This window comes from Bacillus rossius, chromosome 3 (assembly GCF_032445375.1).
Source record: "Bacillus rossius redtenbacheri isolate Brsri chromosome 3, Brsri_v3, whole genome shotgun sequence".
Classification (NCBI taxonomy): Eukaryota; Metazoa; Arthropoda; class Insecta; order Phasmatodea; family Bacillidae; genus Bacillus; species Bacillus rossius.
Window position 1 is genome coordinate 65,028,015 of NC_086332.1, and position 144,179 is coordinate 65,172,193.

General features: G+C 38.2%; 3 protein-coding genes across 4 annotated transcripts; 1 reads left to right on the forward strand and 2 right to left on the reverse strand.

The window, feature by feature from the left end:
- Positions 1 to 1,224: 1,224 nt before the first annotated feature.
- LOC134531306 (alkaline phosphatase-like) lies at positions 1,225 to 99,933 on the reverse strand. The gene is made up of 9 exons (XM_063367000.1): positions 99,810 to 99,933; positions 96,901 to 97,124; positions 28,085 to 28,253; positions 22,467 to 22,645; positions 21,055 to 21,253; positions 15,430 to 15,561; positions 12,617 to 12,811; positions 9,650 to 9,819; positions 1,225 to 1,500 (listed from the first exon to the last, which is right to left on the reverse strand). Exons 1-9 carry the CDS (start codon positions 99,931 to 99,933, stop codon positions 1,225 to 1,227), a joined length of 1,668 nt encoding a protein of 555 aa, XP_063223070.1.
- On the forward strand, positions 49,773 to 91,711 carry LOC134530820 (caspase-1-like). Of its 2 annotated transcripts, XM_063366064.1 has the most exons (6): positions 49,773 to 49,847; positions 78,107 to 78,188; positions 84,566 to 84,828; positions 86,836 to 87,011; positions 88,318 to 88,453; positions 89,793 to 91,711. In XM_063366064.1, exons 2-6 carry the CDS (start codon positions 78,121 to 78,123, stop codon positions 90,041 to 90,043), a joined length of 894 nt encoding a protein of 297 aa, XP_063222134.1. In that variant the 5' UTR covers positions 49,773 to 49,847; positions 78,107 to 78,120; the 3' UTR covers positions 90,044 to 91,711. The 2 variants fall into 2 exon arrangements, with proteins under 2 accessions (XP_063222134.1, XP_063222135.1); XM_063366065.1 differs by lacking the exon at positions 78,107 to 78,188 and having other exon boundaries at positions 49,818 to 49,847.
- Positions 99,934 to 108,233: 8,300 nt separating the features above from the next.
- On the reverse strand, positions 108,234 to 113,221 carry LOC134531307 (uncharacterized). The gene is made up of 2 exons (XM_063367001.1): positions 113,207 to 113,221; positions 108,234 to 109,277 (listed from the first exon to the last, which is right to left on the reverse strand). The coding sequence occupies exons 1-2, from the start codon at positions 113,219 to 113,221 to the stop codon at positions 108,234 to 108,236; spliced, it is 1,059 nt and encodes a 352-aa protein (XP_063223071.1).
- Between the last annotated feature and the right edge of the window lie 30,958 nt (positions 113,222 to 144,179).

Sequence of the window (144,179 nt, forward strand, 5' to 3'; positions counted from 1 at the left end):
GTTCACAAAAAAAAGTCTGTATTTTTACAAAAGATTCCTTTCGAAACCAGCTGCCAAGAAATAGTTTCTAATACACCAAGAAAGATATAGTAGCTTTGTACAACACATGACTGGTTATTTTTGCATATACAAAATACGTTTTCTCTGTACAAAAATTTGCGCATAATTTCTTTTAAACCATGCAAGAGGTATACGGTTAATAAATTATTTTATTTTATTTTGTTTTATTATGCGTGTTCAGGCGTGCAGTTAATACTAGAAAGCTACTCAGGGAATGGTTTACAAGTAACTTAAATTGTTGGCGGTATTGCGACAACACAAAGTATAAATGCCCGGATAAGAATCCGAAACCAGCATACCTGCGAACGCTATTTTGTAATGATACAGTTTAATCGCATGTAAACGCACAAATTTATAAAAATCTGTAAATTTACATGCATATTTGTGTTCCATTTATAAAAAAAACTAGCTAATGCCCGACATGCGTACCATTGCCAAGTTCATTTTTATTAAATTTAATTAAGGTGGGTTCACATATACCAACCGTCTCTTGATCTCTCGCCAATTCTCTATCTCTTTATCAATCACTCTATGTAAATATTTATATATCTATATATTTATAAATAAATATGTTCATATCTATATCTCTCTACCTCTCTCTCTATCTTTCTCTTTATGTATATATCTAAATCACCATCTCCATCTATTTTCTCTATATACTTATATATGTCTCTATATATCTCTGTATATATATTTATGTATGTCTACCTCATTCTCTATGACTCTCTTGAACTCTCTTATCTCTTTATTAATCTAACTCCCTCTATATCTTTATCTCTCGCTATCTCTATCTAGCTTCAAAGCCCTCTCTATCTTCCTATCACTCTATCTCTATCTGTAACACCATCTCCCTAACGCTTTTATACATATTCAATTCAAATTAACTCTGTTACGCGTGCGCACTCATACACGGAAAACACACGAACTGCCGCTAAATTATATGAGAGACACACACGCATTCGTTTAAATGATTCGCGCGTAAACCTATTGTAAAATGGTTTAACCAAATCAGAAATCTTTCGCCTGGCATTCGCACATAAAAACTCTTCAAAAGTTTCATCGCAACCGTATTCATGGGTTTAGGAACGCACGAAGGACAAACAAACAAACAAGCATACGGTAATTCATGTATGAAGGTGTACAGTGTTGTGTTCGCCGCGCGGCTCACGAGCCCAGCCCGGCGAGCACTGCGAGGCAGAAGCAGCAGCCGGCCGCCGACAGCAGAGTCGCCGGCGCCGCGGAGGTCGCGGGTCCCCCGGGGTCGCCGCGCCGCTGGCGGGAGGAGGAGGAGGCGGGGTCGCCGGGGTCGCCGCAGTCGCCGGGCGGGCGTCTCGCGGCGCAGCGCTGCCGGTGCTCGCCCAGGCAGGCGGCGTAGGCCACGGCGTGAGGCACGTAGCTCTGGTCGAACACCCCGGCGAACAGCGTCGCGGCCAGCGGGCCCTGGCGACACCGAGCGACACGTCGTTCTGTCAACGATTCGTGCAAACGGGCGTGGGGATGACAACGATACATCGATGTATCGATATTTCTAATTTAAAATATCTATAATTTGGTATCGATTATTTATTCCCATATTTTTTATATCGATATGTTGTTCCAGTAATATCGAATTGAAATGAAAAAAATATATTTTTATAGTAAAAATTGTTTTACTAAAATTAAATAGAAATAAATTTGGCAAAAAAATTATAAAAATATGGACTGAAAGTTACGGAAAGAAAAAATCATTATTTTAAAGGCGGGGAAGAAGGAAATATTGGTGTTCGGAATAAGGAATTTCTTTGGTTGGTGAGTTGAAGCATTGCAATACAGTGACAGGTCGACTGTTGGGTAAGGGCAGTTGTAGGAAAGTATATACGTAGACGTATGTCTAGTAAAATGATTTTATATTAGTTTTTAGTCTTTGCAGTGTCGTAATTTAAATTGTTTTAAGTTATTCCTTTATATTGTCTTAGATATATCAAAAACTCAATAATACTACACTTAAATAAACTAACATGAATACCACAATGGGTGAATTTTCACCCATGGGTTTTAAAACGTAAATACATTAAAACTATGCAAGACAATTGCATGAAAACGTTTATATATTTATTATTACATGAAAATTAATATGAAATACCGAATTATAAACAATTATAAACATTTTTGTCTTATTTTACAGAATAATTTTATGAATTCTGAAAAATGCCATTTTAAAATCAATAATAATTTTTGCTCGCAAAATATCATAAAAAGTGTTAATAATAACGTTATTTTCCTTCATCCCGTACTATCCACATGACTCATAAATGATTTTGCGGTGTTCTGCACAAACAAAACTTGAACACACTGAACATTTCACAGAAAATTTCTTGTCACTTTTCTTGCTTAGCTTGCATCTGCCTTGTTTAGCAGCTGTGTCTCTGCTTTGACAAGAGAACTGTTGAACTTCAGAAATTCTATTGAATTCTCTCAAAATTTCTCTAATCTTCATCTTTAGGGTTATTTGAAGGATTCGTTGCATCATTCTTTGTTGCATGAAAGTTATGACTAGCTCCAATCCGAGATGATGTGGGTACTGAATCCGACTTTCGAGTTTATTTGCCTTTGCTCCACAACAGGATGCCGAGATTATGTAGGCATTTATGCCAGATGCATTCAGGAGGCCATAAAAAGTGCTAATTGCCATCTACATGTTCGTATACTGGATGTACAATTTTTGCACATCTGATCAAATGAATCTACACCGCCTTTCGTTTCAGTATAATAATATATTATTACTTCTGGCTTGTTATTGTTGGATAATGTTGTTGCATAATGCATTGTTGAAGCGGGAATAACTACTTTCCCTCGTTTGTGACAGTGCGATACAAGTACTTTTTGTTATGTGAATCATAAGAAAGAGAGCTGTTTTGGCATGATGTCCTTTGGTTTCAAGAAGCTTTGTGGTATTTCCGGCTTGTTCCTTTGAACAGTTACAACCATTGTAAGGCCATATTCTTGCATTGCTGCGAATAAAGGAAAAGAGGTAAAACAGCTGTCTACTGATATATTCGAGTTGGTTACGTGTATTGTTCTGGACAATTCTATGACTATAAAGTTAGCCAAAGGTCCACCTCTAGTCTTCATCTTTTGCAAAATAAGTAATTCCACTAACTAGATATATGGAATTCGCGTCACACATATATACCAATTTTATACCATACTTTTCTGGTTTGTTTGGTATATACATTCGAAAATTGCACCTACCACGGAACCCTTAAAGCTGTTCATCTATGGTGCATTCAGCTCATGGTATGTAGTATTCTGTACAATATGAGAAGAAACTGTACTAAACGAACCTGATATTTGTGAGCAGATATTATTAATTTTTGTTTCCTGGTTTTTTTGTCATCGAACCTTATACAGTTGGTGATGAATCTAAATCTTTCAAGATGCATAACTGAAACATACACAGGACTCAACAGGCCACTCCATAAAAATTTTGAAGGCATATGATTATCTTTCCTTACTCTACTTACCTATAGGTATACAAAAAACTTAAAAATGCTTCTAACACTCCAACTGTTAAATCATTAGTCCAACTGGGTGGAGGGTTATAGCTTTTCTTCTGATCCGCTATTTCTAAATTTTAGCAATTCACAATACTTTTAAGCATGTTATTATAAAAAAAGAGATGCCATTTTTGGCTTCACCTTTTGGGCTTATCTTCGTCTGCACAATGTTAAGTGCATGAGTTTTTTTTAGTCTCTTTGGATGTTCTGTCGACCAAACAAGGTTATTTTTGCTTTTCAATGTCTTTACCTTTGGCTCAATAATATGATTATTTATTACATCATACCACTTACCAGTAGACTTTTTTATTTTGTTCTATCCGTGGACGTTTTCTTGAAATTTCGCCCCTTGCCATGCCACAGATGTAGCTTCAACCTCAAGAATTTGTCTTTCACAGTTATAATCACAGACCACACACTCTGGTTCGCAATCAATGACATAAGCTTCAACCACATCTTCCTCATCGTAAGCTTCCGTCTCAGATCATTCAGAATCACTGGGTAAATAATAATCTCAGTATTCATCACAATCCCTCCAAGGATACTAGTACTTATTTCTTTGCCTTCATAAATATATTTTGACAAAATAATCTATATTATAACTTAAAAATAATTCTATGAACTTGACAGAAAAAAAATTCGTGGTCACTACACTGCGTGAAAATTCACCCACAGGTTGCAAAAAAACATAGACATTGTAGACATTGAAACCGGTTTACACCACTATCAGAGCTAAACTGATGAGAGAAGAGCACTCCAGAAATAATAGCGGTCTGAGCAAGGTTGCCAACTGACAATAGAGAAATAAATTTTTGGGTGGGTGAAAATTCATTCAGAGTAGTATTTAAGGGTTAATTAATAAATTTATAATCATTAAAGCACGGGTAAAATATTGTATATTATATGATCGGGACATCGAAAATATCGATATTTTCAGGCCAATATTATATTGTTATCAATTGAATTTAATAGACATATAGAAAGATCTATATATCGATGTGTTGAAAAGTTTTTTCCATTCCTAAATGGGGGAAAATTAATTGATTTATTTTGAACACACGCCATTATTAGTTTGCACTGCACCTATCTCATACACTCACACACTGTAATCGTTCTTTTTTGTAAATGGAACTGAAAAATTAATGTAAAATTACCTACACATATTTGTAAATTTTTACGTGTACATGAAAGCAACTGTACCACTACAAAACAAAATTTTCGCAGAAATACTGGGTTCGGATTTTTGCCCGGGAATCCCAGTACCTACATTAATTAAAGTTATTTGTAAACCGTTCCCTGGATAGCTTCCCAGTATTAATTGCACCACAATAAAACAAAATATGTCCAAATGTGGAATATTAGATTATCTTTTCCGTGGTTTAAAACATGTATGCGATATTAAACTGTTATTTTCAATGAAAATTTAAAATAATTCACGTATTTTCGTAAGATTACAAGAAATATTCAGTATTATTTCCAAAATAGTATTTCATGTAATCAAATGTATGCGAATGTACGAAATTTTACAACTGGTTTCCAAAGGAATCTTTTGTAAATGTATAAAAATATTTTTTTCTGTCTATAGAAAAATCCCGAAGAAAAATCCCGAAGAACAGACAAAGAAAGACTAACTACAGCAACACGCACAAACAAGCCAATGTCAGACAACAAATGATAAATGTAAATACAGCACAGATTACTTATCTTCTACAGAGATCTCCCGCACATGATTCCTTCCACGGGATTCTCTGTGCTGTCTTAACATTTAACATGGCTGATTTTGGCTTGTTTACTGTGTGTTTGTGTATTCATATTTCTTTGTCTGTTCTTCTGTATTTTTTCTTCACGACATACAATGCAAATTAGCATTAGTGAATATCCAAAATATTTTTTTTTAAATCAACAACCACAGGCTGAGTATGAACAGGAAGTCTAAGGCCGGTGTCACTCTATGCGTTTCTGCCGATGCGGCTAAAACTTCCTCAGCGCTTTTGGCTCTTTATTCTTTCGACCGGTTTTCCTAGAGTGCACAATTCAGGTCTCTCAAGAATGCACTAGTTTAATTGGTCAAAATCTAACATGAAGACAATCGATCTAGAAGAAATCTCCGAGTAGAGACGGGTAACCACTTAGGTTCAACCGGCATAAAATTTATTGAGATGTAGTCAGTCGCAAAAAAAACTCTCTCTCTCTTTCTCTCTCTCTCTCTCTCTCTCTATATATATATATATATATATACATATATGAAGTTCAGCAATAAAACACAAGTAAATAAATATTACAAAGAAGCAGTAACATGAGTTATAATGGCATCTGTGAATAGTAAATTTCTCGTTCAGATAAGGTATAGTGCTCTAGAACATGGCTGTAGCTTTATAATAAAACAAATAACACCAGAAGGAAAAGAAAGTGGGTATCGAGAACTCAATCCACACACGCCACAAAAATGGCTTAATTGGCCAGCAACATAACAGAACATACATAAGTCATTAAAGAGAAAACTTGTCAGGCGACACATAGACCAAATTTAAGACGTCGTGACCAGTCAGGATCAAGCAGTCTCTCAGAGTCCCACACAATTAGAAAACGACTCAGTTCGCGTAAATAAAAAGATAGTGCCACGAAAATTGACTGCTGGTAAATTATTTTAACTGTGCTGTTACTATGGGAGTGGAAAAATTCCGAATTCAGTGACCTCTTAGATAGAATCTACAGTCTTCAATTTACTTGGGTAAATACCACTAGCTCATTGGCTCCTGACTAGTGAGACGTGCTAACTGTTCTGCCCGCGATTCGATACTTTATACGTAGCGGTTTTTCATTGGCTTGCGGCACTACGAATAAACTGTGGCCCAGTCACAGAGGCAGAGCAAAGGTAATTTTTTTAGAATATTAGAACTAGATACCTCCGATAGGTCACATTATAATTTGGAGAAAAGTTGAAAATATAGACTTGAAGTGCGTCATGTCGCTTCGAAAGACTTAATTCAAGTGACCCAATCACATGCAACCATGACGGAAGTTAAAATTTGGCAGCAACCAATGGGCAGTAGACAACGACTTATTTGTGGAGAGTGCGTGTGGAGTTAGCCAATGGTACGCAAAATCAACACGAGTTCCGCAGCGCGTTTTGCAAATGAACCCCCCTAGAATTTTTCCAGTCTCTTAGCTATGGCAAAACAGGAGTAATGACGGTGTAGTCGGTCGTTTATTGGTTGTGCCGGCCTGAGGAAACTGCGTCGTGCCTGATCGACCACTCTCCTCTCTGGAAGATCTGGACACTGGCTGCATCTGCCATCTGGCAGGTTCACCTCTGGGACAACGATTGGCAAATCTGGCAAATGTTGAGCTACAACGGAGCAGGTACAGGATGTGTTAATTAATTGACTTGGGTCCAACGTCTTGTGGGCGTCGGTGTCATCAGAAACGGTGAGAGGCAATTTGATAATAATGGAGCATCGACGGAATGGATACTGGGTGAAATGGGAGATCCCCGGGCGAAAAAAAAGGGTGTGGCTGTGTCATGGACACGGCCGTGTGTTGTACGTGAATGCGTAATATTTTCTATGCAAAATATAAAATACGCTATTTTATGTATTTTATAATCATGTTTGAAAACTAAGAAGTTGCATATAGGCCGACATTATAAATTTTTGATTTAATATATATTTTTATTTTAAAACCATATATATTCACTTTAACTATTTTACACTGTTTTATACATGCAATCGATATATTTTGACGAGAGCGGACGATTGAAACCTTAAAGAACGTCGTAGCTTCTCTGAGTCAAAAGTTATACTAAATGGAAATCTCGAAACGCAGCAAAATTACCTCAAAAGGGCGGCGCTTCCCCCTCCACCGCGCGCGATGCGTCACAGTCCTCACTTAGCGTAACGAATTCTTTGATTCTTTAGCTATCCAGTGGTGTAATTAAATTTTGGATGGAAATGATAGATATGTAGTTGCAACACCAAACTCTATCCTCGATTTTGTTATCATCAGTTTTTTGAATTGCCTCCCACTATGGAAGCAATTTTAAAGACGTATTCGCGTCCAAAATTTTTAACGAGTCTTTCAGTACTCACCAGTGATGTGCAAACATCTAACTTCGGTAACGAGCAAACTCATGTGTTCTCATGTTGCAAACAAACTTATAATACAAAACTCAGGCACAAAAGTTAACGTAAAATTCTTTAGAATATAGCGGGAGTGATAAATATTTGAAAAATATTTTTCTGCTACATCTCTTGAAGCTAATCACATGTAGATCCCGCACTGGCTGTAATAATTCGCTGCTGAAGCAACAACATCGACTATCGATTTACTCGATTTGTAGAGCAATACGTTAAACTATATATGAAACGACTCCGATAAAGGCAAAAAAAGACTTGAAAAAAATACTAATCACCACCTTTGACCTGGTTTTCGACAAGAAATTTACTGCTTATCTTGTTGAAATCCATTAAACAGTTTACAATGTTAAGTTTCCCTTTGTCTCTATGAACTTTGGTTAGCGCCATCCGTCACATATGGCAGCACCATGGTTACACATTTCCGTTCCACGCGACTTCCGTTCCATTCACGAAATTACTCCTACCAAATTCTGTATATCGAGTACTAAGATGTTTTCACATCAGAAAAAACCCACCGGCTAATGAATACATCCGTCATGTTCTCACTTCAGCACTGACTATGAAGCTCAGCCTGTTTTTAAGATATACCTTGAGGTGGTAGGGTCTCTAAAGGCCCCGTCACACCTTCAAACTTCTTCCAACACCTTCCGATATGTTATGTCAAATAAAGTTGGAGGGTTATGACGTCACCGGAACGTCACTAGCACTGCCATGTTTGTTGACATATTGGATAACTTGATTTTCTCATCAAATATTTTACATATAGTATGGGTTCTAAAATATGATGAATGCAATCAGCCAAAACTAGCGAAAACGAAAATTACATCCGTTTCCGTTAAAACGAAACTTTAACTTGGCGAAGAACACTGGTTGATTAAATATGTTATAAATATTAAAAAAAACTAAAATAACGTTAATATGAATGTCCTATGCGAAATAAATTTAAAAATCTGAATATATATTTATTATAAAACGAATAGAACTGTCCGCTTGATAGAAGTGTTTAAAAATTTTAAAAAGCAGAAAAAGCATACGTACCGAGTAAAAAAAAAAAAAAACGAATCCCGCACTGTGATGCATTATTTAATTCTGAAATGAAGTTAAAATCAAAAGTTTGAGAAACATTATTTAAAACATCTTTTAGGTTATCTGTCCAATAATTTATTTGATGGAGAAAATTAGTGGCAATTTTCCGTCCAACACTATCCCTCCAACTCTGTGGTCAATAAATGATTAGAGGAAAATATTTGACAGTGACAGGGTCTCTGATCATTTGTGCAGGACACGTGGCGACGAATGGAACGAGGTGAATAACTGCCTCGCATCACCCGTGTCCAAAAATCCTGGAGTTAAATAATTGGGATTTATTTTGTTGCAACTAAAAAAAAAACAGGGAACGGTTCAATTATTGGAGGTACTGGTACAACATAAATACCTTGTTTAAGAACCCGGACCCAGTATAACTGCGAACACATACAAATTGTGCGAATTTACAAATACCTGTGATTTGACGTGACATATTTCTGTGCCATTAATAGAGACCGGAAAAATTCGCGAATTCATTTCGCGATAGGCTAAAAATACAAATCGTTATACCTCAGTGCTGCCTCTGCTATCGGCTCACAACTCACCTGGATGACTCTGGGCCAATGAGGAACACCCAAGCAAAGCTTTATCTAATCGCAGGCTGCTACGCTGCAACGTCTCGCAAGACAGCAGCCAATGAGTGGGTGGCATTTTTTCGAGAGTACGCATAACTATGGAGTTCATCCTACAGTCCATTGAACCCGCGAATTTTTCCGGTCCCTAACCATCAACAGAGAAAAACAAGTGACGGTGTGAAGAAAGCAAGAGGCTCGGAGAGAGGAGAGCGAGAGAGAGAGAGAGAGAGAGAGAGAGAGAGAGAGCGGTGGTCACCTGCGCGAAGACGGGGACGTCCTCGCCTCCGTGCGTGGCCCAGCTGCGGGGGGCGGCGGCCGCCGGCGCCGGGTCCCTGCGCCCCGCCGCCGGGTGCGGCGCGGGCCCGTTGCCGAACTGCAGCGTGGCGTAGGGCAGTCCGTCCACGTCCGAGCGCGCGCCGTCGGTACCTGGGGAGTGCGCGAGTACCTTACCACGGGCCCGTCCAGCCTGGGTGCGTGTGTGCTCGCTGGTGCTTCTGGCGCGGTGGCGCGCAGTCTTCTCGTCGTCACAGGACAACTTTGAACTCTGAGCGCGTGAATTTCGCGGATTCATTTCGTGTTATGCTAAAATTCAAATAATCATGCCTTAGAGCTGCTTCTGTCATTGGTTCTCTGTTGATCTTGAGGACTAAGGGCCAATTAGAGACCCTCACTCCTAGAAATGTCGAATCACAGGCCACCCAGTCGAGACGACTCACAAGTCAGCAGCCAATGAACAGTTGGCATTTACCCGAGTGTGTAGAGGATATTGGAGTCTATCCTGGAGGTCATTGAATCCGCGAAATTCACGGGTCTCTATTCATTACATGTCATAGAAATTAAGGTTAAGGTGTAATGCAAGTTCCTCAAGTGCTTTCGAGAATCTGTAGCTATTGGTTGTTTTACACCTAAATGTTTTTTTTTTCTTTCTGAAAACACGCCTTTTAGCCATTTAAACTCTTCTAAAAAAATACATTTTAAAAACTTAATCCGATCTCAAAAGTACTTTTTGGCTCTTGGCGAATTCTTAAATGATTTTCGCATATCTTGAGTGGTTTTGAAATCCCTTTGTTTTTTCCCTGAAGCTCTGCGCACCGTATGTGTGCCCTTATTTATTTAATAATTTTCTTAAAGCGGTCACTAACGATTCTGACACTACCAACCATACAGCATAAAAAATAAAGAAATTTTAGTTTTGTTCCGAATGATATAAGGATCTAGGGACTCTTTCAAGTTTGCTTGGGTTCAGGCTCTAGGTTCTTAAAATACATTTATGCTTTTTAATAGAATAAAGCATAATTTTTATTTCCATGTCTTGATATTCATTACAAAAAAAAGAATTTTATTAAGATTTTGTTAGAGTCTAAATGTTGTGTTTCTGGATGGTCTTAAAGAATGTTAGTTTAACCTAGTTGTTTCACAATTCATAACATCTTAATTTCCTAAAATAGTTATATAAATTTTTATAGATGCCCATCTAATGCAAGACACACAAACAAATGGCTTTATTTAAAGTGGTAGATATAAATACCCAAAACAGTAATGAACAATTAGTGCCTTCAGAGAATGAACTGTTACATTAAAAAACACACGGGCGCACAAAAATTTACAATAATGTTGGTGTTATAACAAATATATTTACCGACGTCTCCCAATTCGTTTACACTTGAGGCTCTACACATTTTTCAATACTTCTTTCGACGTGATTCTCAAAAAAAAAAAATTGAAACTGACGGTGTAACGTTTGTTAATTTATACATTTATTTAAGAAAATAATATTTGTAAAATGGTTTCCTGAACACCAAAATGTTGTACGAGTCAAAATAATCACATTATAAAGATTAAATTAAAATGTGTTCACAAATCACGTAATTAAAAAGTATTTATGATTTAGCTCTGAATGTGAATGATATTCTGAGGTTGGTAGAGACGAACCGTTAGTGTGCAATAAGTGCATCGAAGGCCCTATCTACAACACCTGGCCCTGCGCGACAACATCTCCTTGTCGATCCGGCCGATGGAGCTCCCTCAAGTTCGCGCACCAGCTGAATCGTTCCACTGCGCGGCAAATATTGGGGTGCGGTTAAAAAATTAAAAATATTAGCGAGTATTTCAGTAATCGCTGGTGATGCGTAAACACCTATAACTTTGGTAACGAGCGAATTAATTGGTTCTCGTGTTGTTCACGTTGCAAATAAACTTATAATGCGAAACCCGGAACGTAATTTAAAGCATAGTTTTTTTAAAAAAAATAATGCTGTGTGTGATAAATATATGTTCTTATCAATAAAAAATTCGCTTTTCAAGTACATGCCAAAAATTTATAGATGCGAATCACACACTTATTTCTGAGCCTGACGCTAGAATTCACTGCCTGAATCTTAAACGTTGCTTGCCAACTTCACCCGCAGAGGGCAGCACGAGACCAACTGAATTTTTTTAACTATTAGAAACGGCTCCGACAAAAAATAAAAAGACTTCAAAAATCCTTAAGCCCGGCTTGGGACCTGTTTTTCGACAAGGTATATTATTAAAATACTGCCCATCTTGTTAAAATTCATCAAACAGTAATTAATATAAAGTTTTGACACAAGTTAGAAGTTATACTTCTATGGCGTTACTAAAATATAGACGTAAAACACTATAAAAACATATTATAATACTAAGTATATGTTTGTACATAAGTTTGTGCTTAAACGACTAAAATCAATCTGTAAATAATTACTATCAACAAACCTTAACCTTTTTGAGCTGATTAAACATTAATATGAAATAAAATAATATTATTAATAGTTTAAAAAAATTAGTGACGAGAACCAGACCACGTCCCTTGAGGGTAACAATCGAGCGCTCTACCGCTATGCTACCGAGCCCGTTCACGTATTGGAAGGAAAATATGTATAATAAACATTGCAATACTAGTTTACTTAGGTATTTTTATACATGAGGTTACTTTTATTATGACTATTTTTATTTACCAAATTTTTTCCAGGGTAGTGATTCTTGCCATGAAAAGAATTACCATCGCTAGTTAGTGTTACCTTAACTTTAGACCGTGTTGCCTATCATTTGAGTTCCTCTAAACAAAGATCGAAATACCTTGAGAGTTGTCATCATTATAGTCAGAGTTGACCATATCAAAGATAGTTTTTTTCTTCTTTGTAGACAGAGTTGTAATTCCCCCCTGCGATAGAGATACCCTCACAGCAGAGAGCGCTGCCCTCACCGTAGACGGAGTTTCCGCGGGGCACGGCCATGCCGCCGAAGGCCAGGACGCTGGAGTGGTCGGAGGTGAACACCAGCAGCGTGTCGGAGACGTTCACCCTGCGGAGGACCTCCAGCACGGCTCGCTCCAGCTCCAGCGTCTCCTCCAGCACGCGGTACACGTTGTTCAGGTGGCTCGCGTGGTCTATGCGGCCGCCTGCGCACGTAAACCACGCCATCTGGCGAGTCACTGCCGTCTGCGCCGTCTCGCGAGGCACTGCCGTCTGCACCGTTATTTCTAATTTCCAAACAAATATGACATAAATTACGGGAATAAGGTTAGGTACTCAAGATGTATGAAATGAATAAATGATATGTTAAATTTTACCGAGACTGATTTAATTCAATATTTCTGTGTAGGTACTTCATATTGGCATTATTTCTGAACGGACTCAAAATATACTGGTTTTCCGCTCTCACTGATCTAAATAGAAAAAAAAAAAAACCATACAGTTGTTTATCAGAAAAGCATTATTTTCTCCGCTCAACATCAACATATTTGTGTTTTTCCCTGAGATTTGTTGACGGTGATCTAAAATTGAATTTTAACTGGAAATTGTAGTTGCTTAAAAGAAAAGATAAGTGGGTTTGGATCATGGTAATCCGAGGAATGTGCACAATGTTTCTCATGTGGGCTCAAAAATCTAAAAACATTTAAATAAAATGGCTCAGAATAAACGTTTCGGAAAAAGATTCTCTATTTTTGGGATGAAATATAAATGCTTGTGTCCTCTCACCTTAGAATTCCCAAAGGATCTTCAAACGTTATGTAGAAAACGGTAGCAGTTGTACGACTTCGCTGCGCTTGAAACCTGAATATTTTATTTTAAGTCCGTGGTAAAAGTGCACTTTTAAAGTCACGGTTACGCGCGACACTGATCTACTTCATTGAAACACGTTTAACTCTGCGACTGGTTACATGTACATATTCCAAACACGTTCCGTTCGAGGTTGTTTCTTACTCAAACTAAACAGGTTTTGCAAGTTCTTCAGATCGTTACATCTTCGATATTTGCTTGTATTTGGCTGGTTTGACGTCAACAGACCTTCGCTAAAAATAGAAAAAATATATATATATGTCCAAACGGGAGTCGCGCAACAGGAGAATAATCACCAGGAAAATCAAATACGAGAACTGATTATTTTTGTGTAAGTGAATGGCAACACATGATAGTGTGGCATAATAACTTTAAGCATGCAATTAAAGTGCCATCCTCATAAACAATGAAATATAAACATTAACATTTCGATCGATTTTAGCTGTATACGATTCCCGTGAAACCTTAATAGCAAATTCTTCTCAAAAAATAAAATATCTTTAAATTTAAACATATAAACATATTCGCTTGGACTAGTTTGGCTCTGCCGAGCAAAATTGCTCTGAATTAAGTCGATTTTCTCCTCTTAGCCATCAAATGAGCTTGGGATGTACTTTCCTTAATATAAATATTTATAATTCACTGTCGATAAGTTCGAAATAGCGATACTTCAGGCATAAACATAAACTGTTGTTTAAATATCCGCCTCTGCTAATATAGGTTGCTGGAATCCAAAAAAGAATGTATTCGATAGTCTGTTTTTATTAAAAGTAAGCCTGCATTGTCGTTAAATAAGCAACGATTTTGCTAATGATAAAGTTAGCTACCATTTTTATAAATATTGTGTTACAAGACCAAATTTTCTAACCTTAAAGGAATGTAATTGTTTAAATAAAACCCAATTTATAAAAAAAACACGTGCGTGAGTCTTTCAGTACTCGTCAGAGATGTGTAACATCGATACAGAGCAATATCATGTGTTTTCATGTTGTAAATACACTTATAATACAAAACTCGAACACGAATTTTAACGTAGAATTCTATTATAATAATTCCGAGTGTGATAAATATATTAAATCGTGTTTTCAACTACATTTATTGACGCGGATCACACGTAGTTTCCGCACCCGCACCTATAATGCGTTGCCGGAGCAGCTTCGTCGACTATTGAATCATTTTATTAGCTGACACAGAAACCTGAAACTATATCAAGAAACGACTCTGGTAAAAGTGAAAAAGACTTGAAAAAATACTGAATCCTGGATTTGGACCTGATTTTCGTCAAGGATTTTTTTTAATACTGCCCATCTTGCTAAAATTCATTAATAGGTTAAAACTGTAAAGTTCCTCTTTGGCTTTGCAAACTCTGGTTCGCGCCGTCTGCCCACAGTCGGCAGCACCGTGGCAACACATTTTCCGTTCCACGCGACTTCGGTTACATTCGCGGAAATAACTCTCACCAAACTCTGTACATACGTGCGCCGAGAGCTGTGATGTTACACATCGATACCATGAATGTCTATATGATTCTGGAGTCTTGTCGCTGACATGGCCCCCACAAGGGTGGGGCTGGGTGGACCCCTGGGTCCAGGCCCCCGGCCCATACCCGTTTAATTTTTATCTCAGTGTGTGAAATAAATATACACACTCGCAGTGGTTATTTCAAAGTAAAATAAATTTTATAAATAAAGTTTAGTTTGGACTTGTAAAATAGTAACCATATTTTTACCCAATAGTTTCTGGTTAAATGACTTTCTAAAAAGAATGTAGGTAAGAAATAACCATGCAATAATAATGTATCGCGTGACTGTAAGATTGTGGGTGGGGGGGGGGGGGAAGCCACAAGGGTGGGGAGGGGGATGGGGGAGAGCCGCCAGTCTCCAGGGCCCGTAATCGAACGTAGAGGCCATGGTCGCCGACGATGTACACAAGGAGAGCGGGCCTGCGGTGCGCCAACCTTCCAGGAAGAGGAAGAAGCCGCGGTCACTCCGCTGCAGCAGCCTCAGAGCCACGGCCGTCATCTCCGTCAGGGAGGGCTCGCGCGCCGGCCGGTCCACCTCGTAGCTCAGGTGGGAGTCGGCGAACACCCCTGTAGCGCAGACCCGCAGCCGCCAGTCACACACACACGGCCCCTTTCGATCCGGGGTCGACTGCACGTACCTCGAGCACACACGGAGTTCACCGAGTCTCGAGCGTGCGGGTCGAGGCGTACATTCTCACCCAAAATTCTTACTCTACGCCTATCAAATATATCAATTTTATTTTAATGTTATATAATATAATAATTACACATTAATGTTTTAAATAGCTCTTGACTACTTAATAAAATATTTAAAAAATAGTTTGCCTCAAATATTAAAAAAAAATCATATCTTAAATTTATTCATAAAGCGTGTCTGAAAGTGTTAAACCCCAGTAGTCAAATTAAGATTGTCATGATATGGTTTCACGCCAGAAGAAAAATTCACTTATAAATATTTTTTTTTCCAAAATGAAAGTGGATGATTACCAACAAAAATTTCTATAAGTATAGAGCTCCACAAGATCTTTGCTACCCAGGAAATATTCGTCAACATTTTCTGAAATAATGAATGTTTTATACATTTTCGAATATTCGTACGAACCTGCAGTAATAACAAATGTTGGAAAATTGCTGTAATTGATTAATAATTATAATGTTAGAAAATAAAGCTTGGTAAATAAATAAAAGTTCCGATAAATATTTACATATATATACATATATACATTCATACAAATGTTCAAATTCGTTGTATATGCTATAAATTAGTAACTTAGAAATCTTTTTGCGAATTTAATAGTTGATTTAACAACATAATATAGTTTCTGATTGTACTACTATGGGCACTGTCTACTCTTAATTTATCTTCTATTAGTTACATAAAATAACGTAAAAATCTCGCATTAACTTGATGCATGTTTACTTGGCTTGTGACAATGCTATGCATGCGTGCGGCAGAAGAACACTAAAAGATAATTCTAAGCAGATCTCCCGTAAACGTCTATTTAAGCGTGAAACAACTCTATGTTCTTGTACGTGAGCAATATTTTGCACAATCAAGGAATTCGATCATTTTGCGCCCACTAAAACGCAATTTACGAATCACAAGTAACTTTAGAATGCGCAAGATAGCTTCGTGACCCTGTCTAGCAAAAGTCTAGCTCACAATGTTTTACTAAGTGTTCCAGACAAAGCAAGTTACAAATGATTATATTCTGGTCTGTGCATATATCCAACACGCAAAAATTAATTTATTGCAATTTTTATAAAAAAAAATATTTTTCTTGATTTAATTACTTCTCATACTATATGAAATCGGAACACATTTTAAATAGACCGATAAGTTTCAGTTTTCAAATAAAAGTTTAACCTGTGATTTGTATGAACCCAAAGAATTGAAAACATATTCTGTAAAAATTAGTCAAAACTAAATAAATAAACATCTATACTATTGAACTTATAATATAGCATACATATGAGATGCAACATTTTTTTTATTACGAAAATGATAAACGAAACTAAATAAATTTGGACGTCGAAATCATTCGTGATGTTTTCTCTGTGCACTATAACAACTAAATAAAAACTGGATTCTTTTCATTGCGATGTTGTAGCAATTTAGAGAAGCTTAGCTGTGAAACGCCTGGGAACAGGCCTTGTGCTGGGAGCATGTGGCAAGCGGGTTGCGTTACCACAAGGGGTCGCTCATCAGCCGTGTGAAAGCATTCCCTTGCATATAAACCGCCGGCTTTAGTTTACATTGAGATACCTACTTGCACCCGCTTTAAAAATGTAATGTTAAAATCATAAAAATCTACAGCAAATTTATCACAACAGTTATTACCCTGGATGAAGTAATGTCGACCTGTCATAGAATAAAACAAATTCTAATTTTGCGAGTAAACATTGCAGATGTTGCTTCTGCCTGTTTGGTTTTTTAAGTTACTCCAAAAACCTGCAGCCGTATTTCTGTCTTAGGGCATAAACTCATATCGTTTCCAAGGGCAAACACCGATTAAAAACTATGCCACAAGCACATAGAACCTACATGTTTAACGGTGAGAATATGTAGATGCCTTTTTTATTTATCTCAGGAGAAAAAATCAAAAGGGTTTCGAAGTTTGCTGGTTTAAACTAATACGCATTATAATATATTTGATACCTATAATAAACTTTCATAATAAAAATGCGAATGTCATACAAATCTTAAAAATTATATTCTGTAGAGTGGAAAACAGAAAGGTTTAATTTTTATTCAGGCTACCCCTAAAGCTAAATTGATTGTACATTCAAAATTGGACATTTACAATTTTTCAGTGTTAGCGCTATCCTAAAAATTGCACAAGTGAAGCTTGGTTGGTTAACTAGTTAAATATAAACAGTCCTTGTATTAAAACTTTGAAAGAAAACGTTACATTAGAAGCCCACTAATATTATAATAGTGAAAGTTTGAATGGATGTATGTTTGTTAATCACGCCAGAACGGCTGAACGGATATAGATGAAATTTGTCCTACTGCGAGCTCATAACCTGGATTAACACATAGACCACATATTAATATGAAATTCCATCCCTAAGGGAGTGAAAACGTGATAATTACATTTTATAACAGAAAAAATCATAGGTCATAGGCATACAAATAGTGAGTGAATGTCATTTCTCTATGTCTGCCTCACAATCATACACATAGTAAGGTTTGGCAAATTTATATTTTTTCTCCTTGGTGAGACCAGCCCGCTTAGTGGAGCTCGCAGCGGCTAGCAAAATAAAGGCGCTAATTACAGTTTTGTTCTTAACTTCGTCTATAGATAGAGTTGTCTTGAATTTTTAACACACCATCATTTGATGAGTTTGTCATGTCTTTAATTTTCGTTTGTTTGTGCCGTATCTGTTCCTATACCATTCATCCGATTGCGATGAAATTTTGGTGAGTTGTTATGCGCATGCCCATGAAGGTTACTGAGACGGTATAACTATTTTTCAATAGTTGGAGCACGAATTGTGTCAAAAAATGTGTTTATTTCATTTTATATAGCGGCACTTCGTCTGTTTTTGTTGTATAAGTACGCACGCATGACACAATTTATTTAAATATAAAAGAGAGACAGAGATAGAGTGATATATATTTATATATATATATATATATATATATATATATAGTGAGATAGAGACGAAGAGATAAGTTGATATAGAGCGAGGTATAAAGAATGAAATGGGTTATATAAAGAGATTTATATATATGTATAGAGCTATATAGAGTTTATATATAGCAGAGATAGAGATAGAGATAGTGGGAGGTATATATGTATATATATGAGATAAATAGAGATAGAGAGATACATAGATATATATATATATAGATTTAGATAGAGATAAATATATATTTAGAGAGATGGATAAATGATTTGTATATGTGTAACTACTGTACTTCAAACATATTACAAAACAAAACTGAATGAGGCATTGCAATGCATGCCGAGCATTAGCTAGATAATGGAATCTTTTCAATATTAGTAATCTCTTATTTTCAGCTTTTTTCTTTAGTGCTTTATAGAGTCTATATTACATACAGACCACCAATTTATATATATATAATATATATATACACAGGTAAATAACTATACACTGGCAGAACAACGTCTGCCGGGATCTGAAAGTAATATAAATGATTTTGCACACTTGACATTCAAATTAAGAAGATAATTACTAACTACATCTGATTTCGAAAAAGGTCCCCTTCACACTGTGTTCAGCCCGGGCAACGCTGGGTACTGCAGCTAGTTTAAAATACTTCAAAAACTCTTCAGCTGCTTTTTCCATGATAGAAATTTCTGTTGACAATTTTAAGCAGTTTAATGTTGGAGTAATATTTTTTTTTTTGCTGCACATCGTGTGCGCGTGGTAGGATACTATGCTAAACGTCGCACAGTTTTACACAAGCATTTCAACGTAATAGTCTAATGGCTGCCACAGTTCACCTTCCGTTCACATTGCTTATGGTTGGATCATATGAATTTCGTCATTATATTATTGGCTTCTTGTACTTCATGCGTATCAGGCTACACATGATTCAATGAAAATGCCTTTTAAATGTGCAGTAGCTAGGGAATGGAAACATTCCCGGGTTAAATGACCTTCGGGATGGTATCTACAGTCCTCTGCATACTCGATCAAATGTTCCCTGCTCATTGGCTGCTGACCCATGGGACGCCTCAAATGGGAAGCCTCATTGTCCAAAAGTACTTCAGATAAACTGTAATTAAATAGCAGAAGCATCGAAAGTATATGAGTAAAATTAAAGGTCTTTAACGCATTTAACCTGAAATGATGTGGTTCGACACATTCTGAAATCTGACACCAATCCAGCCACTTGAATTAATTTTTCTTTTCAGGATATATTCCAGCTGTCGACCTGGAACTTCCGTTAACACCACAGTCAAGCCTCACCAATATAAAACTGAAGGGACCATAAGTTTGTCACTTTGCAATTATGAAGTTTTTACTTTCTAAACTTTTGCATAACTCAATCACATTTTAAATAATTTTGAAATCAAATTCAAATAAAGTTAAAACTTGCACACAATTTTATGCTGAAACAAAATTGACTTTTTTTATGGGATTGTAAAATACAAATACCCGTTGCTCCAAAAGAAATATTTTCTTTTGTAACACACTTAAAAATTATTTAAGACAGAAGAATAAAGCAAAGTTATAGACTACTACCAACGTAAATACACATTAAATTTGGAAGAAGAATATTTCCAAGCTTTCTTTCCCAACATTAAACGAACAAAGTAGGCATCAGCATTTATTATTTTAGTTGAAACTTTACATTGATTTTTCTACAATATTTTGGGATATTTGTACTAACCATCCTTTACTGTATGTATTTGTCTCCCCTTGAAAAATTTTTTGTTACGTAATAAACATACATTTGTATTAAAAACATTCTCACCACCATACGTAACTCCTATGTAATCTATAGGAGCTGTGAATACACTTTATATCAACGAGAGTTATGTATTAACAGTATTTATATTAAGGGGCGCACCTAGTCAGGGGGTGCATCTGTGTTAGTGAGGTGGGATGATAAGTACGATGCTCGCTGGTGTTTCTAGCTCGGTATCGCCTCTAAGTGCAAGCCTCTAAACTGGCGCGGAGACTTCTCGTCGTGCACAAGATACTTATGAAATTTGAGCTGTGATAGTAACACTACAGTATTACATGGCGGAGAAATGAAGATAAAGGCGTAATGCAAGTAACTTAAATGCAGTTAATAATCTGTACTGGTTGTTTTACACGTAAGGATTTCTCTAAAAACATGATTTATGGGCATTTTAAATCTTCTTAAAATACAGTTTAAAAACATCTGGAAACAATTCTACTTATCGGTCCTCAGAGAAATCTTAAATGTTTTTCGTAAACAGGGCAGTTTTCAAACCCCGTGGTTTTTTTCTGAAGCTCCGCAGCGCCGTGTGTGTGTGCGCCCCAGGTAGACGGGGGCCTTAACGAGGTTCCACCGTGTGTCCGGCATGTCTCTACTGCTAGTTCCCGCGCACTGACCCAGCAGGTAGTCGACGTGGTCCGTGCTGACGCGCGCCAGCTCCGCGGCCGTGGAGACGCTGTGCGCCGCGACGCCTCGGCGCCGCTTGTCGCGCAGCCAGTCGCCCGCCAGGTCGCGGCCGTCCAGGCGCCGGCCGCCGCCGCCGCCGCCGCCGCCGCCGCCGCCCCGCAAGTGGCGCCCGCCGCCCCCCAGGACCACCTGCGCACAGCACCGCCCTCCCCCGGTGTCCCGTTACAGGACATCATTTCATATTTACGTTCCACACGGTTAAACCTTTGAATATATATACTGTATAGAAGTCGCCAGCCCAGGTTAAAATTTCTAATACGGTTTTGAGGTAGTTTGTTTATTCACCGCCGCAATCGCCACCATCTCTAGGGCATCGACTTGTGGTGGTCCCTAGCGGACAAGTGTCGAACTCTTCAAACACCCCTTCCCCCTCCCGTTGAACGTCGTTGAGCTGCAGTGAATGATGGATGAGGGGTGCGGGGAATGACAGCGGGCGACAGCCCTTACGTCTAACGTGTAAATAACAACTAAGACGATACAGGGCGTTACGGCAGCGCACTGCAGCGGTGAAGTTCCCAAGCTGCTCATCATATGCTTCTGAAAAACGTAGAGTAAATCCTATCCACTCGCGACTTCTATACAGTATATATATTCAAAGGTTAAACTGGCTGACTTCTTGTGTGGCTCAACTTTCACAAATTGAAAAAAAAATACGACGCGTGTCCGGAAAGTAAGTACCACTTGATCATTAAAAAAATATCACGAAAAAAAAGGTTTTATTGGAAGTTTTATTCACTACATATATCTACATCACAATTTCACATAATCGCCATTCAGTTCCAAGCACTTATCACAAAGCTCTACCAGTTTATTTAACCCCTCTGCATAGACGTTCGCCACCTGGAAATTAAACCAGTTAGACAATCGTAGTTTTGAACATTTTGCTGTAATTTTTTACTCGCGTTTCATTAAATCAACCAAAATGAAGCCCTTTTCGTTCGAAAAAAACTATAGTCGTCATATTTAGACTCAAGTACGGAGATTGCTTAAACTTTTTCCGGAGATGTTTGCTAAGCGCCTATACTTAGGCTACATGCATTGCGTATTCGAAGTCCATGATGCGTCGATAGCTTTGATGCTATCAATGGGTACATCTTGGCGGGACCTCCCACGAGGCACGAAGACAAGATATGGATACACTTATGTTTTGTACTTTTACGTGGTTAGTCCTTGGAAACTCAGTTTGCCGACGATATCACTTGTAAAATTGCAAGGCAGAGCTTTGTAAAACTGCAAGTGGTACAAAGATCTGCCTTGAAGTTGTACAAGTGATATCGTCGGCAAGTGGGTTCGCAAGCAGCGAGACGCCACAGAGGCGGCAGCGGCACAAGACCACACTCACGTTGAGGTCGCGGCCGGGCGAGTCCTCGACCAGCTGGCGCGCGATGTCCTTGCAGGACCTCCGCCAGGACACCGGCACCTTGGCGTCGTCCTCCCAGTGGCGGCTGCGCGCGTGCGCGTACAGCGCCGCGGGCGTGGCGTGCGTCAGCCGCGTGTTGGTCACCAGCCCCGTCGCCAGCCCTGCGGGCAGTGGCCGTGGGCTGCTTACCTCGCGTCGTTACCACAACGCCGAAATACCGTAACGCCGAAATGCCAAATTTACCACAACGCCCACAGCTAGAAAACTGCTGTGTACCACAACGCCGAAATACCGTAACGCCGAAATGCCAAATTGACCACAACGCCCACAGCTAGAAAACTGCTGTGTACCACAACGCCGAAATACCGTAACGCCGAAATGCCAAATTGACCACAACGCCCACAGCTAGAAAACTGCTGTGTACCACAACGCCGAAATAACAACTGAATGAATTTGCGTGTGTTTCTTAAATGTACCTTAACGCCGAAATACCACAATAAAATCTAACCTTACCTAACCTAACCTAGCGTAATATAACCTAACCTAACTTAACTTAGCCTATCTTAACCTAGCCTAAACTAACCTAGCCTAACCTTACCTAGTCTAACCTAAACTAGTATAACCTAACCTAGTCTAACCTAACCTAACCTTTGTGGCAGTCCTGCAATGGCATTTTTCGGCGTTAGTGTATTTCGGCGTTGTGGTAATTCGGTGTTGTGGTACACACCAGTTTTCTAGCTGTCGGCGTTGTGGTCAATTTGGCATTTCGGCGTTGTGGTGCGTCCCCGCCGGAACCTTACCTCGCGTGCTCAGAACTCAACAGGTGAAGCGTGTGTGGGTCTAGTACAAGAGGAGCGTTGCAACGCGCGTTAGTGGAAAACTTGGGCGTGGAAAAAAACGTGCACACGCTAACGCGCGTGTCGATACACCTAGCGTCTAGTAGGACTCTTCAATTTACCGCGCGCTTTCGTAGAGTATAGACCTTATAACATGGAGAAGGTTGGTCTGATTGAGCACGTGTTGAAGGCGGGCACGTTATTCGCTTTGAAGCGTCAATATCGCGTTAAATCAATGAAATCCACGAAATCGCGCGTTAAACTGACACTAGACACTAGGTACTCCGACACTCGCGTTGAACGTGCGATGGGAGAGGTGAAATCTCGACACGCGCGATGGAAAACAACGTCGAGTGATAACGTGCGGGTACGCTTTATTCTACACCTAGGTATTCCAATAACGCGCGTTATCTCCAACAATTGCCATTACGTTCTATGCGAACTAGGCCTTAAGGTGGCTGTCTGGCTGGATTCACAAAGTCTGATACCGCGGGCGTGCTAAGGGCGACACTAGCAAACACATCACAAGTCTCTTAGCCTCTATGCACCAAGCAACGGATTGCCTCGATAACGCGCCTCTCTGGGACTGTATAATGTTACTCACAATACTATTTTTCGAAATTTTTTATATTAAAAATTGTTCTTAATAAAACCCGTTTTAATCTTTTTAACTGTCCGAAAAAGGGTCGAAGCTATGAAATTAAACTTTTGTAAACAAGTGAAATGGCTCTTAAATTATTTTCGTTATATATATATATATATATATATATATATATATATATATATATATATATAATGAATCTTCAGCGGTTTGTAAGTGGTGCATAAATACCAGGAGTTCTGCATGCCGTTAGAAGATTAGACCAGGTTGCCATCTTAATGTGAAATTCACAATGACCGTCGTCATTAATGCTGTGGATCTCCAACGAATATGGATGTGTACCCGGGTGAAGAGAAGGCCGAAATGCATTACATATACTGGATTGCGGAAGGCAATACAAGGGAACAAGCCCAATTTTGAGCAGTAATTGTGGTGTGGGATCTGTAGAATTGAATATTGTTGAAAAACACGTTTTTCTTAAATTAATTGGCGTTCTTTCGTTCCTTTCCTTTTCTGACTTGTTTCTCATCATTTCACAACACAGCCCGTAACGCCTTCCAGCGCTTCTCTGGTTGAGTTCCGAGATTATCTTTTAATGTGGTCTGTTTTTATCTAGTTGTTTTATATCCCCCCTACTCCCCCTAATGAATGTACCAACATTTTTTAAACATTTTGTCTACTTATCTAATCTTCTGCGCACGGAAGAAACATGTGCTCATGATTTGACATCATAGCCTTAAATGCCAGCTGATGTTAAAAGGCAAGGTCTAGATACTGATACAATCATTGCATGTTAGGAATTTTGGGGAAGTGCTCCACCAGGTCCTGATTGAGAGGAACCGGCCTAGTATAAGCCAAGCGTGAATTAGGAAAACCGAGAGAAACCAAGAACGGGAACACCAGAGCGGTTTGAACCCGGAATGCGAGTCCAGTGACGTTAAACTGGTTTGCAAAACCTTTTTTTATATCTTTATATTAACTAATTACAAAATTATTGTTTAAGGTACTCTAGGTATGGGTTCTGCACATGAATAAAAGAAAGGTTTCCATACTGAAGGTCTTATATTCAATTGTACTATTGTTAATAAATGAATCAATGTTACAACGAAGGTACAGTGCAGCTGTGCTCCTGTACTCCTCCCACCAGCCAACCGACTGGCTTGGATGACAAACGGGAATGCCTACTCACAGGCGCAAGTTTGGTATTCTTACTTAAAATATACATTTCATATTCGTACGAAGGTTCACAAAACTATTTTTTTGTGTATTTGTTTTGACGTGCCAATCTTCATCCTTCAGAATGAACTCACATTTTTTTTGTTTATCTCTATAACAACTTATACTCTAATTAATGAAAAATATAAATTTTATATCAACAGTAATACAACACTCTTAAAAGTAAACGTACGAAACACTTTAAGTTTTTTTAGGTTATCTCTAATGCCATTTAATTGAACATGTTACTTCCTTGGAGACTCAATTCTGTTAGCTTGGGTGTGTGTATGTAGAAGTATTATTATTTAAGTACGTAAAATGTTTTCAAAACAATTATGGGAACGTTGACATATTAAACATAAACCAAACACTATCATTTAATACCTCTGTTGAAATTACCAACCAGCAACAATACTAAGTAAAATAAGTGAAGAATGATTTTTTCCAAAATTTGTTTTGAGAGAAAAATTAAGAAAATTGCTACTCGTATGTTCATTTTGAAGATTCATTACTTTTTCTCAATGAAATATTTATACATTTTTGTATAAAGTAGGTAAGAAAATATTTTAGATAAAATTTATGGCACTTTATAAATTAAATTTTACGTGTCTTCGGTTAGAAAATAATTTTTTTTTCGTTTTGTGTTCTGACGAAGAGCGAAGATTTATGAGACTGTTCCAGCCAGATAACACCTAAATACAATGAGATAAATACAGAAGTAACAAAATATATTGTTATTTCTGGAAATGCTTACTATTTTAAATGTTATTATTTCATAAAAATTCATAAAAAGATACTTAAAAGAAACTTTTGATACACTCAAATTAATAAATTCCTAGTATGCTACATGGAACCAAGCCGTAACCACAATATAACCGGAATAAATTATGGAAGTGGGCCAGTATTATGAATTTTGGAAAACATGTTATCAATATGTATTTTTATCATACACGTTTATTTTGTGTTTAATTTGTGCTTAATTTGTGGGAAAGCATAACATTTAAACTGTTTCAATTTGCGTTCCACAATCATTTATAAAACATATTGTTGATAATATTTAAATGATTGTAGATGCATTGAAATTAAATAATCATAACAAAGATGTATAGTTATTTTTGGAGACAACATTTTATGGCGGTATGCTTTAGCACCTCGCAGTCCTTTCAACAAACTGTTGGATTCTAAGTATTGCGCAATTGAAGATATATAAATTAGACAAGCGATAGAAGAAATCGGGAAAACGATTAGCATTCACACGAAATGAGCAAATAAAAAAGTATAAATTACAACCTACAAAAACAGCATAATTAATACTTTATTTTACATATTTCAATATTATCTGAAAATATAACTAACCTGTTGGTACCTATTATAAATGGCTACTTTTTTTTAAGATGACGAGTTACAATCACGTAAAAGTCAGTTATTTATATAATGGAAACATAGACAGCCCATCAATAATTATTTTTAAACCAATAGAAAATACTTGTAATATCACAATGTTGTACAAGAAAAGTAAATAATAAATATGATTATAATTAGATTACGAAAATACTATTTTTGAATTCATCTATTTTTTGAAGGAATTGCTATTTAAACATTTCGAAGTTTGACAATCCGTAGGGTAAGAAAGGACACAATCAAAATTTTTGAAAAGAAAGAATTTTGTGTTAATGTGAGAATATGCTGTCTTGCAGTCGGTTGTGCGAATACCAAGTAGATTAGAGAAATACAGAAATGGCGTCTAACACATCCGGCAGTATGCGAAGTGTTCACTCATCGTCTCCGTCTGACATCCGTTTAATGAAAACCAAACTCCATGGACTTGTAATTCTGATAACAATTGACTGGCAAAATCAACACTTGATTGCCAAAATTTCTATTGATGGACTGACAGTAATTTTTTGACTGTCTGATTGGCCACAGGTCACGTGATTGAAGGACAGATGGAGACGACCGACGGGCTATTATGATTAGTTGGTTAAAAACAGAGTGTCCACAAAATAATGAGCCAGTTTCAATGGTATATTATAACAGTTTACATCAAATTGAAGGCAAATTAACCTAGTTTTTCTTACAAATGTCCAACATCCAACCTGAAGTTCAATTATTCCCACACTTTGGTTAATAAATTTGGAGTAATGGAAGAAATAGCCTCTACAATTATGTCTCAACTCTGGCAAATCATTAGGTAGCGGCGGAACGTAGACCCGATCTTTTATAAAGCCCCAAAGGAAAGAAAAAAACAATCGCTTGGAGTTATGTCAGGTGAACGTGGAGGCCAGCGAAATAAAAGAGCACTGTCCTATCGGCCATTACGACCAATCCGACGGTCGGGGACCTCGGCGTTCAACCACTCATGTACGAAGAGGTTCTAATGGGGAGGGACTCCATACAGTTGCCAAGACTCGCGCAACGCTTGCGGTGGGACATTCTTTGATGGCCACGCTGCACTAGAGGCATTGGCGTCGCAACCGGGGGGGACAGGGGGGGGGGTACACGTCCCCCCCCCCAATAATAAAAGCCTTCAATTTCGTCCCCTCCAATAATATATTTAGTTTCGTAGTTATATCAAAAATATGATTTCTGTGATACAACCCATATGTTGCGCATGGTGCATTTAGTCCAATCGTGGTAACGTGAGCACTGAGTTTTCACAAATTTGTTCTCTGAAAATATTTTTTTTATAAAAAATAAATTATATATTGCAACCCACTATAATTAGAATATTTAGGAAAGAAAAATGCCCAAAAACCACCTTTATGCACCTTCAAACCCGAAATTTTCCCGGGGGAGGACCTCCGGACCCCCCGCTTTTTTTTCCCCCAGGGGACGGATATTCCTCAACAAGTAAATCAATTCCAGTCCCCCCCCCCCACCCCCAAAAATATATATCCTTGCGACGCCCATGCTAGGGGGACGAGGAGGAGGGGGCGGAGGGAACGCACCTTCGTCCTGCGCCCAGGACAGCAAGGAGGACACCGGCCGGCCGGCGTCGTCGCACTGGTTGAAGCGCGCCCCGGACACGCCCAGCGTTCCGTGGTTCGCCTTCACGCCGCTGAGCAGCGCCGTGGCGCAGGCCGCCGAGTCGCCCACCTGCGCGTCGCTGTTGTACGTCTGCAACCCGGGGGCGCGGCACCGGCCATTTCAGCGGAGACTTCACATTCACGTCTAGCTGTTACTGACTTAGCCTAGAGCAGGGGTGCAACAACAGGGGGGGGGGAAGGGTATTTTGCCCCCCCCCCCCCCTGAAACCTTGAAGTGGGGGGCAAACGGGGCAAAGAAAGTGCTGTGTAATCAATTTTTAGATGATAAAACTGCTTAAATAGCACCATTTTCCACCTTGAAATACAAATTTTCTCGGGGAAGAACCCCCGGACGCCCCGCTTCAATAGGGGGATCGATGAGTCTTTATAAAATTGTATATTGCCCCCCTTTTGGATATTCAGTTGTTGCGCCCCTGGCTAGATCAAGACTAGATCAAGACTGAGCTATTGAGTATTTAAGTATTTAATATAAAAAAAGGGTGCGTTAGAAGTTATACTTACTTAACATAATAAAAAAAACTAACTTTAATTTTGCATGCAAATAATTAATAGAAATAAAATAATAAAAGGAATGGAATTATGTTATAAATAGGGTTGGCCGTGTATAAAATCAATCAATATAAAAATTTAATTAATTACTCACTATTAAATATTAATGTAAACACACGCATAAAGTTTAATTATTTAATTTAGATAAATTGTAATAAATATTGAAAATCAATACATCTGCTGAATAAATTTGATACCTATATATTTTATTAATTTTAATTATTAAAAAATTAAATAGTAAAATAATTTTAAGCAAATAAATTATACATATGGGTACATAACGTCTCTTATATAAATATACATGAAAAAATTAATAAACTCAATAAATTGCTATCACTAATATACACAATAAATAATTGTTTTAAATTTCATCGATAGTAGGCTATTCAATATCAATCACTGATGTATAGGTTTTAAAAAACATATATACTATTTTTATTTGTATATAGCTTTTTTAATCCTATCAATTTTTGTTGCATGGCGCGCGCGCATTGTAAAAATGCACTCTTAACATTTTTTTTCATAACGCGCCTAAAGACGCTTATCTTAAAAAAAATACTTGAGGTCTTTTTATACATTGTATCATTTATTTATCTGTAGGGGGCACGTGTTACTGTCCCCTCCTCCCTTCAAAAGCCTTACCGAGGTCAGATGTTACACATCACTGGCGAGTACTGACAGACTAACATATAATTGAACGCAGGTTAGCCAACTGCCGGGTAACAACATGGCGACTGGCCGGCTCGTGTGGTCGATGAGGGTTTTCGTGCCGGCTGGCGGCAGGCCCCGGTAGCCTACAACTCACATAGTTTCGGTTCCCTACCACGTTCGTGCAACTTCGGATTTCTCTCAAAAATTGAAATTTAAAAAAAAAAAATCGAAGGGTTAGGTTAGGTTAGGTCAGTCACAACATGCTTGTTTTCATTGGAAACTTCTGATTTAGCGGCTGAAGTGGCGTTAATACCAAAACGCAAAACTTCGGAAATCTTCGGAAATTCTTGCAGGGAACCGAAACTACGTGAGTTGTAGGCTTCCCGGCAGGCCCCGCGACCTCGCCCAGGTGCGACGACATTGGAGGGCGAAAAACACCGCCAACTCCTGAACAAGCGCATGGCTGAACACCCGCGGCTTGGGGAAGACTTGGTTTGCGCTCGTTCGCCGGAGGAACTGTGCGTCTCTCATACCCCCCTCCCCGGGGCACGTCACAGGTGAAGACCATCATCACTCTCGCCTGGTTCACGGCCTTGCGAACCGATGGATATAGATATAATAGTTATTGCCATGCCTCTATGCATGCATGGAATTTTATATTCGAGGGCATCTTACCAGAAGGGCGTATCAACGAAAATGCAAGTTTACAGGGGAATATGCACATACGCCCATCTAGCATGACCTTATTTCCTTTTCTTATTATATGCCATAATGTAATAGTTCACCACCACCTAATCTAATCACATTGACCATGCGCCTTTCTACCACAACATTATTCACATTATTAGATACCCTTACGCCAATTATCTCGATATTGCAAAAAGGGTTGATACGCCCTTCTGGTATGATGCCCTCGAATTTTATATTTGTATGTTTTCCTACACGCACGTTTAATATATTTTTATTCTCTGTTTTACTTAGGTTTCGTAACTGTATTTAGAACTCTATTGTTATATTTATTCACTTATGTAAAGTCGTATTATCTAAATCACGTATAAATATATGTTTAAGTGCACCAGCATGCTCGTTGTTTACGTATGAACACAAATATTAAAAAAAAGAACCTTTCAAATTAATTAATTCTCAGGGCCTTGCTTTCAGACTGACGTTCGGATTCAAGGGTATATTTCCATGATGTATCGGAATTATAAGTTAATTATGTCTTTATAGCTTTTGGCCTATTGTATAAACGTTATATTTAATGAAGAACTAGGGAAAGTATTTTTTTAACGTCGCATTAAATTAGCTGATAAACTTATTATCAGCTTCTTTAATGTAATCAAAATAAAAATACACAATTTCTGTCAAAAATCAGTTTCATGGTAATTTTTTTTAAATAGATAGCTGACTGTGTGTAAAAAAATTTAAGCAGCTATCAGAAAATATATCGCTTTTATTGAGCTTGTTCACAGAAAAGAAAGTTACAAATAAAGTCAAATAAATTTTTTGTATTTACTTTCAATATTGTATTTTTTACAACTTACTTCCAAACCGTGCTAAATTTATTGCTAAAATTTACACGTGGGTTGTTGCACTTAATTTGTTTTTTATAATATTATAGATGAATAGGTACAAAAATGTTACATTTTTAGCATTGCTTGTTAAGTAGTCCGATGGCGTCACAACAAATACAGTTAAAGTTATATTTATGATAACTGCTGTCAATATTTGATTGTTGTGATTTCTTAGAAAAAATTACTAGAAAATTAAATAAACTTTTAATTATCCTTTAGTTTCAAGTATGAATTATCTTGAACATTTAGTGTGCTAACATTAATAACTTTTTCCTTCATAAAATTGGCAAAAATGTGTTTCAACCTTATATTAGCTAATTACTATCAAATACGTAACGTTGATACATAAAGCGGAAACAAATTTGCTATTCAATGAAAGATTGACATTTTTGAATTGCAACTATACACGAAAAAAACTATTTTTGTCTTATAGCGCTTTATAATTAAGATACCATTTATAAATAAATAAAAATTGGATTTCCCTAAATCACTGACATAATCTGAAGCGTCGCATTTACGTCCCCTAGATCGTTGGTTTGATCCCAATTCCCGTCACAAATCCGTTCAGTAACTCCGAGTCAGTTCCCGAACATTTCGGAAGTCAGTTTTATCGATTCTTTGCCAACTGTTTGGCACGGAACATTCCAAGTAATTCAAAGCGAACGTAGTCGTTTACATTAAGAACTAAAACTAATACAGAAACTTTCCTCAATATTCATAAGCCAAAAATCACTCACTAACTGATCACGAAATCTTTAAATCCAGAAGCTTATAAAGCTGAAATTTGGTGCATTGGTTCATTTTCTGTCGTAGAGGCACTAGGCAGGAATTTTTATAAACACTGCTTTTTAGTAGTCTAAACCTGGCCTTAGACTTAACAAATTTTATTTATGATTTCCATACTCAAAAGGCCTAGAGAGCTAAAATCCCAGACTCTAGATTCTCAATAAGGAATAATTTATTAAAACTAAATTCATTTATAATGTGATTTGATTTGCGTTACAAAAATACAGTAATAACGGATTTCCAGTTTTTTTTTGTAAACTGATAAATTAAAACTATAATAAATTAAGATATGAGATCACGTTAACAATCACTACTAATATTAAAAATTCGAAAGTGTGTTTGTCTCTTTGTCCTTCTTTCACGCAGCAACGGAGCAACGAATAGGCTTTTTTTTTTGGCGTATAGATATTTTATGGGCTGAAGAGTAACATAGACTACATATAATTATTAAATTTTTAAAAGAGAGAAAAAGGGTGAATTAACTTTTATGATAACAAAATCATAGGAGGTAGGTCATAGACACACAAACAATGAGTTTGTGTCTCTTCCCTATGTCCGCCACACGGTCTTGTAGTAAGATCTGGCAACTTCCTATCCTTCTCCTTAGCGAAACCCATCCGCTAGTGGAGCTCGCGGCTGCTAGCGAACTAAAGGTGCTAATAACAGTTTAGTTTAGAATTTTGACAATAGATGGCATTGCCAGGAATTTGTAACGCGCTATCGTTTGGTGCGTCCGTCACATCTTGCAGAGGGGTTACCTGCCCTCCCACAAAATGAAGCTGAATATTGGCGTCCCGGTTTCCTGATGCGTAACCTTGATGCACTGAGATTGTACAATTAATGGGACTTTAGAATCAAAATTTCCCGTTTTTCAAGACTTGAAACTCGGTGGTGATGTTCCTTATATTATCACGTCTTTATCCCGGGAAACGGCGGGAACTTCAGCTAGTAAGAACATATTTCTAACGAAAATGTGTTTTCAGGCCTAGTTAAAAAATGTAAATATGAAACCCTAAACCCACTTACTCACAAAATCTTTTCCGTATCACAAAATAAAAAATATATACTTTTAACATAGTTACATATGTCAAACGTAGGTCATATAGGTGAGCCCTTATAAAGGATATTTCGTGCCTTGAGTAATACGAGCGTGCATGTAGAGTCCCGTAGTAAATCACGGGTACATCTGGTAGAACAGTCCTACGCACAGGTTAAAGAAGAAAATAATCCAAGTGTAAGAGGAGGAAAATTAGTATTTATCTCACTCTTATCTTAACCTTACTGGAATGTTATCATATGATTATAATTCATTGGTATGAAAACAAAACACGTGATAAAATAATATCTCCTGATGAAAACAGTTGAATATTCTTGAAAGCCACACAAATGATAAATAATTCTTATCTCTTTTAACGATGGGTCAGATAAATATATATGCTGCATTTGGTGTCCATATGTACTAGGATCAACTAGCCTAAGTACCAACTTTGATCAATTTCTGTGTTTAAATCTAGGGCGTGGCGCGGATGTGCGTAGTAGTTTTAATAATTGTAAGACTGCATTAAGTTCATGCTGTATGCCGATCCTTGATTAGCCTACTGGTTTGAAGGCGAGGCATCGCAACCTTTAAAACACCGAAATCGCATTACAGATGACACGGGTTTGAATTCCGGTCCAAACATGCTCATTTGGTTTCATTTTGTTAAGTTGTCTAAAGTGTGTTCTTTGGTTATCATTTATCGCTCAGGAAAGTAACGGAAATAATATATTGCGATAGTATTGTAACAGTTGTAATTTAAATGATGGAGGAATAAAAATCCTAAAACATTTTGAGGAAAGAAGGTTACATTTTCTCCCAAATTATTTTTTTTTGGCAACTGGATTCCAAAAGAATCTATAAAAGCTCGCGCTACGGCCGCAGCATCTGCCAGTGGTTAAGTCGTCGTTTCCAAACATCAACACAAGTTGTGTTGTATTTATTGTTCTGTGGCCGTTATGGGACACCGTAATTCAACTATCCTTGTTTCTCCCGTGACTCAGCACATGATGGAAATAATATACCAACAGAATTTGTAGGTTACACAAAGATTACCACGATCAATCAAGACAATGCTGGCATGGTTTCTTGCAACGCAACCCTTACTTCTTTCGTCTGAAATAATGACCTAGTTGTGGACGATACGTCAAGCCAAAGTAACACTAAAAAAATAATATACCGATGGCGCTAGAAAGCCCAATAAAATAAAAAGTTGTCTAATGCATGATGTTCAGGTTAAGTCTTCAGGTTAAGTCCTGCTGACAAAACATTGAATTTAAGCGGAAAACCGCCAGAAGGCGTCTGATTCGTTGTTTAGTGTAGTAGCCTGAGGTTTTAGCCCTCTTAACCCAAAATTTCTTCAGACGATTTAAAATTTTTTTAAAAGCTAATATCAATATTAAGTTAAAATGAAAATATTTAATAACTTAGCTTAAAGTACCTATGCAATTCAATAATTTTTTTAGATTTGTATTCTATTGTTTTCAACAATATTATCGGTTCTATTGTTTTGATCGGTGTTATCGATTACACCAATAAATATTATTAGTTTCATTGATATTTATAAGTTTTATTGCATCTATATGATTTTTGATATCGATGTACGGGTTTGATAATGGCTTAATTTTCTTTTTTCTTCTAGATCTAATCCCTGGTGTGGGCATATTAAATAGTTATGTATCTTAATATTATTATTTCTCTTACCCATGCTGCCAACTAATGCTTATTAATGATAATGCTGGATGTCTACAAGAACAATTGGAGCTACGAAGTGTCGTATTATATTCTTGTATTGTAAATAATTCTATAAATAATTATTAGCTAACTATACCTATAAGCACACGCTGGAATCAGTGGCGGATCCAGGATTTTGGTTTGGGAGGGGCTTGACCCAGCTGAGGCTAGGCTTCATCAAGGCAAACACTAAAACAATAGTGGACCCAGATGCTTTTGGAGGGGGCTTGAGCCCCTTAGCCCCCCCCCCCCCCTTCTGGATCCGCCACTGCGCTGGATTACAAAACACTATTATAAGCGTGTTAAAATATCATAAAATTTTATATATATAAGATATGCATCCTCCATTCTTCTGTTAAAGATTTATATGTCCGACTACATCTCTCCTTAGTTTCGACTTGGTGTGTAAGTATGTTACGGTGGTGACAGGAGGCTGCGGCGAGGGCGGCATGTTCGGCAGCATGGAGGATCTGCCCGAGCTGGAGCTCTCCCGGGGGTCGTCGGCGCCTACCCTCGTCCACCTGCTGGCGCCGCTGTCCGCCGCCGACGACCCGTACGGCGAGGTCTCCGCGCGCAGCGGCGCCGCGTCGCCCGAGCTCTGCCTGCCCTTCCCCGAGGACTCCCTGCGGCCGCTGGCGAGTGAGTCGCTACCCCGGGGGGTCCCGGGGCCGATTTCCCCTTCAGCTCTCGGCACACGGCATTCAGTAGGAGCGATTTCGTGAATGGAACGGAAGAGTATAACCACGGTGCTGCCATCTGTGGCTGATGCTGCGAACCGGTGTTCACAAAGCCAAATAATAACTTTGTAACGTTAGCTGTTTAATGAATTTGAACAACATAGGCAGTGTTTAAATAAAATTCCTTGTCGAAAATCAAGTTCAAAGCCGGAGTTGAGTTTTTTTTAAATTAATTTTTTTTTCCGCTTTTATCAGCGCCGTTTCATTATAATGTTTAAAATTTCGTTCAGCAAATGGAATGATTCGATAGTCGATGCTAACGGTAATGCTCCGGTAACGAATTCTAGCGGAAGGTGCGGAAGCTACGTGTGATTCGCGTCGATAAATGTAGGTGAAAACAAAATTTGTGTAAATGTTTATCACACTCGGCATTATTTTTAAATATTATACGTTGAATTTCGTGTCCGGGTTCCGTATTATAAATGTATTTGCTACATAAAAACACATGCATATGCTTTTTACCCAGTTTAGATGTTACGCATCTCTGGGTCAGACTCTGGCAAGATTCGCTCAACATATAATTTTTTTCCTTGTCCTGGTATTTGACACGTTTCGAACAAGAGGCGAACGGCGTGGGTTCTGTCCCAACACCCCGGTATGACTTACATACCGAGCACCGAGTTGGTGACGAATGTTCCGGAGCCCGCTTGTAATCTTGGGTGTCCGGTCACCGTCTCGCTGGCATACACACAGTGCAATGCTTTCTTCGGCTGGTGTTCACAACCTGCTTTTGGCAGTTCGATCATTCTTCCTAGTGTTTTCCAAGTGAGATATCCATCGTTGGCGCTATCCGACTATTTTATCACTACAGTTGAATATGTCACGTGTCTATGTTATTCTTTACACTTTACATTTAAAATGGTTAGAATTTTTTTTCATTAGTTTGCGGTTTTATACTTAACAATAATAAAAAAATGGAATTGTCCGTAACCCTTATAGTCAATTCGTGCACTGAATAGGACAAAAATACCTCAATGATATAGGGAGCATAGGCGTGCGCACGGTAGGTGCCACAGGTGCCTTGGCACCACCATTAGGGTTAACGTTATTTTGTTTTTTTACAAGCATAAATAATAGATACTTACAAAAAACCGTATTATTTCCAAAAACTATGTTTTTCAATCGTGTCGAGTTACAGATATGTGCTCATAACACTATCAGTATATCAATTATCAATCGAATCAACTATACACACGGAAACAAGCCAGGTGCAATTACTTGTGTTGTATACGCGGGCCGCGGCTACGAAACTTCTGAAATGTAAACACTTCATAGTTCTCCTCGAATTACATAGAATGCGCGCTCGGTGTCCACTGTTCACTCCACTCGGCAGACGCGCGGAATAATATTCGCCATCCGCCAGGGTTTATTTAAAAAAAAAGAGAGAGTTTAGATAGTTAAAAGGATAGGCTTACTCGATGACTTATATGCAGTCGCCGACAAAACTTTTTTGTTGTATTCCAAAAGTTGAAACTTTTGCTCACTCTTATTTGTGTATTTTTATTATTTTAATATTTTACATATTTTAGGTATGTTACAAAAACTCCCTTCATTTGTTGATTTTAAAACTTAACATTTGAGAATGTTTTATCTATTATTTATTTGGCGTCTTCAGAAAACATATATATAAGTATAGTTTTTCAAAGCCACCAGCATTAATTCCTGCAAACAATTTGTGCAATTTACTTTATGCTTCAACAAAGATTAAAACAGTAAATAGTTTAGTAGTTTTCCTGGTGATTATAACGTTCAAAGCCATAATTTGTCATAAAAAATGTTAAAATTTTTACATCTGTGTATTTAATGTTTTTGTTTGGAAACACCTTAAATAGCACCATTTTGCGCTTTCAAATCCAAATATTTCCGGGGGAGGACCCCCGGACCCCCCGCTTTAGGCTCGGGGTCCGTGAATGACAGGGCTGTTGTGTAATCTGGCACCACCAATACTGAAGTCCTGCGCACGCCTATGATAGGGAGTTTATGAAACACTGACTTTGTGAGTCATGGTGTACATTCTAGTCAATGTCATACACTATGACTATAAAAGAATACATATATTGCTATAATTTTAAATGCAATACTGCAGTAATTAAACTTTTAAATGCAATTATAGCTTATAAATATTACAACAAACGCTACCCAAAAATAAGTGTGGTTAAAAAAAAAATTTATATTGCATCTTATGAATTGACAAAGTGTGGCTGAAATGGTAAAAAATATGAGACCATGTTAATGAATGAATTCATTTGAAGTCTAGAAATGTAGTAAAAAAAAAACACATTTTGCTTATATGTTTATCACGCTGAACCTGATATTAAAGATTACTTCGTTAAATTTGATTTACCAAGTTTTGTACTACAAATTTATTTGCAAAATGAGAACTAATGAATTTGCTCGTCACCGAGGTGAGGTGTTACAGATCACTGGCGGGTAGTGAAAGACTCACTCATATTTTTTGTTTCAAATTCCTTGTATCGAAAAATAAAAGAAGTACTCTTAGAAAATATAAAAAGAAATTGTGTTTTACTGTCAGGGGAAAAAGTATGGGTGTTTATTTGTTTGAACGCGGGGTGGTTGGAACATGGTTGTTTGTTTGTACACGGGGTGGTTGGAACGTGGTTGTTTGTTTGTACGTGGGGTGGTTGCAACGTGGTTGTTTGTTTGTACGCGGGGTGGTTGCAACGTGGTTGTTTGTTTGTACGCGGGGAGGTTGCAACGTAATTGTTTGTTTGTACGCGGGGTGGTTGCAAGGTGGTTTATTGTATGTACGCGGGGTGATTGCAACGTGGTTGTTTGTTTGTACGCGGGGTGGTTGCAACATGGTTGTTTGATTGTACGCGGGGTGGTTGCAACGTGGTTGTTTGTTTGTACGCGGGGTGGTTGCAACATGGTTGTTTGATTGTACGCGGGGTGGTTGGAACGTGGTTGTTTGTTTGTACGCGGGGTGGTTGGAACGTGGTTGATTGTTTGTAAGTGGGGTGGTTGGAACGCGGTTGTTTGTTTGTACGCGGGGAGGTTGCAACGTAATTGTTTGTTTGTACGCGGGGAGGTTGCAACGTAATTGTTTGTTTGTACGCGGGGTGGTTGCAAGGTGGTTTATTGTATGTACGCGGGGTGGTTGCAACGTGGTTGTTTGTTTGTACGTGGGGTGGTTGCAACGTGGTTGTTTGTTTGTACGCGGGGTGGTTGCAACGTGGTTGTTTGTTTGTACGCGGGGTGGTTGGAACGTGGTTGTTTGTTTGTACGTGGGGTGGTTGCAACGTGGTTGTTTGATTGTACGCGGGGTGGTTGGAACGTGGTTGTTTGTTTGTACGCGGGGTGGTTGGAACGTGGTTGATTGTTTGTAAGTGGGGTGGTTGGAACGCGGTTGTTTGTTTGTACACGAGGTGGTTGGAACGTGGTTGTTTGTTTGTACGCGGGGTGGTTGCAACGTGGTTGTTTGTTTGTACGCGTTGTGGTTGGAACGTGGTTGATTGTTTGTACGCGGGGTGGTTGCAACGTGGTGGTTTGTTTGTAGGCGGGGTGGTTGCAACGTGGTTGTTTGTTTGTACGCGGGGAGGTTGCAACGTAATTGTTTGTTTGTACGCGGGGTGGTTGCAAGGTGGTTTATTGTATGTACGCGGGGTGGTTGCAACGTGGTTGTTTGTTTGTACGCGGGGTGGTTGCAACATGGTTGTTTGATTGTACGCGGGGTGGTTGGAACGTGGTTGTTTGTTTGTACACGGGGTGGTTGGAACGTGGTTGTTTGTTTGTACGCGGGGAGGTTGCAACGTAATTGTTTGTTTGTACGCGGGGTGGTTGCAAGGTGGTTTATTGTATGTACGCGGGGTGGTTGCAACGTGGTTGTTTGTTTGTACGCGGGGTGGTTGCAACATGGTTGTTTGATTGTACGCGGGGTGGTTGGAACGTGGTTGTTTGTTTGTACGCGGGGTGGTTGGAACGTGGTTGATTGTTTGTAAGTGGGGTGGTTGGAACGCGGTTGTTTGTTTGTACACGAGGTGGTTGGAACGTGGTTGTTTGTTTGTACGCGGGGTGGTTGCAACGTGGTTGTTTGTTTGTACGCGTTGTGGTTGGAACGTGGTTGATTGTTTGTACGCGGGGTGGTTGCAACGTGGTGGTTTGTTTGTAGGCGGGGTGGTTGCAACGTGGTTGTTTGTTTGTACGCGGGGTAGTTGCAACGTGGTTGTTTGTTTGTACGCAGGGTGGTTGGAACGTGGTTGTTCGTTTTTACGCAAGGTGGTTGGAACGTGGTTGTTTGTTTGTACGCGGGGTGGTTGATACGTGGTTGTTTGTTTGTACGCGGGGTGGTTGGAACGTGGTTGTTTGTTTGTAAGCGGGGTGGTTGGAACGTGATTGTTTGTTTGTACGCGGGGTGGTTGGAACGTGGTTGTTTGTTTGTACGCGGGGTGGTTGGAACGTGGTTGTTTGTTTGTACGCGGGGTGGTTGCAAGGTGGTTTATTGTATGTACGCGGGGTGGTTGCAACGTGGTTGTTTGTTTGTACGCGGGGTGGTTGCAACATGGTTGTTTGATTGTACGCGGGGTGGTTGGAACGTGGTTGTTTGTTTGTACGCGGGGTGGTTGGAACGTGGTTGATTGTTTGTAAGTGGGGTGGTTGCAACGTGGTTATTTGTTTGTACGCGGGGAGGTTGCAACGTAATTGTTTGTTTGTACGCTGGGTGGTTGCAAGGTGGTTTATTGTATGTACGCGGGGTGGTTGCAACGTGGTTGTTTGTTTGTACGCGGGGTGGTTGCAACATGGTTGTTTGATTGTACGCGGGGTGGTTGGAACGTGGTTGTTTGTTTGTACGCGGGGTGGTTGGAACGTGGTTGATTGTTTGTAAGTGGGGTGGTTGGAACGCGGTTGTTTGTTTGTACACGAGGTGGTTGGAACGTGGTTGTTTGTTTGTACGCGGGGTGGTTGCAACGTGGTTGTTTGTTTGTACGCGTTGTGGTTGGAACGTGGTTGATTGTTTGTACGCGGGGTGGTTGCAACGTGGTGGTTTGTTTGTAGGCGGGGTGGTTGCAACGTGGTTGTTTGTTTGTACGCGGGGTAGTTGCAACGTGGTTGTTTGTTTGTACGCAGGGTGGTTGGAACGTGGTTGTTCGTTTTTACGCAAGGTGGTTGGAACGTGGTTGTTTGTTTGTACGCGGGGTGGTTGATACGTGGTTGTTTGTTTGTACGCGGGGTGGTTGGAACGTGGTTGTTTGTTTGTAAGCGGGGTGGTTGGAACGTGATTGTTTGTTTGTACGCGGGGTGGTTGGAACGTGGTTGTTTGTTTGTACGCTGGATGGTTGGAACGTGGTTGTTCGTTTTTACGCGGGGTGGTTGGAACGTGGTTGTTTGTTTGTACGCGGGGTGGTTGCAACGTTGTTGTTTGTTTGTACGCGTTGTAGTTGGAACGTGGTTGTTAGTTTGTACGCGTGGTGGTTGCAACGTGGTTGTTTGTTTGTAGGTGGGGTGGTTGCAACGTAGTTGTATGTATGTACGCGGAGTGGTTGCAACGTGGTTGTTAGTTTGTACGCGGGGAGGTTGCAACGTGGTTGTTTGTTTGTACGCGGGGTGGTTGCAACGTGGTTTTTAGTTTGTACGCGTGGTGGTTGCAACGTGGTTGTTTGTTTGTAGGTGGGGTGGTTGCAACGTAGTTGTTTGTTTGTACGCGGAGTGGTTGCAACGTGGTTGGTTGTTTGTTTGTACGCGGGGTGGTTGGAACGCAGTTGTTTGTTTGTACACGAAGTGGTTGGAACGTGGTTGTTTGTTTGTACGCGGGGTGGTTGCAACGTGGTGGTTTGTTTGTACACAGGGTGGTTGGAACTTGGTTGTTCGTTTTTACGCAAGGTGGTTGGAACGTGGTTGTTTGTTTGTACGCGGGGTGGTTGATACGTGGTTGTTTGTTTGTACGCGGGGTGGTTGGAACGTGGTTGTTTGTTTGTACGCGGGGTGGTTGGAACGTGATTGTTTGTTTGTACGCGGGGTGGTTGGAACGTGGTTGTTTGTTTGTACGCAGGGTGGTTGGAACGTGGTTGTTTGTTTGTACGCGGGGTGGTTGCAACGTGATTGTTTGTTTGTACGCGGGGTGGTTGCAACGTGGTTGTTTGTACGCGGGGTGGTTGCAACGTGGTTGTTTGTTGGTACGCGGGGTGTTTGGAACGTGGTTGTTTGTTTGTGCGCGCGGCAGGCTCGTCGAAGGAGGACCCGGCGCGCCGCTTCGTGCCGCAGTTCTCCGCCGAGCACGACCGGGCCCTGGGGCAGACGAGGGCCGTGCGGCCTCCCTTCGACCTGCGGCGAGAGCTGCAGAGGGCCGGCCAACTGCAGGAGTCCCGGTGAGGCGCGCTCAACCGACACCGACTGTCTGCTCGCCTCTGCGTGCTGCTCCGGCACACTGCACTCATTCTTATTTATTGTAAACGGAACAGAGAAATCATGTAAAATTACAGATATTTGCAAAAAAAAATTTTACATTTACATGAAAACAACTGTATCACCACAAAATTTATGATCACAGTTATGCTGGATTCGGATTTTTACCCGTGAATTTATGCTTTGTGTTGTCCCGGTGCATCTAATATTTAAAGTTAATTATTGTAAACCGTCCCCCTGAATAGCTTTCCGGTGTTAACTGCACCCATAATAAGTATGATACAACGCAATGAAGTCACATTGTTGAATATTCGATTACCATTTACATGGTTTAAAAAAAATATATATATATATACACTTATGCGCCAATTTACTCAATAAACACTTTCAGTATCATTTCGAAAAAGAGTATTCCGTAATAACCATAGCCATGTGTTTTTCCTCATTACAATATCTTTCTTGTAGTATTACAAAGGTATTCTTGGCAACGGGTATTGTATGTATGACGTTTAGTTAGTACGCAGTTTAGTAAGTAGGATAGATAGAGATACAAACCTTCACACTCTCGCACTGTGTTCATGATTGGCCAGCAGTTGTTTGGACACGCCCGTCTACGACCGTGAGATAATGATGCCTAGCTAGGAGAGAAGTAAGCGAATCAGGTAGTGCCAAATAACAAAGATAAAAATGTTCTCGCTAAGAAATCAACCAATGGGAAAGTAAACATTGGTCGAGCACACCTATAACTTTGAATTCTATCCTGAGGCCAGAAGAATCCGCGAAATTTCCTGGTCTCTAAGGAAAGGTAAGTAGGATTACATTTTGTAATCAACCATAAAATTATAAATTGTATGGTCACTGCTGAAAGACACGTAGAGGCGTGTTACAGACGTGAAAATTGCTCGCCAGTTCTGTGCCTGGTGCGTAGAGGTCGAAAGACGTCTGATGCGCAAGCCATATTGTAAGAGTTTTAAATATTTTTATATATTTCAATATGAGATAGTAATAATTTTATTTTTAGATATTATTTTTAATAAAATTTAGGTAAAGCAAGGTAAACGTGAAAGAAAATCTGCTTGCTTCGTGGTTTTAAACGGTTTCATTTGTTGAACTTTCGCACATTGAGACAAAAAACACTTTTTATTCTAATAATTGGGCGTTTTACATATTTTAAATTATAAATATGAAATATTCCCAGAAATAAGTCTGTTCTTTACGGTTTTACTTTTTTCTAGCAGTAGGTTTAGTAACGTCTTGCGAGCCAGTATCGCCCTTAGTGCCCCCGCGCTTTGATGTCACATTTATTAACTACGCTAGCAACACAACAACGCAACAAGCATCCGAATTAGTATTTTTTGGCCCACCCAATATATATCAGCTTTCATAATATAAAACGAATATCGCTATTTTTTTTTTGTGAGAGTAATGCTTAAGCTATTATCAGTCAAAATAAAGTAAACATATTTTGCGGCCTCATATTCTGTGGTGTGGCATACGACAAATTTTGCATCTCCAGGTAATTCATATAGAACATGTTTTTTTTATTACCAATACATTATTGTTTCAATTAGTCGTCGAGTAGTTAAATTAACATTATAAACTCAACACTTTGAAACCACCCGTCCGAGGGTTTTCTGCTGGTAGTTACGGGCAAACCCAACAGATAGCGTTGCATGGTTTCAGTTTCCCCTGTAAGAGTCGCGCTCCTGTATCCGTGTTGCCACCTGGGTGGTCTGTGAAGGCCTTTTCACAATACCGCGATGCGACGCGATCTGGTGACGCGATGTAGCGAAGGCAGCGACGTAAATATATGTCGCCAGCTAGTGCACTTCACAATAGCGCGACGCGATCGCCATGCAGCTGGCGAAAAAAACTCTGCTGGGGATATTTTACAACATGGTTGTAAACAAAAGTTTTTGGCGGTAATATTCAGATTGTTGTTATTATGTTTGTACACTGACTGACTGGTAGAAGCATTTAATTCTGGATAGGAATCGCGAAGCCCATAATATATTTCTAGCCAAGCATTATTTTTCTCCGTCTGATTACAATATTTGTTACTAGAAACATCGTACAAACACGGCTTTTTCTGAACTTCATCAATCAGACGCTCTTCAAAACTCATTTCAATTGAACAAAATCCACGTGTTGTTTACTAACATTACTTAGATGCATCAACAAATAGTTTCTTACCTCTTGTTTTCAGTTCTTCTTCTTCTTCTTCTTTACCACAATCTTGTTTCCTGAACGGCTGTTATTTCTGACGTTCATCAGCGACATCGCCGAAGCGCCGAACCAGCCTCGTCACCAAGTGAAGCTGTCGCGCATCGCGGGCGATGTGGTTGTGATCGGCTGGGTTTGGTAAGACGTGTCACGTCGCGTCGCGTCGCGTCGCGGTATTGTGGGAAAGGGCTTGAAGGACTGCGGGCTTCTCGCTCTGCTGCGAGAGGTACGCGGACCCGGGTGTGTTCCAGCGCGCGCGCCGGGTTGCCGGGCCTGCTGGAGTCCGCGCGCCAGCTGCGGGAGGACTTCGCGGCGAGGCTGGCGGCCGCCGCGCCCTCCACAGCCCCGGACGACGACGGCGACGACGACTCTCCCGCCGCGCAGTCGCCCGCCGAGGACTGCATGTCGGGCCTGTGGCGCGTGCTGTCCGCCTACGACGACTTCCGCGCGACGCCCCCCGGGTACTGGTCACGTCGTCTGCACGGTATCCATCCCTTACCCATGGCCCGTAGATCCCCACTCCCGAGGTCGGCATTGCGGGGTGGGTGGGAAGGTACGTAATGTATAGAGACCCGTGAATTTGACGGATTCGTTTTTCGTGTTATGCTAAAATTCAAATAATTATACCTCAGTGCTGCTTCTGTCGTTGGTTCTCTGTTGATCTGGAGGACTGAGGGCCAATTAGAGACCCTCGCTCGTAGAAGTGTCGAATCACAGGCCACCCAGTCGAGACGACTCACAAGTCAACAGCCAATGAACAGTTGGCATTTATTTGCCCGAGTGTGTAGAGGATATTGGAGTCTATCCTGGAGGTCATTGAATCCGCGAAATTCACGGGTCTCTAAGTATTATTTGATATCTTATTTTTTTGATCCTCGAGACCTATTTTCGGTATTGGAGGTGGTAGCCGTGTGGAAGCTGTGTGGAAGCTGTGACGGAGGTCGGAACGCCGACGCGTGGTCGCAGGTACGACGCGCTGCTCTTGGACGGCCCTCACTGGCTGGACGGCGACCCGGTGCCGTGGCGCGCCCTGGAGCAGTCCCGCGCCAAGTGCCTCGCCTGGCTGGACGGCGACTGAGCAGCCCGCAGCGCGGCTGTCGAGTTCCCCGCGCCAGGACGCCAGGACGTTCATGAATCTCTAACTTGATGTAAGTTTTTGGACATGCGCCATTGCTAAGAACTTTTTCCGTTGAAGAAAAACTAAAAAAAAAACAAAAAAAACAAAGAAATAAAAATACCCAAAAAAGACAAAAAAAAAACAAAATTAAGCAACAAGGATATAAACACCAATGGCGTATGTCCAAAAACTTACATCAAGTCATGCACTGCCATTGCACAAATCTTTCAAAGATAACACGAATCTCTACTTGAGAACCATCAGGAGACAGCGTGCCGTCACGTAGTTGACAGCACCTTTTTTTTTTAAACCTCGCCATCGCAATATTTTCCCGCCTAAATCAGTACGAAAAATGGTGTGCTTGATAACCTCAGATGATGGTAAGTACCTAAGCATCGTTAAAAAAACAGTAACTTTCATTAAAAAAAAAAAAAGTCATTAGAAACGTTTCCACAATACTACACTTCAGCCAATGTTTTGGGCTGTAACCGAATACGGCGCAACAATTAACTGAAGACACACTTGACATGTAATCACATTCAAGACGTGGTTTCCCTCATGCTTATAAATAAAAATAGTCGCAATAAATCACAAACCTTACGACTAGAAATTCTAAAAACAGTTGAAAAAAAAATATTTCTTTCTCCGGGCTACGTTTTCTGATAGCTGCCACCCCTAGTGCGAGGAGCGAATATATATGTTTAATGTTTATCTAACTGAACTTTATGGGAGTTTGCACTACCAGTACCTATCTGCGCCAGGCCAATTTCAAGCTATGTCATTCTAGAAATTCTAAGAAAATGTTGGACGCCTTAAAAACATTTTAGCTGCATGGATTATGTGACAATATTTCTTCCTTTTTTTAAATATTGAACAAAATATACAATTTTGTGTACATTATTTCAGAATGTTCAGTTTGTAGAATACTCGGAAAGTTTCCAGAACTGTCAAAAACATAAAGGCGTGGCGATAAAGCTCAGTACGGTGCACTCTGAGTCAAGCGGAATTTAACTGGAAGACTGTGATTTTTACCGCTTGTTAAATCGATGGTTTTCTTTGTGTGCATCAAGACGTTTTATCATAGTTTTTTCATAGTTCATATTCATTTTCAAGAATGAATGTGAAAAGTAGCAGGAGAACAGAAAATAAGAAACATCTTTATGTTTCTGCATTAAGAAAGAAAAAATAAAGCTACTAATCTCAAAGCTTACTAGAGTAAAAAGTCAGTTTGTTTAGTAATATGTCATACAAAATACAAATGACGTTCATTAGCCTGCATAGTCGTCAATTACTTTGTTACCACTTCCCTCCAGCCCCCTCTCCTACATAATGTTGAATCGCATATTGAAAAAATTATTTAAAACATGTAGGCTGAAAAGTAATTTTACATACAAGGATTAGAGTTTCGTAAGGTTGTTAATTTCCATTAAGTCCACGCAGATGAAATTTGAATGATATGTAATGCATTTATTACTTATTAGTTCAAACGGGCTAAGCTCCCTCTTGAAAAATAATATAATTAACATAACAAATACAATACAACAAAAAATTAAATATTTTCAACTCTAAAGGAAAAAAAAAAATTACAAACCATTTTGGTTTTTTATTGGGATCCCATTTCGACATAAATTTCATTCCGACTCTCATATGCATTTGCTAGATAAAATAACCAAAATTTAACCCTAGTTTTGTATTAAAAAACAGTATTATAATATACACTAATTATTTTTAGTAGGGGTGGGTATTTTACGCGACAATAATCCGAGTCTAGTAACGAGTTAAAACACTGTAGCATCGTCTGTGTTTAACGATTTGTTGAGTTTCTTTCAGTTTCATGTCTACTGTCAGCACACAAATCACAGTTATTAGTTGTGTAAGTGGATGTGTTCTGAGTGACTCGGTCAAATAAGGCCATGGCTTCTCTTGCAGATGGACGCCAATCACAAGGAAGAAATAGCTACGTGCGGACATACCTCATGTAATTGTAGTTTAATGGGAGTTCATGTTTATTCGCAAAAAATGCATTTCCTAAATAATTAAAGAATGGTTAAATTCGTGTTGTTATTTGGCAACAGAATAGACTGTCAACTGTTGTGCATTTGTCTTGACACACCCTGATAGACTATTAACAAATAAAAAAACGTGTAAAATACGTTTGACCCAGTGACCCAGTCACGTGCGATGAAAAAAGTTACGCGTGTCAACAACCAATCAACAGAGGGCAACCGTATGTATTATGGAGTAAAATGTAGAGTCTACTCTGGTGCCAAAAATAACACAAATGTCAATATTATCAAGAATATGTTTATTTTCCATTATTGGCCCAATCCGGTCAATCCGTGATATGTTTTCCCATAGTTTCTGAAAACCACTCCAGGCTAATATTGGGATGGTTCATTACTAGAGATACGGAAATTTTACGCAATCATTAAGTCGAAAGTTAGAATACAAACATTCACACACTCGTTCTGTGTTCATAATTAAACCGCAGTTATTTGGACAAGCCCCTCTACGACCATGAGCCAACGATGCCTATCTAGGAGAGAAGTAAGTGAATCAGGTAATGCCAACAACAAGGATAAAAATGTTCTCTCCAAGAAATCTACCAATGGGAAAGCAAACCTGGACTAAGCACATCTATGACTTTGAATTATACCCTAAGGCGAGACGAATCTGTGAAATTACCGTATGTCTATCCATTACCAGAGACCGGAACAATTCGCGATTTCAATGACTTATGTGACAGACAACATGAGTCTCCACGCACTCTGTAAAATTACATCTGCTCATTGGCTACTGACTCGCGACACCTGTTAACCGGGATGCAAGTGATTCTATACTTCTTTTGTTGAAGGGTTATCAATGGTTCAGAGTCCTTAAGATAAACTGCAGCCCAATCACTGAAGCAGCAAACAGGCCAACGTGTTTGGATTCTAGCCTTTCGCGAAATGATTTCGAAAATGTTTCTGGTCTCCATTCATTACAATATATCCAGGCAGAATACTCTCCTTAGCATCCCTTTCCTGTGCCTTTATTTAACCGTCACTCATATCTTCGCAGCTGACGAGACGTTTGGCCTTAAAATGTGTTTTAAAAAGGGAACTACATGCATCAAGGGTGCGTGAACTCAACCATGCACGCTACGTTCTGAGACTGCCAACTGCAAAAGAGTCAATTACAAATCTGAAGCTTGCAAATATTTTGGTACTTTGTTTTTGGACGGTACGGCACATGGCGATGGGAATCAGTTAGAATCATTAAATAAAGCTCGACTCAGGTTTAGATTTCGGATGACTTAAATAAATTTAAGCATTATCATTCACAGGTAAATCCTACTGAAACTAGGAGTTTCTCAGACGAAACGAGTCCTTTATAATATTCTACTAAATAACAGCAAAAAAATAATTACTTTGACCCAATCCTGAAAAATTTACTGAAATATTAGAATAATGTTATGTCTTGATGCCTTTTTTTTATACCTTAATCAAGAACGAATGTTTGCGACAAAAAAAAACACAACTTTTATCACCGACAAAAAATTATCAGATAAATTTTTTTAACGATTTTTCCATCTCTATTTGATACCTTCCGTGCAATTTCCACGATTTTAGATTTTAATTTTTGAAAAATCGCACGTAGAAATACAGTCATAAAAGGGTAAAATTTTCAACCCCTCTAGACTAATGGCTTTTATTTTTTTTAATTCTCGTCTCCATTTTGTCAACTGTTTGTAATCAATAAATTCCTTTGTTAAAATATTTATATAGGAGCCAAATATCGGTTATCGGTTATCATAACTCATAAAGAATTTTATCATAAAAAGACAATTTTCTGATAGTGTGTTTAATCCAAAAAAATGTTCCTACAACACATGTAACTTTTATTAAACTATAGTTTAAAAAACTATGTGTACAGATTGTTCTGTTGCTGGCACTGAAGTCTGGTAACACCTTGTAAGTCTGTCACAAAACTGCCTCCCCCCTCCCCCTTTCACATATTTCTCTCAGTGTTGTGTTACTAACATTGACTAAGTGTCTGCTGGGGAAAAAAAAAAGAGCAGGATACAGGATTGACTATTTGTGAGGGGATGTGGTGATAGAACATGGAGTCTGAAATAACAGCTTCCCATTAAAACCTAGGGAACGGGACTAAATATTCATATACTTATAACTTGGTCTATATATTCGATCCAGACTAATTATTAATAGCTTTAGATCTGTCTTGAATGATTATAATTCAAAATAAAAATATCCAAAAAATTTAGACGTAAATTTATCGAGGGCATATTTATCCCGTCTGGGGGTGCCTCTAGATATTCGATCCAGACTAATTATTAATAGCTTTAGATCTGTCATGAATGATTAGAATTCAAAATAAAAATATCCAAAAAAAGTTAGAAGTAATTTTATCGAGGGCATATTTATCCCGTCTGGGGGTGCCTCTTTGAGTGCCCCTTTAAATTCTACCCATATCCGAGTTAATTTTCAGCAAACTGGCATTGGAATCAACATTTAAGTAAATGCAAAGCAAAATCGCCCAAGTGAAAACTTCTATTGTTTTATCTTAAATAAAAGAAGGCCTGCTTATTAGGAGCGACGCGCTTTCAGACAAAGGAATGATTGACTTTTACCGAATGTGAAATATCAGGCGGATCAAGTCCAACAAAGGTTAGGTTCGGGCGGGGAACAGAAATCTGTTGATTGCTTCATGCATATCTGTTGCAAGGGAGGGAGGGGGGAAGTGGGCAGCATACGTGGGTGTGTCGGTGTGTAGGTAAGCGTGAGCGAGCTGCACAGGCTTATCAGACTGATAACCAGGTATATCTGTCCCAGAAACCCACCATCAGTTGCGCCAGTCTCTCTGCACGGACCGCTTCTACGGCACGGCTTTAGCGCAGGTATGTACAGTAGGTCGCGCTTCCTTCCCGGGGGGTCAATCGCACGGAGCGAGTTTGCTAGCTGCTCACTTGCGAATCCACTCGCTGCGTTATGTGTTTTCATTGGTCTTTGATGTCTCGGTAAACATCTCAAGTACGACATGCACACATATGTATAATACGTATTGTTTGATTTCAGTTCGTAGTAATAACTTAACGGCGAATTTCTCACGGGTGAGGAAACTTTTGGCATTTTCCTCATGTGATTGATACTCGCTGCGTTTAAAATCCGTGTCTTTCAACGTGTCCTAGATTTAACAGTACTCAAAAGTAGAACAGTGGAAACCCATTTTCCAACCGTCACTTTAAAAAAAACAACATCGCATGATGTTTGTTTGCGTACGTGGACAACCGTACGAAGTTGTGTTTGCAGACGCTGACGACAGAACAACAGTGGAAGAAGGATGCAAAGGCCATCGGCAGTTGCTAGTGAGAACTCGCGCAGCGTGATTAACGCGAAACGCTGCTGTGTTAGACACGGGGGGTAGTAAGGCAAAGGAATGTTTATAAATTAACCTTTTTTCATAGGGGAGGAGGGTCTCGTGACTTCTCGTGGATACAGTACGGAAAAATTCGTGATTTAAATGACTTGTACGAACCTCCACGACGCACTCGGGCAAATGACATCTGCTCATTGGCTACTACTGACTCGTGACACTTGTCAACTGGGACGCTCGTGGTTCGAAACTTCTTTTGTTAAAGGTTTTTCTTTGTCCCGCAGTCCTTCAGATAAACCTTGTCTCAATCTCTGAAGCAGCAAAAGGCCCCAAGTATTTGGATTCTAGCCTATCGCGAAATGGATATATGAATTTTTCAGGTCTCTAGTCATAGATGAAACGGAGTTTCTATTTCTTAACTTCTTTCTTTCAAAGTGTTTAAATGCCGAAAAGGAAACTGTTAATAAATTTTTCACAAATGTATTGTTTATATTATTTTCTCCTCCCTGGATACGCCTATGCACGCTGTACCGTCGTCTAAAACGATGAGCCTAGTCAAGTTAGTATCTGTGTTAGTGAGGTGGGATAATAAGTGTGACTCTCGCTTGTGTTCATAGCGCGGTATCACGTCTAAGTGCAAGGCTTCTCGTCGTGCATAATACAACTATGAAATTTGAACGGTTACAGTAACATTGTATGCTGGATAAATAAATATTAAGGTGTACATCATGGCCCTTGTGTTTTCAAGAATATTTACCGGGTGTTTCACGCATAAAAATTAATCTGAATACACGCCTTTTTCCCCCAACTATTCATTCTCCTAGAAATACAGTCTGAAAATAAATTAAGGAAACATAACTACTCATTTTCCCTCACTCGTTCTTTATTATTTTGTAAGAGGCAGTTATAATTTAAAGAAAACAACTTTATTTATATATGTTTTAATACATTCAGTAAATTTAATTCAATTGAAATTCACTTATAAAATATTAGGACTTTATTAGTGGCAGATGTTCTCGAGTCGCCGCTTTTGTTAAACATGCAACCAGCCAAATAAAAGTTGCGAGGTAAATGAGTTGCGCACAGTTTTATTTTATCTCACACCATTGGCGAGAGATAATCCTATGTGATTACTAGCTACAACACTGCGCTCTGTGAGAATTTTGTGTAACTACTAGTTTGTAAATTTTATTTTTAGTAAAGTGAAAATTTTCAGAATAATGATGTCTGCTAAACCCGATTCAGATTCTTGATAGCACTCAAGGGACTTGCATTGCACCTTTATCTTCATTTCTCTTCCATATAATTTTATGGTTATCGCTCAAATCTCATGCACGACGAGAATGCTGCGATCCAGTTCAGAATATTGCCCTAGGCGTAGAGGCGATACCGTGCTAGAAACACCAGCGGGCGTCGCACTTACTAACTCGAATATACCCCTGACTAGATGGGTCCATAAAGAGGAAAATTATTGGGTAAAGTCTATTTTAAACAACAGTATATATGAAAACAAATGTAAATAAAATAATGCCATTTTAATCGTATTTCTTTGTGTTTTATATATTTTTTTTTGTTTTATACACGAGCATTTAAATTAGTAAAACACAAAAACACAAAATTTTGTTATCAAAACTAAATCATACTATTTAAAAAAGATGTTATTTTATTTACATATGTGTTTCATACATAGGCCTTTATAATAAAAATAATAACGGTAAAATCTGTGCAATTTTTGAGTGTAAGCAAATACTAATCACGAGTATAAAATTTCAAATACGTTAAATAGATCAACATTGAAAAAATAACTAACCAGCCAAAACTTTTAATTCCACATTAGCAAAATATGGTAGATTTAGTAACGCTAACGCCGAATGGACAGCGTAGTTAGGAGGCGTTAAAGGCGATTTGAAATTTAAAATATTTGATACCGCTTGCAATAAAGTTTCCGTGTTAAATGTTTCGGGTTGACATGGAACAAGACTAAGCTCTGGTTACTTATTGAAGTAAACACTTGTTTTATGGTGTGATGATTATCACCACAGTTGTAGTCACCCGCGTGAAATAATAAGTTATTTCCTCTCAGCGCTTACAGACTAGAGCCTGTTGGTAAATATGTGGTTGCGACAAGGTTGTGATTTATGCCTTGACATGTCAAAAATTTGGTTAAATAGATGCAAATGAGAATTATAGCAAAAAATGGAAAAATCCAAGATGTCGGGGCCTTATTCACCTTGACAGTTTGCTCGAAGTAAACGTCGTTCGAAGTCACGTGCCCTGCTTTGTGTGGCTCGCAGAGAGTGGGTCTTACAGCGTCGCTGATAACTGACCGCGATAGATAGCGTTGCCCACGACGAAACAAAGCATATGACATGGAACTGTATGAAGAAGTGTCACGTCGTTACATATTTACTATGCACGATGCTTTGAATAATATAAAAAAAAAACACATATTTTAATAAATATTTTAAAAGCTTTAGCACGAGTTCAGGATGAAAAAAAAAAATTAACTCACACAAACCGAACATATCTGAAGCTCACGTGCGCTGATGCAACTTCACAGTCGAAATAAAAATAACTACACCATTTCGGGAGCATTAATAAATTTTCACGATTTTAGAGTATTTGCTTACGTGTGAAAACCTACCGTTTCCGTAAGAAGAAATTAAGAAAGAAAGAACTTTCGCGATAATTATATATTTGAAACAGACCTAACCAACCCAAAAGGTTTAACTCTACAAAAACAAAAGTAGATTTACTAACGCAGATTATTTAAGTGTCGAATTCGGTGTAGCCTAAGTGAATAGTAGGTAATTATTTTTGTATCTAGGAACTATGCTCTTTCCTACGTGTTACGTTTCTGATGAAAGAACAGTTCAATTCTTCGAGACAGAAGCTTCGTTTCGTTCAACTACGCCGGCTTCACCGGCAAACAAACTTAAACTAATATTATTTTATTTTTATCGATATACCGTCGTACTGTGCCAAAAAGTATCGTAATTATCTTTCAGCCTTGTGTAGTTACACATGCAAAAAATATGAACCTACTTTTGAGAAGGTATAACTGAGGTTATTTAAGTAAATGTTCCGAGGAGTGTTATCAGATGTTTAAAATAAATATAAACGTGTAACCTGGGTTCGTGAATATAATAAATTGAAGACAAAAGTTATGTTTATGGTATTTTTAAAACAATAACAATAATCTCAAGTGATGAAAAATTAGAGGTTGAAGGACAAAACCAATTCATAACTCCCTTAGTAAGCAAAATTTCAAAATCGTTCAAAGTTGTTGGCAACATTGTAAATATTATCGAACCTTTTGTAGAAAAAATGTTTTATTCAATCAAACCTTCCGGTGAATGGTTAAATTTGGTTAAAAAAGATTTTGTTCCAACGTACAGAATTATGAACTTGGAACTCTATCTGTGTCTGTAGGCCAAACCGCGAGGGATTTTTGAAGTGAAAATTCTTTACAGCCGGCAGGGTAACTCAAGGTTATGACTCAAGCAAGCGTAACGAAAAGTGCGAAGTTCAGCAGTGGGGCTCTCGATGGCGGGTGTGGCGGAGAGGGGGGAACATTGAGCGCCACACTCCCTACTCTCGGGCAAACGTTAGTGAAGCGAAGCTACAGTGTTGCAATTTCTCGTTACGCCGCTGACACGCCGCGGCACACTCGTCCTGCTGACCACCACTTCTCGTGGACACAACCCGCTGGAAACACAGCGACAAGCACACTCAAACAGTCTGCTACATGATGGTCTTTATTATGTAATTGTGTAGTTTACTTAGTTTTATAATCGTTCAAGTTGTTTATTAAATATTTGGTTTTTACCGTTCGAATAGATAATTGAAGTGTGAAGTTTCGCTTCTAACGAGCGGCGGTTACATACTTATTTTTATCATACCAAGTATGGACCAACCCAGGTACAATTTTCGAATTAGCAACGAAAGACCCATGAAGAAAACACGTGAGACATCAGTGTCGGATTACTATTCTATTTGAGTGGCTTTGGTACTAAAAGAAAAAGCTTCCATCTTCCTTTCACGGGAAGTATTTTCGCAGAAAAATACCGCCGCTTCTCAGGAGATTCCTCCGCAATTGAAGTCGTCCTCCTATGGGTTCCGAACGATGTAATTTTGGTCGGGGCGAGTCAGTAATGTCGGGTCCACCGAGTACTTTCTCCGGACGCGTAATTCCCTCCGAGTGGATTCCGTTCTCTTCGCAGCACTGCTCGGCTGATTGCTGACGGTCGTAGAAAGTCCGTGTCCGAGAGTAACGGTGGGTTCACGAGCTTCCTCTGCCAATCAGGAGCTGGCGAGGCCATGGATGAACTTGCTGCAGACCAGTCCAAGTTCCTTAAATATAGATATGTTTAATGAGATCAGTTTCTGTTTACTAAGTAAGGAGGAAGAGCGTACCACTAGGTCTGTAAGAGGTCATTTATTCTGTTGGTCTGTATTTTTTTTACACTAAGGGCCTAGCCTGTCTGAGCACACATAAGGTGTGCAGAGCTTCAGAGGAAAAAAAAAACACGTGATTTAAAAACAAGTTATCTGAATGGTCTCTTTCACGAAGCACCTTTAAGAATATGCTGAGGGTGGATGAGTAGTTTTGTTTCCGTATTTAGTTTTAACAATGTATTTTTTATAAGGCGGTTAAAATACTAAAATGCCCCGCTTCGAGAATAATATTTAGTCATGAAAAACTTGGTACAGATTCATGAAAGCAATCAAGGGACTTGCATTACACCTTCATCTTCATTTCTCCGCCATGTAATATCATGGTTACTGCTCAAACCTCATGTCTGCCATCTCCATGACGAGAAGACATCTAGCCAGTTCAGAGAGGAGATACCGCGCTAGAAGCACCGGCGAGCGTCGCACTTATCATCCCGCCTCACTAACCCAGGTCCCTTAACGAGTCCTAGAAAACATGCAATATTTTGGGATAAGCCCTTCGTCGACAGCGAGGCAATTTCGAGACTGCATCACAAAGAAACAAAGACCACGGGCCATGGACCAGGAATGAGCCCTGGCCCACGGCAAGGGACATTCTCAGCATTTGTCAGAAGTGATGTCATGAAAGCACGGAAGGTTTGCCGGGACCGGGTTTGGAAACCCGGGACCTTCTGGCATAGGCGAAAATCATTAGGATTCTTTGGGAAAGGGAAGGGGGTGCGCGGGATAACGTTTATCATTCCCAGCTTACATTAGCGATTTTGCAAGCACAATGGAGCCTCCTCAGGGAGGGTGTCTTTACCCCCCCCCCCTCCTGGGATAGACGCTTATGCATTCTGGGATTCGAGTAGATTGTCTTTCAACCGCATCCGATTTCGCTCCATGTTAATCTTTGTCCGAAATTGCAGTAAATTTACGAAATTTACAACTAAGAATGACGCTAGAATAAACGAAGTGTTAGTCTTACAAGCTCGAAGATCTTCGTACAAACTACGCACACTGTAATATTGTTTTGTAAATGAAACATAAATATTCATGTAAAATTACAGATGTTTTTAAAATTTCCATTTACATGAAAACACCTCTATCACTACAAAATAGTGTTTGCAGTAATAATGGGTTCGAATTCTCGCCAGCTTTGTGTTGTCCCAGTACCTCCAATAGTTAAAACTTTACCTAAATCGTTTTCTAGTATTAACTGAGCACATTAAAACAAAATACACTCCAATTATAGGATATTTGAGTATCTTTTACGTGGTTTTGAAAAATTATGATTTAATGAAATATCAGTTAAAATATAAATTTATGAGTCTATTTTCTCGATAAATACTCAGTAATCTCGGATAAAGTATTTCATAAATGCAAAAATAGCCATAGCCAAGTGTTTTTAAAGGTTACAATATGTTTCTTGTAGTATTAAAAACTATTTATTGGCAACTGGTTTCCGAATGAATATTTTGTAAAAATACAGAAATTATATGTTCTGTGAATAGTTTTCTGTTTGTAAACAGGTTAAAATTGACACGTGGAAGGCAGAAGAGTGCTGGTTTTTGTTTTTGCTGTAGATTGAACAATTTTTTTTTTTTAAATTTTCAAAATAATTCTTGTGAATTTGTTTTAAAAGATAGTCATTTCAACTGTAGTAAAGTTAGGAAGATATCCGTAAATTATAGCTAGTACACATTTCGTTAATTTTTTAGGTGAAAATTTTCCCAGTGTGGTTTCAATACTTTCAAAAGGCCTGTTGTGAGTCAATTCATGTGCGTGGGGAGTCATACTAACTCTCGGTCTAGATAGCCGGGTTAAGGCGACCAAAAAAATTCAAAACACTTTCCTACCTCTATTTGTATTGGAAGGAGCGCGTGAATCCGCTCTTAGACTGGTTTTTATAAACTACGCAAGAAATGCAACGACGCAATAACGCAAACGCAGACAATTCAAGGAAATAACCACGCAAGTCGTAAGACGTCACCAACCAAAAATCCTAAAATTGTAAAACTGTTAAAAGTAATTTTCTTTCCCGGGATTGTTTTTTTTTTTCATTCGTGTTTAACACGAAAACACATGAAATTTACAATGATTTTATTTCAAAAGTATTATTTTCTTTCTCTGTACAAAAGCTTAACTAATAAAAACAACACAGCCTTCTATGCACACCGTGTCTGCGTCTTTAAAAGTCTTCGGAACAATTCACTTCCAATATGGCCGTCGAAAACGCTAGCCGAAACGCAAGAATGGTGGAAATTCGGATGAAAATTGCGCTGCGTTATTGCACCTGGGGCAAGTTTATAAACCGGTACATACTTTAAAATGTAGCCGCTGAACCTTTTTGCTTTTCGTCTTGGCTTTTCTTGCGTGGTTCGTAAACCCGGCCTTAAAAAGTGCCTCTCGCCTCGTTAGAGCTCCTGCGCATCGCTGACGGACGAGTCCGGCGCCAGGAGAAAGTAACAACGGTAGCCGGCCGGCCGCCGAGAGGAGAGCCAAGCATATCGAGAGAGAGAGAGAGAGAGAGAGAGAGAGATAGAGAGAGACAAAGACAGCGCCTGGTCCACACACCTCCCCAGTCGCGGGAAGGGCGGTAAGTGAAAGGCGACGGTGCGAGATGGTATCCGACAGGAACCCGTCTTCATGATGATGATGATGATGACGACGTCAGTTTCCTTCAGGCGGTACCTGTCCAGAGGTAGACGACCACCTGCTGTGGAGAACAAGAGCACTTTTCAGGCTCGGTCTCACACGCTATGTTTTTTTTTTTATTATTTTCGTTTTACTTACGTTGATTTTGAGTTAGGAATCTTCCCCTTGAAATGTATTCCGAAAGCTTTCTTGCATTTGTTATTTCCTCAATATATATAGACTTTTTTTTCCCCCGAGCTGTATAGCTACGAGAACTTGCGCGACTTTTTACCCCGATGAGATGATTTTCAGTAAATGTCTGTTAAAAAAAAACTATAAGATAAACAGTAATACATCGGTAGCCGAGGTTTCTCCGGCTGCGTTGACAGATGGCTGTATGGCAGGGCGAAAAGGATTTGGGGGAGGGGGGATGAGAGAAGGGATGGATGGATATATTTTTAACGAAGCTGAGAAATATCTGAAATATCTTTGAAAGTGGCAGTGGAATGATTTTCCGCCATGTAGAACATAGAGAGGAATAAGCAGATACATAGATCCTAAATTATTTAGAATTTTTTTTTCCTGGTGATTAAAAGTGAATAGCTATGGTTGTTAGATAATAAATGGTTTGAATACTTAAATTAGTTCTACTTAATGGTTCTGAGAACTTCAAAGCCAAATTTAGCATGAACTGATAGATTGAATTCATAAGTTTCAATTAATAGTTGGTTGTAAAGTTCTTATCACTCGTAAATTAATTTTGTTACTGTAACCTAGAAGAGAATATTTTCATTGATTTATGACTAAAAACAAAGAGGGTGAGTATATGGTCACATAAAAAACCTTTAATTCAAAACTGTATACTACATGATTAAATTTTTTCTGTATTACATATATTTATTTAAATCCCTGACTAAACATATATATTTTAATGTATTTATTTAAAAATCATAAAAAAGAATATATTTATAAAAGCATAGGTATTAATTTAGACACGACTACCTTAAGGTAGACATATCATTATATATATGTGTGTTTCTATCTCTCTCTATAGGTATGTATAAACATAGAGAGAGAGAGAGAGAGTTGGGAACCGACTCCTGAAGTCCGTGGCAGAGGAAATTGGGCGGAGGATGTGGATGGCCTCAGACCGTGAAAGAACACCAACTTTCTGTCCCATCGGACCGGAGCGCCAAAGCAAACAGCTCACAAAGGCAGAGAAAGCTCTCCCTCCGAGTGTTCGCGCATTTCAATGTCCGTGTTTGCTTCGAGGACGGCCAGCCTCCGTGTCTCCGCTCCCCCGACTCTTTGGCGCGCGCGAAAATCATCGCCACATCCCGTCTCAGACTGCGTGTCCAGAATTTGAAAGTATGCATTATCTCTTCCAGTACCAGTCGTGACACTCCCACAACGCGGGTTGGTTCTTTGATGCCCTACAGTTTGTTTTGAAAAACCCGAGAATTTTGTGAATCCATTTGGCGCCTTTTGAACCAAATACACCAATGGCCTACGACAGACAGCTATAGGCTACGCTATGCCATTAGCGACAAGTTAGCGACTAACATTAAATAACCTATAGGCAAGTGGCGTACACTACAAAAATATATTTTATAAATGAAATAGCAAAAAAAAAAAACACAGGTATTTTATGCTATGATAATATATATGAATATGTTTCGTATCTATTATAAAACTTAAAGCACTGGGGGTTTATAATTTTTCCATAAATTTGCGAAAGATGACATAAAAGATGTGGCTTGCGTTTTCATGCTGTTAGAATTGTAAATTTAGTACAAGTCAATTTTACTACTGAAAACATCTTCTGCCAGCCATTGTTTTGGTTTGACAGTAAAGCCAGGTTTTAGAGCGGAAATCTAGGAGCTGTCCATTGGTAGTTTCTGGCTTATTGCCTATTGGACTAACCTTTGAAGTTTTCTGCATTGCGCGTGACCTCATTCCACACGCGTATTTGAATTCCGTCCCGCGGCTGAATGAATGTGCGAAATTTTGTTTGAGTTTCTATGGACTGTGGATGAAACACTATTTAAATCTTATCAAGAAATGTCAACCTCCTTTCTGTGTTGCTCGTTCCCAAGGCGAGACACCGTGACTCCATGGAACTGAGAGAAATTGAGCAGAGAAGACAACATAACGCCAGTGTAATATTCAAGGTAGCAGGATCCTAGATTCAACACTAGGAACAGAATGATCTTCTCTGAGCACATTATAAATCGAAGTTTTTGACAGTTTCACGTTTTGCAGGAACCATTAAGTAGTACCTCCAACATGGAGTTAGGCACCATCAGGAGGTGGTATCAAATAATGTAAAAAATAAAATATGGAAAACTCGTAACAATACGTGAGACTAGTGATATCAGCGAACCTGCAGGCGTGAAGTGTACCTAAGTTTTAATACAAAGTGTTACAAGTGCGTGAGAATAATTACAGTAGTGTCATCTAGCGGTGTGGTGTGTAAAATAGCTGTAAAGCAATGCAGTAAATTGTCCCACGCTTCGTCAATGCTGATTGGCCAGAGTATCCCATATTGTCTTGTTACGATGTTTGGTGGTATGCTGTAAAGAATTTGAATTCACTTTCTACCTCACCATCCCCATGTTGCAACACCCAAAACAATGCGTAACCGGTGCTTAACCACGCCTGACGGTGTTTTGCAAGTTTGAACTAGAATTTTCATCGTAAAGCACAGTCACTTCCATAAAACACAGACCTTTTAAAATCTTTTCTCACATTGCAAGCACCACACATCGCAGACCATCATCATTCGTACAAAAAGTGGCTTCACGCAGTGACCATGAAGTGAAGCATTTGTGGAGAGCCCATGGATTCCACGGCCATTTTACTGTTTCTTGTGTAGTAACAATCTAGAAGCATTGTGGGTACAGATTCCAAAGTTCTTTCAGTGCTTCATCTCGGTGTACTACTGGCTTCGAGATAAGACCTCTACGTGAGTGGTTAAGGTAGAGTCTCACACACCATGTTATTATTTTTATTTTATCGTCATTGCTGTTAGTTAAGAGCTATTTCTGTAAATTTAACACTGTGCCTCTCTTACATTTGTGTGTGATATAATATACATAATTGTTTTAAAAAATCACTTTAGTGATAATTTCTAAAACTTGCACAAATTGTTATGCCTATTAGCCATCTTTTAAAATAAATTGCTAAGTTAGCAACGTATTTTTTTTTTAATTATGACTAGGTACTCAAATTTACCCGATTAAAAATTTCAGCCACATAAGTTTTCCAGATATTTTTTCCCCACAAAAGTATCCATGGTTTTTTAAAAATTGTAATTAAAAGTATGGTTTTTTATTATAGTATGATAAAAAGGTTTTAGCCACGATATCTAATAATTTAGTGCAGGATATGAATTTAAAACGTTCTGAAAAAAATGCATACAACCCGAAAACTGCAAAACATTATTTATTTATTTTTATTCATAACCTACTGGTCTATCAACTCTTCTAGGTATAACGTTTAGTTATTTAACAATATATATATATGTATACTTCTTGTTATTGGTCTGAATATTGAGTTGTATAAAGTAGTTCTTTGTCTGACTAAACCAAAGACAACTTAGCAATGTGTTATTCCTTCGTGCAGCTAATTAGATGGTCAATACTTTCAGGTGGGTTTCAAATAGAATTACTAGTTGGCATAACAGTGGGATGTATTATTGGAATCATTATAATTATTTTTCTCAAGTTTTATAAAAAATATGAATTAAAGTTATTTTAACACTATTGGTGCATTTTATTTTTAAACAGACCGATAAGGCTCATTTATCTGCACCCGAGAGTTAGAGATCTGGTCTCTGTTGGCCTTTATTCCTTTCTCTTGTTGTGGGTGCGAACATTCGATTGCCATCGCAGTACAATGCACTCTCAGCGGGGAGTAAGCGAGGTGGACAAACACGGCGCCGAAACCAGAAACCTTCCGGCAAGGCAGTTATCTCCCGGCACTGCGCGAGCGTGGCAAAGGTCTGAATGTCTCAGCTGTTGTGCCATCCTGAGATGACCGGCGTGTACAGGATTGCATGGACAGCGAGCATCGCTCGAGCAGCTTGTGTTTTTTTTATTGTTCTTCGGGCGGACTGCCGAGGAACGAACGCGCCAAAGTGTCAAAATTCCTAGCGCGGCTCCTACGCGTAATTAGGTTTTCTCTGGCGGCGTCCACTACACTGTATTTTTTTTTGTTGCAATTTTAACCGAAATATTCATGTACAATCACAGATATTTGTAAATTTGTACATTTACATGAAAACAACTCTATCACTACAAAATCGTGTTTGTAGTATCACTGGGTTATGATTTTGCCCCGGATATTTATGCTTTGTGTTGTACCAGAACCTCCAATAGTTAAAGTTATTTGTTAACCGTTCCTTGAATAGCTTTCCAGTATTAAATGTGCACATATATACGCATAATAAAACAAAATAAAGTCAAATTTTAGAATATTGTATTATCTTTTCCATGGTTTAAGAAAAAAATTGTGCCTGAAGGAAACATAAATTGAAATTTAATATTATGTGGCAACTTTCGTAAGAAATACTCAGTATTATCTCGAAAAACGTATTTCATATTTGCGAAAATAACATGCGTTGTACAAAGTTACAATATTTTTCTTGTAGTATTAGAAACTATTTCTTAACACCTGGTTTCTAAAGGAATCTTTGGTAAAAGTACAGAAATTATTGGTTTCTGTATGACACGTGAGCCAAGTGAGTTGGTAAACCCCTTAACACCCTGCATGGTTCGGGTTGACTGCAGAGAAAGGCGAAACCCTCACACTTCCAAAAAGACGACAGCTCGTTACTCTTTTACGACGGTGATTCATTCGCGGTAGATCCCAGTTAGTAGGGACACTACCGAATGAAATGTGTAGATTATATACAATTGAGTTACATCCATAGCAATTTATCGCACTTATTTCAGCATCGAAAGTATCTATACAGTGAGGCAGTGGTGAACGCAGGGATGGATTAGCTCCTCCTTCCCCCCCAACCCTGCTGCAGAAAGTTGAAAAATTTTGGAAAAAATGTAATTGAGGGCACTATGTTATTTTTGGTGCTTTTGTCTGTCCATATGTCAGTGGGTTAGTGTCACTAGTGATATTATATTTTTTTAACATTCCGTCTCCGAAAAAAATTCCATGTATCCGCAACTGCCCTGAGCTATTGATAGGTACTGTTCGTTTGCTACTAAGCGTGGATTTTTCATATGAAATAATAAACACTAAAACCAGCGATAAATCAATTTATTTATCTATTTCAGTTTTGGAAACCTAAAACAGCATAAGAATTTATGAAACAGGTTATCACTAACACTGCCAAATGATTGGAAAGTCTTAAACATAAATAAAAAAAAATATTTCCTTTAATTTCTCCACTATAATTTTTACACATACTTAATACATACATACACACACACATATATATATATATATAATTTAATCATTTTGTGGTGATATGTTTGTCTTGTGTAAAACCTACCCATACAAATAAATGTATGTTATATAAGTCCGTTTTAAATGTTTAAAAAAAATATGATAAAAATATTTTATTTGCATACCTAGGATTATTCGATACGATACCTGCCGAAAAAGACTCAGAAGTTTAAAGGTATCGATCAAAGAGTACCGAGGTCAAAAGTATCGGTGCCTAAACATAACTACTCGACACTAAAATGTACCGATTGTTTCCCCGTGTCCCTACAAGACAGAGAGCTACTGGTAAGCGTTAAGGGCGTTTGCCGCGGGGCCGTGTGGGAAGTATCGTCGGGGTGATGCCGTGTCCACGCCACGGAGCATTCCTCTGCTTCTCCTTCCAGCCGTCGCACCCCCTCGAGTTGTCCGACCCTCAACTCATGCCGAGGCTTCACGACCACTTGGCGCGGCAGAAGCCGATGCTTCAGGACTCGTTTTATTTTAAGGGTATCTCTGCGAAGCGATCAAACGTTCATGAGTGAGCACGTTGGAATAATCGTGAACGCCATCTTGTTGATAACCGTGTGGATTTTTCAGTTTAAATATAAAACATTACAAAGGTACAGAAAAATTAACAAATTACAGGAAAGTAAAAAAAAAAAAACACAGAATGGTGTTTTTTTTGTGTGTGCGTGTTATTGTTCAGTATGCAAAAGTGATTGTCGTACTATACGTATGATATTTTTTTAAGAACGTGCCAAATGTTAAAAAAAAAGTTCAGCCTTGGCCAAAGATAAAATTCTAACAAGAATAACAGACTTTCTTTTCCAATGAAACCTAAAAGCATTTCCTTTTGCTTACTTTGCCTGTGAGAGAGACGTTGCGTGACGTTATTTCCAAATACGTGTGTGAAAGTGTGTGAGCAAGGATGGACCGGAGGAACCGACGGTCCTCCATGGCCGCCGACTTTCGTACCGCAGGCGCGCCCCGGCTCCCGGCTCGGGCGACCGCCTCGCACGGTTGCAAAACGAGAGAGTGCGCTACGTGAGGCGCCATCAGGCGGGTAATACATGGCCAGGGGGGGGGGGAGGGGTCGGGGAGGAAACATTTCATTTTTCCTCCCCAGTTGAGTTGCGCAACACAGGTTAACAGACGTCTCACGTCTGCCAGCGGTGGGGATCCGCATGCTTGTAGCTGCGGTATTAAAGCCAGCCCCACGCGATACCCATCATTTCCTCAGCAGTTGTCATACCTATTTTCTGTTGGCGTGACTGCTCTCGTGAATTATTAGCCAAAATCGTACTAGAACGTGTTCTATTTTTCTATCATACCGACGAGCTGAAGCCATCAAGATGGCGGACCCGCGTTAAGCAACATTAACCCGCATATATTAACTTTTGTAAACATTAGAGGTCACGCGTGTACAAAACGAAACTTTGAAACTACCCTGGAATATAGGTATTTGGTTAACATAAAAAAAAAATGGGTGCGCGTATTTATGCACTCCCGTTAGAAGTTATACTTACTTAACGTAATTAAAAACTTACTTTAAGTTTGCATGCAAATAATTAATAGAAATAAATTAATAAGATGACCGGAGTGATATTATAAATACTGTTGGTAAAGAATAATAATTCAATCAAATTAAAAATTTCGTAAACGGGCATACCATGGTCAAATAAACTTGGGAAGTTGCGCCTAATGGCAGTTAAATGTTATGTTAAATGCGCTCTAGACAATTGTACCTATTGCAATTTTTTGTGCTTGTCGCCAGCTAAACCCAGCTGTCTGGACTTAGGAGGTGTGTTTATCAAGTGATCTACTGTTCCCCCGACATAACTATTTACAGTTCTCCTTATGTGCAAATATAAAGTACTTTGGTTTATACTATCATGGCAATATGATAATTTGTGAAGATTGCCTTCTTCATTTAAAATTCTTAAAAAATAAAAAATAAAAAATAAACATTTGTACGTGGTCACCACGCGAGTCAAGAAATTAAACTTCACACATCAGAGGGATATGAAATTTTTAGGGTACTCTTATATTTGAAACACTTGCAATCATGCGTTGGAAGTAGACTTCTTTCTGCTAGTGTATGTCCATGTCTTCAATGGAATCTAAGAATGTATCAATGGGTTTATGATAGTAAAAAATATGATTAATTAATAACCCTATTGGAAATGTCTTTAAATATTATCACAAAACTAATGTTAACACAGGATCGAACCTCAGAGTTGGGAGTTTAGAGTTGAGAATTACGAGTTGGAAAGTATGCGAAAGTAGGCAAGAGTATGCAAATTTATGCGAAAGTATGTAAAAGTTTTAAAAAGTATTTGAAAGTATATGAGCTTATAAGCTGTTGCTGACAGCAGTAACCGGCATCAATTAACCCCGCACTAGCAAGCTATACTCGTGTATCGCGTCATCAAGCAATCACTCACCTGGTATCTCTCTCTCTCTCTCTCTTTTCCTCCTCCACGGCAGCGTTAGAAAGTAACGCAAACGTTGAACGCGAGAACCTCTTAAAAAAGTAGTACTTCAATAATAATGAAAATAAGTAATAACAAGATTAGAAATATATAAGAAAACTTGCAATTTGATAACACTTAGTCTCCTCCCGTAGTTGCAATAGTATCGGTAGCTCAGCGTCACAGCGCGTGGTTGTAGGTATTTTCCTTAGTTAAGGCAAATATCACACATTTAGACACTTTCAAAAACCATCATATAGTGCCCATTGACAGTAGGTATCATTAAAGTTGTAGTCATTCGAAGAAATTCCGTTCTATACGTTAATGACTTCATGGAGACGTTTAATAACTTTAAAATCAGATCTGGATAGCTGAAAATCTTGCTGAATAGTTTCACAAACATATTTCCCAATTATATATATTTTTTCATCAGCATCTTTTCTTGATCAATTCTGATTACAGTTGGAATATAATTTATTAATTATTATTGTGATACTATTCAGCAATATTTAGTAAAAAAACTAATTGAATTAATCAAAATTATCACATAGTAAGTAATTACATTAAATGTGGTGTCCTCTTTTAAGACATTAGAGTTATATTGGATGCCAAGCTTTTTTTTTTTCACCAACATGTAGATAATACTATTAGCAACACATGCATATCTTTAGGTCATATGAAATTTATTACTTTCTCTGCATCAAATAATTTTAATTAGAATAGAATTGAAAGTATGCAGGAAAAAGTTCTTAAATTATTATTTAAAAATTATAGGCATTTAAATTATTTTGAATATGTTACATTCCTATATAAACTATTTTCATTTTCTATTTATTAGACATTCAATCAGTGATGCACTTTTTATTATATACATTTTATTACCATTTTTGTTGGTTCAGACGTAATATCTCGTTTTGGATTAAGAATCCCAACTTGTAATTACAGATTTAGTGACACTTTTAAAACCATTAGTAACTATAAAATGTGTAAAAAATTATAACTCTTTTTGAATAATCTAGAAACATTCATTGGTAAAAAACATTAGCAAAAAATTATTTTGAAATTTTGTAATCTACATATTTATTTTGTATACACAATTTTAGTCTCTGTTTAAGATTTTTGTGAAAACCAAAGTAACCAATTAGTTAACATGAACTTTATCAATCTTTATCTATCTGTGTGTTGTGTTTTTTTAGTGTTTTTTTCGCAATGTTATTTATATGTATCAGAGTATGTCTTGTGTTAATGTGTTTGTTGTTATTTTATGTGTCATAATTCGTTTATAGGTGCTGTAAGGCACAAAAAACAGAATTTTAATTTTCTGACAGTTTTAATGTAGCAGAATAATATGCTATGCATAGTATTATTTTTTATTTCCTAATATAAAAAAATACTTAAATTTTAGCAGAGTTTATTTTTGAAAGACTGCAAGCCTGTGCAAAGCCCACCAACATTAGATGTACGAGCCTATGTCTCCCCTAGAGCGCCTGTGCTGCTTGACCTGTGCCTTCTACACTACACAAAAATATTTTTCTCGAATTTCAGCATCTTAAAAACAAGTTTTGTATACTTTAAATAATTTAATATGGATATTAAAAGCCTCAATATCTGAACTTTTTGTGTTCCATCACCCTAATAATGAAAACATTACATAAGAAAACCCTTGAATATTTGCGTTGGATTTTCAATCTTTAAATAATGATCTACAATCATTTTAATTATTCCAGTGTGGAAAAATGTAAATTTTATGAAGCTAGTTACATTACGATTTTACGTGTAAGGCCGTTTTCCTAATTCCGTAGAATGTAAAAGAAATTTTAACATAATTCCTTTTTGTTTTTTTTAATTATGGCAGTTTTTCATTATGGTACTTTTCCGTCGCCTCCGCCAAAACTAGAGGAAAAGTGTCATAATAGAAAACTATTTTTTTTTTCAAATCGTATTAAGAATACAGTGGTGCTCCCTATAACACATTTTTGGATATATTTGTTTCTGCTAGTGCGCGATCTATGCGGTGATTTCTGATTGCAACTATGTCAGTCAAGAATGTTATCTGTAGGCTTTTAAGTTAACCTGAGAAACAGCTTGAGGATTGACAGTGCTACCTACCGAGGATTCTATACACTAGTTCGAGAGCAATGCTGTTCTACTCATATATGAAATACGGCAGAATTCCGTCTCGTTATGACAGTTTTCCGTTATGGTAATTTCCCGCCTTTTTAGAAGAGGCCATTATGGTAGTTTACCGGTATGGCAGTCTTCCACACCTCCGTAAATGTTGCTGCACTTAATCTGCAGACTCGTCCTGGTTGGCCAGAACTTCGTCCAGTTATGGCAACCCATAATTGACCAATAAAAGCTCATTTACGTATTGTGGCTATACAGCATTAGTCTGACTTTCGACCGACAAATTTCGGATGCAGATTCATAACAAAAAATAATTATAATAATTTGAAATAATTTGGAATTGTTCCCAACTGTTGGGACTATTGCAGATAGTACTAAAATAGCATCACTTATGTTTCACTAACCCTTCATTACTATATGGCATACAACCAAATATATGTACAAACATCATTCTCTAACTGAATTGATTTCTCAAAATTAAGACGACCGCGCATACTTCTCACGATCTTCGTGAACATAAAAAAAAAAATTACAGTAATTCACCTTATGACCATTTAGTTATAAAAACCGGCATTCGCTTACCTAGAGTCCGGGTTATGTTACGGGTGCGCTGTATACTTGGTAAAAAAAACCGAAGCCCGCCGACGTGTTATCAATAAAAAAACCTGTGAAAGTGAACAACAACAGTTCTCGTTCAACACTGTAGTCTTAGATCGGGTTTTCAGCTCACAGGGCCAGCTCAGCGAGTTACTGTTCCTCCAGTGTTGCACCTTGAGCATCAGGCTAGTGACGGATGAAGCGACTGTGTAGCTCTAGCGTTTCAAAGTGTCGTTTCGCCCAGCCGACTCTGCGGGCACAGAGCCAGTCAGTCGCGCCCTCGGCTCGACACCCGAGCTCGCGCCACTCGCTGCCCTGAAGCTTTCAATATATATACTGTATAGAAGTCGCGAGTGGATAGGATTTACTCTACGTTTTTCAGGAGCGTATGATGAGCAGCTTGGGAACTTCACCGCTGCAGTGCGCTGCCGTAACGCCCTGTATCGTCTTAGTTGTTATTTACACGTTAGAGCGCAGCACTGTCGCCCGCTGTCATTCCCCGCACCCCTCACCAATCATTCACTGCAGCTCAAGGTCGTTCAACAAGAGGGGGAAGGGGTGTTTGAAGAGTTCGACACTTGTCCGCTAGGGACCACCACACGTCGATGCCCTAGAGATGGTGGCGATTGCGGCGGTGATTTAACCAACTACCTCAAAACCGTATTAGAAATTTTAACCTGGGCTGGCGACTTCTATACAGTATATATATTCAAAGCCTGAAGCGGCTCCGCGTCACCTGGTGTCGGCAACAACACTCGTTCCCTCCCGCTAACTCGCTCCAAGACTCGTCGGCGGCCTTACAGTCGGACTCGCTCCTGGACTCCGCCAAGACGGGCCACGATACATATCTGCAGGTTGTTTATACACTGATGACCAAGCTTACGATAACGACATCATTTACCTTAAAATGACGCCAAAAAAATAATAAACTGCATGTGCACTCAGGTTCCGCCAGCTGATAAAGAAACTATGGCCCGATTACTCGCAATTTCCAGACGTAGAACCCCTCCGGCAAATTAACCCCTGAATTTTCTTTATTATTTTTTTTATCTGCCACGACGCCGTTACTCGTCCACTAGTAGAGAGAGATAGTCTTCCACAAAGGTAGGCGTTCCGAACGAGAAAAATTATAGGGAGTACCGGGGCGGGCAAATTGAAGGTTTCTTGGCAGATAAAAAAAAAGAGAGAGAATTTAGGCTTCTCTTTACCACGCATTGGCAGGTTGTGTTTAACAGCCTGTAATGAGTGTATGAACCATTTTAGCGGTAACGATGTAGCTTACTGCTCTTCGCGTAACCGTAAGTCCTTTCTCGCACAACAAGGAAGCCTGTTATTCAGACAACTGCTTTTTCCCCTTCCGAATTTTTTTATAATAAGTTACTTTCCACGGTTTAGTGGTATAGCCAGCCAACTTTCCACATGTGAAAATTATCCGGTGTTATAGACGGTATTTTGCTGTTTGGAAAAAAAAATTCTGATATGAATTTTAAAAAGTGTTTTTGTTTGATTTTTATAACACATAAATTTCTTAGTAATACACTTTAGGAAAAAAAAAGAATAAATAGGTCTTCGCTTTATTCTTTCGAAAAGAGTCAACTGTCAGTCGTTGTCGAAGATATTTGTATGTATTTTGATACAATTATGCGTGTTGGTTTATTTAAAATACTTGTGAAAACTGCGATAACCGTGTACAAAGTGATACGCTGTATTCTCGTTATGCGGACAGCCACATTGACGAACGTGTACACGCTAACAACAAGATTTGCTCATACAGTAGTGTGTACCTATATCAGACTTCCATCGCTGTATTGGGAATCCCAAATCGTATTTGGTGGATCCAGATTGTAAGCCTTCCTCTTAAGGCCTTTCTGAATAAGACTATAAATTGGAATTTACTTTTGAAATAAATAATTAAATGAAATAAATAATTTTGGTAATTCTCAAGGAGAGTCACTTTTTCGTACAACTATAATTAAATTCCCAAAAATTATTTTTTTTTACTTCCTGACACTTTTTCCAATCATTATCTAAGAAAGCGTTGAAATACTTCAAATAATTCGCCAGTAATTTACCAAATTGTAGGGTGGTTATGTTAGGTTAGTTACATTAATAATAGCGAATAATCGTGAAAAGTGTTGGTTAGGTTAGCTACATTTAGAATAGGCCTACCTTATAATAGCGTGAATGGTTGACCCGACTAGGTTATATACATTAAAAATACTTTAAAATTATGTGAATGTTAAGTTAGGAAAGGTTACCTTTATTAAATACAATTTCAAACTGTGTTAACTGTTTTTTAGTTAAATTAAAACAATATATAATATAATTTTTTTTAACTTAGCTAAATTTTATATGGGTACCTTCTGACCATTTTCAAAGCCATTTTTCAGAACTTTCAATGTAGCTAAACTAACCTTATCTACAACTACGCACCCTAAGTAGCACAATACCCTCTTAGAGAATGATTGTAAAAAATGCTAGGAAATTAATAAAAATCTTTTTTAATTATTTCACCGTGAAAAGTGGTTCTCCTTCAGAATTAATATTTTTTTGTTGCTAACTTGCAGTCTTGTAATAGAGCCATGATTTTGGTTGAAATGACACACATTATATTGTTTTATTCGCTCCACTTACACGGTCCGTTAAATCAAACTTCTTTTTTGTCGATGAAAGTGCTGGAAATGCACAGGTAAGACACTAAATTGCTTTACAGTGTAATCAAGTTCAAATATCAGTAAGTCAAAAAAATTATGTTTTTGAAGGCATACTTATTTAGGTGCGTTATAAAAAAAATAATGTGGATAAGTTTTTATGAAGTGAGCGCTCCATGAACGCAATTTTCAGATGATGATAAACAAGGCTACACACAAATAAAAATTATATTTGTGCTTTTAAATCTTATATTTTAAAGATTAGTAATAAATTTATTTATTTTGAATATATGTGATAAAATTGAGTTTATAAACTTTTTAAAGTCTATTTTTAAGTGTATTTGTATGAGTGTGATTATTTTTTCGTATGTATAATTTATTTTAATTTTAAATTATTACATTATTATTTAATAAATATATAATATTAATAAATCAGAATACAAATTTAAAATATTTATTATTTTAATTTTTTAAATCATTACGATTATTTTACTAAATTAAATTTGATGAATGCGTTTATATTAATATTTAATAATAAGAATTTCTTTAATTTTTTAAAAATGTTATTGAATTTATAATTTACCAACCGTATTTAAATCACTCCAGTCCTTTTATTATTTTACGTATATTAATTCATTCACGCAAATTTAAGAAAGGTTTTTAATAAGCCAAGTATGTCTAACTTATAACGCGCGTACATAAATACAAGCACCCATTTTTAAATTATTTTTCACAGTTTCTCTAAATCACTCCTGACAAATGCTTGCCAGTGTCTGTGTAATGTAACATTTTTTAAAATCCGAACTTTCTCAGAAGTAGTACCAGTTGTCTACGAATCCTGCTACCGTCGGTGTGTCAACAGTGTTTGAACAAACAAATTCATGAGCTTGCCAATGCTCATGAGCACACATCACGTGATGCTTGGCAAGCGAGAGTTGAGGGAAATGGGCACCGCTCGCACTAATCTGAAAACCGTCAAACTGGAAACAAGTTGAGAGATACAGATTATATAGTTACTTGCGAGAGGCCGTGGCAGACAGTGGCAGATACCCTGTTGTGTCTACTTTCAAGGACGTATCCAGCTCAAAACGTCAGGGAGGAGGGGTATTTTTTGGAGTTCAACCTTTTTCAATGGGGAGGATGATCTCATGACTACTCATACGACTAGGCCTATATGCTGATATGTCTCTATTTTATATTTAGTTACTTACAGAGATTTTAATACTAAGGACTGAAAAAAAATTCACGGTTTCGATGACCTTCAGGAAAGACTACACAGCCCTGTGTATACGCGGGCGGATAGCGCCAGTTCATTGGCTGCTGACTTGTGTATGTCTCAAATGGTTCGCCTGTGATTCGATACTTCTTTGGTTGAGAGTTACTCATTGGCCATCAGTCAGATGAACAGTGAGCCAATATAAAAAGCAGCTTAAAGGAATTTAGCCTATCGCGAAATGAATCCGCAAATTTTTCCCGTCTCTATTAAATACCAACAACCTACCTTTTTATTAGTTTTTATTATAATTTTAGAGTTTGGCTTTCAATATTTCTTTACATGGGAAATGAAAGGAATGTGTTTCTGCCCCTTCCCCTTGCCCAGGAGCGTACGCAGAGTTTCATTTCGTGTGAAGGTGGGTTGAAGGGGAGAGATATAGAACCACTTTGCCCGCTGTTTGCTTTCAAATTATTTCCATTTGTTGCGGCAATGCTATATATATTGTTACAATTTACTGCGGGTTCGTAAAGGATAGCCCAATTAAAGATTTTTATCAAACACAGTTTTATTTATTGCCACTACTCATGTCACTTAAAATCTTCTAAAATGGCAAATAATTAATTACACTTAAAGAAAGGTCTATTCCTGTCACTCGTTCCACACACCTCGCTGAGCCACACCTCTGGCGCAACTCTCGCCGCAGCACTCCTTGTGGTCCTCCATCGCAGGACTCTGTCGCCGCACTCTGCCGCCGCCGTCACACTTCACCTTCGCCGAGATCCCACTCGACGCCTCGCTCGAAACTTCGCCGCGCCCGCGACACTATCGCCCGGAACTGAACTCTTCGCCCTGGAACCTTCGTCCAGGGACTTCGCCACTCTATCACCCGGAAACTCCGCCGCGGGAAAGCTCCCGACTTCACTCTGAACTCTCTGCTCAGACTGACTCGAAGGTCGGCCCCACCTCCTTATATAGCCCTTGGGTTCCCGTCCAGAACAATCGGGCATGTCTCCGAGATATCGCGTGACCTTCGCCGTCGAAATGTCCAGAAACGCGTCGTGATCCTGTCGAAGGGCGCAGCGGCTGCTCTAAGAACGCCGATAAACGCAACAAGCATTGGGTTCCCACAAAATGCGCCGATAAACATGTCTGAGTCCTTTTATGCTGCAGTGCGGCCTCTTTTAAGTAACTCGATCTGAGGCAGGTGCGCGCTGCGAAGGTCAGGATGTCTTGAGATAGTATGACACGAGATACCAGGGAGAGGATGCGGGTGGAAGGGGGCGCAGACAGGCCGAACGAGCGCGGCGACGCCAAGCACTGCAGCCAAGCGCGATCGTAACATTGCCCCCTCCTTAAACCTGTTCGTCACGAACAGGTAACGCATCTCCTCCTGGAGGTCCCCATGCTACTCAAAGTTTAGGCCTCCTGCCTTTCCTCCATCGCGGGCTGTACAGTCTCACCACATAACCCTCTCTTGCAGTAGATGTAGCTTCTCTCGTCACCCGGTGACACTTCTGCATCGCAGATGCCCCATGTCTTTCAGCTAGCTGCCCGAGATGGGCTGACCGATGCCTTGGACGGACCCGATACTCTTGAGTGCATTGCTTATTGCCTTCCAACGGTTTTAATTGTTTCTTCCCTTTTCCTTTTTATTCCTTCTCTCGCAGCTACTTGTTCACACAGAATTTCTTTCCCGCTCTTCTTCGTCTCTTCCTGTTTGCTCATTCCTTCTTCATTTTTCTGAATATCATCTGGACTGCACTCAGTTTCTCGTTGTAACCTCTTCATGACTCCTTGTGTTCTCATTATATCTTCTCGGTATTCCTTCCCTTGTTCTTGGTCTTTCTTCATCTCTTCTTGGTCTTCCTGCGTCTCTTCTTGGTCTTTCTTCGTGTCTTCTTGACTCATGTTCATCTCTTCTTACATTTTACACTCTCTCTTTGGTTTATCTTCATTTCTTCTTGTTCAATATTCCTCACTTTGTAACCCATCTTCACTACGCCTGTGCTTTTCTTCAGCTATTCTTTTATCTTCATGTCCTGGCTGTCACTTCTCCTTGGCTAATTTCCTCATGACTGTTTTTCTCTTCGCTGTTCTCTTCGCTGTTCTCCTCTTGGCTGGTCTCCTCTTGGCTGGTCTCCTCTTGGCTGGTCTCCTCTTGGCTGGTCTTCTCTTGGCTGGTTTTCTCTTCGCCGGTCTTTTAATTGCTGTTATTCTCTTCACTATTTTGCTCTTGGCTGTTTTTCTCTTGGCTATTCTTCTCTTGGCTTATCTTCACTTCGGTCTTCATTTCATTCTTCATTTCTTCCTGGCCATTATTCATTTCATCCTGTCCCTTCTTCAATTCCTCTACACTATTATTCGACTCACTCTTTTTTCCTTCATGGTGGTTCTTACTATCCTCCCTTTCACTCTTCATTTCTTCCATAAATGTCTTTATACTGGTAACCATTTCTTCCTTAAAGTTCTTCGTACTAGATACCATTTCTTCCTTAAAGTTCTTCATACTAACTAACATTTTTTCCTGACCCTTATTTATACTGGCTAATATTTCTTCCTGACCCTTCTTCGTACTGGCTAACATTTCTTCCTGACTCTTCTTCATACTGGCTAACATTTCTTCCTGACCCTTCTTCATTTCTTCTGCAAAGTTCTTCATACCAGTATTCATTGCCCTCATGTCATTCATAATTTCTTCCAGGGCAACCCTTATCTCCCTGTATTGCTCGACAGTAAACCCTTCACCAGCCATCTCTCTCAAGCATTTACTACTTAAACAAACTAAATAATTATTTTTCCTAATACTGTTCTTAATTTTTAAATGACCTAGCCGAAGCTTCTAATTAAACTAACAATAACTCTATTACATTCAAAACTAACGCTGACTACAGTATACTAAAACTAGCTCTAGAAAATTCCCAATTCACTAAAGTTCCAAATGCTAACTTTAATCTCGAAAAACTAAATCCTATTTCTTAACTTTATTCTAATAAAACTGAATCCTAAATCTGTTAATTAGGGCTATCCCACTTCTGACACCAAAATTTTACGATTTACTGCGGGTTCGTAAAGGATAGCCCAATTAAAGATTTTTATCAAACACAGTTTTATTTATTGCCACTACTCATGTCACTTACAAAAATCTTCTAAAATGGCAAATAATTAATTACACTTAAAGAAAGGTCTATTCCTCAGTCACTCGTTCCACACACCTCGCTGGGCCGCACCTCTGGTGCAACTCTCGCCGCAGCACCCCTCGTGGTCCTCCGTCGCAGGACTCTGTCGCCGCACTCTGCCGCCGCCGTCACACTTCCCCTTCGCCGAGATCCCACTCGACGCCTCGCTCGAAACTTCGCCGCACCCGCGACACTATCGCCCGGAACTGAACTCTTCGCCCTGGAACCTTCGTCCAGGGACTTCGCCACTCTATCACCCGGAAACTCCACCGCGGGAAAGCTCCCGACTTCACTCTGAACTCTCTGCTCAGACTGACTCGAAGGTCGGCCCCACCTCCTTAAATAGCCCTTGGGTTCCCGTCCAGAACAATCGGGCATGTCTCCGAGATATCGCGCGACCTTCGCCGTCGAAATGTACAGAAACGCGTCGTGAGTCCTGTCGAAGGGCGCGGCGGCTGCTCTAAGAACGCCGATAAATGCAACAAGCATTGGGTTCTCACAAAACGCGCCGATAAACATGTCTGAGTCCTTTTATGCCGCAGTACGGCCTCTTTTAAGTAACTCGATCTGAGGCAGGTGCGCTCTGCGAAGGTCAGGATGTCGCGAGATAGTATGACACGAGATACCAGGGAGAGGATGCGGGTGGAAGGGGGCGCAGACAGGCCGAACGAGCGCGGCGACGCCAAGCACTGCAGCCAAGCGCGATCGTAACAATAAATCAAGATTTTGAGAGAGAGGGATGTCCCTTACATATCCGCCTGTGTAGGCCCCTACTTTAGCCTCCCCCTCCCAGGGATACGCACTTGGTTGTTGTGTTGCTGTACGCGAGGACGCCTTAGCCGACGGGACGGCGAAGCAGTTATTCGCCCTATAGCGCGCCTCATCCTTAGACTGCAGTGTGCACTTAAATGGGCATTTACTCTGTCTTCCCATACAAGATTTCTGCCATTTGCGCTGTTCTTGTTTCGAAGCGCTCTGTCGCTTTGTTGCTCTGTTGAGCACAAATTATTCAAGCACAACTTTGTAATGTAATCAATTTTTTTTTGTATTATCTAAACAATTGTATTTTTTAAAGTATAATTTGCAATGAGAACTTAGGAAAAACATTTTACTTTTTATTTCATCGAAAGCAGTGGTAATTGGAAGAAGCCATTTAATTTTCAACTATTTTTGGACAAATATATATATATATATATATATATATATATATATATATATATATATATATACTTACACTTCTGACCATAGTGTATAATTGCATCGAATGCCTTGTTATTAATAGTGACGGACTCCTTCAAATGTTTTTTTTCTTTGGAATAATAATTGGTATTTTTTTTAGAATGACTACCTGTTCTGTCAATAGACACTAATTTATAGCCTTAAAAAAAATTTTCCTGCTATAAAATTAAAGAAAAACCAAAATCTTTTTTACAATTAAAGATGATATATTAGATATAAATAAAAAGTAACGTGAACAAGCTGGTTAGTATCGATCTGGCAACAGTGGTTGGAATGTTTCCCGTACTGCAATCCAAGCGTGGGACGGACTGTAGCACGCCAGGGCCTAGAGCGAGTCGCGACCTGTCATCAAGCCGATCCTCGGCGGCGCGGAACAAGGTCGTGCTTTCTCCGGCGGGTATGTACGACGCGCGGTCGTCCGATGTCCGAGCTCCCATTGATCCGTGTCATGGCCGTGGATCTCTTGGCAGGAGGAATACATCCAGTATGTTACTTAGCAGCCCCTAGCATCTTCTTATTTTACGAAAACCATCAACACCTAGCCACAGTAAATTTCAACGTTTAGTGGTAAAGGGCGTGTGTCCGGTTCCAGGTCATGATTTAATTTTTTAAGTTTTACACAGCTAGACTTGTAGTCTTTTGAAGATGCCGAACTTTAAAAAAAAATAATACATGTAGTGCAAACCTTTTGCATAATTAGCTGACAAAGATAATTTTTATTTATTTTTTTAATTTTCGTGCATTACGCATAAGGAGAACCAAACGGAATAAAAAAACCTGAAAATTCTAAGGTTTTAAAGGCAATGCTGGAGTATACAGCGTGGTAAGGTTTTGAATTCCTTCAGAAGAACTTATTTCATTTTATTAAGTATTTTAAAATCATAAAAATTCTGGTGAATTAAAAAGGCCAGGTAAAATTAAATAATTGTTATGATTGCAGCCAGTGAAATTGACTTTAAAACCTAACAAGTTTCAGTTTTATATTCCATTTCATTCTCATTCCGCACAAAAACGTAAAAAAATTCAACTTTTTCAGCTAATTATGCGAAATGTATGCTTATATATATTTTTTCTGGAAGTTCAGCCCTTCAAAAAGTAAATATAAAATAACATGTTACTGTCCTGGGACTGGCGGTAGAAGAGCCTCCAGGTGCACAGAAGAAGTGCCGAGGGACTAGGCATGGCTTCGGGACCGCGCGAGGCATCTGCGGAGTGGAACAGTTCTGAACCCGACAGTGAACGGCTTGCTTACCAACACAATTGAATTTTAAATATTTTCCATCATAGCTAAAATATTCGTTTAAGGCAAAATAAATATGATTTCTAACAAAAAAAGATGCATGAAACAAACTGACAACGCCCAAACTCAGTGACTGTCTTTTAGATTCAGGTAGTGGGGACTGGAGGGTTGGAGACTGCTCACGAGTTCAGGATATCTGCTCAGTGACGTAGTTCCGCCTTGCCCACAGCCAACACCGGGCTACCGTAAGATCGTTCACTCACTTAGTCCAATAGTCACTCCCAGCTGTTTTATTAAGAAGGAAAATGTTTAAAATACTTCAAACAACACCCAAGGACAATGATTAAATCATGAGGACATTCATAAATTGACAGCATCATGACAAGCTAAGAGTATCAACTCACCAATTCATTTTAACACGTCAATGACATGTAGTTTACTACATTAGGTTTCTATGGTTTTTAAACGGTTTTATATTTTTATTTTTATGTTTTATTCTAGTGTAACTATTACATCATGACGAATTTTGAAATATATATATTTTTTCAAGGCTTCCTGACGAAAATGGATGTCAACAGTACGCCTAGATATGTATCTAGTACAGATACCAGCGGTTTCACTAACTCATTTAGGTAAGTGTTTGTGATATGGTCTTTTTAATTATATAATGCTTCAAGTAAGTATACAAATTATATGTGTGTAGTGTTCGTGTGGAGTTGGTAGTAGTAGCGTGTTGTTGTGTTATATATGGTTGCGTATGCAACCTACCACACAATTATATATTTTACTGTAGTGTGGGTTATGTGTTACATAATACAAACGTGGTAGTATTGTGTATACTGTTGTTTGTGTTGTGGTATTGGCAGCGTACTGAATTATGATCCAGCAGTCAACCTACTTCAGCCACGTAAAACAAAAGTATTGCAATAGCAATAATAATCAACAAAAACAACACAAACTCTTTCCTATAGCTTGAGACGAAACCTTTAGAGAGAGAGAGAGAGAGAGGGATGTTTATCTACAATGAACACAATACTGATATTTTTAAATAGATTTTTATCTGTTACATTTATGACTATTTCACGCACAGAAAGTAAACAAACTATTTATTTACTAACATTTTATTATATTTATCGTTGTTTGTTTATATTTTTCCGTTTGAACGATTTATTTTGTGTAATTGAACGTGTCTACGTGTGTCGGAATCTTTGACATAATTCAAGCTGACAATTAAGCAGCATTTGACTAGACCCCTCTAGGGCCTTATTGGTTTTGTCGGTGATTTAAGCTTTTGACAGATTTTATATAAAAGAGTGCTTATTGTTGGAAAATAAAATTTTAAACTTGTGACGTTTCGGCACTTTAAGGCGTTTTGGGTGAAGTCGGATTTTATTATAAAGTGTTAATTTACGTTAACGGTGTTTTCGTTCCGGCCAATGGGAGGCTGAGTTGCAATAATTAAGAGTTTGGAACTAAAATTAAGAATGGAGAGTTATAAAATTGTGGCGTCACAGTCAAAATCGCCGGTGTTTGGATACCTTGATAATCCGATTTTCGACGAAGCTATTTAGGCCATCCAAGAAAAAGGATGTTTCCAAACGACGTTTACATTAATTATATGTAATTATTATAGGGCGCATCAGAACTGATGCGATCTTAGGAGTGAAAATACGTGAGTAATATCTGACTCAATTTCCTCCATCGCAAAGACCGTGTCTACGAACAAAAATCGTCATATCTGTTTCCCTACAAATGTAAAATATTAGATTAATACGTGAAGTTACGTCAACATACTAAAGACAGACGTGTTTTTATTAATTTTACTGTGAATACACAATCCAATTCCTATACCCAGAGGTTAAACGGGATAGGATCTCACGGTGTTTTGCCGGCACATATAATGAACTATGCTGCAGTACATCTTAATTGAAGTGAACTTTGAAAGTATAAACGATCATTTATTCATTTTTCGCCGCACCTAAACTGAAAACAACGAACTTTACAAACGGGATAAAACGGATTTTTGTATATGTATTCATGTGTGCAACCTAATTCCTGAGCATGGTAAAACACATGTTTAGTTGCCATATGTCAAGTTATTAATTTGAATTTTTATTATTTTATTAAATACGACCTAGAAATCACGTTTGTACTTTATTGTCTGTATTATGTATGTTAATATATCCCAATTCTCCTTGTTTCAACAGTTTAACTATTTGTCCTGAAACTTTTACAAATTTTCTCTTATGTGCATTGTCCTATCTATTCTTTAGAAACATCTGACATTATACACCTAAGAGTATTATTATAAGAGTACAGACGTTTCAGTGGAGCAACCGATCAGCTGATCTATATAGAGCTAGGCGCAGAGCTATACTTTGGCATAGAGCTAACTGCAGAGATACCAAAACACAACATAACACTATATGTTATATTATTATATTTATATATATTTATTAATCTGTTTTTGCACTCACACACCTGAGTGAGGTAATACTTACAATGGCTCCAGAATAATAGGTTTTCAAAAATAAACAAATACCAAATTTATCAGCGTAGCTAACGAAACCTATTACTAACGAAACAATAACAATGGATAGTTGACAGCAAACAGTGTAAACAAGGCTCACTCAGACTGTAAACAAAACACCAATAAAACTAGGACAAGTATTCTGTGTCAGACGAATGCAAATTAAAAACTGGAAGTTAAGTCGGACACACTCACAAAAACAGTATCATCACAAAACTATAGTCTTCACTTTACAGTAGTTTCTCAGGGTTCTAGTTTTTGATATTATAAATTTTTCCGGCTGGCAGAAACACAGTGGTAGGCACGAAATCTATTCATAGGACCACTGGGCCAAACTAGACTGATAATTGCACTGTTGGCGAACATTAGCTTGTTTAAAAAATGTCAATTAGACAATTATTGTCGTTAGGGAAAATTAGATGGTTGTGTTTCTATTGTTTATGACCTCAAACGGTGTAACAAGGAATTGTTACCTACAGTGCGCCATGGTAGAAGCAGCTGCCAGCATAGGGAACATAAGTAGGACGGCCGGTGTAGGGACTTACTTATAGCTATTGTTGCGTCGCTCTCACATAGTCACAGTCCTATAACGCAGCCCAGCCTATTCTGTATTGAATGTTTGGCTAGAAGTTACTGCACGTCCCTAGGCCTACAATAAAAGCAGTTGCTATTTAAAAATATCTATCTTTACAAAGTCCAAATTGGCGCCTAAATATACCGCAGTTTCATTTCGTGGAGGCACGAGAAACTCCCAGAAGAAACGGGATGCAGTGTTTATGTACTGGCACCGGCGTACCGATACCTTTCTTGGATTGGTTCATATTTGGCGCCCAAGCGCCTAACGTAACAATCGCAATAAACAAGAAACCAAAATAAAAGTTACGTAGCGGTTCATACAGCACAAAACACGTAGTAATTACTGATGTATTATAAAAAGTTTAATAAAAAAATCACTTAATAATTAATATTAAATTACCTCCCGCGGCTTCCTGATTACAGGTGTGTGTGTATCCCCACTTCCGGTTCTTTGAAACTTGGTCCATGCTCGCAAAACCTAAACAATGCATGGCAGACACGCGAACGGGAGGCAACAGTTAATGATGTTTATGTTTTTAAAATATATTTATTATATTTAACTTCATGTTGGCCGCGTATCAACACACATAATAGTCAAATATTAACTGTATAGAAAGAATAAATATCCAAATTCAACGGATGGTATGAAACATAAGGGATAGTAAAGACAAAATTTTTAATTTCAGTATTTGAAATCCCGTATCATTACAATCAGACTCATTATGAGTGAAACCACTAACGCAATAACTGTTTTGATTTTGTTTAGTTAAAATTAAATACTTTAAAAAACATTGCGACTTAAAAGTATACAAAAGTAGGTAATTATCCTTTGTACGATTGAAGAACAAAATGCTTCCCCCCCCCCCCCCTTGATTGAAAATATCTACAATTCAGACACAGACTCTAAACACAACAACATGAATATAAATACTAGTGCTTAGAATAGAAAACAGAGTGTGACAACAGTTTTATACGATGGTTGTTTCACTATTAAACTAAATCTATAAAATGAACGCAATACCCAAACCTCGAAACTATCAGAGATACGTACGGTGAAAACAGCCTTTAGTAAAAGAAGCAGAAATTAACACTGGTACCGAATTATCTTTACTGTAGAAAATTTTTGTACTTTTTACAAGGAAAATCCTTAGAAACACAGTTTTGAAATTATAAAACTGCATGGTAAATATTTGTGAAATTTGCAAATAGTACAAGGCTCTATCTTGCAATTTTACAAGTGATATAGTTAACAACTGAGTTTCCAAGGACTATCCTCGTAAAAGAACAAATCAATTTTTACAGTGTGTGGTTGTATTACAGCTTAAATACACATTGAGTTCGTCAATTCTTCTCATTAAAGTACAAATGAAGAAAACAACCAAATGACTATCATAGTCGAACACTTGGCCTTAAATGCTTAAATAAATCTCAGCGTAAATTTGTTTTGTACTTTTACAAGGATAGTCCTTGGAAATTCAGTTGTTGGAAACTGAGTTTCCAAGGATTTTTCTTGCAAAATGTAAAAAAAAATTACAATTTAAGTGACAAAAAGAAAAATCAAAACGCAGAGGACAAAAAAAAATGCTGTTAGATGACAGAAATATTGGATAAATGTTTTTTACCTAGACCTACAATATATTCCTCTTTTGAGAAAATACACTGTATGCAAGAAATAATCACAGTGCGTTTTGATCGTCACTTATTTTGTCATTAATATCTTTTTTATTTTTTGTACTGATGAATATTTACAATTCAAATGTACGTTATATGTGGCTCGATATTGTCTCTTAATAATTGTTTCTAAAAAATTTAACGACTATTTGACTACAGGAATCTCAATACATTCCTATTCCTGCATCGTTTACTTTTTATTGTTTTCAATGGTTTTTATTTTAACTTCCTACTGTTGCTGCTGGAAAGATGATTTATATTAATACGGTAGTTAATATGTTATACGTTATTAAGTTCAAGTTTAAGATATTGTCAACATTATGTAAATATACATTTTTTGCCAAATTTTCTGAGTAAATGGTTGCAATTTATTCATGGTCTTGAGTTCGGATTGGCACTCGAATACCTGGGGCTGACCAAGAAGGTAAATCGTATATATGTAGCATTCACGAGTGGATAATTAACTGATGGTGAGTTTATTTACAAACGTTTTGTTTCATGTCCTGAGACATCATAGCCATTGCTATTGTGTCCCCGGTCTTCGGGGTCTTTGTTGCTCTAAACATCCCAGATATTGCTATGATTAAAAATTAAAAAAAAAACTATCTTTTAAATTCTGGAATTTACTGATATATTAAAAAAAATTACCTTAAGTACTGGTGCTTGGCCCAGTTCTAATGCTCGAATAAAAAATAATGCTACTAAATTGTTTCTGTAATAATTTTATTTGTTATAGTAAAATTTATATCTCGCAGTTTTCTATTAGTTCTGTAAAGAACCCTTTTCATTCTTGTCTATCGTCAGTATCTACTTAATACAACTCTAACACCAACTGACACGTAACGAACGACTTAAACAGGTGTGTCTAGAAGTATGAAATTTTGCATAGAAGTTCCTAATTTAACATTGTGAGAACAAAACAAGGTTTTGGAAAATTCATCCCCTAAGGGGGTTAAATAGGGGATGAAATTTTGGAAAATCAAATCGGAAACATCACTATTTAATTATAAATTTCTTTATATATTCTCAAGAGCCCATAGTTCTTTATAAGATGACATAAATTATTGAGCGTAAACATTTTTTAGTTCTCGCACACTGTTAGAAATTACAGTAAATTTACGAACTTTCCAACGAAGAATTCAGTAGTAATTTGAAATAACTGAATTTCCTTAGAAACCGCGGCGTATTTCGACTTCCAAGTGATAAGTTTCGTGCTTAACAAAGGTGGACAAAAGAATAGTGTACTTACTGTATACTCAACTGGTTTTTGAGTGGTTTGTTAATAGATATTCCAAGAATATCCTTTTGGATTCACGTTCAAAGTAAAGTAACTCGTTGACCGCGAATTCCCGGAGCCAGCTGGAGATCCACGAAGATCCCTGGACGACTTGTAGGTGGGTAGGAGGTGCAGGGGAGAGGGTGGTTCCGATTAAATTTTTTTTCCCTAACCTAACTAAAACTAAGTGTATTTTGGAGGGGTCCGGGTTAGGTAGGAAACCTAGGTGCGTCTCAGGCCGAAGCCTATACGCCTAGTCATGCTGGGATTAGCCATGCAGGGAGAGGGTCGCATGCATCATGTGCTAGGAGGGGATTGGCCAGCCATGGCAACGATTGGCGCCAATGACCAACTCCCCTCACTCTTAAATCTAGACTATAATAACTAGAGATAGGTTGGGCCCAGGTAAAACCTGCACAGACACAGGGAAAACCCTGGGCACATTCATGCGGGATGCAAATCGGCATGCATTAAGTGTAGGAATTTACAGCAGAAAGAGGGATGGTCTGGATGAAGAGTGTAGTACAGAGTAGAAAAGAGTCTACCGCGCGGGGGGTTGGGCACTTGGACTCGTGGTCCGCTTTGCTAATTGTCCAGTACTGGATTTAGTGACCAGGGACGCAAGCGCCCCTGGTGGTGAGTGGTTTGCACTGACCACTCACTCCGCCGCCAGTCAGCACCTAAAAAAAACTAAGAAACTAAGACAGAAACAGATAAATGACTTACAAACTAGGCATTTCGTTACGAAATATGCAAACACCCAACTCAGGGATGGACGTGCAGTGCTTAAGATAAAACTAAAACAATAACTATAAATATTATTATTATTATTATTTTTTTTATTATTGAGTGGTAGCTCGTTGACCGCGAGTTCCCGGAGCCAGCCGGAGATCCACGGAGATCCCTGGACGACTGGTAGGAGAGTGGTAGGTGCAGGGGAGAGGGTGGTCCCGCAGGCGGGAGGACGCCGACGCGGAGGCAGCGGCCCCGGCGACCCCCGACCCCGGCTGCGGCAGGGACGCCGAGCGCTACCACATGGCGCACGCGCGCCGCGGCGTCGCCCTCGTCCTGAACCACGAGCGCGTGGGCGGCATGGAGCAGAGGAAGGGCACCGCCAAGGACTGCCAGGACCTGGTGCGCGCCCTCGAGGGCCTGGGCTTCGAGGTGGACGTGCGCCAGGACCTGTCCTGCCTCGGCGTCAAGGCCTGTCTGCGGGCAGGTGGGTCGCCGTGCGCTCATATTTGGCAGCGGCACTCTCGCGGAAACGGCGAGGAACGGTTTACACGGGATGGCGGACCTGCGTGTAGCAACGTAAACACTTATATGATTACTTTCGTAAGCATTAGGGCGCACACCAACGTATGAGTGTGCAAAATGAAAATTTACGATAGTGAAATTACCCTGGTATGTATTTGGTGAACTAAAATATTCACACTAAAAAAGTAATTTCACGTTTTCATAATACATATTCTTCTTAATTCCCAACAGGCATTTATAATAAACAATTCGTAAATAAAACAAATGGTTGTCCCTGTGTTTTTCTACGGTTTTGGGAATACTTAATTTTGTTTTTATCTTAGTTAGATTTTGTAGATTTTTATAAAAATAAATTTTATATTGTTGTCCTAGAAGTTACGTTTGCAGCATTTCTTTTTTAGTGAAAAAAAAAGAAACGAACTTAAGGAGATTGACCATGATCCAATCTGGTAAACAAAATTTTTGTTTGTGTATTTAGGTATGCATGGCATTTTATTTACAAAATGCAGATAGTGTGTGCCATACACATTGCATATTGTCCACTGCTTACGTAGTGAAACCAGTATAGGAATTACCCCCCAAAAAAATTACATGAAAATTCTATAACTTAACATTTCAGCTCAGCTAGGGCCTTAAATGTTTGTTGTGGTGTATTATAAAAATCTGTCCATAGACTATCAGATCATATCTTAATGCTTCCCCAATGCTTAAAATTCTACCGTATATTTTTTTTAGCAAATGGAACAGAAATATTAATGTACAATTACAGATGTTTGTAAATTTTTCCATTTACTTGAAATCAACTATATCACTACAATAAGTGCTTACACTAAGTGATTTTGTCGGATTATCAAAAGTTAATTTATTATTAAGGAGCCCACCTGGACGGGGGTGTATTTGTGTTAGTGGGGCATGATAATAAGTGCGACGCTCGCTGGTGCTTCTAGCACAGTATCGCCTCTAAGAGCGAGGCTGTGAACTGGCGCGAAGTATTCTCGTCGTTCATAAAATAGTCTTTAATAATTTAATTTGGACGGTGACCATTACAAACATGGCGGAGAAATGAAAATAACGGTGTATTGCATGTCCTTTGAGTGCTTTCAATAACCTGTACCGTGTGTTTCGTGTCTAAAAATTATTCTAAAAACACGCATTTTAGCTATTTCCACGCTATTAAAAATAAAGTTTACAAACGACATACGGCACAGATATCCTCATCCTCCCACGGCATATTATTAAGTGTTTTTCGTAAACAGACAACACTCGAATATCTTGAGCAGCTTTTAAATATCTTTTTTTTTCTGAAGATTTTCACAACGTATTTGTGAACATTTAAGCGGGAATAAAAATTGTATAAAAATTAAATGAATAAAGGAAAAATATTATTTAAATTAAAACTAACAGTAACAATATATTCCGATATAACTAAAAATGCGGCAGCGCAGTAATCAAGCCTAGCGGTCAAGGTCAACAGCCAGAATCCACAAGGAAACAACACATGAAACGCGATCGCATAGACTGGAGCCAAATTACTGAATTTTCCTTACCATATAATGCCGGATTAAGGGCCCCGCCTACCTGGGCACACATACATTGTGCACAACTTCATAAGAAAACAACACGCAGTTTGAAAACTGCTGGATATATCAGAGTGGTGTCTGCTTACGACCAGGAAATAAGAAAACGCTGAGAACGGATTAGTAGACCTGTTTACGAGTCTCCTTTTTAAACTTTATTTTTATAAAAGTGAAAATTGCGAAAACGCATGTTTTCAGAATAATGTATAGGTATGAAAATCTCGGTGATACCTTTTTGAAAGCACTCACCAGTGATGGTTTTTTTTTGAAAGCACCCGAGAGACTTTGCATTACACATTTTGTACTGATTCCTCCGTCATGTAATGTTACGGTGTCACTGCTCGGACCTCGTGGTTGTCCTGCGCACGACCCACGACCCCCCTGTGTCGCAGTGGCCGCCCTGGACCACAGCGACGCCGACTGCCTGGTGGTGGCGGCGATGACCCACGGCGACCCGGACCTGCTGTTCGCCAGCGACGGGGCGTACCCGGTGAAGGACCTGTGGCAGCCCTTCACGGCGGACAAGTGCCCCAGCCTGGCGGCCAAGCCCAAGCTCTTCTTCGTGCAGGCGAGTTCTGCCGACGCCTCTCTCGCGGAGCGCGACACGCCAGACCTGGATTACCGCGAGCCAGGGGCGTAGCCAGGGGGGGGGGGTTAGGGGTTGAACCCTTCCCCCCCCCCTTAGCACCAAATCAGTAATTAATATCTTATTAATCACTCAAACAAATTTCATATTAAAAATTTATTTAAATTGAAGTACCGATAACTGCTAAAATAGCACTATTTTACACCTTAAAATCCAAATTTTTCCTGAGGGAGGACCCCCGGACCCCACGCTTTAATACGGGGTGGGGGGGGGGGGGTGGGCACGCTTCTTAACACCTCCCATACCCAAATCCTGGCTACGCCACTGCCGCCAGCACAAAGCCAATACCGTAACTACCCTGGAATATATCTGGCTAGCTAAAATATGTAGACACAGTAAAAAAAAAAGTAATCTCAAGTATTATCATACATATTCTTTCTAAATTCCAAAATGGCTGAATAGCATAGCGGTAGAGCGTGTGCTTCCCCCCCCCCCCTCAAGGAACGTCGTTGAAATCACGCCACTGGGAAAATATATTTTTTTTAATTTCTCAGTAACATTATAATATAATTCATAATATTAATTAAAAATGATGACGAATCAGCTCAATATGGTGAAGTTGGTTTTTTAGGAAGTATTTACAGACTGATATCAGTCGTTCATGCAAAAATGTTTCAGGTTCATATTTTAGGAATGCCATCGAAGCATAACTTCTAATACGTGCAGAAACTTAATAGTTTTAACTGTTTAGTAAATTTAAACAAAATTGACAATATATTCCTGGTCGAAAATTCAGGTCCAAAGCCGGGTTTTTATCGGAGCCGTTTATACTAATTTATAATTTCCTGTTGTTTCGTGCTGCTATTCCGCACATCAAAAATGTTAAGTTAAATGTGAAGCCAAATATTAAGGTTGTACTTATAAAGCAGTTTGTTCAACGGATACATTAAGCTTTACAAATGTACCTTGCGCCAATGTTAAGTCATGAGTAGAGACCTGCAAAATTCGCGGATTCAATGACCTCCAGGATAGACTCTACTACACTCTACACACTCGGGCAAATGCCACCTGTTCATTGGCTGCTGACTTGTGAGTCGTCTCGACCGAGTGTCTGTGATTCGACACTTCTTTGAGCGAGGGTCTCTAATTGGCCCTCATTACTCCAGATTAACAGTTAACCAATTGCAGAAGCAGCGCTAAGGTATAATTATTTGAATTGTAGCATATCACGAAATGAATCTGCGAATTTTGCAGGTCTCTAGTCATGAGGAGCACGGGGATGTTGCAGGCATGCCGGGGCAAGAAAGTGGACGACGGTGTGCGTGTGACCCAGACGCTGGAACGCGACTCCATTGACGGCAGCTTGACCAGCTACACAATACCCATACAGGCAGACATCCTAGTGGCTTATTCCACGGTAGAAGGTAACATTTACGAAACAAATGCAAACATATACATTTTTTCACGCTCTGAATTTACAGCTTGAATTAAATTCTTCACAAATTTTAGTAAAATTTTACTGCATTCACCTTTGCACTGTAGTATTTTATTACTAAACTTAGCTCTCCTTTCCTTTTTTCGTAATATATTTGTGTTGTAGCAGCAAAACAGGTTTTAATATATAGATACAAATTCTTTGAGCTATCAATCCTTGGTTTGTTTGATTATTATGTAAAAGAAATATTTTAATTCATAAATCATTTTTAATTAAAATAATTAAATTATTTACATTACTTTAGAAAAGTCGAAACCTTCAAATCATTGCTTTTTAGAAATTAAACAGAGCTAATTAATTTTTAATAAATCAATTTTCTTATGGTCGTTATTGAAAGAGGCTTATAATTCAGTACCTACTACACAAAGAAATTCAAGCGAGACTCAAGGGTGAAAAACACATTCAGAAGTCATAACACTGAAAGTGAATGACAATTGTTACCATATTGACGACATTTGAAACAAATGAAAAGGCTTCCATTTCTTTGGGACCTATTTTGTGCATGTCCGATATTAGACACATAAAGTAGAATGTAGGATTTTGCGGCGAATTTATGATAAACTAGCTTGGTTTTCGATGTTGATTCGCGTCACAGTGGTAGTATGCACCGACGTGAAGAAATAGAAGCATTTAAACATTTAACAAACATCAGTAAACATCGGCTTAAATAATGGAAAGGCATAAAATAAACCACGGAACACTAGCAGAAAGCAATTGTAAAGAAGCAGCACGCAGGTTGTAACACCGATTGGCCAACAACAGCCAATGAGACGTCACACATAACTGGCCAACACAGAAGTCTTGGTAGGAGAGATATCCTCTGATTGGCTAGCACTAGAGCCAATATGAGAGGTTACCTGAAGAAGAGCCATGGCAAATATACTAACTCCAGAGAAAATAATGTGAATTAATTATATTTTCCTTGCATACGAACTATTTTTTCCATCTCGCTACTGGCTCGTAATAATCAAGCAAAGACAACAGGGTAGGAGACCAATTTTTTCAACTTTATAAATATTATTACAAGTTGTGAACACAAGAGCCCTTAAAAAGGCTTTTACTTCCTCTGCACTGTTTGATTCACGATGTAATGACAAATGACGGTGGCTCTCAGTTTATTCTGAACCCTGAAGATGCCTGCTGGAATGCCCAGTGAAAGGTCGGTGCACATTATCACCACAATGCGGTTCTACGTCGAAAATCAGAGCTAGTTCATCCCGGACAATGAACGTCTACATCTTCTCGAGTCTCGTCCGTCTTCGCCACAGGCTACTACTCGTGGAGGAACCCGAGGAACGGGTCGTGGTTCATCCAGTCGCTGTGCAAGGAGCTGCGTGTGAACGGCGCCTCGCACCATCTGCTGACCCTGCTGACGTTCGTGTGCCGGCGCGTGGCCGTCGACTACCAGTCCGCGGTGCCCTTCAACTACGAGATGGACCTCAAGAAGCAGGTCCCCACCATCACCTCCACCCTCACCAGGCTCGTCTACTTCCCGAGCAAGAAGGGCCATGCTGGCTGACCCCGGTCCTCACGCTGCACTTCCGAGGACTGCTTTCCCGTCACTTCTCTGCGCATTTTTGCCATGCATATCATTAATAATATAAATAACAACTTAAATACACAGAAAGACACTTAAAGTGCTGTTCCCGAAAGAGAAATTGTAGATTATCCGTGAAGCCAGTAGTGGCCATAGACTTTGCGGGGCCCTGGGCATTTTACTATTATGGAGGCCCTCCCCTGGAAAATGGGAAAATATGCTCTCTCAAACAACATTAATAACCCAACCTGTAACTTGAATTTCGTCGGTGGTTTTGAAAATTTATTTTAGGCTATTTTGATACTCCTTCCTGATAAATTACCCTCAGGTCAGTTTTATGAATGTTTACCATCATATTTCCTGCAGAATCGCGTCATAATACTTGGCAATAAAATATTTGTATTGTTCTTTATAATACGGAATCATAAACTGAAAATATACATTGAGCATCAAATTCAGTTATAAGAAAATACAAATTCAATTTTCCTTTACCCAATAATTTCCACGGCTTGCTCGTCCCTGGAGCCACCCCTGCGTGAAGCTGTGCATGAGCGAGGGGAGAGACTGTCATTAATTCCTGTACAGACACGTAAATAATTTATAGAAAGACGGTGTGCTCAAACTGATCGTAAAACATAAGGTTAATTTCAGCTTTTTCTGGACGGCCAGTGGTATGGGGTCGCTTCTGGCACAGGTAGGGACGTCCATCCTTGCATTGCCAAAAAGGTTTTTACTGTCACGTTTGCCAGTTTACTCCAGCTGCACTTAAGTCTTTTCTCTGCGATATATTCTTGCTACCTATGATCAAAAACTGACTAAATTTATGTTTGCTGTTGAAACTGGGAGAAAAATTCATGTTTACCTACGCTTTTAGATTTATCGCTCTATAACTTCAGATATTCGTAATATTTGTTTAATGTAATGGGCTCTTTTGAAAAATACAGGGGGCTTAAAGAAATAGATTTCATAGTATCCGATCGTTTTAGGAACACCTTTTTAACAATTTCCACGATGTAATACTATTAACTATATGGAGCAATCCATTATTAGGTATAAATAATTTTTTATTTGCCCAAATGTATTAAAACATTTTGAGCGCTATTTTCTTAACTTTTTTTTCATACTCATAATAATAGCCTTATTACTAATTGAATTATTTAGAAAATTACTTTGTATTTATAGGTAAATATCATTACTATGCAATCAGGATTGAAAGTTCTTAATGGATAGTATTTTACATAAAGAGGTTCGTTGTGAAGCTCTGACCTAACCTTGACCTTGCAATAACATGTCAGAGAGAGCGATTTTTCTTTATTTCAAATATATTCTTAGTTGATGAGCACCTGATAAGTACCTAAACGGTTCAGTGATTCTTTTGCTTTAGAAGGTCCCACGGGTGAATGTATATATTTGCATTCAAAGCTAAGCAAAACCCTCGGTATCCACACTGCAACGTTGCCAGGGCTTTCAGTCACCAGCAATGAGTACTAACACCTCAACATTAAACATGTTTTGCAAAATATTGACTACTGTGATATTGTTATTTTCTGTAAAATAATTAATTTTGTACATAATTGATTAGCCGCATGTTCCTATATAGGCTAGTAGCTACTAATTATGATGTTACAATAAAACATTGTTTAAAAAATATGATTTAATTTTTTATTTAGGCATAACAGTTTTATAATAAATGCCATTAACCGTTTTTAGGTTAGTATAATATATATTACAATACTTAAATTTATATTACAAAATATAAAAAAAGTCAGCTTTTCTCCGTGGAATCCGCTCAAATCTTTCTTTGTGGTTAATACTCTCCACCTGTGACCAATCGTAGTTATTTGCCATAAAAATTCTACCCGTGAACAAAGAGTATGTATTTTTACTTATGTAAAATTTCTATGTTTCATTCACCATCTGATATGTTACGGAGTATCAATCAGACAATACTAGCACATCAAGTGTTTAAGAGAGTCGTTTTTTCAATGATTTTGCATCTTTAATTTTGATTTAAATTGAATCCATAATATGACTAATGTTGGTAATTTATAAATGGTTTTATCACTCAATAAGTTTTATTTATTCTTTTTGACAACATTAGGGGCCAATTTATATTGCAATCCAAGCATGAATTGAGAGATTGAAATCTTGTTCGATACAACTTTGAATTATCTGTTTGTATGTTGTGCCGTAAAGCTATTCCTTTTTATGCTAACATTCCTAAATAAGATTAAAAATTTTATTTCTCAGGTACCTAAAGTTTTCGTGAAAACTCAATTTGTATTGATTTAATAATTTTAAAAATAATTTGTTTTGCAATGAATTTCACATACAAACGCCTCACAGAAACATTAAATTTCTACAGAATAAATTAAAAAAAAATAAGCTTTTTATAACCACATATAATAAGCCAATAAAAAATTACGAATTTATTTAAGATCATGAGAGAAAAAAAAATTAATTTATAGAAGAAGAAAAATTTAAGACACCACCCCTTTAAGCGCAGCTTCCAGATCATTCCTAGATCCAAAATAGAGTTTATTTTCAAATAACTAGTTCAAAATTTCACAGGACTCTCAGCCCCAGCTAGCGAGCACGGATACGGCCGGAATCAGCCTGACACAAGCTCTGCTGGCTAGCTGCTGGGAGCAGTTACCGCGGTAGGGCTGCGACCCAACTAGCGGTGAGGAGCCCGGTCCGTCACGGGAACATCGCGCCCCTTCGGGACCGCCTCGGGTGCTGCTGGCCACGTGTCGAGTTTCTTATCTCATTTTATTGTCATTACTACTATTTTATGGCATTTCCTGTATCTTTATCGTTTTAAGTCTTTTGTATATTTACTAAAGATACACAAATTTACTAAAGATACGCATATTTACTCAATATTATCTCACAATGGTTAAAAGTTACACAAGTGTTAATTATTATGATAAATTGTGTGATATTTTACAGCGAGGAAATAAGTTTCACTGATACTCTACCTGTGGATAAAATCTGTGAATCAACATAAAATACAAGAGAGTTGGAATATAATTATAAGAAAATCCCTTTTTTTTAAATCTCTTACTCTATGATTTCTAACTTAAAAAAAACTTATCATATCCTAAACAATAAAAAAAAAATATCACATAAAAATTGTTGGAACAAACATGGTATCTTTCGAATCCTTCCTACCTCCCTCAACACGGTTTAAACGGTTTAAGGTCAGTGGTTTTAGCGCAACAAAGCGCCACGGTCCGGAGCATCACCTCTACGTCGCCCTGCACGATCGTCCTTTAGGACAGCACGGGACCACGCGGCCATGACCTGGCGTCTGTTCGGCCGCTCCGCGATGCGCGGACACAGGGACGAATGCGCAATTTCAGTCACCTATAGGATAGACTCCATTGTCCTCCGTGCACTCGGGCAAATTACTACCTGCTCATTTGGCTACTGCCTCGTGACACCTGTTAACTGGGACGTTCGTGATTCGATTCTTCCAGAAAAAATATATTATTATGTCATTCAGATGTGTGAAGTGGAGCGGAAAAATTATACTTGGGACGCGGAAAATGATAGCGTTGACATCACACTGGTAGAAAAATAATATCATTGCATTATCATGACATTTATGTGAAACACGTTAGAAACCAGTCGAGCATATCGGTTGATATTCTGACATTGATCACCATATCTGCCTTATGGGGCGTGACAAAAACCAGATATATATCTACACGCGACAGTAATAAAAATAATATCTCAGCGAGTCGAAAAACGTTATTAATTGCTTACCATTAATTTATTTTAGCAATAATGATACATTTGCAAAGGAATTATTTTTAAAATCTATCACCACTTATTGATCAATATCGACGAACATATACCGACAGTTACAAACTGACTGCAAACCAGTATTAAAGGGACCTCGATGGTCGAACGCACAAATCATTCGTCTCCCAAAAAGGCGCGACCAGGTTCAGTTATCGACTAGCTCACGCCCGGACAGAGAACGTGGCGGTTTTCACAAACTAATCCGTGAGTTTTCTTGGGGTACTACAGTTTTCACCCACCAATTCATTCCTTCAGTTCTCCATCATCATCCCACCATTACCCGAGCGACCCTTAGCAACGCACCGCGCGAGTACTTCGGCCAAAAGTCTACAAAACCGCAGGCCGAAATGATCTCTCCCAGCATTTTCAGCCACATTAACATTTATGGTCTGTGTTTAGTTATGAATGAAAGAAACACGCTATAACTCGCAGCAGAGTGTGTGTCCATCTATTGTTAATAGTTCTCTATAGACTCATTTTGAGTAACAAATAAACCAGTTTTTTTTATACGAATACATGAATAAAATCGTAGATATATGGTGATAATACTTGCTCTTAAAGTTAGAAACTAGAGTTGTTTTGAAAAAATAAATTATTTTTTAACTACAGGAGGCAAATCAAGCGAATTGCTTTTTATAACGGAAACACCCAACCTGGCGCATTATTTTCCGTTAGCTGAAATAAGAGCTTAGTGTTTCGAAAAAAAAAAGGTAACACGTAGAGCTACAATTTTCTAAATAACATCATGGAAAAATCTTATTTTTAACAGCTTTAAGTTTTGAAGAGTTTAGAGAAATCTTTTGGTAAGATTTGTGCCAGAATCCACCCAGCTGAGATGTTAGGCCTACTTCGTACGTTTCGCGCTAAAAATAGTGACCTTAATCCGTTTGAATTACCACATTTCTTTCTACAGTTTTCATGCCATAATTTTTTTATTGTTTAGAATATGATAAGTTGTCTTTCCTTAGTTAGAAATCATACAGTAACAGATTTTAAAAAAAAGATTTTCTAGTAATTATATTCCAATAATTCACTTGTATTTGTTGTTGATTCACAGATTTTATCCCACAGTTAGAGTATCAGCGAAACTTAGTTCCACGCTGTAAAATGTCACACAGTTGATCATAATTATTAACACTTGTGTAACTTTTAATCATAGTGTGATAATCTTTTGTAAATATGTGCATCTTTATATTAAACATACAAAATACTTATAACGATAAAGATACACGAAATGCCATCAAACAATAATAATGACAAGAAAATGAAATAAAAAAATTCGACGTGTGGCTCCACGCAGAGGTCTAACAGTGGCGGGGGCGCTAAGGGCTATAATGACTCAGTATCACACGCCTCAAGGATTCTATGCAGCCAGAAATCAAACCCGATGGTAAAGTGCCTCAAGCGGTGAAACTGTAGTTTTAAGTTGGAATATACAATACTGTGCTTAGAAAAAGGCCAATGAACACATGATCTCCTTTCAGCCTTTTTCACTATCCAAGAACTACGTGCTTGAAGACGAAACAATGAAACGAACGTTTATGTGCGAGTGCAAAATTTTTTTTAATGCTACTAGTAACATGATTAATTCGAGAAATCTTGAGCGATTTGTAATTGACGCGTTAGGCTGGTGTCGCACTATGCGTTTCTGCCGCTACGGCTAAAACTCGGTTTATGGCTGAATATTCTTTCGGCAGAGTGCACAATGCAGGTCTCTCAAAAATACACTAAATACACGCAGAAGAAATCACCGCGCAGAAACTGGCAACCACTCCGGTTCAACCACACAGTGTGACAGCGGCATAACACTCAGGCTCTGCTCAGCCAAATGGCCGCCTTACGGGCCGCGCCTACCCGAGCACTCACAGCGTGGGCAGAGCTTGATAAAAAAAAACCACGCTGTACGAAAACTGCTCTATATAGCACAGTGGTTTCCTTTTAATGAAATATTTAAGAATACTCTGAGGGCGGATAAGTATAGTTCTGTTTCAGTACTTATTTCATTTTTATACTTTAATTGTATAACAGTGGAAATTGCTAAAACGCGTGCATTCAGAATAATGTTTTAGATATGATACACAAGGTAGAGATCCTTGAAAGCATTCACGGAAATTGCATTACACTTTTTTCTTCTTCTTCATTTCTCTACCACATATCGTTATGGTTACCGATTGAATCACTTTCGAGTAGTTCTCCTATGCACTACGAGAAGATTCGCCGCCAATCCACAGCCTTGCGCTTAGAGGCGACACCGTGCTAGAGGCACCAGCGAGCGTCGCACTTTTCACCCCTCCTCACCAACACAGATACACCACTGACCTTTAAGGTGCCGCCTGACCGTGCCACCAAACGGCTAGCAGAGCTCCAGCGACTACGCGCCATGTTAAAAAAAACTGCTCGATAATTCTTGGAAGTGTCTGATTACGAACGTCTTTTAAGAGCCATTGATCTCGTCTATACAAGTTTCGTTTCAAAATTTCATTTTTAATGCGTATTTTTTGGACTGTGAATGAGGTATGAACTAGTGTTTTCACACATATTTTCAGATATGAACAATTCTGAAAACTCAACTTGTAAGTGGTATGGGGAAGCGGAGTGAGTCTTTATCCTTAATCTTCCAGAATAAAATTAAAGATTGGTAATCGCATAAAGTCCCGCAGAGGCGAACAGAATATCAAACGCCTGGCACGTAGAGTCGAAGAGATGTGTGATGCTCGAGTCAGTGTCGCCCTTAGCGCGACAGCACTCTTGGATCTCGTGCGCCCAAGCAGGCGGCTCTCTTGGAGTGTATTAGGCCCCCTCCATCTTGGAATTTTCCTTCTTCTTGCGATAATTCTAATTTTTAATTATTAATACATATTTTTGGCATGTCAAACCATAAGTCATATCACCCAGACCTTGTTGCAACCACATAGTATTATTTACTAACAGGCTCTGTCTGTAAGCGCCGCAAGGAAATGATGATAATCACACGGGAGCTGTATTGGAAGCGGTAGCAAGAGGCCCTTAAGGCCGCAGTCGACGCTGACCTTGGCGAGCGCCAGGGCGGGGAAGCGGTCCCAGGCGAGCCACGTGTCCTCCCCGAGTCTCCCCTCCCGCTGGCCACGCAGCAGCCTGGCCGCGGCGAGGGTGGGCAGTCCCAGGCCGTCCCCCACCACCAGCACCACGTTGCGCGCGCGCTCGAGGGGCGGGGCCGCCCCGCCCACCCGCCGCTGCAGCTCCCTGCGCGCGCTCTCGTACCAGAACTGCGCACCTGCAACACCGCGCGCGCCTCCTTAATGCTCACGTCATCAGCCGCTTACATGTCATTACTACATTTACTCTTTTTTTAATTCACAAATGTGTAACATCTTAGCTTTCGGTATACTGCATTTGGTAGGAGTAACTTCGTGAATGGAATGGAAATGAGTTACTATTATATAACTAAATAACTATAATGTGTTTCTGTAATAATTACAGATTTTTACTAAGGCGGTCAAGATGTCGTCTGCTGCGAATTCTGACGATTTGGTACATTAACGCCAGTGAATTCTATCAGGTGTAAATTAAACCAAGATGGAGACAGAACTCTCTAGCTGACGTAAACATAATGGCAGATCAAATATGGCTGCAATGGCGTCATACGTTTTGGCATGAGTTGTGGGGGATCAGTCTGCTAGTAGCCTCCACGAAGGAAGGACTCGTCGCCATATTTGTCCTCATTGGTTTTGAACAGAGAACTCCATGTTCCGTGATGTAAGTTTTTTTTTTATTATAATAAAATTTTAGTGACTTTTATTATTATAATTTTTTGAAAAAAAAAAAACTAATTCAATATGGGTAACGTGAAACCATAATGGTTGAATCCGTGATGGTGGCAGGAGGTCATGTTATCTAATATGGCGGCCGAGGTCAATGTCAAAGTCATCCAATATGGCGATCAGGGCCAAGGCAAAGGAATCAAATATGGCAGCATGGACCAAGATCAAGAGTAAAGTTTTTCAAGATGGCGGCTTGACGTTACAATCAAGATAGCGGTCGAAATTTTCAATCCTCACCCAGCACCCAGTTTTCGGACGTAGGCTACTATTATACGAGTATATTAGTTTTCAAACAAAGGTTTTTAGTACTACCCTTCGTATGTATAATAATTTTAAATGATTCAATCGTTTTTCATAAAAAATAAGTGATCGTGATTTCAATTTTTAAAAATAATATCTTCCATTTCTATTTTAATTCATAAAAACTTTTTTTTTCTAATTTTTAAACAAAAATTATTATATTATAATACAAATTATATTTTGTGATAGCCTAATTTATTTTAAAATTATAAAATTTTTGTGGGATTATCATTGAATGAATAAGTGAATATTCAGTGTTTGAAACTTCATAACAGCATAAAATTAGTGAATGTAAAACGTAACGCTTAGCATACACCATTTTCACATATAATTTATTTTTAATTTTTCACATTTTGTCATTTTAAATAATTTTTTGCGTGATGGTTAAATATCAAGATGAAATGCATGCAGCTATTATTCAGAAAAATGCAGGTGAAATATAACAATTCACAGAAATAGCTGAGTCTTAATTTATGGACCAATCATAATATTGAAAGGGAGAGAATGCGTATCAGCTTCTAGAGAACAGTTAATTATTGTCATTGGCATGTAAATATACAGCAAATGATTAATTTTTAATAGAATAATTTACTATGGACAAATTATAATATTATGAGAAGAAAACTGTGTAACAGCAGCTAGAGAACAGGAAAAAAATTCTACTCGTGTGCAAATGTACAGCATATTATTTTATTTTTTATGTAGTAGATTATAAAATTTTCTACGAAAAAAAAATTGACATTAATCACTATGTATTTGATATTTCGTAGAAAAATTTGTTTTTATGTAATATTGTAAAAATCCATCAAAAACATAACGATTTTGTCATAGTTAATATCTTTAAAAAATTTTATTGGTTTGGATTTACATTTACATTAAATCGACCTCACTGATGGGTAATGTGGAAATGGTTGTAGAGGATTTTTATTCTCATTTAATTTCGCTTTTTATGCCGATAGGCTATTATTTTGTGATAAGGGACCACATTAAAGCTAAATGTAACTTATTAGGGCGAGCGAAGCGAGCCTTAACAATATCCCACTATCCATAAATTTTTGTGGTAGACTTTACGAAAAAGTATTACACCTCTAGATTTAAATTTTTACTTGGTAATTTTAAGAAATGTCTAGATGTGTTATTTATCATTATTTTGTAAACAATTATTTTTTTTTTAAAGAAACAGCGATGAATAATACCTAACTAAAATGTTATTATACTACTAACGCTATCTGTTGAAAAATTTTGAATCAATAGAGCATATTGATGTGTAATATACTATTAACTAGACTGTTGCCAACGACATTTGTTAACAATTACAGAATTAATAAGGCATAAAAACGTAAAATTGGAAATACCTATTGTTTCTGGAAACAATTCCCATTACAATTAGCTTTAAAATTTTTTCTGGAAATTATTCTCAAATAAATTATTTATAAAAGATGTAGTTTATAAATAGATGAATTGTTGAGTTGATCATTATTTTTTCCAAATATTATTTTTAAAATTAAAAATGAAACTTTTCAAAAATGTTAAACGTGTAATTTTATTATTTGTCAAATGACAGGATACAAGAATTCAAATATACACAATTAGCAACATAATATAGTGATTTCTAAACTTGCACCTACAGACTTATTATTTTTATCAAATAAATAAATACATATAAAATCAAGTTATTTATTTCAGACCAAGTCCAAATCCACACATTAACAAAAATTCCTTTGATTACCTATATGAAAATACTATATTACAAATTTATTTAATATCCATGTAATAGTCTATATATTGGATGGATATTAAACTGGTTATATTTACATGCACTCAAATACGTCATCGACCAGTGATCATTAGGATGGTGTTGGAGCTGTAGCGCACCTTGGGCTGTTTAGCAGAGAAGCCGTCCACATGTGCATTTGCAAACATGTCCGAAGCACTACAGAAGCGCAGCAGCGCCATCAGCATCCTGAAGTCATTATTGGACTGGCGGGCATTAGGGTAGATCCCAGGGGGGGGGGGGGGGGCAGGGGGGCCCGGTACCACCTGTAATTAAGAAGACCCTCACTGTTGGTCGGCGCGGGGGGGGAGCCTTCCCGCACTTGCAAAAACGCGATGGTCAAAAGAGTTTGATGTAAACTATGTCTTATTGGAAACATTTATATGCTTTTAAATTTTTCTGCTTTTAGCGTGTATGAAGGCCAAAATATGGACAGTATATAACACAGAAGCACGGTATCCAGAGATAACGTGTCAGTTAACCCCACGTGCGAAACTCTGTAACCCCCCCCCCCCCCCATGGGATATTTCCGCGGGCATTCTTTACGAATTCTATGGATATGCGCCTATAACTGGGCGGGCATTAAAAAAAAAAGCTCACGAGCCCTTACAAAGCCATGCTTTTCGCTACGCGCATTTATTCGTAACTCGTCGTTTGAACCCAGCATCCCACGCACCTGTGTTGACCGACCTCCGTATTTGAGTTGAATACACGCCGGCCATGGCAAGGGTGTCAATTCTTATCGTTTGATTCCGCCTTAAAACATATGTCGTGGTCACTAAACCATCAAATAAGTAAATAAATTGTTAACAATAAAAAAAGTCACAAAAGTGATGGAAATTTCAAACGCGCCAAATATTAAAAACAAAATAAAAATTATGAAGTATAAAATGAAAAAAAGGACGAAATAACGAAACGTTTGTGGGTTGGCCTTACAAAGAGAGGCGTCGTGTGCCGATGAACTAATGCTGGAAAAGTGGCGAGCGGTGAAGGGGGTAGGGGTGGGGAGAATCTGCGGACTAGTTTCCCACAACCACGGAGAGAGGCGAGAGATTGCAGAGATAAGCCGGTTCTCCACCTCCCCCCCCCCCCCCCCAAACAAACAGACAACCCCGCAGACAGTATTGCTGGCGGTGCTTGAGAACTGAGGTCCACGATCCCAAGACTACGCCGAACTGCCTTCATCCCAGCCCAAACTTGGGGATGTGTGAATTTCATCAGTTCGCCGCCTTCACCTATGCATCGAATCTCGACATTTAAATAGACATCCAAAAGTATTTTATTTGTTCAGTCACATTATTAGTGTATTCCTTAAACACTATTGTAGATGCAGTGACCAATAGATAAATATTTTTTTTTCGCTCAAGTAATTAAAGCAATATTCTTTGAACTATCATTTGGCATTATTTTTAATTTCAGTTTACTGTGAAATAAAACCACAATAAAAATAAAGACACCATATGAACAACGACAGCTGTTGGTAAATTTCATGAGAGTAGACTATCTGCTCTAATCATCTTGAATTTGAACCCTAAAACAGGGCCGTCGAGAAACACTTAAGGTCAAGGTACAAATAATTTGAACAGACCCCCTCCGCATTTATTAATGTGAAAATTTTCAAGTCCCACTGTTAAAAAAAAAAAAAAGAAGTTGAAGACTATAAACGTTACTGGGACCATAGCTGTATATGTGAACTGCGTGTATTGGATAAATTGTCTACTAATTAGCAATGAAATTGTAAGTTAGTACTACTGTCAGGGTGAACTCATGCATTGAAAAAAAAAACTCGAAACTGAACCGGGTCTGGGTAATTTTGTCAACCCCCCCCCCCCCCCCCCCCCCCGCACCAACCCCCTCCAACCTTCCTAACCATCCCCTTGGCTATCTCACTCTTTCGACAGTCACACCATTACACAATAGACAGTGAAAAAACAGGCAAAATTATCAGTTCTTTAACATAGCTCAGAGTTAAAACACTATAACATCGTATAGGTCTCGCGACTGGTCAAGTTTCTTTCAGGTACACGTCTACTGACAGCGCACCAGCCACAGTAATTCAGTGCAGAAACAAACGTGTCCTGAATGGCTTGGTCAAACAATGCAGTGGCGTCTCTTGCAGACGGCCGCCAATCACGAGGAACAAACCGCTGGCGTGGGAAAACCATATTTCAGTCTAATGAGAAAGATGCAAAAAAAATGACTACCCCTACGGATGACCAGCGTCCAGTTACAACTATGTACGTCACCGCGATCGGCTGAGGAGATAACAGACGGAGTGGTCAGGGGTTGTCCTACGCTGCCCGTGGTCGGCACGTTAGTTAGAAGTGAAACTACACGATCACGAATTCACTTGGATTAAAAAAAAGATCCAATAGTTTACTTGAACGATAAATCTGAAAAATGAAGTAAACACAAGAGTTTACCTATTGCAACAAGCATGGCGTCGGAAAAAAAAACCTGCAAAGAGCCTTACATGTCTGACTATCTAGTTTATTGTTATTCCATCTCTCACCCCATCGAAAACCCCACCCTAAGCGATGCATTTTTCTTTACGCTCTGATGAGTCAACTTTTCGACTTGTTTTATCGGCTGTAAATAAGCTTCACTTAAAAAAATGGAAGTTTAAACCAAAAAAATAATCTACTATATATTTATGATCATGACTTTTCAACACGCCAGAAATGCTTTAAAATATCCATATAAAAAACTATTTGCTCCCCACAATTTTTGGACTTTCATTTTACTGGGATGTATTTCATACCATTTTTCCTTACGACCGAAAGAATCAACGCGCCGACTTACACTAGATGGATGATTAAAAAAATATAAAAGTAAGACACCCTATATTTTTAATAATGTTTATTATTTTTTAACACGTAAAAATAAACTTCTGAAGGAATTTTATAATTAATTTCATAATTTCACAATCTCGGGCTTTCCATTCAACTGGGAGGTATAAAGCATGCCACCCAAAGCCCCCAGGTAGATCGCCCTTCTAAATATCGAAGCAGTGTCACGGAGAGTGGATCCATCATCGGTCCATATCGACAGCGGTGATTCCAGGAGGCGTGACCAGGCGGCGGTCCTGGACAAGCAGTGAAAGGCTCCGGACCCGTCAGTTTCGCAACGCGCTTTTGTTTGCGCCGTTATTAATGGCCCCCCTCCCCCTCCAGCACGCACCTGGACAAGGCCTTGGGCAACACCCGCAGGGCCGCATGGCAGTAATTAGCCCCCGTCGCGTTGGCTCTAGGTGCGAGCCTGTAAGGGTGACTTCCCCGCGCTAGTCTAGCAGCGCGACGCCCCTGTGAGCTGTGCGCTCCGCAAACGTTCCAGACAGTGTCGTCATTGATTAACGACCCATGTAACGGTGTTATGCGTTTGAATCTGTTTTATAACTTAAGTTAAACTTTGTTCAATAACTTTTCTAAAATTTTATAAAGTATTACGTCAAACTTTAATAAAGTTTATCAAACTAAAAATAATATTGAAAAACTCATAAGAATTTTGTCAGTAAATATCAGTTTAGTGTAGAAATTATAGAAAAATCATAATTTTTGGGTAGATTTTATGCGACACAGAAAAGCTATTTCATATGCAAATGTAATGTTACCTTCATGAACTCGCTGTCAGGCACCTTAAGTTTCCTAAAGTATGGTTCGGAAACATTCAGTGCCGTATGAGAGTTTTAAAAATATGTCACAGGAAACCACAAATTAATTACTTCTTTTCTTACTGCGTCGACACAATTAAACGTCAAAAATAAAACTATAACAGAATCAAATTGCAGTCGCTATATTTGATGGTTGCCAGTGCATGATTTTCAACACACTTAAGATCCCTTTTAGTGTTTACCCTAGAACGAATGAATTAACTAACCAACCTAACGTTTCATCGGCTTTCAGGTCATTTAAAACAATGAGGGGTATTGGGATGGGAATGGGACATTGTGTGGGATTAATGGATGGTGAGGTAGGAAGGATAGATAAAGGAGTACCCCGAGAAAGAAAAAAAAACCTCGGCGGGGAATTGAACCCGGACACGATAGCCTTGGTGGGGGCCGAGTGATTTGATCTCCCAACCACCGCGGGCGCTAGGTTACCGCGCAACGACGCATGCTCGTTACAGCCGCCACGGCGCGCAGCGGACCTCTGTAATCTTTGGAGCGAAGTGAAACGTCCGAGGATAGCAAAGAACCATGTGGGAGCTGGCGCGAGGTGGCGGCCAGACTCTGACGCGATGGCGTCAGAGAAAGTGTTGGAAGTTGCGCCTAGAGGCTCACGCCTCATCGGAAGCAGGACCATAGGTATGCTCTCCTCCGATAACTACAAGAACAACTCGTTCTTGTGGAAAACCTCGCCTCACTTCTACCCTTATTATATGCACCTTTCCCTCAGCCGCCATCAACGACAAAATATTTCGTGTTGCAAACCCTGGAAAGATAAGCTTTGCGAAGTGCACGCTCAAAGAAATAAAACACATACCTAAATTTTTTTTATTTACCCGAATTTGTACCTTGCTCAATAATTAAAGATGATGCTATATCGCGAAAAGTTTTTTGAACATCAGTAGTTTACAATGCACTGCAACTTCTTTGGTTGGAAGATTAATTTTTACGTGTCGTGATCATTCTAGGGCGATTTGCACTATCAGTTAACTCACTGGATGATATAAATGTTGAACGAGAATTTTTTTTTAGCTGATAAGTACCAGTAAGAAGAAATGCAAAAATGGCGATAACCATAAACGAACAAAGAAATTTACCCAGAAAATAACCAAGGTATCGAACAGTGATACATTTTTGTGTCAAGCTTAGAAATATCCCTTGTTTACCAGCTGTTTAATATAAATCTCATTACTAAGAAAGTGAGAAAATGTGCTTTTTAAGGCACATGCGAGTTTGCGCTTCATATTTTATGTTTGATGGTGGCATGTAAGATACAGTGGCTAATGGTAATACAACTAACAATACGTTACATATTTTGTACTACGAAATAAAAAGAAGTTGCAAATATAATTTTAATTTTCTTGTAATATTATTTTGTGTTCCTCCAACCTTACCCGGGCAAGATTATGCTTGGTAATTGTAATGTTTTGAAAAATGGGCACCCACACGAAACACAAAGACAGACGAAAAGGAGGCAAGAAAAAAGAGAAAAAAAATCAACATTTTAACACGGTTAAACAAAGTATGCACATATATGTATATATAGAGAGAACATACTTTCTTTTGTATAATTAGCTGACATATGTGAAATTTTAAATTTTTTGTGCAGTAGGCTATGGATAAGAAGAACAAAATGAAAAAAAAAAAAATAAATGAAAATGTTTGTGTTTAAAGGCAACACTGTTGCCTACAGCGTGGTATACTTTAAAATTCCTTCAGAAAAATTTATTTTACCTGATGAATTTGAAAGACCGGATATAATAAAATTATTTTCTGGAAGAAATTAAACCAAGTAATATAGCAGCCAGTAAAATTGACTTAACACTTTAAAAAAAGTGTTCCAGTTTTATATTAAACTTCATTTTCCTTATCCATACTGCACAAAAATGTTCAAAATGTAACTTTGCACCTGATTACACAAAAAAAGTATGCAATGTAAATATTTATTTCATTTTGGAAATTTTAGCCACTCAAAGAGACAGCAAGTTTGACCGCGTAGAACGTAAATATAAAATAGCGACCTGGAACGGAACGTAAGCGCTTTATTCGACCGATTTAATAACATTCTCTTCTTCCTTCCACTCGCACGTTTACCACAGAACACAGAATCAGCAAGTCGGAATCAGGCGTAGATCTAAATATCAAAGAAGATATAAATATATATGTACTTCAAAGATACCTTTGTTAGAGGAACATTCTTCGTTGAAAGTTCCGTAAATCCACTGTGATGTCTAACAGTGTATGAAGATTTGTATCTGCAGGGCTGAGCCAAGGGGCGCATGTCCTACGCCTGATAGGTCTGTCCGACCCCAGCGTGGCCAATGGGATCGAAGCGCTCTCACCGCGGCCTGGCGGCTCTTGTAGAAAGTTCCCGGCAATGAACATGCAAGCGATGCTCGTCAGCGTGATCGTTCGAATTTCACGGGGAGAAATTATTGACTGTAAAAATATTCTTGGTGACACTGAGTTGCAGGTAAAAACAAGGATTTATGTTCCATTGTGGCAAAAAAAAAAAATTAAATATATGATTTACGACACAGCGTAAATATCAAGGTATGTACGCACCATCGGTTAATTTTAAAAATAAAGGAAAAATTATTGGTTTACCGCATCAATTTTTGGGGATATGTTTTCTTGGATTAAGCCAGACATCAATAAAAAAATTTTCATTTTAAACACAGAGAATTCCTTGGAAAATACAAATAACTAAACAGCAAATCAAACCCAACTCCTTAATAATCATTATGGCAACATACTTGGCTAGTCAGTCATAGCTTAACAATTTTCTAAAGTTGTTAGAAAAGTCATTCTGAATGTGAAAACATTGTAGCTCGGTTATTTGGAAGATTATTCGGAGCAGAGTTATGCTGTCTTTAGGAGTTGATTATAACATTTATGACATAAAACACAAAAATCCAATAGAAATGCTAGAATAATATGTTTCCAAGAAATTTATTTTTATTAATAACCGTCTGGAAAAATCCATTTTGGTAATCTTAAAAAGGAATTACTTTCATTTACAATGCAAAAAGCGTCTAAAAGAATTGAGTTTCTTAAGTTATAAACAATTTTTTTTGGCGAACATGTAGGTTGATTTCGTAGGGGTGCTGTTTCCAACATGACGCGTTGTAGCTCAAGCTCCGGGCAGGCATTTTCGGAGATGCACAGAAAAAAAATGGTCTGCACTTTTACAAAAGATTCCTTTGGAAACCAGTTGCCAAGAAATAGTTCATAATATTCAAAGAAAGATATTTTACCTTCGTACAACACATGGAAATGGTTATTTTTTTACGTGTATGAAGTATGTTTTTCAAGATAATAACTTGGCGCAAATTTTACATTTATTATTTTAATATATGGACTATATTTTGTTCTACTATTCCTTATTAATCTGGGCAGTTAGTGCTGGGAAGATTTTTCAGGGATGTACTGGGACAACACAAAGCATAAACGTTCCGGTAAGAATCCGAACCCAGTATTACGGCGAACACTATTATGCAGTCATGCAGTTGGTTTTTATGTAAATGTCTGTAATTTGACACGAGTATTCTGGTTCCATTTACAATTCGGAACGGACGCTCGACGGGTTAGAGTTGAGCCTGCAGTCGCGGGCGAGGCGTGGGCGCATGGAGTGGGTGCGATACGCGCGCACGTTTCACCGCGCCGCTCGTCAGCTCCGGTTCTGAAAGCCGAGCCGCGCAAGGTGGGACGCGATGAGCTTTAAAAAAGACTCGTCGACTAGGAGAGGGAGGTGAAGAGAAACCCAAGGAGGGAGAGAGATATCAGTGGAAAACAAATGAAAGTGGTCAGGTAGTGCGGTATGAGCACGACAGGTCTTCTTGACCGTCTCAACACTGATTCTTCCGCGTGTCTTCCTTTCCCCCGTTACCCCCCTCCTTGGCCCGAGGCCGTCGGCGACCTATTGACCTCGTCTCTCACTCTAATGAGAAGCTGCCTTCTCCTTTCTCCCCCTCTCCTACGACGGAACTCTCTCGCTCTCTCCCGCCAAAAACCCCTCCAACACCCCCGATGACTGACGTAACGGATGGACCAAACGCGCGGCTCTTTCAGTTTACGAAGTGAAAGTCCGGCCGGCCACCCCGCATCGCCGCGGATCCGTGAAAGAGAGAGAGAGAGGGAAGAGAGGCGGGGGAGAAAGTAGCGAGCTCACGTAGAACTGCAGTGACCTTTGGCCGTTGGGCGCGCATGGAGAGATCACCAGGTACCACTCGCAGCAGGGCGCAAACTTAAGGTGAAAGTCGCGAACTTATCGTCTCTGGTCGATTGGGAACTGGGAGGTACGAGTAGTGCCTGACAATTAGATTGTAAGAAAGTTATCAAGAAAAACCTCTACTGCTACTCTATGCAGGTAATTTTTGTATTTAGTACCTATGTTTCGACAAGGGGTATTTTAGAAAGGTACGATGTCCCATATTGTATATGCAGAATGGACATATTAGGGTAGCAACTAAGACGCTTCCATTTCCCTTGCTCCTACATAATACAATAAAAAACAATGTTGAAATGATATTCTCCTCGACTTTCTAAAGCAAAGAGAAGTAAATACTTTTTACAATTTCTTTAGGTATTTGCAAAAATGAAAACAAACAATAATTTTTTTTACAAAAAAAATACATTTTATTGCCACCGTAAAAAACGTTTTTATACACTTATTTGCAAATATTTACAAGACTATAATACACAGTAAAGAGTGAGAGAGTGGTGAGAAGCCATTTCTGGGATGATCCTCGATGCGTGGTGGGCGGCGGCCGGGCTAGTCGCCGCCCCGTGGCCGCCGCGGGTCGCGTCCCCTGGGGGCAGCGCCTAGTAGGGCCCGCTGCCGCCGGAGCCGGGCACGCCGTAGGCCGTGGACACTCCGCCGCCGCCGGACCCGCCGTGGCCGCCGCCGATGCTGCCCCCGTGGCCGCCGCCGATGCTCCCTCCGTGTCCGCCGCCGATGCTGCCTCCGTGTCCGCCGCCGATGCCGGAGCCGCCGCCGATGCCGGTGCCGCCGATGTCCAGGCCGCCGCCAATGCCGGTGCCGCCGATGCCGGAATCGGCGATGCCTCCTCCAATACCTCCTCCAATGCCTCCTCCAATGCCTCCTCCAATGCCTCCTCCAATGCCGCCTCCGATCCCGCCGCCGATCCCGCCGCCGACGCCGCCGGACACCTGCTTCTGGGTCTTGTAGCGGATGAAGTAGACCTCGGGCTTGGACGGCTGCGTGGGCGCGGGCGTGGGGATGGTGAGCTCGGGCGCCTCCTCGGGCTTCTTGACCAGCACGTAGATGAGGGTCTTCTCCTGGTCCTGCGACAGGGGCGGGATGGCCGCGGCGGTGGGGGTGGGTGGTGTCGGCGCCTTGATGAACACGATCTTGTAGTGCTTCCTGTTCTGGGCGGGCGCGAACGTGGGCCTCGGCCTGTTGTCCTCGGGCTCGGGCGGGGCCACGTGCACGTAGATGTGCTTGGTCACCAGCTGGCCGCCGCCGAAGCCGCCGCCGGAGCCGCCGCCGAAGCCGCCGCCGAATCCGCCGCCGGAGCCGCCGCCGAAGCCTCCTCCGGAGCCGCCGCCGAACCCGCCTCCGAGACCGCTGCCGCCGCCGAAGCCGCCTCCGATGGCGTTGCCGCCGCCGAAGCCGCCTCCCAGCCCGCTGCCGCCGCCGAAGCCGCCGCCGCCGATAGCGCTGCCGCCGCCGAAGCCGCCGCCCCCGTGGCCGCCGCCGAAGCCGCCGCCCAGGCCGCTACCGCCTCCGTGTCCGCCGCCTATGAATCCTCCTCCGGGCGTCCCGTAGCTCTGGGACGGCGGCGAGGGGTAGGAGTATCCCGCCTCCGGCCTCCCATGGACCAGCACCGCCAAAGACGCCACCACCTGGAGACACGAACAACTGTCACTTACACCATCCACCTGCCTGGGTGACCAGCTGCCACTCCAGGACACCTGATTTGCCAAGTTGAAGGTCTCTGAGGCAATCTGTTCAACAGTTCTTTCAGTTTGATGCAACATACCACTGTTCAGTCTCTAATTGATGGCTGCTCAGGTGTAAAGGAAAAGGCCTATCCTACCCATTAAACTTCTGGATCAGTGTGCCCTATTCCTACGCAATACTATGCATAGATCTTCACGTTGTTTTGGCTGGAATGAAGGGACAATTAATATTCATTTCACCGTAAGACGTTTTCTCCTACACATATTTGTTAAAGCTGAAACGACGGTAAAACTGGTACTGAGACTAACTACCATACATAGTATGAAAATTTCGAATAAAAAACTGTGATCAACGCACAAATATTTAAAACGATAATTTGTCCTGAATTTTAAATGTAAATTAGTGTCCTGAGATCAACCTTGGGGGTTTTCCAAAAACATTTTTAATTATTTGGGTTAAAAATTTTCCTTTAAGTTTTATTTCGTATGCACTGGGGTAATCTGTGTGTCTTTAGAGCTTTTGACTTCGCACGAATAGACATAAGAGACTGGGATTTAAATACGTGACACAATCTCAAAATTACCGGTTATCATTGTCGATGCTTCACTCGGTAAACTTAATAGATAATCGTACTTAATTAAACCACTGTGATAAGTATTTTCTCGCAAAATTTTGTTTTTTTTTAACTTGGGACTCACTGAAAGTGAAACGGACTTTGTATTTTGTATACATTCATGTTTTTTAATAAAGGGTTGAATTGGATGAAACGAGGAATCAAAGAGTTACACAAAACAAAATTCAGAAGGAAGTGTATTGAGTTTAACTAACAGAGGTTTTTAAAAGAAATTCAGACAACCGACTGCTATATTATTTCTCCATTTAAGATAATTTAAAATTGCTATGCACTTCAAATTATGACTACTAGCTGACCACATTCATTTTTTATATTTACTGTTTAAGAATCTATTACAGGAGTTTGCATTTCAGAAATCTAAAAGTAAAAAAATATATAATGTCAATTAAAAGCTACTTTGAGTATGTTTTACAGTAACTGAAACTATAACACAAAACATTTACTGTAAAGAGCAAGAGTTTATGCAGTTCGTTTGGAGAATAATCGTGCTAACATTTTCTTTAGCCGAATATCATTTGATTAAAAAATTCAGACCAATTAAGAGTCAGACTGGTTGTGTGGAGATAACACGTTCAGAGCTTCGGCTTGTACATTTTGTTTCACTCATGAACCTCTCGTCATACCCATGTTATACGCATTATGTATGGTAAGGTTGCAAATACAAAAAGCTGGCAAAAGCGCAGAACTTTAGCATTTTTATAATTTCTTAATATGCTAGTATATCAAATTTTAGCATAGCCTGGTTTATACTATGAGAAATATTCCATTAATAAAACCTAACGGGCAACAATCTAAATTTCAAGAAAATACATATTCATTAAACTACCGCGTCACTAAGTTATTTGACGTACCTTGTGTGCGCGCGATACGCCTTGAAATGTCTACTTTATGATGTCACATCACTTGTCAAACACTCACCTTTTAACGAAATTTAAAAAAAAGGGATAGTTTATTTATTTTTAAGTGAAGATAGAATGGTTTTGGTTTTCTCAGCTCTAAGAATAACTTTTTAATCTAGTTTTCAAAACTACAGTCGAGCTCATATTTTATACACGTAATATGATTACAAAAGAATATTTCAATCCAACATTAAGTATATGATTTTTCATCAGGCTGTTGACTGGATTGAATATCAAGCACGGGAAGACGGTATGACAGTGATACGGCATTCATCTCTATTCCACGATAAGGTTAACGGAGCGCATTTGGTCGCGAAGACATGAGTTTTCCCTGTACTCCTTCACCTATAGCCCTTAATTTCCGTCACTGCTACATACCAATCTCGTCTCACATGCCTCAGGTGTCACCCCGAATGTAGCTACAGTAAAAAGTTACACGTAACGTAGGATAGTGCGAAAAGTCTTTTGAAAGCTTCTTTTTGCGAATATTTTCAAACTTACCTTTTTTTCTTTGGCAAATTTAAAGTGTGTTGGTGAAAAGAAACTTGCAAATACATCCTAATAGAGGGTTAACCGAAAGCAACTACAGGACTGTAAGCCATTTGAAACAAAAAGTTACAAATTAATTTCTTGCCAAATATACTTCAGGAAATGTTAGAATCTACCATTTTAAACATATTACAAGAGCCTTTGAAGACTAAAATGCAAACTCGGACAATTGTGTTGTATAGAAAATAAAAGCATGAATTTTTACATCGTCTACCTGGCTAGTGTTGACAGACACATGTTCGCATGATTACAGTTTTGTATTCACGAGCTCACCTCCGAATCCGGCTGTGTTACTTTGCGGGACAAAAAAGAAAGAAAGAAAGAAAACATCACCTCTGAGCGTACGTTATGAAGTCGTGCCATCAATTATTCATCACTTGGCGTGTGTGCTCTCCTGCCCAGTCCTGCCAACTGCGGCGCGCGCCCGGGCGCTGCCAACTGCGCGGGCTAGAGAGAAACCCGGAGGCAGAAGATATAAAAAAAGGCGCGGGAGAGACTAATCGACTCCCTCGATCACGCTTCTCTCCGGGCCCTGCGTCACTGAACAATGGCCGCGTGGAAGCGCGGTGCTCCCACGCGCTGTGCGAACGCGAGATGGTGGGAATAGAAACTGTAACGGGAGTTTTCTTGCGGGAAGAACCGGGCTAGCCAGGGGTGAAACCGTGTTAGCGAGGCGGGATGATAAGTGCGACGCTCGCTGGTGCTACTACCGCGGGATCGCCTCTAAGCACTAGGCTGCGGACTGGCGCACAGTCTTCTTGTCGTGCATAGGCCAACTATGATATCTGAGCGGTGACTATAACATTGGAAGGCAGAGCAATGATGATAAAGATGTAATGCAAGTCCCTTGAGAGCTTTAAAAAATCTGTACCGGATGTTTCAAGCCTAAACATTATCCTGAAAACTAGCTCGTTAGCCATTCTTTTTCTCTTTAAATCACAGTTTAAAAAACAGAATATGGAAGTGAAACCAAAAAAACGGAATATGGAAACGAAACCACTCATCCATCCTTAGCGTATTAGATGTTTTTTCGTAAACAGACCCCACTCGGATATGTTGGTTGGTTTTCAATCACGAGGTTTGATCTGAGGCTCTGCATATTGAATATGTGCCCAGTTTGGCGAGAGCCTTAAGGCAGCACGGACGGGTTGAGCTACGATGAGCCAAATACAAAACATGTCCATACAAACATGCCAAATTTCCATGTACGAAATTGAAATAAGTAAATATCGTGCCGTTTCTCATAAACAAACGGAATCGTCCATTAGTTGGTGAATATCGAAGAGTATAATTTTTTTCCCGCAAATTTTTCAGAAGTTCTAAAATAAACTGTAAGCAATCCGTGCTAAAAAAAAATCTGAATAATCATCCTGTAATTCTTTCTACCGCAAAAGGAGGAACATAAGAAATTATTAAAATTTAGGAAAAATTTTAAAATGTCTTACTTGAATGGCTGAAAGTAAATGTATTAATAATATTCTCGGAGACGAGAAAACAGCTTGATAGTTCCCGCTGAAGGACGGATCAATGTTAGATTATTTGAAGCTACGTTTCTCTGCAGACACACACCCGGTCATCCCTAGCTGAAGGCGCGATCTACCGTTTGAGACACGAACAAACTTTCTTAAAATTTGTACACCTGAGCTCCGATCTCCGGAGAAGCAAACAAGGCCCAGCAGAGAACTTTATGATCCTGTAGCACAGGGCGATCCTCCTCCGAAGACGACGACGACGGTATCCACGGCGAGAGAAGACGTGAACCAGCGGGTAGGAGCTGGTGCGCACTCACCGCTAACACCCTCATGGCAGCTCTTGCAAGATGTTGTTGACTGGAAGGTAGACCCGGTCAGCGAGTGATGCCTTCCTCGGCCGGGGCGCACGCTTTTAAACCCTTCATCCGAGAGGCTCGAGAGGGAGTCTTCCTCCCCACCTCCGCGGCGGCGGCGCCCGGCGATGCCCCTCACTCTTACCAGAAGGAAAAGTCGGCCGCGGTCGAGACCCCTCATCCCCCACCTCCTCCCTCCTCCTTCACCAACACTCCCGTGCCGGCGGGTGTGTGGCAGGAGGTTGTATAACCCCCAGGACGACGAGAAGTAAAAGGGGAGAAAGACCCGATGAAGGAGGGAGGAAAACGGGGCGGGGGATGATGCCTCTGGGACATTACCGGCGCGGACGACGACGACGCGGGCACCTCTCACTCGACGGGGTCCAGCCGAAGACTCCTCTCCTCCCCCTCCCGCCCACCCCCCTGTGCCTTTCACGAGGGGGGCCTGCCAGGAACGGGCGTCGCCGCAGATCCATCACCGAGAGTTCCGCCCGGCTCTGCGGGCTGCAGGATCGGAGGACGAGGACCGCTAACACCGGCACGGACAGCAGGGACTCGATCAGGGCGCTACCGAGCGGAGCAGCAGCCGAATCCCCTCGCATCAGGGTCTCTCGAAACCACTCCGGCTAGGCTCCGGCACAGCTCCCCAAGGCCCTGGCACACTGTCAAACATTTGTCTACAACTACATTTGACAATAGATTTGGAAGAGTAGTACTGGACGGAAAATGACTTCCGATTTTCTCTATCAAATACATTTGGACAGATAACCTCCAATATGAAGTAGAAATGGCTTCTGGGTTGTATCCGCGTTCTTGGCGAATAATTCACCAACGTTTCGGTCGACATTTCAGTCACCATCATCAATTAGCAGTTACCTACTCACCTAGGTAACTGCTCCCTGATGATGGCGACTGCAATGTCGACCGAAACGTCGGTTAATTATTCGCCAAGGACGCGGCTACAACCCAGAAGCCAATATACACTTCAGACAATTGCCTTTGAAGCCTGCTAACATTATTAAATAAACGCCAATATGTTTTTAATCTTGTCACACTATCAAAGTTTATTTTTTGTCAGAACTAATTACATTAAACTTTCAATTTTTAATCAAATTTGGAATTTAAATAAAGAATTACAGTTATAAATGAAATTTGCTATTTATGAATTTATAATTTTTTCACAAATATATTTAAAATTAATTCACAAAAATATTCCTTACATAATAAAAAAAAAGGTTCAATGATTTTTTTTTTAATTATAGAAATATAATTACCTTTTTACACATAATATCATTACGCATACGAAATACATATTATTTTAGCTATCTCACTTGTATAAACCCTTAAATCAACCTTGTGTTCTTCGCAAATTTTTAGACTCATTGTGACGGAAACGTTTGACATTTCTGTTTTCGAATTGCACGAATTTGATTGTGTGGCTACATACAACATCCAAAATAATATTTTAGAACCTGTCATATATGCAAAATATTGTATGGAAACTCGAGTCATCAAACAAATACGTCTGAACTAGTGCCGTTTTCGATGACGTCATAACCATCCAACTTTATTTGACACAACATATTGGAAGGTGTTGGAAGCGAAAATTTGACAGAGTGATAGGGCCTTTAAAATATTCCATTAGCTGGTTTCTTCTCCAAGTTCTTTGAACAATACATAGAGGCATGTAAGTTTCGCAAAATAATATGATCGCTCATTAGAATGCAATAAGGTTCCCCCCTTGCTAGCGATTTTTGACCTTGTAATTGAAGGCCGTCTGCAAGAGAAGGCATTGACCTATTTGGCCGGGCCATTCAGGACTTGCTCCCGCACAGGATGGCTATGACTGGTGTGCTGACAGTAGACCTGTAAGTGAAATAAACCCAGCCAACCACTATACAAAAACAATGCTACCAAGTTTTAACACACAGCTGGTCTGGAAATCTTTCCGCGAAAAGTCCATGGCCCTACCTATACAATATTCAAACTATATTGGCTTTGTATCTCAACCTCGAAAGCCAAGATAGTTAATTGGACACAGACGGAGAATGCTTGCAATATATTTTGTGTTGTATTTGTTCGCCTCTAATAAACTAGCAAATAATAATGAAAATTAGCACGCAGTTACAGGCTTTAAGCGTTTTCTTGTTAGATATTTTATTTGACAAAAATTTTGATGCGAGCTATTGTTGTTAGCCATTGAATTGTATCCCGAGTGATTTTTTCAAGTGTACAGAGAATCATGTAAGTGGTAAGACTACACCCAAGTCGTGTGAAACACGTTTTTTTTTCATGGACACTATGAAAACTGTTCTAACAACTTTTTGTGGTAAAACGTATTTGGAAATGCCATACCGTAGTTAACGAGGCTAAAATAACGCGTAATTATAGTGAATACAAGACATGTACAACTAATTTGATACTACTGTAACCACTCATAGTAAAACTTGATGTAAGTTTTTGGACATACGCCATAGCTAAAAACTTTTTCTGTTGAAAAAAAACTAAAAAATAAAACTCATAGTAAAGTTACAAAAGTACATGAACGAAATAAAGTGGTGATTAGAGAATTTAGATCAACATCTATATCTGTATAACCTAATTAATACAATAAAATTAAGTATTTTGATGATTACAAGCCAGTTACTGCACTCATATGAAGCCATTTAACACTACAAATAATTATTAGTTTTATAATGAAATAAAGAAGCTAAAATATAAATTTACAATAGAAAAAAATTATAATGAATTAAACATAGTAAAACCAATATTCTATGCTGAAATAAACGAAGTTATACTATAAAAATCACATAGTAAGTCTTTCGAGATTTGAAATAAACTATACATATGGGAAGAAAATAAGTGTTGCGTTTTATTAAACTATATTTATTTTGTAAAGCATTAAATATACATGTTAAAACGGAATATAATGTAATGTTTTATGTTGCTGTTCGTACCTTTGATTGAAAGTTTCTATAAATTTCACTGCCCCTGATATAAATATAAATTTTTAATACTGTTTCAAAGGAATGAACTGAAAATAAGTTATCCTTTGTTTATTTACTATTTCTTAGTTGCATATAGTGCAAACAATTTGATTATGACGCAGTATAGCTGGTGTTCTACAATATAAAGATAATTAGTTATGTGAATTAAAGTTTACTAATAAATCAAATTAAGAACTGATACTTAGCACCAATTCATTAAAATCCCTTAAAGTAGTTAAATCCCTACCAACAGATATACTATATGTTTTTGACAACTACATTATGAATAACTGAATCAGGTAGTTCAGTCACTGGTAAGTTGAAAAGAATAACGTAACTAACGCTCCGTATAAGTAAAATTCATTAATGATTAGGCCTAAGACATAAAAAAATTTTAAAGTTACCAGTGGCATAACTTATCACATAATTGCATTTTTTTATTGGCTAAGCAACTTTCTTTGTTTTCATATGTGGTCAATAAAATGTTCACCAACCCGGCTAGGAATCGAACTCGGGACTTCAACCAGCTAACAGAAGTCCTTAACACTTGAATATTAGGGTGGGCTGTAAGCTTATACCGTCAAAATATTGCATGGTTTTGTGCAGTCGGCCTCACGACCCACGCAGAAAGTTCATGGACAACGGGAACCCGCATCTGGTTCTAATTTTTTTTGTGTGTGTGTGTTACATCTTAGCTCTCGGTATACGGCATTTGATAGGAGTGATTTTAGTGAATGGAACGGATGTCGTAGGTAACGGAAATTTGTGACCACGGTGTGATGGAGGGAGCGAACCTATGTTCACAAAGCCAAAGGGAAACGGTATAGTATTAAGTATTTAAAGAATTTCAACAAGATGGTTTAGTATTTAAATAAAATTTCTTGCTTGTCGAAAATCAGGTCCAAAGCCGGGGTTTAGTATCTTTCCAATTATTATTTTTTTCTTTTATCGTAGCCGTTTATTTATGTAGTTTATAATTACGCTCTGCTAATCAAATGATTCGATAGTCGATGTAGCTGCTCCGGTAACGTATTCTAGCACCGCGTGCGGAAACTCAGTGTGATTCGCATCAAGAAATGTAGTTGAAAACACTATTTACGTATATATTTAATTACGCTCATCATTCTTTTAAAGAATCTTCGTTAAATTTCGTGTACGAGTTCCGTATTATAAATGTATTTGCAACATGAGAAAACACGAATTTGCTTGTAACCGAGGTTAGATGTTTACACACCACTGGTAAGTACTGAAAGACTCACTCACTTTAAATATATATATATATATATATATTTCTTGTGTGCGTGTGTATGTCACTGAACTCCTCCTAGACGGCTGGACCGATTTTGATGAAATTTTTTGTGTGAGTTCACGGGGATTAGAGGATGGTTTAGATTCACAGTTGGATATTTTATCTCGATTCTGAGTTAAGAAAAAACTAAAAAAAACACGCTTTAAAAGCAAAAAAACTAAGCATTGTTGATAATTAGCCTCCATGGCAACGGGCTTTTGCATGTTGTTGCCTTCTGCGTAACCATGGGAAAGGTTTTTGGTAACGGCAGTGGCGTGCCCAAGAGGAGGGGTATGTATAATGAGAAGATACAAAATGTCCAGCGTAGAAATACTTACCGCCATATGTACATTTGGGCAGGACAATGTCTGTCGGGTCCGCTAGAAAGATATATAGAGATATATATGTAGAAAGATATATAGAGATAGAAATATAAATAGAAAGATAGAGTTATAGAGATATACATAGAGATAGAGAATTAGATAGATAAAGAGAGATGCTTAGTATACGTTTAAAAAATTACAAAAAAAAATTGATTGAGGCATTGCAACGCATGCCGGGCATTATCTAGTATGTATATATATATATATATATATATATATATATATATATATATATATATATATACACACACAAAGCTTTGTTCAATTATTCGTGTATGTGGATCCATACTTACTGTTCTATATTCTTACAACAGAGCGTAACGTATAGACGAAGGCCAAATGAGATATTACCATCCATCTTCATAGATCTTAAAATGTCACCATCAACGTTTGTTTAAATCGTTTCCCGTGTCATCCTGAGTGCTGAGATATTAGAAATTCAACACAAGCCTAGCTGAATAATCTCTCCGGCCAATAGTTTCGTAAGACTGATTCTTCCTTTGTCTTGGGTGCACTCTAGCTCGTTTAATACAATTAATAGTTTGATTAGTTTTCAAAAAACTATAAAATAATATTATTCTCCGTGTTGTGTTTCTTTTTGAGTTATTTTGTATTGTTCAGTCTGTCTAAATTATGCTTTGTATTTTTTGACGTGACAACGTCTAATAAATCGATGAACGCCGGCTGCACGCACGAAAAAGTGTCCCACTACGGATGTCCCACTACGGATGTGTCGTATTTGCTCATTTTACGCATGCGTGGCATCTCTCTTCATGCTCATTGTAGGGCCTACGCATGCTTGGCATCTTTCTTCCACTCGATTGGAACGACTATCGATTTGACTTTTCAATCATATTTTCGTCGTTTGAATTATTAATATTATGTAATTTAACGATTGTCCACTGATTTTCAGCACAATCGGTACAGTTATTTGAAAGTAATGCTGAATATTCAAATACGTTTTGAACTAACAATGGTGTTTTACAGACACATAATAATTCAAATTACAACCGGGATCTTTTGCACAATGTTTTAAAAAATATTGTAACACATTATAAATAAGTTTGGTGTATTTGTGATGCGTATTTGTTATAAAATCGAGTTATAAAAACGAAATAATATTATTCCCCTACCGTGAACAAAATTTTTATAAATGTATATATCACATCTGAAATTATTTATCATCGAATATGGCCTCGTGGGTGAGCGATCAGCGGCGCTTTCTTCTAATTGATATGATATCGTTTCGAATCCCGGCAGATACGCAATTTTTTTTTGTACTTGTAAAAATAAATACGGCGCACGTAACATTTCAAAAGTAATAAATATATTTGAATAATTAATGCAAATAAAAGTAAATATATCAATTAAATTGTACATTTCATTTTAATCTTTTGTATCCATACAAAATAGTGATAATTCAATAAAAATATTCAATTTTATTCATAAAAGTATGCAGAGGTAGATTTTATCATACAAAATATAGAAAAAATAAAAAAAAAATTCTTCCTCAAAGAATATAATATTTTTAATGCCTAAATGGTTTGGTTGCAAAAACCTATTACGGCTCAGTCTCAGGCCGAATATGATATTTACTTTTCTTCTGGATCAATCATTTCATCAATGTTTTGTTATGACGTTGTCACGTTAAACTATCGTCCGTAAACAGACTTTACAGACAACCAATTTTATTTCATTGCACAAAAGGTTTCGTAAGTTAGGCTTAGATTTATCACATTAGATGTTTATTTGATGACCCAAACCTTCAACGCTGTGTTTATCTCTGTATTTTACAAGTCATTTGTATTGTAGACATATAATTAAAAATACAACAGCTAAATTTTTTTAAGCGAAGTCAGAATGTTCGATGTAGGTTTTAGAGAAGAAAATTTCTAAAAATAACATAGAATATTGATCATACTTTGCACCTAGAACGGTAAAATATTTCACTTCCAACTGGACGCTTTGCTTGAAGAGGTGACAAAGTACGCGGTTAAATTTATGAATAATTTAAATAATAATTACTAAATTACTATTAGGATTCTGGCAAAAATAACGGAATGATTTATGATTCAGTTTTTTTAAACCTTCTCGTGCCCTCCAAAGACCGAGGCAATTCCCTGGGGTCGGCGTTAGCGCTTCTAACGCCAGAACCGAATCAAAATGCAAAACAGTGCCGATCATTCGAAGCTCGGACACATCAGTACGCCTTCATAGCAGTTTTTGGGACCCACGTTTTCTCTCCGCACATTGTCCATCGAGGAGGCCAGTTCAGTGACCCGGTGCTCTTCTGATTTACCAACCAGCACTCATCGAAAATCCTAAGCCCCGCCTCCCACAGCCGTATTTTTTATTTGTGGGCATAGTTTCATTGTCATCTCTTTGAATTTTTATATCTTTTACGTTCCACACTCAGACATGAATATTTTTTATCAGAATAGTATTTTTGTATAGTATTTTGGAAAATATTTTTTTAATGTAATATTCGACTATCCTTGAAATGGCAGCTCCCCCACTGGCCAGGAGGAGAGAAAGAGACGGGTCAGTCACCTGGCTGTTAGCTCCGGCGAGGCTGTCCTACAGCCCTCGAGTGCAGCCGGCAGGACGTCCTTAGAAGTGTGCTGTTCGGCCCAGCTGTAGTGCAGGGTTTTAGTACTGAATATTTGACATTCAATCATCAATTAAAACATTTATGAATAATTTACTCGTGCCCTAACTACAATTATTGCGATAGCAAATTTAATAAATTAAATGGTTCCACTTCAACTTGCTTCTCGGCAATATTGAACCCAGGCAGTACCAGGAGAGTCGAGGGCATAACACACCATAAGGATTCTTGTCAAGGTCTCCTTGAAGTGCTTACTGTGCACTAACACTTCATTGTCGTACCCTGAAGGCAAATGTTGTAGTTTGGAAAACAAATGGGACAAGATATGTGTAGAGACCGGAAAAATTCTCTATTTGAATGACCTATAGAATAGACTCCATGATCCTCCATGCACACGGGCAAATTACATCTGCTCATTGTCTACTAACACTTTTTAACAGCGGTGCTCGTGATTCGATACTTCTTTTGTTGAAGGTTTCTCATTATCCCACAGTCCTTCAGGTAAACTGTAGCTCAATCACTGAAGAAACAATAAGGAAAAATTATTGGATTCTGGCCTATCGCGAAATGAATCCGCGAAATTTTTAAGATCTCTAAATATGTGACATTTAGAATTTCTAAACCAATACTTCAGTTCACTATTACTAAAATTACTCAGGGATAAGTTTTGTTTCGATCGACATAATTAATGTTAAGTGTTTATTTAAGGTTTTCAGTGTTTCAGTACTAAAATGTGTAGCTTGAATTCATCTAGGTTAAATAATGTACAAAACTAAGCATCTGAAAATTGGTAAATGATAAAAAAAAATTGCGTTAAGTTTATTTATTTACAAAAAAAAATTAGATGACACTACTCAATGTTATCAAAGGTACTATTGTTTCATAAATGCAACAGCAAACCTAGGAACGAGTGCGTAGGCGCCTCACTCCGCATAAACCAGCGGTTAAAGAGCAACACACTTCGCAGGTAAGTGGCAGAAACTGCAGCAGGGGTTCGAAAGAGCCGACTCACGACAGGACACCTCACGTTGTTATTAGACAGGTTTGCTGACAGGAGAGCTTGGCAAGAACTGTGTCAAGCACGGGCGGAGAATCGCGTGCGACGAAGGTGCCGTCTGAAGGACGAATGAAAGTCAGTCGTCGACTGCAGAGGCAATTTATTATTGACGAACCTCCTCAGACACCTCATCCCCCAGCCACACGCCGAGTCAATCATGACCGGCCGCTTAATTTACGAACAGGTAATTACAGTGGTTCGCGTCATTAGCGAACCTCATTACACCGGCTTCAAAGTAAAAGCAATTGAATACGTAATGTTTCCTTACTGTATTCACGAAAATAAAGTTTGTTAATGATAATTACATGGCCAGCGAGAAAATTTTTATTTTAATTCTCTTGTGACATAAAATAAAACTTCGAATTTGTGCCAAAGAGTATGTCAATAATTAACTTCCATTTTTTCAACAAAATTCAAAATATTTTGCTAAGAAAGAAGTCACTTAACAATAGAAGTAAGTATTTAATGACGATTATAGGACTGGCTTATGGCTGAGGTGCTGACTTCTGACGGAGGTGCCGGTCAGTGACCGATCGGCCTGATGTATCGGCGACCATTTTGGTGTCAAATTTCCTCAAAATTCCTTAAAAATTACTCAAAATTCCTAGAAATTTCCCTGTTTCCTGGGAAAATTTCCCATTTTTTTTTACTAAAAAAAGGTCATCGGTTTGTAAGTTCCTTAAAGCGGCTTCATACTCCTAAAAGAAAGCCGCTCTAAGCCGCTGATATCAGGACCTTGACCTCGGGCTCCATCGTTGCACTTTTCGTTACGGTCGCCATATTGAAAATCAGTAAATATTATCTGATTTTAACGGCAAAAATAATTAAAATTTATAAAACGTAAATGAATAAGATTTTAATAAACAGAAACTCCACCATCTTGGATTAATACGTCAGGGCCGCCATCTTGGATTCTAGATTGTTAAATTTTTTGTTACGTCCGCCATCATTAACTCTAGAACGAAGCACTTTTCTTCACGGTCGCCATATTGTATGTGTATGATATTATCGTTGCAAATTTCGTTACGGCCACAATGAAAATTAGTTAAAATTATCCTATTGTAACGGGAAAAAAATTAAATTCATAAAACATTAATATAATTAAGTTGTAATAATAAAATTTATAAAAAGATATTGGGTTAAGACCGGCGAAGTCATTCGATTAAAAATGACGACGGATCCTTCCTCCACTTAAGTCACTGACAGACTGACCTCCCACCACTAATGCCAAGGGAGATAATTACGTCAGCCAGTATGACGTCACAGCGGCCGTCTTGTTTTCGTCTGCTAGAGGCCGCCATCTTATATCAGAAATAATTTTTCATCTGCTAGAGGGCACTGGTGGAATATTAGTTTAAAATGCACCCACTAGAGTTCAGTATTAATTTATTGCCAGGGCACCTCGCCATATTGGTTGCCATCACGCAAATCTTTAAATTTTAGTTATAAATTCTGAATAAATCCCAAAAATTCATCAAAAAATTCAGCAATTTATTTACTGGTTGAATCCTTAGACTTTGTTTAAACTTTGATAAAAAATAGATAATTTAATAAAGATAATCAAAAAATTTATAGGTTCGAGAAATAAAACAACAAATTAACAAATAAGATATTTATTACATAATTTATACTCCACTACAAGAACACTTGCTAAAGTCAGCAATCTAATAAAAATTTAGTTCTACATTGGCTTTAACCGATTAATTCTTAGCTCCAAACGGTGTACTGAAGACAGAGATTAGCCAGATCCTTTTCCTACATAGTATTTTTCCTCTCGAGAGAGTTTCTCGATACTGTACTTAAAAGCCTTGTGCCTACTGTGAAACTACCTGTAGATATTTCTGTTTCTGTTGGTGACTCGTATGCGTACAAGTACACAAGCAGATGGGCAGCAACCGGTTGCGATGACGCCTGAACATGAAAATAAACACAAGAATGTGCTCGGTGCATTACAGCCAAATGGTAATGGATTCCAATTGGCGCAATCTGCATTTCGTGGAACGTTGAAAATAAATCTAAATGCATTAAGTGAATCAAAATACCATTATCGATTAGAATGGCATTAGTGGTGGGAGGTCAGTCTGTCAACGGCTTCCGTGGAGGAAGGATCTGTCGTCATTTTTAATCAAATGACCTCCCCGGGTTTAACCGAGTACCTTTTTATAAATTTTATTTTTACAGTTAAATTATATATATTTTTTACGAATTAATTTTTTTTACTGTTACAATCGCATAATATTTACGAATTTTAAATAGTGCGGCCGTAACGCAAATTGCAACGAAGACATCATACACATAATCGATGGCGACCATGAAGAAAAGTGCTACGTTATAGAGTCCAAGAAGTCGGCCGTGACGTTATTATACAAGATGGTGGAGTTTATTTTTATTTAGATTTTATTAATTAACGTTTTAAAAAAATTTCCAGTAAAATCGTATGTTTAAAGATTTTCAATATGACTACCGTAACGAAAATTGCAACGATGGCACCCGAGGTCAAGGTTCTGATATAAACGGCTTAGGGCGGCTTGCTTTTAGGAGTATGAAGCCGCTTTAAGGAATTTGCAAGTCGATGACTTATTTTAGGAATAAATTGCAAAATTTTCCCTCAAAATGGAATTTTTTTTCCCTCGAAACAGGAAAATTTCTATGAATTTATATCATTTTGAAAGAATTTTGAAGAAATTTGACACCAAAATGGCCGCCGGTACTTCAGTGCAATCGGTCATTGACCGGCACTTCCGTCAGAAGTCAGCACCTCAGCCATAAGCCAGTTCCAGTATCGACATTTACATACTTCTAACAATATGTTTGTAAGATCATTCGTAATACGATGTTGCAATATTAGAACAAACAATGCTCTCCGACATGGCATGGTGGATATTTCTACTAAAGAAATTATTCTATATGGCCCAGCTAAAACTGTTTTTAATACAATAAACCAAAATACAAATAGTTATTTGACTATATTATTTTTTTTGTGTATTTGTTGTATTTGTTTAATTAGTGTATTTTTTAATTGTGTATTGTGTATTAATTTTTGGTTTTACTGTTTTTATAACTAAGAGTTTTATTTTAATACTAGATAATGCCCGGCATGCGTTGCAATGCCTCAATCAATTTTTTTTGTAATTTTTTAAACGTATACTAAGCATCTCTCTTTATCTCTCTAATTCTCTATCTCTCTATGTATATCTCTATAACTCTCTCTAACTTTTTATTTATATCTCTATCTCTCTATATATCTTTCTAGCGGACCCGACAGACATTGTCCTGCCCAAATGTACTTTTTGTGAGATATGGATATGGCGGTAAGTATTTCTACGCTGGACATTTTGTATCTTCTCATTATACATACCCCTCCTCTTGGGCACGCCACTGCCGTTACCAAAAACCTTTCCCATGGTTACGCAGAAGGCAACAACAATGCAAAAGCCCGTTGCCATGGAGGCTAATTATCAACAATGCTTAGTTTTTTTTTTTTTTGCTTTTAAAGCGTGTATTTTTAGTTTTTCTTAACTCAGAATCGAGATAAAATATCCAATTGTGAATCTAAACCATCCTCGAATCCCCGTGAACTCACACACAAAATTTCATCAAAATCGCGTACAAACAGACAGACAGAAAAAGTACTGTTTTATTATAGTAAGATAGATAGATTATTCTTACATGTTCGCATCCATGCAGTATATGAAAAATCAGCATGCATAGCCCCACACCTATAACTATACGTATCTGCTGCCCACGACTTTTTCCGCATGGAATTTTGTATTATCTTGCACCATTTAGAAATTTAAACATTATAACATAACAGTTGATACAGTTGTAGTAGTTTTCTTATGTTCACAAATGATAATTTTTCTCACCTCTATTTCAGTCTTTGAAATAAAAATATGTTACTACCTAAATTTTGAGTAAATATGTTTCTACTTTCAAATGTAATGACGGGAAGACACTTCATAAAATGTCTTTGTAAACCAAATTTACTGTTTTTTCCGTCTCGAGCTAGAATGTAAAGATTGTCTGCATTACTGACCCGCGAGCAAGCTACATACATTTCAGAGAGAGAGAGAGTGAGAGAAAGACACCTATTGAATGTCTATCTAACTAATTTTTTTATGAGAGCATATTTTCATTAAATAAATCATGAAATCATTCAACGATAAAAGCTGTTTATTTAATTAAGCGGACGGGTTCGCTCCAAGGAGAAAATTGACGCGGCGAGACCTCGTGGACATAGAGAAATGACATATACTCACAATTTGTGTGGCTATGAAACATGATTTTGTTTTTTGCAATTTAAATTGTAATATACAAAAAGGGTATTGAAAATTGAAACAAATATGGCGACATTATAAACTGTCAGGATCATTATTTTTTTCTTACTCTCTACTTAGTTCCTTACAATAGCAAAACTTAATGGCTTCTAATAATGCGTTGCAATTTTTGCTTTTAAAGCGTGTTTTTTTTAGTTTTTATTAACTCAGAATCGAGATAAAATATCCAATTGTGAATCTAAACCATCCTCACTATTTGTGTGGCTATGAAACATGATTTTTTTCTGCAATTTAAATTGTAATATACAAAAAGGGTATTGAAAATTGAAACAAATATGGCGACGCTATAAACTGTCAGGATCTTTATTTTTTTCTTACTCTCTACTTAGTTCCTTACAATAGCAAAACTTAATGGCTTCTAATAATGCGTTGCAATTTTTGCTTTTAAAGCGTGTTTTTTTTAGTTTTTAATAACTCAGAATCGAGATAAAATATCCAATTGTGAATCTAAACCATCCTCACTATTTGTGTGGCTATGAAACATGATTTTTTTCTGCAATTTAAATTGTAATATACAAAAAGGGTATTGAAAATTGAAACAAATATGGCGACGCTATAAACTGTCAGGATCTTTATTTTTTTCTTACTCTCTACTTAGTTCCTTACAATAGCAAAACTTAATGGCTTCTAATAATGCGTTGCAATTTTTGCTTTTAAAGCGTGTTTTTTTTAGTTTTTCTTAACTCAGAATCGAGATAAAATATCCAATTGTGAATCTAAACCATCCTCGTATCCCCGTGAACTCACACACAAAATTTCATCAAAATCGATCCAGCCGTCTAGGAGGAGTTCAGTGACATACACACGCACACAAGAAATATATATATAAAGATAAAAGTTTGAGATGCTGCAATTTGATAGTTTGTTTAACCAACGATATATTTAATAACATAAACTACTCGATTTAAATTTTTTTGACATGAGCTATTACTTGTTACTCTGTTTTTCATAGAGAACCCGCTATTGAGTTTTCTGTATGGCATACAGCGTGAGCAAAAAAAAAAAAAAAAAAAAAAAACATTTTTAATCAATTTTCCCAATCGCAACAATCGTTTAAAGAACGTTTTAACCACATGCGCATGTAGCGAAATTAGAAAAGTAATTAGTCAGTTCGAGTAGTGAAAGCAGATCTCGGACACGCCTTCGAAAATGCTCGTTCGAACGCGAACGAACTGCAGCTGCGGCGAGCCGACGGGTAACGTAGCACTCTCCGTAGCACCGGCTCGCGGACAGCCTATCAGTACTCAGGGCGATACGACGTGTGGAGGGTAATCAAGAGGCGGGGGAGAGCAATGAAACCGCTAAGAGTGGATGTGACCTCAGGAAAACTCGCCGGCTCACGCCATCAATTACTTTTGTTTTTAACTGTCAAAGAGAAAAAATAATAATTTGAGCTAGTCTTTCAGTACTCGCCAGTGATGTATAAACATTTACCTTTGTAACGACCGAAATCATGTCTTATCATGTTGCATTTAAACTTATAACTAGGGATAGGAAAAATTCGCGGGTTCATTTCGCGACAAGCTAAAATACAAATAGTTACACCTCAGTGCTGTCTCTGCTATTGGCTCACAACTCACCTGGATGACTCTGGGCCGATTAGAAACGCCCGACCAAAGCTTTATCGAATCACAGGCTGCTACGTTGGTACGTCTCACAAGACGGCAGCCAATGGGTGGGTGGCATTTGACGGAGTGTACGTAGAACTATGGAGTTCATCCTGCAGGTCATTGAACCCGCGAATTTTTCCTATCCCTACTTATAACATGAATCTCAGACAAAAAATTTAAAGTATATTTTTTTTAATAATAGTGATCGTGATAAATTCACGAAATGTATTCATCTTAGGAAAGAAACTGTAACTGTAATTGTATTCAACAAGATGGTAATAACCTAACCGAACCGAAGCCAACCCAATACAGATTAGGTTCGGCTATTTTTTTAATGTATTTTCTACAATTTCAAGGTCGGTGCATTGATGCGCTTCGAGTAGTTTCGGAACAGTTACGATGCATTTCGTCCACACGGTGTAAGCAAGTGTGTAGTCAATATTGGCTTCATTCTGATATTCAATTCTGTTCGACAATCTACCCAAACACACCACCGTGATCGGGCCAAATTAATATCGTTAAAAATAGAGAAATTATAGAAAACACAGAAGGTTTCGTGCAATAAATTGGAAAGTAATTAGGAAATAAGTAATAAAAACATTAAAATTCATGTCAGAGTATAAAATAAAAATATCCCTTTCGGCACAGCCTACAGGCGTAGGTGGATTTAGAAGTACCTATTTCTTCTGAAAATATATTAAACACTTATATGATCTTCTGGAACATTTTAAAAACCTAATGTACATAACACATTTATGTTCTGTTCTCCATTATTACAAATTGATTGATTAAACGTTTCTCAATTTTCATGCAGCAAAAATATTATGGATGTTTTGAACTCAGTGAATCCGGCATCCGAATAGCTTAGAACAAATTTCGTATTATGCTAACTAAGGTAATTATTCTTTTTTTACCTTCAAACACTATTTTTAATCCCTTGCACTATTAAGTGGTCCTATAAAAATTTATTTGGACCAACGTTTAAGATAGTATTAAGATAATTTAAAATAAATTTGAACAAATTTGATGCTAAGAAAGTTTTAACTTTTTTATTTCAAGCCCCGTTTTTACGATAATTCGTTTCATCAAAAATTGTTTCAGCCAAAGGTTTAGATAATGTTTAGGATTTATACAATAAATTATAACGGATTTTATAGTACACTTTTAAAACTTGTTATTTCTACCACTTGCAGTAACGTTTGATTAGATAAAAATTTATTTTAACAAAGGTTTTAGACAATATTTAGAAAGTTTAAAAAAAAAAAGAATGGATTCGATAGCATACATGGAAGTGCATTTTTAATTATTTTCTTATTCCAACCCTAGTTTTTTTTTAATCCGTGCAATAATTGTTTGTACAATCAAAAATGGGTTCAGTAAAAGTTTTGATAAAAATTATAAGATTTACAAACAATTGGAACGGATATGATGGTGGTGCCTACTTAGATAGTTATGAATTTATTTTCGTATGTTAACACCTTTTTATCCTTTTGGTTGTATTATAAATTGTTCCAGACAAATGATTTAGGTAATAGTTGAACGTATTTGATAGTGTGCCTACTGACGGAGTTATGAATTTTTTTGTCAATAAAACCCTGTTTATTCCACCCCTTGCAGTAATAGTTAGTCGTAAAAAATTTATTTCAGACAGAAGTTGTAGATTTTAATTTATGGTTTTACAATAAGTTAAAAATTGATTAAATAGTGTAAATGGTAAGATATTTACGATTATCTTTTAATACAACCTCTGGTTTTTAATACAGTTTCTGCAATGGTTCATTTTATCAAAAATTGTTTTAGACAAATGTTTTAGATAAAAATTATACAAATAATTTACAAATAATTCGAACGGATTCGATACTGTGCTTACTAAGGGAGTTATGAATTTTTGTCCTCGAATCGTTGTTTTTTTCTACTTCTTGCAGTTATGGTTGGTCGTATCAAAAATGTAATTGGACAAAAAAAATTGTCCCTACAAGTTATAGTATGTTAAAACGAATGTGGTAGGCATCATATGGGAGCTATGGTGATATTTTTGTGTTTCAAAAAACACTCCCCATTTCTATCCATTTGGTCGTATATTGCCCATTAACGAACACGATCGAGATTTTCGAGGAATAAAATTTATTTATTAGTTTGGAAGTGATTTGTGAAAAATTACGGTAGTTATCGTGTTCCTATTAATATGATATATATAAACTTTTGAATAGACAATGGTTTTGGGGTCTAATGAAATAAAAAACTTATATGTATATATACATATACCGTAAGTCGCACCATGGTAATGGCTACAATAGGTAGTATTTCTTCTAAATCTACCTAAAAGAATTGACTCGCGGTAAAATTATAATAAAGGAAGGACTTGTTTAAATGCAGGTTACCTTGTAAATCTTGGTAATATATGTACAGAAAACAACATCGTTGGTAACAATACAGGAGCTGAAACACTTAAACACGCAACAATTATAAATAATAAATTAATCGCGACACACGGGAAAAAAAACGAAAAATAACCACGCACTTTCCCAATAGCGGGGGGAAATATGAATCGCGTGGATCCGCCATCTTTTAAAAAATTTCTGAGATTTTTCACGCAATTCCGTTCATTCACGAAATCACTCCTACCAAACGACGTACACCGAGAGCTAAGGTGTTTGTACATAAATTATATTCTCTCGAATCCAGTTTGCTTTAGCGAGAGGCTCTATGACCAGCCTCTTCTAAGACGAGTGCACATAGAATGAGACACGACACGACACGACACGACATTATGTGTGGTAGTATTTGACTTCTATGTGTTTATATCAAATCAATGATGCACATAGGACCGAACGCGGCACGACGCCGCGCGACTGTCGCGATCAGATACGACGCGACAACATGGAATGACTGCTCCAACTTCGTCGTGAACAGACTGTCTGCAGTGTTCTGCGCATGCGCTAGTGCAAAGAAAAAAGTTATCAACAAAAGGCATGCCGTAGTGTGTTTATAGCTGACTAATTAAATGTTTTTTTTCTTTATTACTTTAATTTGAGTAAATGTTCACTTCTCAAGTATTTTAATTGATTTTTACAAGTATGGAGCTGGATACAGATACATTCGATTAGTATGTCTGGTACAGGAAATAACGTTTTTTTTATGTAATCCGTCGTTCAAGGAGTATCACGACAACAATTTGATTTAAAGAATGCGGAAGAAAAAAACGTACGGTTAAGCTGTCAAGAGGCATCGTGTGAGTCGCGCCGTTTAGCGACATGTCGCGTTGCGTCCAGTCTGACTTTGTGAGCGGCAAGCCTTAGAAATCACATTAAATTGACGGACTTTTTATCTAGTATTTCACCGTGAACAAACTAAGGAAGGGTTATTCGTAGTTCAAGATGACTGTGTCTAACTAGCTGTTAACTACGTCGGATTCCGACTTCACAATTCTGTGTTCCGTTGTAAACACACGTGGAAGGAAGAAATTTTTGTTCTGTTTTGCTGTAGACTAAACAAGTAGAAGGTTTGATTCACACTTCAAAGTGATTCTTGCTCGTTCGTCATAATCTGGTTACGTACATATACGAAATTCTATAGATTTTTTTTTTGTAACCAGGGTTTTTCAAATACAATATTTTAAACACTGTGAACGCTAAGCTTCATTGGTGTGTCTCTGACCACGCCTGTTCATTTAACTTAGTTGTATTTTTAGATCCAATACCCACAATAGCGAGAGGCATAACTTCGTTTGCGAACGAACAAAACTAGATAAAATAATTTATTGTAGCAACGTGTATATATATATATATATATATATATATATATATATATATGTATATATATGTATATATATGTATATATTTATGTATATACGTATATATACATATTTCCGAGCAGAGGCTTTTTCATCAGGTGCAGAAAAACAAGGCATGTAATGTTTTACTCTTGGAGTAGGAATTTTCAGGAGTTGGCATGCTGTGACATAGTTGAATTCACACCAACATCGCCACATTGCATCATCTAAATAATAAACTGAAAAATATGATGCTTGATCTCGCCTGATGATGGTTCACAAGCAAACGAATTAGAATTCCTGCCGCTCAATGTTGTCATTTCCATAAAATTTAAAATTGTTTTCACAATTCGAACACTACACTTCAGAAAACATGGCGTACATAGATAGACAATTAGCTGTATAAAAAGCGGTTTGACATAGTATCGATAAAAAAATGTGTGCCTGTCAATCCCCTGGTTTTACCTCTACAACTACTCACTTGCCATTGCAGATATCAAACACTTGTGTTTAAGTATTTCGGCGACTGCTCGGTTATTACAGACGGTCACTACGATGACACAGACCAGTAATATCGATGAAGGGTTCGAACTTAGTCTTTGTCAGGGAACCATCCCAGAATATTCCTGGAGTTTTTTTTCTCTCGGGTAAACCATAAATAAAATAGAAACCGAGATTCAAGCCCGCATACTTTGAAACGTAGAAAAATGCACTAAACTGATGTTTTTTTTTCTTTTAAATAATTTTGCTCAGTAATTTCATCAACCAGAAAAAAAATAAAATACCCAAATTTTTGGAGAAAACCTCAAACCAAGCACGGTTCCTGATAATGGGTGGTGGTCTGGTGGGGGGAAGGACGGTGTTAGCCCCTACCGAAAACGAATTTTTTATTTATTTGTATTAAAGTGTATTTACTTAAATTCATGTGTTGAACTTATTTTCTCCCATCAAAAGATATATGCAACTATTAAGGGCGCCCGCCTAGTCAGGCTGTACTTATCTGTGACAAGTGTGACGCCCTCTGGTGTTTCTAGCGCGGTGTCGCCTCCAAGCGCAAGGCTGTGAACTGGCGTGCAGTCTTCTCGTCGTGCATGGGACAGCTATGGAATTTGAGCGGTTACCGTAACATTATATGGGGGGAATGAAGTTAAAGATGTAATTATTAAAGTCCCTTAAGTCTTTTCAAGAATCTGTACTGTTTGTTTTATGCATAAAATTACTCTGAAAACATGCCTTTTAGCCATTTTAATTCTTCTAAAAATACAGTTCAGAAACTTTTCATCCGGAAACAAAACAACGTATCGGCTCTCAGCGAATTCTTACATGCTTTTCGCAAACAAACCACACTCAGATATCTTGAGTAGTTTTCAAATCTCGTTGTTTTTCCTGAAGCGCTGCTCACCGTGTGTGTGCCCAGGTAGACGAGGTCCTTAAAGTATAGTATTTGAGACCATTAATTTGTAAATATTCCAACACCAATCTCTGACTTATTTAATATTATGTTTTTCGACTGCATCCTTTGTACAATAGCCCCTCCGAAAAGTTTTCCTGGAACCGCCCTTGCCTAAAACTTGTCGTTTCGGTCGATTATGTGTCTCGATAATATATAAATAACTATCTACATTAAAATAATTAAATTAAATAGTGCCAACTTAAATAATTGCAGGAGTGACTATGTTATAATATGTGTTACGTAACCTGTTCCAAAATTTGACGGTCCACGTATCCTTCTGCCACTTATGATTTGTCAACAGTTTTCGAAAACAATTTCATATTGTTATCAGAGTTGGTAAAGAAAAATAACTGGCACTACTTTCGAGAAATGACAAATTTGTTCTATGTTACATGACACCAGCTATAAATTGTGGGATGAAGAGGTCATCTTCTAGGTATATAGTTTCCACTTAGTGGGCGTGAACGCTGCGCTCCAGATGATGAACTGCCAATAGAACGCCGTTCGTAATCGCTGAACCTGTTTCGATTGGCTTGCAATAACCAGGTGGAGGTAAATAAGCGGTTCGAAGAGATTATGGATCGCGTAAAGCCGCGTGACCTTGACCTGGATCACTTGCCGCTCTGCCTTGTCGCACCCTTCGTTTTTTCGACGCGCGCCTTTTAAGGGCGAAGGAGTACGGGAGCCGACAACCTCTCTCACTTCAGCCTCGGGCTTCATCCTTCCCTAACGCTTTTCTACACACGCTTCTCTTCTTCACTTAAACTCTGGTGAACATACCTCTAGAGAGCTTGTCTGTGTTCATGTTGTATAGTTGGTGTTATGTAACGTGACTCGATTTGACAGGTAGTACCAGTGGTACCAATTTCCCAACTGTTATTTCCAAAGCATCTGACAATGTTTTCTACGAACGATGACATTTAAATTAAATAAAACTTACATACATCGAATATACTGTTTTTTACTAAAAAGACATATAGCCGTTGCAGCTATACGTCAACGATACATATTACTCGTAAAATGCACAGGTAAACACAGCATTAAAGGTTGGGGTCATCAGATAAATGTCTATTTTGATAAACGTTACCCTAAAATATGTGCAAAAAAGAAAAAAAAGAATTGTAAATTTTTATGAGTTAATTTGGAATGATTTATAGAAATAAATAATTTATACAACATCCGCCCTAAAGATTTTTCGATTACATCATTCCTTAGACTATGAAATTTCCATAGTTAACAAACATTTTATTGACCACTTATGAACATAGGCCATTTTACTGCTACAAAAGAGATAAATTTTGGGACTGACATCCATCACAACATTTTATTTTTTGCTCCAATCGCATCACTAGACTCCTCTGATGGCATCGATGTTGAGACTTACAACAGACCCGCCCACCTAGGCACACATACAATCTGCAAAGCTTCAGAGAAATCACGTGGGTTGAAACCACTCACGATATCACAGTGGGGTCTATCTAACAAAAAAAAAAAAAAAAAAAAGAATGCACCGACGGCGGCTGAGTGGTTCTGTTTCCGAATATTTTAGGACTGTAAAAATTGCTAACACGCGTGTTTTCATATTGTTGGTACAGATATTTTGAAAGCTCTAAAGGGTCTTGCTATACACATTTATCTTCATTTCTCCGCCATAAAATGTTATGATCACTGCACAAATCTCATAGTTAATCCTATGCACGGCGAGAAGACTGGGCGCCAGTTTGCATTTAGAGGCGATACCGCGCTAGAAGCACTAGCGAGCCTCACCAACACAGATACGCCCCTGAGAAGCCGGGACCACCTTAATCCTATTTCATTCATTCACCCACTCAATAAAAATTAGTTAAAAAAACGTATAATAATAGTTTTTTCGAAGTTATAGTCTACTTCTTTAGGCGCTTTATGAAAATATAATGAGTGTGAATTTTTACGATGAGCGCGCACCATGCAAAGAAATATTCACAGGATGAAAAAAAATCTATACCTATATACAGATAAAAATTATATATATGCTTTTAAATCATATACTTTAATGATTGACATTCAATTCTTGTCCATATAATTAAAAACAATTTATTTATTGTGAATATTAGTAATATAAATTGTGTTTATAAACTTTTTCAAGTGTATTTATGTAAGCGAAGTTATTTTCCGGTATGTAGGCCTATAACTATTCTAAGCTTCCATTGTCGCTGACAGGCAGTGTCTGTGAAAGGTTTAGTAGGTCTCCTGGCCGTTTTCATGGGCATGTTTGGGAGTTTATGTTCCCGTATGTATAATTTATTCGAGTTATAAATTATTACAATATGATTTAATCAATAACCAAAATTAATAGATTAACATTTATTTATTTTCATCATTAATTAAAATAAAATTTTATTATTTTACTAAATTATGTAACTAATGTTATCCACGCGGTTACATTACTAACTAAATACTGAGTATTTATTTAATTTTTTTAAAACTTTAATTGCATTTATACATTACCAACCGTATTTTTTAGTATCACTCTAGTTCTTTCATTATTTTATTTCTATCAATTATTTGCGCGTGCAAAATTAAAGTAAGTTTTTAATTACGCCATGCACGCGTCTAATTTGTTTCGTGTGTGTGTGTGTGTGTGTGTGGAAGGGTGGTGTGGGGCGGGAGGGTGGCACATGGCAAGGCGGTAGAGGTGGATGACGGACGGACGACGCCAGGGTCGGCGCAGAGGCCTCGAGAAGTGTCGAGAGCAGTCTGCCCCGATCCACCGCCGGAGAACACCCTCGAGACGAGCATCTCTCATGTTACAGTTCTTGAAGCACGGCACTACACTGTAATTTTTTTGTTAATGGTACAGAAATATTCACGTAAAAATAAAGAGCTTTGTAAAGTTTATACATTTACATGGAAAAAACTGTATCACTACAAAAAAAAGTATAATTTAGAGACGAACCATTGTTGCGATGTGTAAAAAAAAAGGCTGTAGTATTTAAAAAAATTCATAGTAAACAATTAAATTCGTTCTTATTTATTGTAAAACCTTAAAATGTTATCTATAACTTACGTCCGAAATAATTTTTTATACGACTAACCATTACTGCAAGGGGTGGAACATAACAGAGGTTGAAATATTATGAAGGTTATAATATGAAGGTTAATATTTGCACTATTAAATCCGTTAAAATTGTTTGAAAACCATATAAATATAATCTAAGACTTTTGTCTTTAACATTTTTTGATACGACCAACCATTACTGCAAGGGGTGGAAAAAACAAGGGTTGGAAAATAAAATAAAAAAATCTCCTTTAGGGAAAAAATCAAATCCGTTTAAATTATTTGTAGATCTTACATATAATTTTTATCTACAACTTTTGTCTGAAACAATTTCTGATACAAACAACCATTGCTGCTAAGGGTAAAATAAAAAGGGGTTAATGGACAAAATTTTCAAACTCCGTTATTAAGTAACTGTTAAAATATATAATAATTAATTGTATATCATTTAATAATTATCTAAGATTATGGTCTGAAACAATTTTTGATACGATGAACCACTACCATAAAGAGTAGAAAAAAATAGTAATTGGAATAAAAAGCAAATACAACTCTTTTATTATGTACACTATCTAATCAGTTCTTATTTAATTTTAACTAACTAATTTTTCTCCAAAACATTTGTCTTAAGTAAATTTTAATGTAAACAACCATTACTGCAAGGGTGAAAATAACAACGGTTGAAAGACCAAAAAAAAAAAAATCATAACTTGTTTAGTAGGTATATTACCAAAACGGTTATAATTTATTTTTAAAAAATGTAAAAATTATCTAAAACTTTGGTTGAAACAATTTTTTATGAGATGAACTTTTACTGTAAAAACAGCGATTAAAATAATTAAAAAAAAACAATACTTTATTATTATCAAATTCGTTTGAATATATTTAAACCATCTTAATGTTTTTAAACCTTAGTTCAAAACAAATTTTTATATGACTACCTATATAAGTGGAAGGTATGAAAAAATAGTGTTTGAAGGTCAAAAAATGCATACCTATCTTTAATGGAATAATATGAAATTAGTTATAAGATTTTAAATGCTGGATGCATTACATTAAAAACATTCGAAACATTTTTGCTACATGGAATATGAGAAAATGTTTTATCAGCCATATTGGAATAATAAACAACATATGGGGTGGTGTGTACATTAAGTTCTTAAATTTTTACAGAAGTTTATAGATGTTTCCAGAACGCTCCCAGAAAAAAATTTACTTCAAAATCTACCTACGCCTTTCATTGAAATCTATCTAAAAGTAATACTAGGTTCTGATTCTTAACCGAGCAGTTATGCTTTGTGTTCTCCCAACACCCCCGATAGTTAACAGTTATTTGTAAACCGTTTTTCTTTTCCATGGTTAAAAAAAAGCATTATGTTTGAAAGAAACATAAATTAAAATATAAAATTATGTGCCAAATTTGTAAGATATAATAAGTATTATCTCAACATGTGTATTTTATATATGCAAAAATAATCATACCTTGTGTGGTAGAAAAGTTACTATATCTATCGTGTAGTGTTACAAACTATATCGTACATATTTTTTTTTTCCTGTGTATTACAGTACTGCGCAATATTCTGTTGCAACTGTGAATGAGACGAATAAATCAATTCAGGTAACCACAAATAATTGAAAAATGTACAAATACTTACTATTTTGTTACTTCTTTGAATTAATTTGGGGATACCACCTTTAATTTTCCACATATTTTTGTGGCATGTGAGTATCCCCTTTTATTTGAATGTAATAACTATGCTACACTGACTAAATTGCGGTGGTTTTAGAACTTAATTTAATTAAACATAATCCAGACGCTCAGGGTTACATCTGAAATACTTTCTCTATTATCTATATATATAAAAATTTAGCTTCCGTATGTATTTGGCCGCAAAACTCGGAAAGTATACGATGGTTTGGATTGAAATTTTTACAGAACACTGCATCTTAACAGAAGAGTGTTTATATGAAATAAAAGTTTGGGAAAATCCACCGGAAAAGTCGGAAAAAAAAGTTTCTATAACTAAATATCATAGTCACCCAACTTAGTTGTGACCACGCTCGACGATGCTGTACCATATTAACGAAGTTCAAGCACATCAAGCTACTTTTTTTTTTTTTTTTAAAGATGAATGGCACATTGGCAAGTTTTGACAGTCACCAGTGTGCCAACAATCTCCCCCCCTTAATGTGGTAGTTTTTAAGTCACCCCGAGTCATTGTGGAATAGTAGTGTTGGTTGAAGGTTGTTATTAAGACAATACAAATTACACCCATGTCTTACCCGGGATTCGAACCCGGAGCCCCCGCACCGGAGCCCGGTGGGCCGTCGACTGCGCTACGGAGGCCGACAAATTTAAGACAACGATGCTGTACCATATTAACGAAGTTCAAGCACATCAGGCTACTCGACCATTGTGCCTTGACGACTATAATTTACACAAATATGTACATATATATATATTTCAAGAAAGAATAAAAAACTTTATTTAATTTGAAAGTATATTCTTTCGACTCTATTGATAAAAATACGTTTAAATTAAAAAATACATTTCGTACAATACATTTGAAAATTAAATAATTCTTATCTTATAGCTTATATCTTATATATTGCTATTATAATTTGTTATAATCACGTACGTTGTTATGATAATTGTTGATATATCAAACCGGTTGTCATATCAACCCTGTTGTCATAGCAAAATGTGTTTGTTGATTTTTCCAACAATAATCTTTTAACACTTTTGTTTTGTTTTCTAATAAGCCAAATATTGATTAAGCACAAAATGTGTCACTGTGACCAGTTTATGTGTATGGTATCATTTATAAATGTTTAATTAAAGAATGGAATTGGTTGGATTTCATCTGTAAAGTGAGTAAACTTATGTTTTATAAAAATGAAACACTATTTTCAGAATTTTGTATTCATATAGTTTTTTTATCTTGGAAATAATTTAACTTTATTTTTTCACTGGAAATATGAATTATGTAGGCTACTATCATTAAACCTTATGGTGCCAAAGTATGAAAAATCGTGTTTTCTGTGTTGTGCGAAAATTGTCAAGGCCGAAAAATCCTCTTAAAGTATATATATTAACTAAGAAACGTTTTTCGACACTTAACCACATTCTATCGTTGTGAGTTGAGCTACCCTATTATTAGCTGCTTTTTCTCATAAAATATTGCAGAAGTTTTATGTTTCTGGGCATCGCACAGCATGTGACACTGGAAATGTGTTTTTCATATTCTTTTGTTTACAATAAAAACTTCACATTTTAATTAATTTAATTACATGTTTTAAAAGTATACATTTGTTTATTTTGAGTTTATTTTGGTTAATTATAACTTTTTATTCGCTTTTAAAACTTATATTTTTTTATATATTTCTTAGTAATTTTATCAATGAAACAGTCAGTATAACTTTCATAGAAGGTTTTATATAAATTGACTTAATTTTTTTTCAATACATTCTGTGTAAACAATTATGAACGGAACAATAATTACAGAACTAATATTTCATTGTATTAAGAAAAAATTTAAGATTTAAAAAATAAAATCCATGAATATTATTTTATAACTACGTCCACTCGTCATTTTGTACATAAAAATATTAATTTTAATTACAATATTAAAAATATTAACGTAAAAATGGGATAAAAATTGTATATTTTTACTTAAGAAATGCCAAAAAATTAGAGTTTATTTATTAGCGTTAAAAATTATGAATATCTAATGAATGAGTTATAAAATAATTGTTATGGTTAATTTATATTGTCCAGGGAAAAGTAACTCTTTTATTTCATCCCATGCTGGATTACATGTAAATGTAATGAAAAGATCAGGACGACCATATTTTCGCACATATGTAAGAGCGTCCTGCGCATATTCGTGCATATGTCGTGGACTACCAGTATATGTTGCAGGCAATATTGTCATCTTGCCTATGTTACTTATATCACCATCATTTATAACAGCATCTCTCAAATGTACATATTCTTCTGATCTCAGCTTTGTTTGATTGAGCCTAATGAATAGTAGTCGTTCCGACTCTATTTTCGCGTACATGTCGACGATGTACTGGTGGAAGAGCAGACGGCATTTCAGAATATGGTTTTCTTCATTTTCACGTAACATAATTCTATAGGAATAATAATTCATAGAACTACAAATCCAGAAACAGGAAAAATCAGCTTATCATCTGATTTATGCAACATCGTAGATTCAAAAGAGGAATTAGTAGACAAGGTATTCCAAAACATCGAAACAAAATTCAAAAATCATGCATGGTTGAGCGAAAGAGCCATTCTAGCGGCTAAAAATGTTGACGTACACGATATGAACAATAGTATTATAAACAGAAACGAAGGTGAAACAATGACATACAAATCTATTGATTCAGTAGTGCACCAAAATGAAGCAGTGAACTTTCCAACGGAATTTCTCAATTCACTCGATGTTCCAGGATTACTACCACATATTTTGAATTTGAAAATTGGTGTGCCAATTATATTGCTTCGAAATATCTGTCAGCCTAAATTATGTAATGGTACACGATTAGTAGTTAAAAAATTAATGGATAATCTTATTGAAGCAACAATTTTGATTGGACTTCATAAAGGTGAAGACGTATTACTTCCACGAATGCCACTTATTCCGACAGATATGGCGTTCGAGTTCAAACGACTTCAATTTCCAATACGCCTTGCGTTCGCTATGACCATCAATAAAGCACAAGGACAATCTTTGCAAGTGTGCGGTTTGAATTTAGAAAATGAATGCTTCTCTCATGGACAGTTATATGTCGGGTGCTCCAGAGTCGGTAAACCATCTGATCTATATGTTTATGCAAAAAATGGGAAAACAAGGAATGTAGTCCTTCCATTAGCTTTACAATAAAAATATTTAAGCTAAACACATTTTTATTTCTTCTATTACATTCCACAGCCATGCACAGTAAAATATTAAATTAAACAATGAATTAATATTAAACTGTGCCACAGCAAAGCGTGGCCGGGTTTAGCTAGTTTAACATAAAATTGTTGTACCGACCCAACTTCAATGATGTATACTTGCCTTAGGAAGCAGTTTAGACCATAAGTTGTACTTATTTTTCCATGATGAAACTGTAGCCGAATTTTGTCATTCAGATTCAGACTCATTCTGTATACGTTTATACATACAAGTCTAAACCAGTGTAATCATGTAAAACAGAAGGCTGTTTACAGTAAAGAATTTTTACTTTTGCTAAATAAAAATAATTAATATAAATGTATCATTTAAAATATCAGTTATAATAAAAACGCTAAAAATTAAAAGGTTATGCACCAAACACATACTATCAAGTGATCGATTTCTCACAAGTACATCACCTAATATATCGTGTTTAAAAGGTATCTCATTTATTCATATCAGTGAAATTATTAATTTACCAACATCCTAAACACCGAGGCTGGCAAAATTAGAATAAAGATTCACTTAAAATTAGTAAAAAATTATTAAAATTATTTGCTTAGTTTAAATCAGTAAACGATCAGTGACAATATGTTATAAAAATGACAAGTGAGATGTATTTCGTTAAATACCATCAATTACACTGATTCACAGTAAATTTCAACTGATATGAAGTAACTGATTAAAACTGTAAGTGCTACAACCACTAAAATTGGACTCATATGACTTAAGACAGCGGCTGGCAAAATTTGTGAATTCAGGTATCAAAGAAATTTACAGAAACTGTTTGGCAAATTTTTAAGATACGTCATGGATTAAGAATTCGTTTTATGTTTGATTATTAACACTGATGTATAGATTACTCGCGTATAAACGGAACTGCCAGATTGTTTGTCATGACATCCAAAAAAAAAAAAAATCAATTTTCACTGTCCCACTTCGAAGATGATTGCTTTCGACTCATTCCTGTCAAATCGTAACTTTCATTTGGTTTATATATATATTTTTTCTTTTACCTGGGCTGTCCATAGGGATGGTCCAGATGGAATGGCTGTTATTTCACCGAGAGCGGTTATTGGACACGCACGCGTACAACCTTTCCTTCTTGCTCATTATCCTCAATCAGGCCTGTGCCGCAGCCTGTACTTGAGAATAATTATTCCCGGCAGTAACAGGTATCATCCGTGTGTTTGACCGTATCGCGAGACTTTCATCTCCAGTTCGTTACCTAGATGAAGCCGCGGTGGCGCAGCTCCAGCGCTTCCCCTGTCTAGGAGTTCGAGCCTCGGGCAGGTCCGGCTGCGGTCTGGTGAATACTAGGGCCGAACCCCAAGGTCAACTCTGAGGCTGATCCCAGGGCAGTCGAGTCAACCCTCCTTTTCCATCTTTATTTCAAGCATACACAGATACGTCATTCGTGGGGGAGGGTGTGGGTGGTAATTTGCCTGCTATGGTATCCCTTGTCCATAATTGCAACATTTTTTTTTCTTATTGGCTCTGATTGGCAAATGAAATTCTTTCCCCATAGGTCTCAGCCAATAAGGCTACCCTTGCTGCAAGATAGAAAGTTCGTGATTGACCCTACAATAACTACGCCACGTAAACGAAAAAAATCATCTTTCAATCGTAAGCATAAACAGAAGCTACAAGCTATCTTGGCACAAAACTAGTTTTGCGATAAATCATCATACATTTTATCATAACTTAAGTTACCTCCATTGGATGATTTTTATTTCTTAAATTTATCAAATGGGCAATCAGGGCAATAGAAACACAATATATGCCATTGGTGACAATTATGTAGTATACAGGTTACAGTAGTAGCCTATGTTGGTATTTCCGAGCTCTGGTTCATTGATCCGGAGCTGAGGAGTCTAGCGCCATCTTAGATTGTGAGTTATGATGTCCTTCTTGGATGACCTTGAACGTGACATTTGAACTTGACCCGGCGGCCATTTGTTGGAACCTTGAACCCTCCGGCATCTTGGATTCCGCCAACTTGAATTATGATGTCACATTCGCTACCTTGGATTCTAGAACATTCAGCCATTTTGGATTCTAGAACTTTACACCATCATGGATCCGCCATTTTTTTTGTCTGCTAGTGTTAACTGCTGCCATATTAGTTTAATTTTTATTTCTGCTAGAGTGCAGTCGTTTCAATCACCAGATCGTCGTGGTATCCGCCACTTTGTCGGTCATCTTAGCTGCCATATTGAAAATCGGAAATCATTAACATAGAAATTCGGTGAAAGTTCCTAATTTTTTTTAAATCACATAATAATATATATTTATTCTATTATTGACTTAGGTTTGATTCTTGGTCGATGCAAAAAATAATAATTTTAGGAAAAATAATTTTATTTAATTAAATATCGCCTCAATTTATTATTTTACCATAAACATCCCAGGTACAAGAAACAAAACAACACAATTTTTACAAATAACATTTTTGTGTAAATTCTACACTACTACATGAAGAAACACATATTGACCCTATAGTGTTCCCGATTCTTTTCAGTTTTCCTGGAGTGCGAAGCAAGTCCTTTGCATGCCTTAACATGTCTTTTCAAGGAATCTTTTCGTGACACTTGATTACCACATCTGTCACACTTGTTGCGTCTGGAGCTGGATTTTTCGATACTGTTCAATGCCGCCTGCGATTGTTACAAGGTAGAAAAGTCTTATCACAGCAGATGCAATAATACCCAAGTGTACGTGATGATATCACAGCAGAACTGGTATTCTTTGATAAAAATGAAGTTAAAATCAGTGCCTATAAAATTACAAAATACACTCGTAAATTCACAAAGAATTAGTGTTCTTCATAAAACCGAGATGGGTGGAATAATACGAATTTAAAAAAATATATATCTAACTGACAACAACAAAAGGAACGAATTTTAAAGCAAACAGCAGGCAAATAGGTTCTATTCCTCTTCTGTGGTAAGGTGAATTTTTTTTTTTGTAATGGTGGTTTTAAGCGATGAGGAGGTAGCGCGTGTGTCGAACTGCCAGACACCGGACACTTGGTTCGGAGAAGCCTCAGAAGTGAAAATGCCCTGTTGAAGAGAACTCCAGAGGCCGAACTGAGGCTAGGCTGTGTGGCGGAACACAATCTTCCAACCAATGCCCAGGTGCGAACTCTGCGGGTCCCGATCTCTACCAGTGTGAGACCTCGCGGGGCACGGATTGGCCAACGAGAAGCATGGACGTTTACGCGATTTTTTTCGAAGCCGACAAAACGATCGAGTTCGCCTCACAGACTGGCGACGATGTGGACAGCTTCTTGTCTTCTTGTCTTTTGCTTATGGGCTCTACAAACTAGTGTTCGCAATGTTACTGGGTTCGGATTCTTACCTGGGAATGCATGTTTTGTGTTGTCCCAGTACCTGCAATAGTTTAAGTTTTTTGTAACCTGTTCCCTGAATAACTTTCCACCATCAACTGCGGACA

What these genes read in the sequence shown, in the direction of transcription:
- LOC134531306 (XM_063367000.1), bottom strand. Translation starts at nt 99,933, where the DNA reads ATGCTGATGGCGCTGCTGCGCTTCTGTAGTGCTTCGGACATGTTTGCA. An exon ending in CACCATCCTAATGATCACTG is followed by an intron (nt 97,125 to 99,809) that starts GTCGATGACGTA and finishes GCGGTGTTGCAG; the next exon opens with GTGCGCAGTTCTGGTACGAG. An exon ending in CCGCCCTGGCGCTCGCCAAG is followed by an intron (nt 28,254 to 96,900) that starts GTCAGCGTCGAC and finishes CCCGGGTTGCAG; the next exon opens with ACGTACAACAGCGACGCGCA.
- LOC134530820 (XM_063366064.1), top strand. Translation starts at nt 78,121, where the DNA reads ATGGATGTCAACAGTACGCCTAGATATGTATCTAGTACAGATACCAGC. An exon ending in GGTTTCACTAACTCATTTAG is followed by an intron (nt 78,189 to 84,565) that starts GTAAGTGTTTGT and finishes GTGGTCCCGCAG; the next exon opens with GCGGGAGGACGCCGACGCGG. An exon ending in CCAAGCTCTTCTTCGTGCAG is followed by an intron (nt 87,012 to 88,317) that starts GCGAGTTCTGCC and finishes GGGATGTTGCAG; the next exon opens with GCATGCCGGGGCAAGAAAGT.